Source organism: Tauraco erythrolophus, chromosome 3, assembly GCF_009769465.1.
Source record: "Tauraco erythrolophus isolate bTauEry1 chromosome 3, bTauEry1.pri, whole genome shotgun sequence".
In the NCBI taxonomy this organism is placed as follows: domain Eukaryota; kingdom Metazoa; phylum Chordata; class Aves; order Musophagiformes; family Musophagidae; genus Tauraco; species Tauraco erythrolophus.
This window is the reverse complement of record NC_141467.1, coordinates 69,776,681-69,920,859: the sequence shown is the minus strand read 5'-3', so window position 1 is coordinate 69,920,859 and position 144,179 is coordinate 69,776,681. Positions and strand designations below refer to the sequence as shown.

The following is a 144,179-nucleotide window of genomic DNA, read 5'->3' as shown; positions in this document are numbered from 1 at the left end:
TCCTACCTTTCGGTTATATATTTATGGAGTAGGGCATCCTGTGGAAATTTTCATTTCTCCTTCTGTAAAATACACCAGTTCAATAGTTTTACTCTACTATTTTGTTCTGCTATTTATATAGACTGATTATTGCACATAGATACATTATGGGGATACGTACCAGGAAGAAAGAAGACCTGCTTAAGCTGTAATGACATTTCTGGTACAAGGGAAATTGGGTATGACTGAGCCATGAAAGCTAGAAATCAGCTTAGGTAAGAAATTTCAATCATCAGAAGTGAGGTTCTGCTCTAGCTTTGCAATAGATGAGGAGGGGACAAAAAGCCAAACTTATTTTAAGACACAAACTGACAGAAAAGTCTAATGAACAGAAAAGGTGTCTTGGAAGAGGAGGAGGGATGACTTTACGTGATGAATGAAACGGTGTTTTTCCATGGCAGTAGTTTACAATTTAAAGCACTACATATTGTGAAAAAGGCCAGGACTGTTCTGAGTATGAATGAGGAGTCTCTATATTCAAGACCTTTGATCTTTGATCTCTGCATCCAAATGAGGACTTGGGGGTGACCCTGAAATGGACGTTTTAAAAGCACTGGTTCAAAGACTTGTGAAAAGGAGGAGGAAATGGAGAAGTTTCAGGGCAGATGGGAAATGTAGGTTAAAAAACTGGAAAAGCAGCAAAAAGTACTTGATAAAATGGTGCCTTCTTAGTGATAAACCTGAATTGTGTCCATTCTGCACTTTGTCTTAGGTGAGGAACTGAAATTGGCTTGTTGAAATTCTTGCAGTCAAGATAAGCAAGGGAAACAGCGCTCTGAAACTGAGCATTTCTTTATAGATGTCTGATCCAGAAGATCAAAAATACTAGGCTTTTTCCAAATCAGCTGTGGCTCCAAGAGGATGCTTCTCAGGTACCTCTCAAAGCAGGACAAATTTAAACAAGTTCTTAGGATGTATTTTTTATTCCAAAAAATGAAGTAAGCAACTAATAGAATGCTCTCCTACACTTGGTTATAACCAACCATTAAATGGTGAGCAGGAATTAGTAATTTCAGTAAGAGTAAACAATAACAATGAAGGTTCATGTTTCTTAGGAGAAGAGGAAAGGAAAACATAAATAAGGGACTTTAAGGAAGCACATTTCTATACCTTCATAGCGTATGTTATACTTTCCCTGGAAATTAACACAGGAAAAAGAGGAGTTCAAAAGAGCTGACGATTTCTTAAACAGTCTACGCTAAGGATATAAACTATTGCAATGAGGAAGAAGAAATAAAATGTATGAAGACTTCTCTAGGCAGATTAAGAGTTCTCTAATGTCCTCAAAATAGAAGGAAGCATCTGAATAAGGCCAAATTACTATCAGTATTAATTAATAGCATAAGGATATAGGCCCAGTTCACAGAATAAAATCTCTTGCTCTTGTCAGTTATGTCGAAGGTTATCATGTCGAAGGATAGTGTTAGCTAAAATATGAAGCAGAGACTACTCATTCATCATTCTCTGCTGTACTGCTTCTGTTATTGGTCTGGAGAAGAGTTTTTCAGAAATCATACCTCCTCATCCTCCTTACGTACACCATATCAGCCAGACTCCAGAGACTGAAGGAAAAATAATTTATCATATATAAAAACTCCTAGTTTTAAACACAGTCATCAAGGTTCGTATTCAAACAGAGGTACTACCATTTGGAAAACTATCTAGTGTTTTTTTAAAGCTACATGAGCAGACAGTGTGGAGTCATTGCCACTTGAGAAAATTATGCAAATGTCTTACCCAAACACTGCTGACCATAAACCATGTACTTGTACTGAGCTCCTTTCGATGAAGCACAGTGGCTACACTTCATCAGTAAAAACTCAAGTGTAGACATGCAAACCCCGTAAACATTTGGCACGGCTGGGCTAGAAAGGAAAATTCCACCATGCGCACTCATCTCCTATCTAGCTGTCTCTCATGTAGCACAGAGAAGAGTAAGACAGTTGCTAAAGTAATACATGTAGGTACTTATTAGCCTTTTCTCCAGCTTGAGGAATGAGGCAACTCACGTTCCCAAACAGCTAACTGGTTCTTCTTTTTTTTTTTTTTTTTTAATCTATCCTGCATTCAACATTTCTTTGCAAACACAGAAGTGAAAGCCTTAATGTACAAACTACAGAAATAAGCACTTGCAATTCTGTTGAGCTTTCCACCTGATGATGTTCTGGAACAGTGGCAGCCAGATTGAAAAACTGTTACAAAGTATTTCAAATACTTCTTCAGAAGTCTCATTGAACCTAATCAGGTCACTTTCATGAGTAAGCTCAGTAAGAGATTTATGATTGGTACCCAGTGAAATCATTGTCAAATGTTCAATCTAATTTTTAGATTGTCTGAATATAAGTTTCCAAAGATAAAACACAGAAAATGTCAGTGCAACTGTAAAAGAAAGAAAACTTTCCACAAACTTTTGCAAAGTGAAATTTCTGCTTTTGGGTCAATTGCCAACCCATCGGATCGATCACAGCCACACCATCCTGTCTCAGATGTGCCCAGAGTATGCAATGAATTTAAGGAATTTTACATGTGAAAAGGACCTGCTTCTCAACCTTACCTGCATACGTTTCTCCCACATGAAACACATTATGTATAATAATATGGACATCAACTGTGGGCCTGATTTCAGAGGTCCTAACTGCCTGCAGTCTTACTGAGATAGGTGGGAGCCATAAGTTCTCAATAGCTTTGAGAATTAGACTGATATGTTGTCATAGACAGTCACAAAATTTTGATTGTGTTACAAATGAAGTATTCACAGTATTAAATGGATCTCTGCCACTTAAGGTCTGGAGAACTGGCATTCTCCTTTGCACATTACTGTAAGAAACTTTCAGTTATATTTATAAGTGATGAAATTGGAGCACAGAGTGTTGAAGAAAGGTAAAGTTAGAAATATGCTTGTATTTTCCTCATGGAAAGCTAGGAAATACCAAAAGTACCTGTCATATCAATTACAGATAACATCAAGCACCTATTATTACCAAGAACCTTGCTTCAGAGCATATAAAGCTTGATAAATTCTTCACTTCCTTCAGCTCAGCAAGCAATTCCTTTAAAGTGTTCAAGGTCAGGCTGGATGAGGCTTTGAGCAACCTGGTGTAGTGGAAGGTGTCCCTACCCATAGCAGAGGGGTTGGAACTAGATGATTTTTGAGGTCCCTTCCAACCCAAACCATTCTATGATTCTATGAAATTAAACCATTTGGGCAGTCAGAGTCAGTATGCGCAACACCAAACGTCCTCACATAAAGCACTTAAATATAATTTATGGCAGCACTGATACAATAGGAAACATTAAAATAGACAATCATTTCATTAAAAAATAGAAGTCTGGCTAAGGTTTTGCCCCTCATTCTTTTCTTAAAGAGACACTAACCCCCTCCCAGTTTCCTTATTCCCATAGCCAAAGCTGGGACCCCAACAGCTCTGGTTAAATTGTTCAAAAATAAGAAAGCATTCTGGTTATGTTTTTCCCATTTGTGAAACTAGCTATTAATGTAATGCTATTGTAATATTACAGTTTTACTTTGTTAGTGAATATATCTCATTTACTTTTGTTAAGCATCTTCAAACTGCCAAACACTCAGCATTACAGAAGTACAACATATAATCGTGACATAGTAACATTAGACAATGTCAGTCTCATGCTCTAAAATCCAGTTCTGTGGTTGAATGTCAACAAGATGCAACACTGCACACAGCGCCCACAGCCAGCAGGAGCCTGGGGAACTGCAGGTTATAGGGCAGAGAGCCCAGATTAGAAGCAGTCCTGTACAAATAAACACAAGATGAAGGACTTCAGTGTAGCTGAACAAAACTACATTTGAGGCAAGGTCCTGTGGTGAGATTAATTATAATACATGTAAAAGCACAAAATTTGTTAATACCTAATAAATCATTAAGAGAAGTAAGCAGGGAAATGACTTACTGCTATCTGAAATTAGTGTTTTAAGCTGTGGCTGAAATACAGGGTATCTCATTAAACAGAACCATTATTGAATGAGTCAATGAACCATGTAACAGTAACGCTTGTTTCCTTGCATGTTGAACCCCCAAAAAAGACATGTTCAGATAAGGTCACACACACAGTAAGCAAAGTCTCTACCTGTTCATCAACAGACTGCATCCTGTGATTGCATCTCCCTCATGACAGTATTGCATACATTGTAGCGTGGTACTCTGTCACGTGTGGATTTATTCTTTATTTAAAAAAACAAAAAAAACAAAAAAAACACACAAACCAAACTATACCAAAACAAAAAAAAAAAAACAAACAAACAAAAAAAGCAAAACCAAAGCATCAACCTTAGGGCCTGCTGATGTAACTTACCATTTCAGGTCCTCTTTCTGAGTCTCCATTACCATCTTTCCCATCCCTTTTCTCTCCCATAACATAATGGTGCTGAAGCATGCCAGTGTGAAGTGTTAAGCTAAAGCCTGCATTCCAGAACTAACTCCTGCTAAGGTGAGAATTTTGCCTCTCTTTTGCTGCCCGTCCTCCAGAGAAGGCTCTCTTGGTGTTTCCTTTATGTAACATCATTTTCTGTAAGAACCAAAAGACCTTTTATAATTTCAAAGACCAAGGAAAGGTTTCTGGTCTTTATTCAACAGAGTCTTTAAATAATACTACTTAAATAGTAGTCAACTTACTCTTTAATTAAAGATGCATTACGGAAACTTCATGGTTGATCTGACCGGCATCTTGTCTCTATTCTCTCTGCTCTGCAGAGGCCGTCTTTGGACTGCCTTGAGAATTGCAAACATAAACTTCCAACACTGGCTCTAAAATTGTGAACATCCTATTTTCTTCCTGTGCCTTTAAAAGCAAGATATGAATATGCTTTTCTTCATAAATACATCTTCAAGCCATTCTCTAGACAAATATAAGCACAAGACACAAACTTTTCCTGATTCCAGGTCCATACATAGGCCTTTGCCAAAGCTTCCCTGGGCTGAAAAGTGATACAGCCATTTGCAATCCAGCCTATATAAATGCTCAGGTACTAAACAGAGATGTTGGGGACTCATTGGCCATCTAGCTGTGCAACCAGCTTGAGGGATTTCTGACTTTAAGCACTGCCACTTTTTGTGTTGGGTTCGAAGCTTGGTTTGTTTCTCCTCCTACATCTTATACAAGGCTGGTGGATCACAATGAGCTTCTTTCAGTAGCTGCTGGACTTCCACCTCCATGTGCTGCTACAGATGTGGAACCACAGCCTCAGATGATGTTACTGGTGCTGTTCTGCCAATCATTGGGAATATTTGCATCTTTCCCTTTGCACAGGAGGATCCTGAGAATTTCTTATAACATGCAAGAAAGGGCAGAACTTTTATCCAGCATGATATTCCCAAGAATATTAAGTAAGCACAGTTATTTTTATTTAGTTTAATATATATAACACTCATAAAAGAGAAATCTGTTATCTTTCTATTTACTGGAGCTTCCTTGTATCGTGGTCACAATTTGCTGTTAACAACAGAAAAATGAAGTCAGCTATAGCTTTTTGGTTCTCTTTCAAATCCAAATAATAAAAAATTTATTATGCTGTTCTGGAATCAGTCCTAAACATACATTCTTGGACTTGTCTTAAAAGAATTCTTTAGTCCAAAAATAACTCCATATTCCAAAACTTTTGATTCTGTACATGCTGCCCATATTAAAAGCTTAAACAGCTTTTAAAAGCTTAAGCTCCGCATATATCCTTTGTTTCAGAAAGGTATTGTGCAGCTTTCATTGTCTCTGTAACAAATAGGTTGATTAAAACAAAACTTGTCAAGGCAAAGTTTTAAAATGTGATTCATGGCATAATGACTTTAAAATCAAATTCAGATCCGATGTAAGTAGATGCATCACTAAATTTTTTGTAACAATGACTCATACCAGCTCTGAATCTGGCTCTTTGTTAGAAACTGAAATCTTGATACCTCCATTACTGCAACATTGGCCAATTTTGTTTCCTCTGTAACTTTTAGTGGCTTCTGTCTCTGTGTTTTAGAGCTGTATAAAATTCAGCACAATGGAAGAGTGCACAGCTTCTTAAGGCACCAGATTTGGACAAAGAGCATCTGGTCCAGACTTCCTGTGAGATCTTTGTCTCTGGAGCTATTTCTATAAAAAGATCTGAAAATCTAAGCAATGGGTCCTTCTACTTTTACTGCCTCTGGCTCTGGGGTGCAGTCCAGACGTCTAGTTTGGTGTCTAGGCTTGTGACAAGGTGTCTGGGGAAAGTTATGCAGTTCAAAGCAGCACCTTTCCGAACAGTGGTCCAAATTAAATATCTGTATTAGGAAGCTGGCTTCATTGTGCATTCAACAGACAGAGATTCCTTCACAGTGTTTCCCTCCACTGACTTCAGTTATATAGTTGAAGTGAGATAGAACAAACACGTCCCACGAGCAGGAATCCAAAAGCCTCTCTCCACCCGCAGAGGAGCCAGCCAGAGCTGGACCAGAAGAAACAGTGATGGAGCTTCTCTGGACACTTTCTCCTCTGGCTAGAGCCTGGAATTCCCTCCCCTTCACCAAACCTGTGTTACACACCTAAAAACGTTCCTTCTAAGAGGTCAGCATTTGCTAACAGCTGGCTTTTAAACCCAGCTGGCAAGGAGGTTGTGTGGCAGGCCCTGCTCTCCATAAAGTTGCTGAGTGACTGGCAAGCTCGGTCCTTCATGTGTTCAAACTATCTTTTGGAAAAGGTAATGCCTCTGACTTCTGCAAAGATGGACATGTTTTGTGCTGATAAAGAGGGAGCCTGACTCTGCAACTTACTGCATAGGGCGCATATCTATGAGGGGAGTTTTTTCTCCCTACTTCTGGGCTTTACCAACTTCAATACAAAGTGGGAGAGGAGGTCTTCGCTTTCTACAAGGTGAACACCTCAGCCAAGTGGCAGAACCAGTGGTCTCTTCACACCTGGTCTGGCCCCATGAATGCTTGATTTTCTGCTGCATAGGGAAACACAGGCACCACCTGCTTAAAGGCTTGAAGTCGGTAACGTTTCTGAAACAAGCCCTAAATAAGCATTTTTTGGGATGATAATTGTTTCTCAACAGCTAAAGTTTTTTTTCCAGTCTAACCACAGGAGCATTAAGCTTCTGATCCAGATGATCAGCTAACAAGAAGCACCAAACACATTGTGCATATCCTCAAGTCCCTACATTCATAATGTTACCAATGTTATCAAATACTACTATAAACATTCTATGATTCTATGATGCTATCAAAGTAAACAAGGACAGACAGCAGCTGATGCTGTTTCATGTTGAAACAGTGAAGATGAACACATCCCTACACAAAAATATGTCGGTGACACAAGCAGTCTGACTTGTTCCTTCTCCACATGCTCCCCAGTTCTGCTGGAAAATCAATTTCCTTTAGAGAAGCTGTTTCTCTTTGGTTCTTCACCCATAGCCAGGCGTGCAAAGAACTTCCTCTTCACTCCACTCTAGGCTGCTGGTGGGTACTATACCTGCATTCACACAGGACTTAGACAATGTTTTCAGTCCTACAAAGGATCTCAAAAATTGCACATAATAAAGCACTGAGTTTGAACCACAAGTACAATTCTCATTGTGTTAATTTGAAATAAATCAATAAAATTTTCATCGTTTTAGCTTTGGAGCTGGATTTTAAAAATATAAATAGTATAGTAATATACATAATTGTCAATTAGCTATTTTTAGTAGAACAAATATGAAAAGGATAAATAGGGATATTATACAGAATATATATAAAGTAGATTACTGTATATAATGTAGATTAATATTGATTTATGCTATTATGCATTAGTTTACACAATACACTTTCACACAATTATTTTTGAGTATTTTAAACTGCAGTAAAAATTAATGCTGATGTAAAGCTAAGATGGAAATAGTCAGGAGTTCAACTCTACGAATTCCAACAGATTCTTCCCACAACACTAAGCTTATCCACAGCTTAACTATTTTATGGCGCAACGTTTTTAACTTCACTTTAAATAAAGCACTATGATTGCAACTTAGAAAGAAAAACAGAAATAAAAATGCTACTGAAGTACTGTATGAGTGAGTTAACAGTATTGTAAGAACTCTGGCTCCTGGAATTTCCTGAGTTTTGAGTGCCTGACTTTGTGACTTGGTACTGCACCAAAACTAAAAATTTACTTTTAAAGAAAAAAGGGGGAAAAAAATTTATTTTGTTTGGGATTTTTCTACATGCTTTTGACTTCCTTAGCACATCTTATAAATTGCCTAAGTACAACCTTACACCTCTTTGTCCAACATCAGCTAAAAAAGAGAGATAAACTTAATAAAGCGGCCTCAGTACAGACTAATCTGTCATATGCCTTATTGCAGAGCACAGTATGCTCCCGTTAGCTAGATCCACTACTTTTCACCTACTTTCTGTCTACTGCTATCTCTAATCCTCAAGAATTAAGGCATGCCAATCTGCTCACTAAACCTTAGTAGCTCCTTATCCTCATAAAATTAAGACTGAAGTAAAAAATGCCTTTAAAAACGTGATATAAAAAAGCGGACGTACGGCTCTGTGAATCTGGATGAGGTATTTAAACTTCTTGTACTTCCCTTCCCATTCACTCTTGCTCCTCTTGTCTGTTTAGACATAAGCTTTTCACAGCAAGGGCTCTATGTATACTTCTCATTATGCTGACATCAAGGCTACCTCAAAGTTGGTCCATAGACCACAGGTGTCATAATCTCCTGAAGCTCAAGCTCTACCAGCTGTCTACCTGATCCTAGCAGCTCTGCTGACTTTTGAAATACCGAGAAGAAATTCATGCAGGCCTCAAGTGCTGTTGTCTATTTCTCCGCTTAACAAGGAAGGAGGTCCAATGCAGAATGCTACTGTGCAAGATGAAAAGAAGCCAATCAAAAACCACCAATGGCCAAACTAACACTGGTCGGGGCACACTGTTTGGTCTCATTAAGGACAATGTCAGCATGGACACAGCTTACACGCTTGTCAAGCACCTTATAGAAAGGAGCCCCAGCTTCTGCAGCTCAACAACATCAGCTAAGTAACAGGGTCACACTCAGAAGGGAAGTGGAGGTATTTTTGGTATGGATTAATTGCTAACACAAAACCTTCTTTAAATGGGCTTTTTACATTATTAACTGGCTTCTGTCAAGCCTCATGCATACACAGCTCAGACGGACAACCAAAGAAACTATCATTGTAACTGCTGATTCCAGACACATGCAAGGCAATCTGCTGAACACCTTTTAAACTGAAATACCAGAGGCATCTCTCTTTGAATAGCATCCAACTCCTTACAGCAACGCTGCGTGTGCTTTGTTTCACTGATACAGAAGACATAAACCAGTCTAGAAAGTGGTCTTAGAATTGATGTTTATTATGCAGGTCCCACATACAAAGATATGACATGAAATATATCTGATGTGTGATATGAGGGCAAACAGTAAATGAAAACCAGAAGATTGCTTGTGTATCCAATCCAAATAGTATTCAGAGGTACCACAGAAAAGAAAATGAGCCAGGCTGAAAAGAAACTTTACAAGCACCACACAAAAGCTATCCTGCAAAGAGCCATATACAGCATATGTGCTTCTAAATCTCATCCTATTTTGAGGAATTTAATCATGGATTAGCCTTTTGCTGCCACCTGCACAGAAATCGATGTTGCACAGAATACTTCAGGGCAGAGAAAATAAGCAGGCTATCAAATAGTTCAACTGACAGACATGAATTGAACTAGGGATCAAAACTTTTCCACGGTAGAAGTTTTGTCCACATTAATTCCTGCAGACAAGTTTCATTGCTGTTCAGTGACATTCATTTTAATGTGAAGTATTATTTCAACTTTGCCCCTTATTTATCCAGTGTAGAAACTACACACAACCATAAACGACAGGTATCAGAGAACCAGCCTGGAGTAGACCAAAGCAGCTGTTTCAAGAGCTCTTGAGAGACTGCTAGTCTGATGAAGACGCTCACATCCACCTTGTGCCGAGATCACAAACAAAAACGAGTGTTTTCCTGCACATCCCAAGGCACATCAGGGCCCAGCCCTGGAGGACCACTGACATCTGGTGGTCACGTCAGTCCTTCTCAAGGACTGCTCGCTGAAGCGCAGAGACAACTGAGGTTTGAGAGGGGGAAGTAAAACTGTTTCATCAATAATTAGCTTGTATCACAGCCCATAGGGCTGCTAGCAAGAACTAAAGCGGCCCACCTCTGGGAATATAAGTGTTCTTATCTAGAACTAACATACTAAAAAAAAAAAGAGGAAGGAAAAAGTTAAATATGAATTAATTCTAAAGAAAGCTAAGTCATATATATTGAATTTTACCTTGACTTGATTAGATGATATTTCACAGATGGCCTGACAGAAATACATGCCAGGGAAGTATTAAGTTACAAGCGTTACTCTGTGCAAGTTTATTAACTTAGTGGAATTTGTTGGTTACAAGTAAATGCAGATGAACTGCAATATACAAACTGAGCTGAAGCTGCCAGCACGTTAATAGTATTGTTGGATTAAACTTACTCTAGAGATAATAAAGCTTTTCTAAACAGAGCACATTTAATTCAACAAGTTCTTGAGAACAACTGGGTCATGAAATAGCACTATATAAAACTGTCTTTTTGATAAATAAAGCATTGTTTCCTAGGTAAGATGTTTCTTATTACTGAAAAGGAGCAACAAGACGTAGGTCTTCTTTTGCTAGACAACTAGCGCAATATTAAATTACAAGCAGGAGTAGTCAACAATTTTATCCATTTTGATATCTGCTAGATGGTGGGACTGCCCAGACAGAAACTGCCTTAGTTCTCTCCAGCAAACTTGAGAGGATCTTCTTGACGCTCAAAGCAATTGTGTAGAGGCACCACAGCCACCAGCACTGGATTCAAAATGTACTTAGGCCTATTAGCTCTAGTTTTTGATAGGTGAACATTTAAAGCTATGTTTTGCCTGTTGCAATTATCTACAACTTGTAAACAAAACTCTGAGACTTTCAGACATTCATCAAGAATACAAAAATCTTACTGTCATGAGAATTTTCAGCCCTTCTCAATTGCCTTCTTGCTGCAAAATGATTCTAAGTCTACTTTCAGCTATATGCACATTTCTCATTGAAACGGGAGCTCAGTTTAAACCTAATAAAACTCTCAGCATCTGCTGAGTAGTGGGAAGTAATCAAAGTGTTTTTTCTACACTTTTCCTACATGCTACAACAGTGCAGCTTTGCAAAATTCTGCAGTATAAATCGTATGTCTCCAAATTGACCTGTATTTTTCACTTACCATCACTGAGACACCTCTCCGTAAGTAAACAGATTGCTAAACTACAGTTCCACCTTCAATCTAGGCCACCTAACCAGACTGAAAGATAGTGAGCAATTTTAAATTACTTCCACAAAATGCATTGTTGTGCATACGTTTTCTAGCTGGCTGTGGCACGTTGTGGGCAAAAATTTCATAGAGGCACATGCAATTGCTAACACAGCCAAGCAGTGTGCAAAAAATAGTGCTCAGTGGAAAAAATAAAGGGTACATGGGACACTAATACAGAGACAACTGTATCAAGCCACCCCAAGGAAAGCAGCTAATGTGCACTGAGAGAGTTTGATTTGACTCAGCCAGGGCTCGCAGCTGAGCTGGGTACCTGGCTGGGCCAAAGGCGACCCAAGAGGTTTTTGAAAGACAAGTGTCAGGTTTTTCACTCCCATATGTATTTCAGCAGCAGTTTAGCATCTGTTCACTGCTGATGCCTCTGGAGAATTTCGCTCGTGTGGCCCACAAATCACTGGTGTTCATATGTGTTTCAGGTCTCTTCCTGTACTGCTGCATGATCATACAGTGACAAAAGTGGCTCCACAAGACTGCTTTTTGACACATTCCTAAAGGTCCAACTGCAAATCAATAGACATTAATGAGTACAGAGACATTCACTCCCGTACACAACAGGCACAGAGGCTATGTTCGATTTAAATCCTACTCCGAGCATTTAAAGTAAGTGTTATTTTCAGTACTTCAACCATGCTGGTTTCTGCACAGTAACTCATTTCACCCACAGTGAAAAGCTGTCACATTGCTGCATATCTATTAAATAAAAGCATTATAATGAGGTCAGCTACTGGGTAAAGGAGACAATAACCACTTTAACAAAGCACTGTCACAGCTCTTACAGGTCCTTATCTGAAAAGAAAGTCTCTTCTTTCTGTTGTTGTTCCCCCAACATGTATTTTCCACAAATATCTCGTCATTACCAATCCAATTATACAACAGCAGGAGACAATTACTGTGTGACAACGTTCTAAGTCACAGACATAACCCTTCTTCTACTTTTACGTTTTACTGGGGATATTTTCCTGATGCCTTCCACTCACCATCAGGGACAGACAGGTCTAAAAATAATTTTGCCTGGTTCTAATGGACAGCATCACGTTGGCAAACCTCTTCCGAAGACACATGAAAGCAAGATAACCCACTCCCGCCAGCACGCTGACCAGCAGGGTGGTGCCGAGAACCCTGGGCGCCCTTTTCTTGGCCACACGGAACGCCGTTGGCAGAACGGCCGAGATCAATATATTGTTGACGTGTCCTAAAACTTTGTAAAAGGCTTTTCTCTTCAGGACACGCTCATAATAGGCTTCCAAGTTGGGCCGCTTTCCGTTTCCCCAGTTTCTTCTCGCTAATCCCAGAAACTTCAGGCGATGTAATGTGACGGCAAGTGATACATCTGCCAGACTGAAGAAATCACCACAGAGCCAAGGCTGATTTTCATCTTCTAAGCAGAGATAAAACATGAAGAATTAGGAGCTAATGGAATACAAGTATACGCAGAAGCCTCCATGGGCTAACATTGAGTTTAGTGCTATTTCAAAATGCTGTCTAATAAACACCACTAACACTTCAGCTAAGATATGACTTTAATCAATGAACATTTTACTAACCCCTGTCCGTTCTTCACATGATATTCTAAAGCCTTAGGCTCAGCACCTTGACCTACATTTGTTAAGGAAAAAAGAGCGCATTTCAGGTTCATAAATTAAAACTCACAGTAAATGCTTATTTTCCTGAACTACTTTTCTCCAATCTGGATTAAATTAAACAGGAGTGGAAAGGAGGAAGGCAGTTTAGCTTTTACTGAAAAGCTACCACTTGCCTGAAGAATCTATCGTCTTGCCTATGTCACTCCGCTCTATGGCATTCACTCAAGAGCTGCTAATTTGCTGGAGACTTTCAAGTCAAAAAGAAACGGATCTGACAACCGACAGGCACCAAACACACCAGCTCAGCGAGAAGAAATTGTCTACTGGTCCTTCCTTTGTGCCTCTAGACCCCAAACCACAGGGGTTTTACACAGAGAAGTTTGAGAAGCGATGGGATATTCACACTGGCCACCACTAGTGAGGAGCACAGATGGAGGTCCCAGGCTCGCTCTCCAGTCAAAGGAAAGAGGTGAATCTTCCTGGGATGGCTCAGAGCAGGCACTGCCAGGCAGCATCACCCCTCTAACTTCAGTGATCTAGACCATCATTACCTGAAAGGGCTGACCTGTACTGACTATATCAAGAGCTTTTGAAACCCAGGATATGAAATTTGGTAGCATAGCTGCCACCATGAGCACTCTGCTCTAGCCTAGATCTCAAACAGGACTACAGCATTCCCTCCTCATTTGCAACCTTGTGCAGTTCTTCCCACACAACAGGCACACAAAGCTGATGGCATGAACATTCAGCAGCACCTCTGTGGAAATGGAGAAATTTTACATTGTCCCTTTCAACTCATTTGCCACCAGAGGCAAGGAACAGTTTGGCACACCGCTGGTACCAGTCCATTTCGATCGATGCAGGTCTGGAAGAAAGGCCTCTGTAGAGAATGAGTGTATCCTATGTTGCTGAGAGGATACCTGGGGATTCATCCTGTGCATTGAGTAAGTAAGACGATGAAAAAGAAGACCAAAGAAGCTAACCTGTGTGAAGGAAAGATGCCCACAGTGGCAGCAGCAGTAAGTGACTGAGGGATTTGAGCAACAGCAAGAAAAGCAGAAGTTCAGAGGTTGACCAGGACCTGGAGAAGCATTGCTCACAAACTTCAAAAATGTGAATACCTCAGACAAAATTCCAAGAGGGAGGTAACAGACGTATGTTTTACTAAATCCTGTGATCCTGGAGGCTTTCATAAGCTCATCAGTATTGCATCAGTTGACTCTTTGGAAAGGCTATTTAGCAGAGAAAGCAAAGGGACTGCTGGAAATAGTGACAGACCTAGTTTGCTGAACAAAATCCTACCACCCTTTGTGAATTAAAACATTTTCTGTGACTCTTTAGCTGTTGAGACAGTAGAAAATTTAACCTATATTTTCAATCACTGGTTCAAATCTACTATCTTGATAGTAACTGATAATTATTACAACAGCTATTTATAGAGTCAAATGCAAAGAGTTATTGATTTGAGCAGATGCAGTTGATATTGACTGATGCTCCACGCAGCTCCCAGTGAAGTCAGAGGAAGGATACCTATTGGCACCACTGGGAGTTGGACCAGACTCTGAATAAGCAGAAGACTCATCCAATGTAAACAAAATTTGACTTTCATTTGGGTGGACAGCACGTAAACACCACTGCTTTCCAAGAGCATTTCCAAGAGGGTGTGAGAGGGGAGGGGTTGCTTAATGATTAAAGCACTTATCCAGATTGCTAATTCTGCATATACCACAAACGATCAGCACAGCATTTGCACAAGATTGTAATAAACCTGTCTTAAACACTAAGGTCATGATCAATATAGTGAACTGAAGCCTACAACTACAACATCAAGAATAACTTCCTGTAGTTAAGGTTTTTCTTATTTTGTTGATAAAATACTGCAAAATTGTGCAGCTAATTATACTCACTATGCTGAAAATGTGATCAAGCACTGTCCTAAGACAGTGAGAACTGACTGACAGCAACAGTAAACTAAACTAGCATTTAAAACAGAATTGATTCCTTCTGTGATATTAAGTATAAGTTAAAATAAGTATATGCTAAAAGTATCAAATCAGATACACTAAAACCAGTTCTATAATGGTGCTGTCAACAAGTTACTCAGTCTCACCAAATGTAAGCATCAACAGGATTTAGCAAGAACAGTTTCTTACCTGGTGTTTCCTCATTTCGCCGCTGCAATTCAGTCTCAACCTGATCCAAAACTTTTTCCAGTTCATCCAGTATTTTCTTTAGGTATTTTATATTATCATGATCCAGCAGTTTAGACTAAATATACAGACAGGTTAGTGTTTTACTCATGGTACAGGGTTTATACACTTTTATCAGAGAAACTTTTCCTTAAGATACTACAGTGCTTATTCATCAAATACGACTATTTTCTCCACATAGTCAGCTGGGTACCATTTGGATACTGGTGACAATTCAGATAACAGAAGAAAAACATCAGAGATGCGAGACATCGAGGTTTGCCTCACCCTGCAGGGTGCTCAACAGCCCAACACCAGCCCTGAGGTGTACTTATCTTTGAAGTCAGTGGGACCAGTCCAATACCTCAGCACACACCTGAAGCGTGTAGCTGATCTGGGGGACAGACTGCTTCATGCCTTGTAGGGTTAAACCACTGCATGACATTACTGGTAACGACAGGTGAAACAAACGTTTACGTCGTGACAGGAAAAATGTGACACTCATAGCTCATAATAAAAGGAGGGAATACAAAGAGTTTTCTTACTTTAAGGCGCTTCTGTTTTGCTATATAGGCATCCTGAAGGTCTGGATTTTCTTCCGCAAGTTTCTTCAGCTCTGATTCCGTGTTACTTATTTGGCCTGATACAAAAAAAAAAACAAAGGACGTTAGGTATCCAAAGGTACCCATAATGGAATCCATAGGAACTGATCAACGGCTTGTGTATGAATTTCAGATTTTACTGATTTCTACTACATGCATATAGCCTTTTCTCTCCTTAAAATGGGGCTTTACTTAAAAATGCCATACTTACAGAACTAGAATACCAAAAGACAGGGAAAAATAAGCTATCTTCTAAAAATAAATATTTCTAGTAGTAAACTGAGAACAAAAGAATAATTACAGGGCATGAATCACCTCTCACTTGTACTTGATAATTAAGATTAGTTCCAATTAAGTCTTATAAATTAAACTGATAAAAAATTATTGCTAGAGAATAATGAACTCACTGTTTTATATATTCTTTGTTCAACCTGACATGACTCTGAAAGCCATCTTTCAACATACAAATTAAAAAATGGAAGGATGTAATCATACAACTAAAATCTTACATATGCCATTAATTACTTAATTGGCTTTGGTATGCATAAACATAATACATTACTGGCTGGTGACTTATTATATCCGGCACTATGAAAAAGATCAACTTTTCAAATCCAAAAACTAAACTATCAGGGACAAGTTTGAACAAGCAAAGGAATTGTTTAGGAACATCCATGAGCTATTAGAAAAAAAGGCTCAAATGAAGAAAGCAGGCTATGCTTTAAGTATAAAAAGGTAAGAAAACATCCCACCCAATTTAGACAAGTAGTAATTTTAGCTCTACCTATATGAACATGTGTGTGTAAACTGACAACAATTTATACCAACTAAAAGCTAGAGGGGAAGAATACATACAGTCAGCAGAACACAAGACAATGTTGTAAAGTGAACTGTAATAAAAGCACTGACTATTACCATGTGAAAGCAGAAAAGCTATCAATAAAGCCTACAAGTAAAGTACAACTGTTCAATAACCAGTTAGCATCCACATTTGGAGGAAAAAAACCCCAATCAGACAGTACACTGATATAAGAGAATAATTTGTGTTACTTCAGTAAAAATAATAATTCTAATTACTCTTGCTGAAATTATCATTCTCAAGCTCTCCAGATACTTCTTTTTATAAAAAATTATTTTTAAATAACCATTGATCATTGGACCAGCAACATTGACTTCTAAATATTTTGCAATGCTCAAGAAGTTTCCAGCAGACAGAAAGAAAACTAATTCTGCGCTGATGTTTTATGAAGGATAATTCATGCAACTATAAGGAAAACTAACTGCCTGACTTCACTGCTGACAACATAATGGTGTGGCTAATAAAAGAATTGACTTGCCAAAAAATATTAAGGAGGAGGAGAACACAGTTTGTTGGAAATAGAACTTCTCAAACTAACACAGTATCCTCTTTTATGATATAATGAATTTGGTAATAGTGTAGTTGTATTACATTCTAAAGTCTCTGCAGTATTTGACTTTGTTCTATGGAGCATTCTAAAAATCAACATGATACAAAGCACTGAATCTGACAAAAAAATCAGAGATCTCAGAACATAACTGTAAAGTGGGTATTGCCATCCAGCCACCTTCTTGGGATGCGATCCTTGTCCTAGAACTATCTAGTTCTCTTGCAATACTTAGAAGGAAACATAAAAACATTAATCAAATTTTGCCATGGCACAAAGACTAGAAGGGACATAAATCAAGAAACAACATGGCACTGATATCCAGTGGTCTGGACTGGGCCTAAGCAACCAATCGATGTTTCAACACAGTCCAATGTAAAATATAAATTGAAGCAAAAGATACAGGTCATGTTTCTTGGCGAGAGGGCTCCTAGTCTGCAAGCAGTTCTGAAAAGCTAGACTGAGGTCACGATCCATGACCAGCTGAACAAGGATTCCCAGCACAGTTCTGTGGCTTAAAGTAACACTGGAGTCCTTGAACATAAAGACAGAGAAAAAAAAAACAAAACAATTTATATCCCTATCTGACACCAAAGTGAACAGAATCTGCTGTCCAGTTGTGGCATCCAAACCCAGCACTAAAAAAAAATAAAAAAAAAGAAGAGCTATGAGAACTGAAAGACTATTTGCCGAGAATTTTTCATAGAATGTTGTCTAAACTAGGTATTTCTGCAAACTACTGGATATGAAACAGGAGTTCATTTCAGAAAGTTCTCTGTTATAAAAAGGGGACTGGGAAACATAATCCACAATTATTTCCTCTGCCCTTAACATCTTTTTTCATGGGAAATTGGTATTTATATAAAAGTCTATCAGGTAAAACACTGATCCCAAAGGAAGTCAAAGGACATTTTACCACTGATTCTACCAGACCACCAGTTCATCCTTTATCCTGATTCTATATTGTTGCATTATTTGCACTCAGGATTCTGGTTTAAATTGTGCTTTAACAATTTCCATTGGTATGATGAACCCAAGCTACTCGCTTCTTCACTTTTTCTCTTTCTCCCTAACCCCAGCACCAAGCTGACACTAGTACATTCCTCAAACAAAAAGGGTCTGAGGATTCTCTTATAATGTGTTAGATAAAAAGATTCTCTTTAGTTGAAGCTAATCTGCATTTGCACCACTTTGAGAGGAAAGCAATTGCTTTAATTTAATAGGTAAACTTATTACAAGGTTATAAGCACAAAAAAAAAAGGGTTTCCTTCAATGTAGTGGTTCAATGAGAGCAGTAATAGAGCTGTTCCCTAGAAATTACTTTATAAGCATAAACAGCAAAATCAGAAAATAAAATACTCACAGCTGTCACAGCTGCCATTTTCTGTTATGCACAAGAAGCACATTTTCAATTATCAGACAAATTAATTCCACAGACACCTCAAAAATGACACTTCCTCCTTCCCGTTTTCAAATCATAACAGATTCCAAAATCAACAAAATGTATATGCACAAATTATCAAGGACTGCAACTAAAGCTGGAAATCTGCGCTCTATATATTTCTCCTTAAGATGCACTGAAGACACAAAGTGAATGTAATGCAACATCCTATTAACTGGTAGGCATTCCGAGCTATACTAGTACATACTACGAATTCTGCTGGTAGCATAGGCTGGAATCATGGAGTCCACAGTTAACTCGGGGTGCAGGATGCAGCCATGAGTGTAGGCATCCATAGGCAAGGAGTCTAAAAGCTCTCTATAGTGTTGCACCCTTGGATAATACATGCTTCCTTCTTCTGGCATTAATCTTGGTACTTCCTCTGCAATACAAAGTTTAAAAAGTTAAGAAAAGAAGAACCATGTAATTGTCCAAAAGCAGTATTTCCAAAGTTACGTCGGTTACGTCCAACTGGCACAGACGACAGCCACAATTACGAAAGCCTCACTTGTTCCCCACCGTAACTCAACAGTGTTATACAGCTCAGAGGAACGTATATACACATATTTCATTTTAAAACATTTGAGTACTTCCAATTCCTATGCAGCAACCCACATAAACATATATTTCAGAGGCCTTCAAATCAGAAAACTGGATTCAGCGTCTATTTTGTATTTCTAGGAATGGGTGACCACGGCACACAACCCTTTAGCCATCTCAGGGTAAGGCATAACTGAGGTTCCAGTGAGTTGTTACAGCTGAAACATTACCACAGCTGCAACCCTCTAGAGTACAGGAATCCTGCACAAAGCACAGTTAGAAGTATTCCTGCACACCACTGAGTTTTACCCTGCTCTCCATCTGCCTGGGCCCTGACTCCTCATTCAATGAGAACACCAACATTACATATTACGTTTACCCAACGATGAAGTTTTTGTCATGCCTTAGAAATCACAGTGCTAAACCCCTGCAATGCAAAATGCTGACTCTTCACAACTAAAAAAATACCACTATTTCCTTCAAAACTTGAGGCAATTTGTTTTCTGGCAATATAGACACCAAAAATTTCAAAGCCTACACGTGATCACCTCTGAGTTTTTTCTTCCTAGTTTTCTACCTCTTCACTCCATTTTGTCTCCAAAAATAATTTACTCATTCTACTTCCTTTTTCTGCTCAAGACTATTCCGGAATTCAACATCTTTCTTTCTTTTTTCTCACAGAGAAGCCGGACCTGCCCAACAACAGCAGTTGTGCAGCCCTCTGGCCAACATGTTATTTTTCGCGGCCATTTCCCCAGAGGGTCAGCACATCGCAGCGCTGCCACTACTGACTCCTCCATCCTTCCTGACTCTCCACTGTTCCTGAAGGGGTAAAGGAGGCCAGTGGTGGGTTTTTACTTACAACTGTTTGTAAAGGTGCTGGAAGGCCTTCAGCTCGTTTTAAAGGAACATGTTTTTACCCCATACCACCAACTATTAGGACAGCCCATGTACTTGTGAAACCATAAACATTTTCAGGTCCTGAACGAAGTAACATGCAGAGATTTGCAGCTGACCCCAACGTTGCTGCGCGCTCACGCTATGGGTAAGTGGGGAAAGATTTCACACCGCAACACCTATGGGATTACCATCTACAAACGTTGCTTCAAGATAATCGATAATCTGCGTCGCCTCGCAAATGATGTTTTCCCCATGGATCAGGACAGGTACTTCTCCAGAGGAATTTAAGCGCATGAACCACGGTTCGTTGTGCTCGCTCAGCGGCAGGTTCACATCGTGCTCTTCGCACTTCAGGGCCTTTTCGGCTATCGCCAAGCGCACCTGCAATGGCACCACGGGGGTTACACCCGGAGAAGCGCTCCCCGGACAGCTGTCCCCGTTCTGCGGAGCCAGCCCGGCGCGGGCGCGGCCCCGGCCCCGCCGCGGGTCCCGGCCCCCCGCGCTGCCCTCCCTCCTTCCCTCTTTCCCTCCCTCCCTCCCTCCCTCCCGCGCAGCATCCGCCGCGGGCAGCCAGGGGCTGCCGCCGCCCCGGGAGGAGGCAACGCAGGGGCTGCAGGCCGCCACCCCGCGCCCCCGCCGCCCCCCTCACCTTCTGCGAGGAGAAGGACTGCGTCCAGTGGTACAGCACGAGCGGCGCCATTCCCGGCTGCGCTGCGCCGCGCCGGGCGGGGCAGGCGGCCTGCGCGGGCGCGCAGCGGCAGCCGTGCCCGCCTCGTGTCGGCCCGTTCTTGGAAATTAAAAGAAGGGGACGGCCGGGGGGTGCCGGGGACACCTCCTTCTTCCCCCCAGCCTGCCCCCGCACTGCTCAGAGGACGGCCCTTCCTAAGGGGAAATCGCCTACAGCATCTCCTAGGGAAGCGCAGAAAGATGGATGCGCAGGTAAAAGGTCACATGGCAGGATTTCCTCTTTTTTTTTTTTTCTTGAACAAGTATTTTCACTATGAATTTCAGGGGCATTGGCATCACGCTTTTGGGGACAAGCGATAGATATTACCAGAAGACATCCTGAATTGGACCCCATGAGTATAAACACTCTATTGCAAAATGCACTTAAGTTATGGCAAGAAGAAATAAAGCTCTAGAATAATATACACTTCTTTTGCCTCCAGATGTGCTCTTTCACTCTGAAGCGATAAGGCTTTTCTTTTTTTTTTTTTTTCTAGACAAAAATAGAAAAAATTAACAGTTTTGGAGGATTTTTTCCCTGTTTGAAGTAGGATCCTGAAAAACATCTGATAACCAATGCCAGCTTCCGTCATTAGAAAATGCTGCCTTGATATCTCACACTGGAGATAGAAGGTGCAATTGCTGATAATAAATGCCTTATTCATTAGACACTATCTGCTGCATGAGAGAGATGAGCAAACTAAAAACCATGGTGAGATTAGACAGTCCAGAACATTGTTCTCTTCATCCTGACTGCTCAATCTGCAATAAAGGCAACTACTTCAAGTGAACCTGATAATGCACTCCCACGTGCAATTTCTATGTACCAAATGAATCCCACCATTAGTGTCTTGAAAACCTGAAACTACTATGTCGAGAGCTACATCCCAATAACAAGTACATTTAATTTTAACGGAAATTTTGACTGATGTTAAGGAAGGGAAGGGATTTAAGTCACTGAAATAGACAAAGTAATGGATAAATCTTGTAAATCAAAAGGGATGAAACAAAGATCCAGGTTCTAGACCTGCAACTGTTCACGTGAGTGGGTCCAAGGGCAGCCCTGTGCCTTCCCCAGAGACAACTCCCAGCTAGAGTCACAAACCGAATAATCTCTTCAGAAGGTCAGGCATGATGAGAGGGTTCTCACAAATCCCAGCTGACAGTAGTCAATGTGTTACTGATGGTAAATCCTACATTTGGGGGAATTTAATTTAACTGTAATTCTTCAAAAAGTTGGAGAATGTGCTTAGAATAATAAGAATGCAGTCAATAGAATGAGAGATATATAAGGACTGGATTTACTTCTCTCCAAAATACACGTCTAAGGTAAGAGTGCTGGAATACCCTCTCATGCACTAGGGCTTCAACAGATGGCTCGCTGATACACAGGTATTCTCACAGGTCTTTACATGGGCTGCTGTACAGTTCCTCACAGCTAGGTCCTACAGGATCTCAAGGCAAAGAACTGAGTGCTGGATACCTCAGACCCCATTTTTTGGAATTTACATTCTCTAGACACTCTTTCAGGTTTTGTTTGGGGTTTTTTTGTGTCTTAATTTTACCTTTGAAACAAAATGGTGTCGTTTTGTCAATTACCAGGCAGGCTACTGCTCCCTTCCAATTCTCTTGTTCAACTAATTAATGTAATATTAATATTAATTAATATTAATAAATATTAATTAATTTGATATCAAACATGGACTTCTGACCTCAGGTTATGATTCGTTACCTGCCTTAGATGCCTAGAAAGGCAATGAAAGGTATCTATTTTCTAACACCATAAGGAAAAAAGGCCCAGCGAGAACAGCATTTCCTACTTCAGATCTGTTTGGTAGCAGAGCGGCTGTCGTCATACTCGGCTGTTTCTCCTCCCCTCCATCTACTCATCGGTATTGCTACCAAGTACCACCAGTATCCGCCCGTGTCTGGCCCTGTCCGGCTCGGCAGCTGCGGAGAGCAGCAAGGGAGGCTGGCGGTCCCCAGCCCGACAGAGCAGCTGTTCTCCCGAGTGACCACACGAGGCCTCCCTTTTCCAAAAATACGACACAAAGCACCTTCTCCTTCCAGAGATGCTGGAGAATCATAGAATGGTTTGGGTTGGAAGGGACCTCAAAGATCATCTAGTTCCAACGCCGCTGCCATAAGTAGGGACACCTTCCCCTAGATCAGGTTGCTCAAAGCCTCATCCAACCTGGCCTTGAACACCTCCAGGGATGGGGCATCCACAGCTTCTCTGGGCAATCTGTTCCAATGTTTCATCACCCGCACTGGACAAATTTCTTCCTTAGATCTAATCTAAATCTACCCTCTTTCAGTTTCAAGCCATTGCCTCTTGTCTTGTTACTACACACCCTTGTAAAAAGTCCCTCTCCAGCTGGAAGTACTTTCTTGTACAGCTTTCTTCAGGTACTGGAAGACTGCTATAAGATCACCCTGGAGCTTTCTCTTCTTCAGGCTGAACAGCCCCAACTCTCTCAGCCTGTCTTCATAGGAGAGGTGCTCCAGCCCTCGGATCATCTTCGTGGACCTCCTATGGACCCGCTCCAACAAGTTCATGTCCTTCTTATATTGGGGACCCCAGAGCTGAAGGCACTACTCCAGGTGGGGTCTCACGAGAGCAGAGGTCGATGCCTTTTTCTTCGGGATGAGCAGCTATTCATCCACCTGTTTGCTCCGTAGCCCCTCTACCTTCTCCTACAGGAAGAAAAGCAAGCAGAAGGGCTAGGTTATGAAAAAGCTCACAGCATGCTGAAAAACCTTGTTCCACTTGCGTTTACACAAAGCTTTACACTTTAACTGAAATGAAAGTTAAGTCTCCGTAAACAGAGACTACATGTTTCTAATGTATAAATGTAATGAACACAAAAGCAGCACAAGGCACAAAGCCACACAACTGCACATCTGATCAGCATTTTGGCACATTGCCATTGCAAGTAGATCACCAGCACTGTGTGATAAATCACTTTTCTCACCATACTGATATTCTTGCCCTGTTTCTCTATATGAGCCTCTCTTGGGCCTCTTTTAGCATCCTATACTTGTTTATAAAAAATATATATACATCCATATACAAGTTTTATTAATGCACATATTTTTACATCATAGAAAGAAAACAACATTTACAGGCATTATTAATAGATAAGAAGTACCACAATCAAGTTACTAAGCTGATGTATAAATTCAGTCAAAAATCTGGAAATCAGTATTCTGGTTGTTTTCTTCCTTACTTCACCACTCACCCCATGAAACTGTCAGGAAACACCTAGGCCAGATTTGTCATAAAAGTTAGTGTTGCCACTAAAAAATGACACTTTCTTTCTTATGAGATTAACTGTTTGTGCATATTTAAAATCAAGTTTGATTAGATTATGGGGAGGGGGAAATCTTTTGCTTTTTTGACAAAGCAAATGGCCAGAGCCATTATAGCTGAAATTAGCTGGATTCTGTGTATGCATCATTAACAGATGCATTGGTCCAGTTCCAAGTGCAGAATTGGCCTAACTGACAATGGTACCGGAGTTAATACTGGTTGGGAAAGTAAGATGGGTTCTATTTGGGACCTTCTGTCATCAATAGTTATTGGCTAAATTCCAGTTGCAGACGCTGCACTACTGGTGATGACATGTGTCAAAGAACCCACAGCATTGAATTCAGATACACAGGTGAGATTTAATTTAAGACACAAGAACTGTCCTTAACATGACTGATGAATTACACATGCAACCCTTCAGAAACAGTGAGAGAGCAAAGTTACATCTTGATAGTCACAGTTGAGACTATCTATGCCCTAACTTAACTGTGTATAAAACCATGGAGGGATGCCAACCCAAGTAATTCTAGATAGCTGATGCATATTCTCAAGAAATATAATTACTGAGTTACCATTTTATATCTAACAAAATCCATCTATTAATAGAACTTATTTAGGCACTTTCAAAATTACTTAACATATCATACTATATTTTCTTCAGAGATTTCACCACAAAATTCTGCCAAAATTTGCCCTAAATACTATAGGCCAACCTGTTCCATGCAGAAGGAGTTTCATATGTCAATATTTCAGAAATACTGCTTAATATTTATTTTTTCCATATAAAATTATTCTTAGTAGTTCTTTAGTAAGCCTATTTCAAAATAGTAATGATTGCATATATTTCTAATTCTTGAGATATAACAGAAACATTCATTGTTCTAATGCTACAAAAACTTCAACAGTTTTGACAATTGGAATAAATTTTCCTGAAATATCAAGCTTTTTAAACAAGTACAGAAACACATTTAATATCTTTACATAAGGTGCAAAAAGAGCAATTTCTTAGCTATAAACTTTAAAATCCAGGTGTTATCATTTCAGATTCATCCCGTCTATCGCTCCTCAAGCTTTTATACGAACAGCATCTTCAAATTACAGGCTGAGAGTTGGGGTTATTTAGCCTGGAGAAGATAAGGCTCCAGGGTGATCTCATAGCAGTCTTCCAGTATCTGAAGGATGCCTACAGGAAAGCTGGAGAGGGGCTTTTTACAAGGGTGTGTAGTGATAGGACAAGGGACAATGGCTTTAAACTGAAATAAGGGAGATTTCGATCGGATACAAGGAAGAAATTTTTTACATTGAGGGTGGTGAGGCACCGGAACAGGTTGCCCAGAGATGTGGATGCCCCATCCCTGGAAGTGTTCAAAGCCAGGTTGGATGAGGCTTTGAGCAACCTGGTGTAGTGGAGGGTGTCCCTGCCTGTGGCAGGGGGGTTGGAACTAGATGATCTTTGAGGTCCCTTCCAATCCTAACCATTCTATGATTCTATATTAGAAAATCTAACTTATCAGCCATATTCAACAGATATAAAACATGGTGTTGTGTACTTGCCTGTGTTTGTTGTCCCTGTGTATACATGTAATATGCTGGCTAAGGAACCTGATGATTACTAGGCTATTAGGAACAATTCTGTACCATAGAATCATAGACTGGTTAGGGTTGGAAGGAGCCTCAAAGATCTTCACTTCAACCCTCACTTCACATGTCCATCTTCCTTCACATTATCTTAGATCTGTATCTCACAAGAGTAAAAATTCTGTTGTAGATTTCTCCTTTGCTCTGTACCTCTGTGCACAACATCCAGGTGCTGATTTTCATACTGGTTTTAATCTAACAGCAATGATATTTTATTGAGCAAAGATTGCCATCATGTTACATGTTTGCACAGCACTGTTTAGCACATTGGGTTTTGGCTGCCTGTTAAAAGGCACAGAGTACCACAGCACAAACAATGAATGTAAAAAAAAATTATCTTCTAGCTATTGTCTGTGCCCAAAACAGAGCATGCAACTTTGAGCTAGTGTAATAGATTACTTAGATGCTGAAACGAAGTCAATCAAAGTTAGCGGGGTAATTGTACTGACTTCAATGGGTCGTACATTAGGTCTTAGGCCTGTTCAAATTCTACTACAATCACACCACAAGATATAAAGATTCAGCAACTGGGATGACAACCGAGCATCTGACAACAGAAAGACTTGAGAAAATCTAAGGGGTTAAATACAATTTTGTAAAATGCCCTTTGAAGTCTCATGCAATATTTTCTTTGACTGGAAAATAATTTTAAAAGATCTTTCCTGAAAAGTTATAGAAATCAGATTCTTTGGTCCATCCCTAAAACAAGCCTAAAGTTTAACCATTTTCAAAAATTTCTAAAAACTTTAGTTACACTTTTTATTGAAAATGTTGTGAAAACTTTCATAGGTTAATTTGTAAATGAGTTTAAACTAAACATCTGATCTTTTTCAGCCAATGCTCACAAAAATACTTTTAAAATACTTTAAAGGGTTATCTTGTACTTCCAAACACTTTCACTGACAAGTAAAAAAATAGCTGCCACTGAGGAAGAGCCGTTACTTTTAACAACATTAATCACTAAAACAACACAAAAACATAGTTCTTATTTATATAAGGAAATTCTTGTTTCTTCAGCTTTAATTCTTGCTGTTTGCTCATTACTTTTGTGCAAGCCTGGACCAAAAAACAAACAGTAAGAGGCAAAATATTTCAATTAGCTTCCTTGAAATCTCACTTCATGAGACAGTCAGACATCCATGTTACATGGAAGTCCAAAAAAGTGCTCTCAAAAGCTTAGGTCACCCTCTGTTCCAGAGCACCCTGCGCCAGCACAGCAACACGGACGAAGGCTGTTCTGCTCCAAGCAAGTCGCCCTGCGTCATCTCTCGGCTCCACATCACCACAGGAAAATCATCAGGGCTGGCTGGGTAACTCAGCTCATGATTGCTTGTGGAAGAACAGGGGCCATAAGCATGGGTAGAATATTATCTCTTACTGAGTAACATTATTTTTTTTCCCCCAATCTAAATCACCTAAATTATGCACTATTATTGCTGTCTTTTCAAATTATAGTCTGGCAGAAACAAAAAGGAAACTGTAGTGGTCAATTATAATATATCAATTTACTGTGTTTACAGACTTTTGAAAGCTGGATAAATTTTCATTATGTTTTGCTTCTCACTACGTCTGTATTAGCCAACTGGAATTTTGATTCCTGCTATTTCCCAGCGGAGGGCCCTCCGCGAGCATGACTTCCAGTACCAGCTCTCATTTCTGCGCTTGACGAAGGACACGTCAGAGTTCCCATTACACAACTTCCAGTCTCCCCGGCCAGACATCAGGATATTATTTTGTTAGTCCTTCAAATAGATTTAGATTTCTTCTCCTCTTTTTCTTTAATGAAGCTGACACTCTGTATTTGATTGATAAGCGCTCTTTTGAGTTTTTGAGCCCCTCGGCAAGTGTTGATGAAAAAGCACAAAAGAATTGGACTGTTAGTTAATATCAATAAGTAAACCCCAAACTCGAGTCCTGATCCAATGTGATTCTACCTTAATTTAAATTATTCTTTCAGTCTGTAGATGAGTTTTACTTCTTAAACATAGTTTAAGTGTTTAGTAATCAATAGTTGTGGTTTAGCTGTACTGAATAGCAAGAATCGGTCAACTCTCTTGCTTTATAGACAAGGTATTTTGTGGCACCCAGGTATTTCCAGTGAAGTTAACTCCAATGTGAGTAATGAGAACTTAAGACACTGGGATTCTTCGACTTGATTGTTATAAATTATCTACATCACTTCAAACCTTAAACTTTCAATGCTTGAAATAAAAGAACAGCAGAAAGTAAAACAGCTGGACAAATTCATTATCAAATAGCACATGAACACAACATTCACCTAACTCCTCTTGTAAGCAAGACCTTCGTTTGTGAAAGTATAAATAGTACAAGATACAGTTTTGGGCAGCAATAGATCTGGGCACTGAATCGCTGTCTATGTTCTTTTGGCACTAACCGAAACATGCTGGCATGATTTTTTCTCAACTGCATAACGTCATTCACAAATAGAGAACAGATACCAGAGCTACTGCTCTGAAAACATACTTCCCTTGTCATGTTTAGCTCAATGAGACTTTCTTAAGAAAAATAGATGCAGTATATTAGTGCCAGCTGAAGGCAGTAATACTTGCTATTTAGCAGGTACTGAGTTATCTGACCAAAGGAAAAAAAAAAAAAGGCTATACAGAGAAAGGGATGAATTTAAATCCTGTGTGTGTAACTGATACAAACGAAAGTATGAAGTTGTCTCCGTGCCCCGTGCAAGTGCAGGGGAGAAGCGAGGGCAGCAGGCGATGGTATGTGTCTGAAATAACAAACCCTTTCCACTAACACCCCAGCTAATGCACCGGGTGGGGAGGCAAAGCCAGGGGAGAGAAGCTGCAGGAGCTGAAACGAGCTTTTCAAATTTTAGAGATGCATAAACTGGTGGGGGGATGGAGGAAGACGCCATGCCTCGGCTTAATTCCTATAGCGTCCTACCAAGTCCAGTGGCCAGAACACAAAGGCAGAATTTGACTTGTGTGTTAGAGTCCTCAGAGCAAAATACAAACAGCAAAAAACCAGAGAAGGTACATTAATAGAAAAGTCAATATGAACAGAGTTTAGGCACAAGGATGTGAGAACATCCTTTAGGCCCAGAGGAGATAATCTATCTTTTCAAGATGAAGATATTAACAGTTTTTTCTTGACCTTGAATAACTAAAATTTTCCTTCTAACATGCTAGATAGGCCACTGCCACAGACCTTCAGGGCTATCTTACTTTATTTCAATATATATCGCACAAAAGGAGAAATAACTGAAACTGGAAAAAACTTTCTAATCTCAGCCTCTCTCTAACTTCACTTTATAATATATTTTAATTCCAGTTTTGACATCGTGTATGACCTAAGACAGTTGAGCAAAGAGCTGTTTTTCAATCCACCTTTCCTCCTTTTTACAAAAGCTTCACACTTTAGTGGTTCTAAGTGACTGGAAAACATAATCACGTTAACACGCAAAGGGATTCTAACAAGAACACGGCTCATATCTTGGAGCAGTGTTTTAATACTGTGATTAACCTTGTATTCCCCCAAAACTGTGTTTTGTTTGAACTCCCTGGCTTACGATCCCGTTTCCTCTCGTTTTCTTGATGTCTGCTGCTTCACTGCCGGCAAAAGATCCTCCCAAACTGCAGCTGCATTTGTGAATTTTTCATCAAAGGCCCTGGATGTCTGGTAACCAGCAGACCTGGTGGGTGCTACAAATGTGATCTGGGTCTATCTCAGGGAAGAACAGCATGACCATATTTACTGCCGATGCTATTCTGGGGGATGTATGACGTTCTTCTCCCCTCTGGCTGAGCAACGCTTGCCCGTTCGTCTTTCAACACTCACTCCAAGCATGACAGGATGAAATAAAACAAAATTTACCAGTAGCAAGCTTACTTGCCTACTGAAGACTTCAATTTTAACAACTTCATCATCCACATGCACATATGCTTATTTCAATAATCATGTTAAGCATTTTGTAGTCTAGGTAGATTAGACATTTAGGTTACTTTTTTTTTTTTAAATCAAACTCTAAGAAGATAAAGAAAAGTATTACTACATAAAATAATTCATATCAGTATGGAGGCACAAGCTATTTGTCCCCACAAATGAAATCTTAAGTTGGTGGCAACACAGTAGGTCCAGCTCTGCACAACACCTCCAAACCTGGACAGCAGCTGTGTCTGCCAAAAACTGTGAAATAGGGGAAGTGAACATTACATTTCTTGGAGCAATCATGCACATAGGATCACCTTTTCCAAAATCAGGCAAGTAGCTTAGGTATACAAACTGAAACTCACTCAGCAGCCAGCAGAATGAGCAGGCACTTCCAGTGATTGATTAAACTCAACCTAGCAGAAGATCTGTACCACACTTCGTAATAGAGAGGAGGGAAAAAAATCTACCACCAAAATTTCAGATTAAAATGACACGCAGAGTTTTCACATTTCAAATGTTATAATTTTGCTGTTATTCATATATTTCAACTTAAAAAAAATCTAGAAACATGCCACTGACACCATATGATACAGGAAAGATCACTTTTTTTCTTCTCTTAAGCCTATACAAATAGGCTTATATGTATGTATACATTTGTATATAGCCTATACAAATTCTCCAGCACTAAAACTGGAGTATAGCAAGGTTGCATAGTGCCCAATTCATTCACTTTCTGGATACTGAAATTTTGGGTAGGGAAATCCTGACATAATGAATTTTCAAAAACGTCTGACATTTTCTAAATATTTCATCTGGCTCAATTTTCCAAATACACTGAGCAACCAGTTGTTAAAAAAAAAATAAAATAAAACCTCATTAAAAAAGACAAAAGTTAGACAAAAACTTCAGTCTCAAACTTACACAAATATATCCCTTTATACATGAAAACAAAACTGCAACACCCTACTTTTAACATGCCGTATCACAGAACTGCAATCCTCCAGCTCTATTACATTTTTTGTTTTCATGATCAAACCTCATAGAAGCAAAAATACCACATTGTTAAACCATGGATGAATTAACAAAAATTGTGTTGACATATGAAAGAAATTAATTTCAAAATTAATTTTAGTTCTCAAATCAACTGAAATAAACTTTGTACCTAACATACCCTAATATCATGCACGTTAATGACATTGCCAAATTTTAAAATTGGTAAACTAAAACAAGAACTGAGGTGATCTTTACCATGGACTTCATAACACAGCTGGTTTTAGGCATATCTATAAGTGAAAGATTTAATGATGAATACATGCCTAACTGAATACAGTTGATTGTAAGTCAGTTACATTTATTATGCATTCAGACGTAATAGAACATTATATAATGGTTTTTTAAACATGCTGTTATTATTAAGAAGATATACCTTCCAGGATCAGAGCAGACATTGTCAGAGAAGGGATATTTTTACATTCTGTATGAAACTTAGATTAAATTTCACCGTTACATGCTGAATACACAGCATAGCTGAGTTACAAAAACTCAAATAACAGCTACTTTCTCATAAAGAACCTATTGCAACAAGATCATAAACTTCTACATAAAAAGATTTTGTTTACTGTGACAACTGCAGTGACTAAAGGATGATGCTTTGATAAAGAACATTAGGAAACCTGTTTTAGATTCTATACCTAGCATCAGATGTTTTCTACTATACAAAAAAACCCAGTTACTTTTAAACAAAACTAAGGCTCAAAACCCTCCCAAATCATAGTTTGTCTTTAAAAGAAAAAATTATGCAAATACTAATTTGTCCAATGTCCATCTTGTACTTGCCAGAAGCACAGAGACACATAATGTATTCACATGCAGAGCTGCAAATACAAATGCATGTGACTTCACCAAAAGCACAAAAACTGTACCATACCTGCAGAATTTAGAGCGTGCCATCCAAAATTCTGCTTTGGTAGTTATGTCTTCCAAAGAGCAGAATCTAATCTTTAAGCTGAAATTTCAGTGGACAAATAGAAAACTATTTTGCAGCAATGCAATATTACATCAAGTAATGAAGTGTATTTGCTAAGAAAGCCAGTTTTCAAGATGCTAATAGTTTAATCCACACAGTGAACAGGTTTCTTCATCATACAAAAACCTCATGACATTATGTTACCAGCATTTTAAAAAGCCAACAGAATAGAAGCAAACCAGGAATAAACGATATCTCGCACCAGCTGGGAGTTTTAATTCATCAGTTAGGCTGATTATGAGGCAGTAACCCTTGCTATATTTTTTCCTGTAAAATTAAACATCTAAACATGTTTAGGTGTTTAACTTGCATGTTAGCTGTGGTGAGAACAATTTTCCCCCCCCAGGACAAGTATTCCTGGATAAGCACAACAAACTTATCAATTGGGTGCATTTATCAACTCAGGCATAACAAGCATCTGTTTGTCTTTTACTGTTTTATCAAAAATCAGTTAGAGTAAGCCGTATTATCCTCGCCAAAGTTTAAGCAGATTGAGGGAGTGGCTTTCTATTAAAGGCCTTTGCAGTGCAGCCTGCTTAGTCCTGTGGTAGTGTCCTCTAAAGCTCAACTCCTTTATTGAGGATTTTGTTAATAGAAACAAATCTCAAAAGAGACTACACTGTGCATAAAAATATCCATATTAGATTCATCAAAAAGCAAAAAGCTCAGCTTTTACTTCTCTGGTAGAATTTGCCTTGTTTCCTCCATCATCATCTGAAAATAAAAAAAACCAAAACCAAATAAAACACATTAAAACCCACAAAGGTTGTACCTATAACTCATATTTAGAATGACAATGATTTTCAATCCATTTCACAAATGGATTCGCTCAGAAGAACACATTTTTACATAAAGTTAACCAGCTATCCAAGGTATAATACGCACCAACACCAGCTCACTGGTGAAATGCAACAGCTGTTTAGTTCTGCTCCAGCATGGCGTAACCAGAGTGCGTGTCAATAGCTGTGGTCATCAACATGTCTTTTAAAATTAGAAATGTCATATCTAATGGCAATTTTAACATTAACTCATTACCTTTAAAGAAAAAAAAAAATAGAGGAATTTCAATTTTTTTAAGGAAAAAACCAAAGAAATTCACGACAGGCCCCATGTTAAGACAGAAATGGTAGGAACGCAGGCAGACATATAGCCTTGCCCCCATGTCTGATAAAATTTGCCAGATAAACTCAAGGCAGATCAGGAGGAACTGCAAGGTTCAGAGAGCAGCTGAAGCGGTGCAATCCCTGCGGAAGTTGGGATGGATGCCCTCTCGAGGTATGCTCCCTGTTGCAGAGGTGGCCCCACATGACACATGGAGCTCTGGTCTTCTCCACCAGAGTCGTGCTGCAGGAGAGGGAAACCACAGAGCTGAGACTGCCTGTCTGATGAAGAAATTCTCTTTACCAAAATCTCTGTGAAGGTCTGTAATCACTGGTGATGAAATTGCTAACTAATGAAGGAGGGTTTTCAATGAATAGGTGGCCTGAAGCATGGCTCAAGGCCTAGATCTCTGGGAAGATGTAAGCGGCTCTCAATAGAGGTATTCAGAAAAACGGCAGCATGGTGAGCAGTGAGTAAGGCTGCTGAACTTTTTTTTTTTCCTATGGTATTAAAGCAACATGTATGAAAATTATTTAACTCATTAGCTAATTTACATGAAAATCACCAGAGGAATTAAGATCTTGAGAGTATGACATTCCCACAATTTAAACCAAAGCAAAGCCACAAAATACACATCTAGGCAGGAGAGAGAGATGCTTTGCACATCACTGAAAAACACAAAACAATCGCAATTCTTACCTGATGTGAGAGCTAGTACAAACCCTCCAAACAATAAGAAAAGCTTCCGTCAGGTCTTTCACCTCCTCAGGCACCTGGAAAATCTGTAGGACATGAGGGTGCAGGACTCGAGAGCTTTGCGTGCTGCTGCTAGTTCTTCAAAGCACAGAGCAGGATGCAGACAGAGGACTTCAACAATGGAGGGACCTGTGGGGAAGGTGCTGCAGGGCAAGTACAGTACCGTGTTACAGAGAAAAGTTTTCTTACCCAGCAGATAAGTGACTACGTCAAATCTCGAATATTTTTTCCTTTTAACCAACAGGGGGTAAACTGATTGAAAATCAAAGACTGAGGGCAACCTGGGTGAAAGATTATGGAAAAATATTATTTGTAATTCCTAGTTAAATATAATTTGTAATTCCTAGTTAAAAACAAAAAAGGTGAACTGTAAAGCCGACAGCTTTTCTGGATGCTTTCAATTGCATTATGGCAAGTGTTTGTATAGATGCTCTGCAAACAGAGCAAATGATTCAGCTTTAAGAGCAAAATAAAAATAAATCTTTTTGCTGGATTATTTTTAAACTGGATTGGTTCCCTGATCCAAATCAGAGCTCACTGAAGAAACAGTTGTGCTGGCAGCACGGAGGGCTGGGGGCATGAGAATATCTCAAGCCAGTATCGGCCAAGACTGCCTTGTAAAAACCATAAACTTAGACTTACTCTCTACTGGGTTTTATTTTATTATAAACTCCAAAAAGAGCAACCTGTTTTCTTAAAGAAATAATGTGAAGGGCGTAAACACGAAGTACCCCAATGTGAAGGGAAAATAAGATGAGTATCACGAGACAAACTTGACTAAATCGAGAGCTCTTCAATGATCCTGAAACACTAGAAGGAAGTATACGCAAGCAGAAAGTAGGTCAAATTACTAAAGGAAGACCGTTAGGGAAGAGTGCAGGTATGTAGGGGCAAAATCAGAAAGGCCAAATCACAGAACGAGACCTGGTTGGGAAAGAACAGAAAAGGAAACAAGACAGCCCTGGAAAAGGAGGAGAAGGGCGAAGGGAAGGACTGTGCCACAGCTCAGCAAGGAGGGAAAGCTTTCAGATGCACCACTGAGATAAACCAAAACATTAAATGCTTTTTTGTTTCAGCCTTCACGAAAAGTGATATTATAACACCTTGACATGAGTAAAGCTGCTGAGGGTCCTTAAAGGTGATCTAGGCAAAGCTGTGGTAAGAGAGGACACATTGTTTACAGTTACTAAGAAATGGTTATTAAGTCCCACGCCTGAAGGATGCATCAAATGCTAAATCAGTACCAAATCCTTTAACATGCAATACCTTCATTAATAGCTTTGATCTTGGAAGAGTTCAGTTATTGCATGTACAAATGTGCAAACTGTTAGAAATCGGGGAGGAACTGCAATACGGGATTAAGATTCAAAATTAACTTAACCTGGGGAATTAATCTTAAAGGGGAAAAAGGCATACCTGCTGAGTGAAACTCAACTTCAATAATACACAGTGGGAAGCAACTAGCTACTCAATATTCTCTGGGAAAGGATCAGGACAACAGCAAATCACACACTGAAGGCGAGTTGTTACACATCATCTTCTTCTTGCTGGGGGGGAAATCATCACATCGCTGATTCCTGGCACCAGTGTAGAAGAACAGCGTCACTTAGGAGTCACAGAGAATTATGCTACTTTAATATGGCACAATATTAGACAAATAATGTGTTTTGTTTTCTAAATCAGACTTTAACAAATATCTAACGTAATTGGAGAAATTCCAGACAACAGCAACAGTGGCAGTCACGAGGTCTCAGAAATAATGACAGATATAGCCTGCTTAGGCTAAAGAACAGGGCTAAAGCAAGACATGACAAGCCGTCTTCAAACACTTATGAATTTGCTGCAAAGAGGAAAGCAATAAACCATTTCCATCTTCCCTGAGGAAGCAAGAATTGAACTGCAGCAGTTGCAGGATTAAGATCACCATTTAGTCATTGAGAACCATTGAGGTTCTCAATGATTTCTTTGCCTCAGTCTTCACTTGCAAGAGCTCCAGCTGCACAGCCCAAGTCACAGAAGGCAAAGGCAGGGACTGGGAGAATGAAGAACCACCCACTGTAGGAGAAGATCAGGTTTGAGACCATCTAAAGAACCTGAAGGTGGACAAATCCATGGGACCTGATGAGGTGCATCCGTGGGTCCTGAAGGAACTGGCAGACGAAGTTGCTATCCATTGTATTTCAGAAGTCGTGGCAATCTAGTGAAGTTCCCAATGACTGGAACAGGGGAAACATAGCCCCCATCTTTAAAAAGGGGAAAAAAGAAGACCCAGGGAACTACAGGCCAGTCGGTCTCACCTCTGTGCCCAGCAAGATCAAGGAGCAGATCCTCCTGGCGACTATTCTAAGGCACATAGAAAATAAGGAGGCGATTGGTGACAGCCAACATGGCTTCACAAAGGGCAAATCCTGCCTGACTAATTTGGTGGCCTTCTATGATGAGGTTACAGCATTGATGGATAGGGGAAGAGCAACTGACATTGTCTACCTGGACTTATCCAAAGCATTCGATACTGTCCCACATGACATCCTTGTCTCTAAACTGGAAAGACATGCTTTTGATGGATGGACCACTTGGTGGATAAGGAATTGGCTGGATGGTCGCACTCAAAGAGTTGTGGTCAACGGTTCAATGTCCAAGTGGAGGCCAGTGACGAGTGGTGTTCCTCAGGGGTCAGTACTGGGGACAGTGCTATTTAACATCTTGGTTGGAGACATGGACAGTCAGAGTGCACCCTCAGCAAGTTTGCAGATGACATCAAGTTGTGTGGTGTTGTGGACACGCTGGAGGGAAGGGATGCCATCCAGAGGGACCTTGACAGGCTGGAGAGGTGGGCCTGTGAGAACCTCATGAAGTTCAACAAGGTCAAGTGCAAGGTCCTGCACGTGGGTCGGGGCAATCCCAAGCACAAGGACAGGCTGAGCGGAGAATGGATTGAGAGCAGCCCTGAGGAAAAGGACTTGGGACTGCTGGTCGATGAGAAGCTCAACATGAGCCGGCAATGTGCGCTGGCAGCCCAGAAAGCCAACCGTATCCTGGGCTGCATCAAAAGAAGTGTGGCCAAGGGAGGTGATTCTGTCCCTCTACTCTGCTCTCATGAGACCCCACCTGGAATATCGCATTCATCTCTTGCTTCCCCAACACAAGGGGGACATGGAGCTGCTGGAACAAGTCCAGAGGAGGGCCACAAAAATGATCCAAGGGCTGGAGCACCTCTGCTATGAAGACAGGCTGAGAGAGTTGGGGCTGTTCAGCCTGGAGAAGACAAGGCTCCGGGGTGATCTTCTAGCAGCCTTACAGTACTTAAAGGGGGCCTACAGGAAAGCTGAAGAGGGACTTTTCACAAGGGCATGTAGTGATAGGACAAGGTGTAATGGATTTAAACTGAAAGAGGGCAGATTTAGATTGGATATAAGGAAAAAAACTTTCATTCAGAGGGTGGTGAGGTACTAGAACAGGTTGCCCAGAGAAGTTGTAGATGCCCCATCCCTGGAAGTGTTGAAGGCCAGGTTGGATGAGGCTTTGGGCAACCTGGTGTAGTGGAGGGTTTCCCTACCCATGGCAGGGGGGTTGGAACTGGATGATCTTTGTGGTCCCTTCCAACCCTAACCATTCCATGATTCTGTGATTCTTTGATTTAGGAAAAACTTGCTAGGGATAAATCTGATTTTGTAGATCTTTTCCACTTATATAATTGGAGTGGTAATTTAGGGTAATCATTATGATGTTACACTTTTCTTTATATCAAGTATTAGAAAATTGAACACATTTGGAGTTTTTTTGGGTTTCTTTTTTAAAGTGGATTAAGGTATAGTGATTTTTGTTCTGCAGACATATCAAAAAAACCAAAACCCAACAAAACACAAACTAAGAAACCCACAACAAAAACACTACATGTTGACAAGACCCAGAAACAGTACTTTGTGTTTTTTTCATCATTTCATTGGTACTTGTAACACTATTGCATACCTTATAAGATAACCTAATATCTTCATACATTTTAAAATATATATCATTCCAATATAGTGTCTTACTTATACGTAGAGTTCCATTGCTGTTAAAATCACTTCTGAAACAAAGACGATCAACATAAATTCTGTATTTCTTTTTTTAAAAAGATAAACTGCATTTTTATTTAAAAAATCTAATTCAGTTGCTAAGAACAATGCTGAAAATAGAAGTCTGGGTACAGAACATACTCATCTTGTTTTCAAGTTAGAAAAGGATCTGTATTTTTGTTTTTATAAGCCTTATCAGCACTTTTGCAAAGAAAATAATAACAATATTCACTGAGTAAGCATAATATCTCTGGAATTAAATATACTATCTTACTGGCTAGATCCCAGCTTCAAGTGCAAGGTAGAACCGAGACCGATGCAGCTAGGAGAGTAGTTTCATAACATCATGTTTCTCAAATATTACAGAAATATTTTTTTGAAAAAAATCCTGCAGAATTACCATTCCAATATTCACAGTAACTTACGCAAATTTACAGTATAGTAAGAAGAAGTGGTACATTAGTGCATTCCTGTCCTAGAAGTCAGACAACATAATTTGTGTTAAAGTTATACAGAACTGTGTTTGTAAACGTTAATTTAGACTCTAGAGGAAAAAATTGGCATAAGTGTTGTGGCTGTTCATATGGAACCAGGAAAGACCTAGTTGCCATTGAAATTTCTACACTGTGGCTTTCATACTCCCTTCACTCCTCTATTTCTGCCTCCCACACAGCAGTCCTGTGTGTGAACTCATCCAGTATAATGCGTGCAGCTCCTGGAGCTCATCAGTTAAGCACCCTGCCTCCATTCTGCAAAGCACTTGAGAGCATTCTTCGGAGCTTTGCTTTATTTGAGCACAGATATCTTGCAGATGTTTAATTTAAAGCTCATGTGTAGTCCCACTGATGTAAATGGGATTACTAAAGTACTTAAAGTAATTCCCTGCTGAATCAGGCTTTTAAGGGTAAGAATAAATGTGCCTAATTTTTATTCAGGCATCAGATAGCTATAGGCTAATCGTTTAAACTCAGCAGTCTTGTACTGGAGTTTCGTATCTTCACCTGCTGCAACCGTCATCCCTGCACCAAGGACTTTCTTAAATATAACCCTGCAGCACAGTTTTTGCATACATACAGTGTCATCAGGCACTCACGTTTTGCATACACACAGTGTAATCAGACTTAGCGCTGTGATTACTTACACAGCAACGGAACTACCCAAGGTAAACTTTCTCTATTTGGCCAACACACTACAAAATCACACTTTTTTGTAAATGATAAATAAACTGCACCTGGCCTTTGTATTTTCTGAATGTTACATGTGTCAGCAACTTCAGAAAAGAACTCTTGTAAGGCAGTTAAAAAAAAAACAGTAGAAGCAATTACATTTATTTTGGACAAATCAGGTAAACTCATTAATCTACCTATAACTGCTTACGTCCTGCATCTATGGAGTTTTAGAACAATTTTTAACTTGATACTGGGCGGAAGTGTCCAAGAAAACAGAATCTGTGGATCTAAGGTATTTAACAGATAAATGCTATGCACTGCATAGGATCCTTATCTACACCCTGGCCAGAAGCAAACACAAAGTGGCATGAACTAAAGTTGAGGCTCATCAATGCAAAATCTGTCAGAAAAAAAAAAAAATCTACAATCTCATCAGCAGTGAAACACTTGTGACTTCTTACATCATCGAGACCTGGCTAAGTGATGCTAATAGTTCTCTGCAAAGCACTTCTCTCCTCACATCTATCCAAATTTATCCCCTGCTGAAAATATAATAACAGAAGACTGGCAGTGATGAATTCATCTTGTCATCAAGCACCAACTTCATTTAAGTTGATTACTTCATTTAAATGAATACACCTGGAAATATAAACCACATGTAAAATTACCATTCATTTTAAAGTCATTCACAGGTCACTAAAAAAAAAACCCACTGACATGCTTGTGGTAACAGAAGAAGTTTGTATGATACCTTCCTAAAAGTTTCATTGTTCACCTCTGGCCCATCCAATCTTGTTGGTTCATCTGATCTAATACTAAACCTATAAAATTCAAGTCAAGGGAGTAAAACAAAGGACTAACAGGCAGATACTTATTTCATTAATGCAATGGTCCAGCATCTTCTAGTGCACAGATATAAGAACTTAAGGTAGCCTCAGTGAGTTATAGGTTTGGGATATGATAATAGACATCAGACCAACAGCTTTAGGGATAAACAATTTATCTCTAAGTAGCAATACAGTAACACATATACACCAGTAGTGCAACTACCCAGGCCATTACAACAGCAAATCCAGTTGTTCAGTAGTACAACTATTCAGGTGAAAACAACAGCAAATCTAGTAATTCACCAATACTGAGCTGAACGTAATACCTGGGCTTGCAAGGACTTGCACAAAAATGGTTTATCAGCCAGGCCAGCAGGAAGCTGGGCATGGCTGCTTCTTCAGAGGAGCGGCTCGGACACGCAGAGGGGCTGGGGGAATCCCACGCTCCCTCGTCAGACCCATCTCTTCCATTGCTGAGTCACAGAAGCACTGCCTGGACTTGCTAACCAGTCATCCCATCCCACCTCTGCTCCTCTCCGTGCCTGTCCTGCCCCTGGTGTGCATGGGACGAAGAAGTATTGTGTAAGGCAATACTGGTCTCACACCTCCACTGCACGCACAGCAGTTGGAAACACCGAGTAAAGCAATACTTGCCCCACAACAGATAAAACCAATGCTCAGCAGCTCCAGTTCAGCCATGACAACACATGGTACATAAAAGTCTGCTCATAGAATAATACACAATAATAAACAGGGGACCTCAATTATTAGTTTATTTGTATACCAGTATCAGCCACAGGCATGCTGACTTCCAAAACGTAGTTCCTCACACCCACACAAACCATTTCGCTCTTCTGAAATTCTGCTAAAACATCACTGGGCTTTATCTTGCGTCAGAGGAAATAAAACAGAAAAGAGAGACTGACCGAGTGAAAACACTAAGCTCCAAAGCACACATGCGATCACCACTATTGTTTCCCATCTTCTTCTTGACCAAGAAATGCAAGGCATGTAGAGCGTAAAGCCTGATAAGCTCAAGAAATACTCAGAGGATACTGAACTCAATCTTCATCAGTCTCACCTACCGCAACCTTCCAGGTTTCCACAAAAGCTCACATCACAATGAAGGTCTGGGTCCTTAACTTCAGCACAATATACAGCCTTGTCCAAAGACGCATGAAGGACTCCATAATGTCTGTGCTACAGAAACAACATTCTTGTCTGGTTCTCCACACTCTAACACTACAGAATAAAATTCTCAGGGCACAAAGGGGCATCAAAAGCTTTTCCATCTTCTCATGGGCAAGGCACCCGTCTTTGATCTTGTCTTTTTCTCTTGGCATTTGCATCTCCAAACGTGTGCGCAGTCTTTTACCTACGCGTTTTGAAGCGGAGCAAGAAATCCCAAAGACCCTTGTTGGAACAGAAACAAGGCTTTATAGCACAAACCTCCTCTGATGAGAGAGGAGACAACAGGGGCGTGTATTGGTCATAGCGCTCAACTCACTCCTGGAAAGAGCAGAGAAACTTCAGCACTGAACTGTGAGATTGTGGCACAAAAACGTACACGAAGCAGTGTCCTGTGAAGCACAAAGCTTGAAAATTTACCCATGTCAAATGGGTATGTTTAATACGTGCAGTATGTTCATTTCATAGGTTTAAGTCAAAACTGCTTAGAACTGGGCTGAATTTAGCATAAATTTCGGAAGCTGAACTGTTTCAACTTCTGATGGTTTGTGTTCAAATCTTTCATTTGCAATTAAGTTTCTGTTTTCATTCACTGCTACTAAAATAGCCGTTACTATTTCCCTACTTTTCCAAATCATCTGTGTCCAGAAAACACCACTCCCCGTGATTACTAACCATGATTCACGCTTTTAACAAAATCCCCATTGAAGAGGAACATTTCCTTTCAGATTTTCTCCCAGTCCCGTTCTGTAGGTGCGAAAAGAACAAAAAGCCAAGGCTTCAGAAAAGGTGACCCATAACAACAGCTCTCAATCCCTTCTCCACTATGTTCTCTGCTATTTCTATGCTTCCATGTTTCTCCTGTCGTTTGCCCTTGTATTTTTATCTGATTATCAAGTATCTGGCAAAGGAGTACTTGGCAGGATTTAGAGCTATTCAGTCACCCAACGGCCACGGAGCTAAAAGCATAATGAGAGATTCCTTCCTAAGTTCCCAGCAGTGCTGTCCTTGAAAGGCCTCGATACAACTCTCATTCCTTGTGCCCCACGTTTCTCGACCCGTGGTACTGCTGGTTCGCCCCTCCGGAAAGGTGGGCTCTGCATGCGGTCCGGAAAAGGGGCTAAGCACAACTCAGCTGCGCCCTACAGCAACAGCTTAAAACCTGCCTTAGAACTTAGAGCAAGAAAAAACAAGAAATAAAATTTTAAATCACAGGTACAACTTCAAAGCACGCTCCTTTTGCCTACTTGTTGCAGGCGCGGGCGGATGCCGAAGCAACCCGTCCGGGATCCCGCGGCGCGGGCAGCGCTGAGGCAGAGCGAGAGAGCGCTGCCGGAGCGCACGGAGCCGCCAGCCCCGCCGGGCCGTGTCCCGCCGCCGCCCCCCGGGAACCGCACGCCGCGGGGGCCCCGGGCTCCCCCCGCCCTGAGACACGCGCATCCCCGAGCACGGGGGGGGGGGCGGCCCTCTTCCCCGGGAGCGGAGGGCACAAGGAGACATCCCCCGGGAGCCGCCCGCCTGCTCCCGGGGGCAAAGCCAACCCACGTGCGGGCGCAACCCCCGGCCAGCCGGCGGGGCGCGCACCTGCCCGGCGGCGGCGGTGGCTCCGGCCGGGGGCGGTCCCGGGCGGGAGGCGGAGGGACGGGCAGGGAGGAGCGGGGGGCGGGCGCCGCTTGCCGCCGCCGCGGGGCTGCAGCTGGGCTGGGCGCGGGCGGGCGGCCGGCGGAGCGCTCGCAGTCGCGGGGAGCGCCGGGGCGGTCGGTCGGCGGGCGGGAAGGGAAGAGAAGAGAAGGGAAGGCAGGGCAGGCGGAGAAGGGAAGGAAGGAAGGCAGGCAAGGCGGGCGAGAGGCGGTGGCGGCGCCGCGCTCGCCCCGCTGCCCTGGATGACGGGCGGCCGGTTCGACTTCGACGATGGCGGCACCTACTGCGGCGGCTGGGAGGACGGGAAAGCCCATGGGCACGGCATCTGCACCGGGCCCAAGGGGCAGGGCGAGTACGCTGGCTCCTGGTCCCACGGCTTCGAGGTGGCGGGCGGCTACACCTGGCCCAGCGGCAACACCTACCTGGGCTACTGGGCGCAGGGCAAGCGCCACGGGCTGGGCGTGGAGACGAAGGGCAGGTGGATGTACCGCGGCGAGTGGTCGCACGGCTTCAAGGGGCGCTACGGGGTGCGGCAGAGCCTCAGCACGCCGGCCCGCTACGAGGGCACCTGGAGCAACGGGCTGCAGGACGGATACGGCGTCGAGACCTACGGGGACGGAGGTGGGCGCCGGCGGGGGGCGCCCCGCGCGCGGCGGCGGCGGGGGGCGGAGGAGAGGGGCGCGCCTGCGTGGGCGCGCGCGCCGCGGGCCGGGCCCCGCCCCCTACCCCCGCGCCCAACCGCCGCCCCCAACGCCCGGCCGGTCCCGGGCGCGGCGGCCCGTTCGCCCGGCGCTGCCCAGCGGCCGTCTCAGCGCGGCGGGGTCTGTCCTCCGGGAACGGCTCATGGATGCGGGCAGGGGCCGCGTTCCTCGGCGGTCGGCCTTGCCGCCCCGCAGGCCCCGCTGGCGGCCGCGGAGCGCCACAGGTGCTCGGCGCCCGCCCCGCCCCGCTCCGTGAGGAGCCGCCCGGACCCGGCCAAGCGGGGGCGGCCGCGGCCGCGGCCGCGCTGGGGCGCGGGTGGGCTCCGGAGCGGGCTGTTGCTGCCGGGATCGTCGCTTTCTCTCGGCCAGCTGGTAGGAGCCTGCATTACGGCTGCCTGCAGCCAGCTTTCCTTTTTTCTGCGCTGAGGCGGCTGCCGGGCTCCCCGCCCGCGATAACGATAACCGGGGCCGGCAGCGCCTGTCTCTGAGGAGAGCAGGCAAGCCAGCTCGCCGCCTCTCTCCCTTTGCACTGTTTTCGTGGTGAAACAGCAAGAACTTAGTAAGGGAGCCCTGGTGCCGTGTCACTTTGCTAGCAGGGGTGGTTTTCTACGTTCAACACGCTCGGCTTGTACACAGCACGCTGCAGGTAGTGAAGTGGGTGAAAAAGTGAATGAAAGCTTGCATAAAGCTTTGCATAAAGTGAATGAAACTTGGGTCCACCCTCGTGTCATAACTCGTGTGTTGTTTTTTTTTTTTTCAAATAAGGCATAGTTTTAAACACACTGCTCTAAGTACAAGCTGTGTTGTGAAACTACATGGGCCTGCTTCTCACACCTGTCACCACGAAAAAGCCAATGTTTCTAGGGCTGAGCTCAGCTCCCGGTAAGTGTGTGGAGAGGATTGGGCAGTCTGCCTTCCAGCTTAAGTTAGGAGCGGTCAAGAAGTCAAGGTTCAATAAGGTCACTTAGGACTGGAGCTGGTTTTGAACGGTCAGTTACGGTTATTACGGTCAGTTACCTCTGTCATTTCATGCCCAGCATGACAGGTGAACCTGGTGTTTCTTCATCCTTTGCTGTTGTAATAGCATCAGTGGAAGTGTCACCTGCAACTTCTGCAGAGTTGCTCTTCAGCTTGGTTTGTTCCATTGTAACATGGGAAAAACTGGTCTTGGTTTTAAGACTAGAGAGTTGTTAGGTTTTTTTTTTTACAGAAATGCTGCTCGCTTCAGCTTTGAGCAGCATGCTTGGGTAACATGCAAGAAATAGAATATATGAAAATCAGAGGTAGGGTTCACATGATGCAACTAAAGGATTAACCCGTGCATCAGGTCTCTTCATTGATGCTGTTGATGGTTTCTTCAAGAAATTTTGGTAAGAGATTTGTGGTCAAACTTTAAGAATCATGTTAGAGAATAGGTTTTTTTTGTATTAAACGGAAGAAGACCTTTACAGTTGGGTCCTTTTTTTTTTTTCCTTTCTGGAATACAAAACGCGGTGAGTTGGGCAAGATTCATTTCCTTCAGAAAATGAAATGTACTGTGTTTTTTGTACCTTGAACTCTTTTAATCCCCTTGTTTATACATATCTGTAGCTGTCTGAAAATTATTTCCTGGTGTGGAAAGTTCTGATGCTCATAGTCAGCCGAGATATGTGTCTGGGGATTAAAAAAAAAAAAAAGAAAGCGATCAGAATTTTAGTTTTGCTTTCGCCACACAATAGACTTCCATTTTTATTACATTTCTTTTGGCTAATAAGTTAGAAGCTGAAGAATAGCTGAATTTGCAGTGACTGTCTTGTTTTTTGGTTTTTTTTTTTTTCCTTTCCAGAAAAGTAAATTGCCATTTCAGTAAGTTTTCTAGGAGTGATTTTCTCCAGCTAAAATTCTTTTTATCTTTTTCTTTAGACTTCTTGTGGATTTTAAAAATCTCAATGTGATGTTGATAATTGGAGGTGAATTCTCTAAATTTTTAGCCTCAAACCCTACAGGAAATCCTTTGTCCAAAACAGCGTATGAAGTGTGCAGTTTATACTGTAAGATTTCTAGTGCTATTAACTGAAATCTGTTACCATAGACCCAGTCTTTTACGTGTTTTGGTTCATATGAACAGAGGGTGTGAAGTCCCATTGATTTTAATGAAAGTACTCATGAATGAAGCAGAGCAGTACGTCATAGATGTTTGCAGATGTGTTTTTGTTTTCGTGCTCTGGGAACAATAGCCATGTTTGTACACCAGAAGAATGTCTGAAATGTTTTTAGAAGGAAACCAGATTTACATATGTATCTTTAACATACTGTGAAATATTTGCAGGAAAGCTCTTCCCTTATTATGACCTGAGAGTAGTGGCATAGAGAAATAACTTTTTAGACTATGACAGTTGCCACTTTGTTTTCAAACTCACTAAAATCTAGGCCTTTTTGCTGCTTTTTTTTTTCTTTCTTTTTCCCCCCTTTCCTTTTCCCAATATGTTATTTTAAAATGCATTGGTGGTATTGGGAGATGTAGTTGAGAGGAGAGAAAAGGAACAAAAGCGTTGACAGTGTTCCTCAGTGTGTCTGCGCACACCACTTTGCACAACATGAGTAATACATGTCATGCTGTGTTTAAATGCTTAAAATTGTCACTCAGTCAAATCCCTGAGGAAAACACTGTGAATTATAAACCATGATCCTCCATTCATTGCATGTGCTTTTGCTGGGCCTTCAAGTGGCCTGTCAGGTTGTTCCCTGCAGCAATCTGTGCTTCTGTGCTTCCTTTAAACTCCCTAGGTTTTGTTGAATGTGTGAATCTGTGAGCCTACCTGAGCATTTTTTGTAGAGGGATTAAGGCCTAATTTGAAACTTCAGTATGTGTAAATTAGTTAGCACGTTGTGATCCCGCCAATAGCAATAACAAGAATCTTGCCGTAGAATTGTGCGTTGTCATTCCACAGAGGTCAGTCAGTGGCAAATGCATCCTTAAGCAAAGGTCACCAGTAGTACACGTGCTCATTGATTTCTAAGTAGTCTTCTTTCCAGATGCATGCTTATCTAACATTGGAGTATGAAAAGCATGCAGAAATCTTGATGTAACAATCAATTTGTTAAACCACAGGCGATGTAAGTAAAGGATAAGAGCAAGAGAAGTAGTTATGAGGTCCTTGGCCTCAGCTTTTTCACACAGTGTAAATTTAAATTTTAGCTGTAGATCTTTAGCTGTAGGCAATAACATTTAAAGCTGTAAGATACACCCAGGATTTTTTGAGAGGAATGGAACAATGTAACTCTAAGGAGACGGGCTAGGAAATTACCTTACAGCAACTTGCCCACAAAAAAAAAAAAAGAAAAAATATACTTTCTACTAGTTCTCAGGCTCAAAATAGGAACACCTTTTCAGGGGAACCAATTAAACACCAGATGGATGGTCAGTAGAAGCTGTGACTGAATTACATCCTTCAGTTACAAGGGATACCAAGCCTAGCTTTTCAAAAATTAATGCTGAACAATGTTACTGTGTTATGGTCAAATACAGTTTTAAATTAGTGTTAATTAAAATTTCAACAGTTGATCCTTACTGGAACTGCTTTGAACCGTCAGTTATAGTATAAGGTGAAACGGGAAGAGGTGTGCTTGTTGATATATCATTGACAGTTTTATCTCTGTATACAGATAGGTAAACATTGCATATGTTTGCATCTTCATATATGGGAAAAGCGTTTTTGTCATGTTTTATATGCTGTAGTATTTAATTATATTGCAATATTAAGATGCCTTATGTTTTCTTACGTTTCTTCTGTTGAAGAAGATGATACAGTTAGAGTCCTATATTGTCAGTCAAATTATTGTACAAGTCTCTTGTAGTCTACATTCTGGACACTGCTCTCCATCTGCCAGTAAAATATTTTTCCTTTGAAATGTCAGTTGAAAAAATCAAGGAAAATGAATCTGCTTTCTAGCACTAGTATCAAAGCCTTTCCCTTAGTGTATTTGTAATGACAGAAGAGATAGTTGTTACCTGCAAGACTGCACAAAATTCCAACTAAATATCTTTGGTGCTTTCTAAAGAACCAATTCAGTATGACTCTTCCATTTTCTCATTGACTTATTTTCTCTTTAGCAGAAGCTGGCGTTGATTTTATTTCCCTGGTAGAAAGAAAAATTGTATAAGTAAATAGCGCATCAGTTGTCCTTGTATTAATGCCTTTATGGGCAACAGCCACCAATTCCACTTTTTTCCTACAGAGTATTGAAAAATACAAGTCCTAAATGAAATATTTTTGAGCTTTCCAAGTTTATGAATTAAAACAAAATATTAGTAAGAAAAAAGGCTGACCTTTTGTACTTTTAATAAAATTCCATACTGAAATAAGTTGATTCTGCTTCGAGTCTGACACGCAAATAGCAACATGGAGAGCCATAATTATGAGTTGCTGCTCTAATGTAATATTGTGATGTAATCAAAATTAGAATTAGATTTATTATTTTTAAATGAAATTAACTGGTGCAGAATGTTAGACAGATTGTTGTGCGTAGCAGTAAGTATACATAGCCAGATTCTTAGCTCCAGCATATTACTATGATACTAGGGGGATCCCAGATATAATTATGGACAAATGTAGTCATTTATACTTATAAAATATTAATGTAGTTCTAGGAAATGTCAGTTTAATAGAGAAAAAAAATTACAACATGGCTGTATTTTTGCAGTATTTACAGAATACGTCATACCAGTGCTTTGTGCTCATGTTTCTATTTGTTCTTCTCCATATGCTGAGTTTTTTTTAAATAATCATGTTTCTAGATTCAGCACCCTTAAAATCAGTGCAGCAGTAGGTATCCAGGATACAGAGAATGAGAAAAGAAACTAAGTAAGTTGTTTGTTTGTGTCAGCAGCCATCTGTTAAAACAAAAACCTTCCACTTGGTAGAATTTTCTTCTGACCCAAAATAGTTATGTTGTGGAACCTATTTAGTATTATATAATAAAGAAAACACACTTGGTAAATTTAATTGCATGTTAACATTGAAATATAACTTAGCAGATGAGGTTCTACACTAAAGCAGTAATTGATAGATAATTGACACATACATGACCAAAACAGTATGTTTATACAAGGGAGATGGAATCTCAAAGCAAATGAAGCTTTGAGCTACATCTAAAACTGCAGATATTTCACAAATATTTTCAGAAAAATGTAGTCAATCACTGAATTTGACATTTGATATTTAGTTCTCTGAAGAATAGTTTTTAATAGGTGTTCCAATTAAAGCAGATCAAAATCAAAGAAAGGTATTTTAAAGATTGCTTATTCATCCTTCTGTAAGATTATTCAGACTCAGAATAGCTATTTAAAAAAAAAAAAGAAGCAGCTCTAGGTGGGCGAAAGACTTCATTTTGAGCAGCTTAAAGCAGTTTAATGGGAATTAGAGTGAAATGATCTTAGAAAGCAAATTATCCTGTATTTGCCAGTTGTGGGGTTCCTGGCACCTTCCTTTGGAACATCTGGTACAACTGGCTTTCAGAGACTAGACATTGGAGTATGTATATCGTCAAAACAAAAATGCCTTTCGAGAATACAAGAAAAAAAATTATCTGCAGTAGTAATCTGATAATGCTGGGGTTTGGCTCGGATGCGGCTTTGCATGGATATCTATGACTTGTCGTATCAAATACCATGTTGCTCTTCCGTATATTGCTGTTCTTAATCACAAAAATAATTATGATTGCAACAATGAAATATATTTATGATAGAATGACGTGCAATATTCTGTTTATCACTGCTTGTCTGTCTTATGTACCGCAGAAAAAATGAAAGGCAAAAAAAATGCTAAAGGATTCATGTTTCTGATCTTTGTGTCACAACGTAATGCAGAAATCAGTGCCATGTTTACGATAGTGGGGATACCAAAAAGTGTTGATATCAAGAGTTCATAAAGTGTAAGATAGACTGAGGTTTTGTTCTTCCATTCAAGTACCTGAAAAAATTTCAAAGTATTTAATTTTACAATAGAGGTTTGTAACAGTGGATGCAAAGGCCCATCTGAAGACAAGACAATTTAGTGGATTGTCACATATATCCTGACAAGGGAGGTCTGTAGTCACCCTAAACCCAGGATAACAGGATGTTTTTTACTCCTATTTGTGCTTTCTGTCAGCAGCTGGAGGCAAGTGCCATGAGTGTCCTGCTCCCTTCTCTCCCTCCATCCCTGTCTCCCTCCCCACCTGACCCCATATAACATGGCTTTGCTTCTCCCCATCTGACCACCTTAAAAAAATGTTGAGGGAGTCCTGCTTTAGAAATTTCTATTGAAAATTTTTCCATGAACAGGTGCATTAAAAAAATGCTTATGATTATAGCTACTGTGTCTTAGTTGCCAAAATAAATCACTTCAGCTGAGAAAGTGAAGGCTTTGTTAAGTGGAAGAATAATTTATAACTGAAACAAGCAACAAAAGTATTTTATGTGCTGTGTGATATGCTATGATTTTTCTGCATTTCTTCTTACCAAAAATGGAGCTGACAACATAGTATTGCCTGTAGCATACTGCACATACAGTACTAGGTCTTCTACAGCTTCCTAAATTTAATTTCTCCTTATTGCTTTAAAAGGTACATACCAGGGACAATGGACAGGAGGGATGCGACATGGATATGGTGTACGTCAGAGTGTACCCTATGGCATGGCAACTGTGATACGTTCACCCCTCCGAACGTCTCTAGCTTCACTTCGAAGTGAGCAGAGCAACGGCACTGTTCTGCATGATGTCACTTCAGACAGTCCGGCTGGAACAAGAGGAGGTTTTGTGCTCAATTTTCACAGTGATCCAGAAGCCATGGGCATTAAGAAAAAAGGAGGCTTATTCAGAAGAGGTTCCCTTCTTGGTAGTATAAAACTTAGAAAATCTGAATCTAGGTCATCGATATCTAGCAAACGGAGCTCCGTCAGGAGCGATGCTGCCATGAGCAGAATTAGTTCCAGTGATGCCAACTCTACAATTAGTTTTGGAGACGGTGACTGTGATTATTGCCCTATGGAAGACCATGTTGATGCCACCACTACAGAAACCTATATGGGTGAATGGAAGAATGATAAGCGCAGTGGTTTTGGTATTAGCGAGCGTTCAAATGGTATGAAATACGAAGGAGAATGGCTAAATAACAGGAGGCATGGATATGGATGTACCATGTTTCCAGATGGCACCAAAGAAGAAGGAAAATACAAAAATAACGTTTTGGTCCGTGGAATAAGAAAGCAACTTATACCAATACGAAACACAAAAACTAGAGAAAAGGTGGACAGAGCAATAGAGGGTGCACAGCGAGCAGCTGCCATGGCAAGAACCAAAGTGGAAATTGCAACTTCAAGGTATGTTAACACAAAATTTATTTGTTCATCGCTGAATTTTCAGAAACAAAAATGCGTTACGATACGCAAGCTCGTTCTGTTGACAAAAGACTCAAAAGAGCAAGGGTGTGAATGTTGTCTTTAGTGAGTGCTTGCTCACCTTTTGGTTTCACAGGTGTAACTCCATTGACTTTAGTGGCATTACACATATGAAACTTGGGACTTCAGCTTGTTTGAGTAAAGATGTTTATGTATGTTCCATAGCATACTGTGAAAGTAAATTTCCACTGCTTATATGTTTCTGCTTTCACCCAAGAGCTGCTGTATTATGCCTTTAAACCCGTTTGGAAAATGAAACAAGTGAGGAAGTGGAGAATCATTTGGGGATGTTAGGTGAAGATTTAGTATCTTCCCATAAGCATGCTCCTGTTGCTCTTATTGTGTTGATGATTTTTTGGGTAGCCTCACTGAAGTTGCTGTTTTGACACTGAGCATCTTAAGATGCATCTGTTTATCCGAGAGACAGAGGTATCAACAGTGTAAAAATAACGGTCAAGGCTCTTGTGCTTAGAGGCTGTTGATTCAGTTGCTAGGACGGTACCTGCCAAAAGAGTTTTGTGTGAGGATACTTTTGTTTTGGAGTATGCTTCTCCCACAGTCTGAATTCATCTGGATCTTCTGACCACCACTTCAAATAGTGGTGGTGATCTTCTTCCCACCCCTCTGCCGAGTGTCTGAGATGAGAGAAGTGTACAGCTATTAGCAGCCAGGAAAAAAAAGCTTCACTTTGAAATCCTAACCAAAAACCGAGCAAAGTTGTCTGAAATGGAATTGTTACAAATTAAATCAGTATAGACAATTTTAATAAGTTTTACTATTAAGTCTGAGAGCTCTTAAGAAAGCTATTTAATTTTTAATGTTTTCCAGTAAGTTTCTGTGGCAGTTTCTCTGTGGTTGGGTTTAGTATATTCCTCAGGCAGGCTTTTCTTGAAATACACTGTGGACCAAAAAAAGAGCCCAGAAATGTGCATGAAAGAAAATCTTCATGCTATTTCGGAAAGAGGATGTCACATTACAGTTAGAGCTGAACAACTGATTCCTAATTTGGTGTGGTCAGTAGTGTGTGCTCAGTGACTGTCCTTTTTCTGACAGTCATAAAGAACACAGAAAAGACCAAAAACTGTGTAAGTGGGAAAGCTTGAATACATGGATGGCTCATAGCAGAAGCTAGTTGAGACACAAACATGAAGAAGTCAGCGTACTGTGAAAGAACCTTTCTGAGCACTGGTCACCTAGGTAACTAGAGGGTAGGATATACTTAATTACTTCTATAAATATATGTGAGGCATTATATGACAGCATACCACATTAGCAAAGCAGAGCAATAATAGCTAACTTCAAGAAATTACTGGATCCTATTCATGGTCTGTCAGTGCATAATAAACCCTAGTTCTGAAAAAGTTGAGGCGGTGGGATGTGTGGATAGGGGGAAGTCACCACTTTGTGTCCATATAAAGCTATTAAAAAGCTGTAGTCTGAGACTATTCAGTTACAAGGCACGGTGTATGCTCTTCCTCTTCAAGGAGGGATATGTCTCTGAACTGTTTCGTTTGCTGTTCCTTCCCTTCAATTTTAGGTGAAGGACAGAGTTCACATTGCTTCTTTTGGAACAGTCCATGAAAACAATGTTTATTACTTGAAAAGATGTTTTTCAAAGTGCAACAACAGGAGGCATCAGTTGTAGTGCAGTGGTGACCATGGGCTGTTCCTTTGGTTTTTCAGCTGAGAATCTCTCTGGAACAGTCCCGTGACTACCAGTATGGATAGCAAGATTGCAGATCCAGGTTTCCTCTCTTTTAGTAGCCTTTGTACTAACTGTACTGGCACTGAGTCAAAGGCAAAGAGACTTGACATCTAGTCGGACAACATCAGGCATAAAGATTACGTGAACTTCACTTGTGAGTGTGTGTTGGACTCACCTAGTAAGGATGACACAACCCTTCCCATCTCCCAGGTTTTCAGAATTGCCTTTAGTACCAACGAGTGGGAGCAAGGCCATGGTGTTATGAACTAAGGGACTGTCATATACTGGCAGAGACAGTAGCACTGACTGTCTAAGAGCCAGATCATCTGGAAGAGATGTAGATTTCCATTCCATCAGTGGGAGAACTCTCTAAATAGAGCTTTTTCTCACCCCTAAAACCATCAAATGTCCACATTTCCATTCCAAAGAGCTAGAAACCCTCTCAGCCAGATACCTCCAGATACCTTCCTTTTCAACACAACTTTGAGTTTTATGCTCTTCTTCCTGTACTGTTTATTCCCCAAATGTTTGCTCAGCCAAACAAAACCAGATCATACTCCTCTTCATAGCTCCCTGCTGGTCATGACAGGTTTGGCTGGTGGTTTGACCTGTGACAGATGTCCACACAGTCATCGACAAGACCAACCACTGTTTTGCTTTACACTCCTGATGTCTTTTTATGTCTAGAAGTCCTCTGTAGTAATCTCTGTAGTCTTCCTTTATCTGTCACTGCAGTTTGGTGTAAAAAGAAAAAGCTAAAAGCTGGTTTAAATGTTGCGTCTCTGGGCCTGAATTTACACTGGCTCACCTGCCTCAGCCTATGGAGTTTTGAGGCATTCGTACTGAGGTGCATTTCTCAAAAGATACCACATCACAAAATTGTGTGATGTATAGAAAGCTGCTGCATCAGGCAAATGGTTACCAGTCTCTGCTACACAGCTCTATATTCAAAACAGATTATAAATTAGCAATGAATAATAATCCTTTTAAGATGATAACGCAGCTTAACAGTCTTAATTATGTATTATAGTTTCACTGGCTATATTTAAGACAAGATATTAAGGTGTAAATATAAAAATCCCAGAATTTGAGGAATTTCAGAAGTATGTTCTGTATTTCTCCATTTTAAAATACTAAAAGATTTTGTTGGAGTTTTTTTAATCATTATTATAGGCAGTAATTAGGTCAAATTCATCTTTAACCCATTTGTGCTACAAGCAGGTTTACTTCATATGCCTTTCTTGGGGCTTGGTGTCTAAAAGGAAAAGCTACCTTTCAGAAATTTTAAATAAAATATCTTCTATGTTATTCCAAGCACATGTGAAACACTTAAAATGCTGGAAGATGTGCATTTGGAAGAGCCCTTTGGAAGATGTTAAAAAGCCCCAAATGCTCATTCAACCAAGAGGTGAATAAAAACTTGTTTTGAGGATATAAAATAATTCTCACTTTAGGGATTCTCAACTTCCTTTTCATTGCTGTCATGTGTCTTGTTCAAGGGAGATATATATCCCTCTGCAGTTTAATATGAGCTGGAATTATATTAGAGCACTTCTTTCCTGGTATGAAAATCACTTAAGTCCTCATAAGAGGAGCTATTCAGTGTGCTATATGAACTTCACCTCATCAATAATTATGATGGTATAAACTGTAAATTTTTTGGAATTAATTTTCAGAGTTTGAACATAAACTTACTTTCTAATACTCAGTATCACTGGGTGTTTTTAAATGCATCCATCCTGTAAGTAAATATGTAGCACTGGAAGCAGAAAGGAATGATGTTTGTTTACATACACCCCTTCATATACCAGATTGTTTCTCGAAAAGTGAATATTATGGGTACAGAATTGAGCTCTCAGAGCTAAGCCTTTTTTTTTTTTTCTCCCTTTAGATTTTTTTTCTAACTAATACTCAACTAGAAGTTCTTTAAGTGTTGACTCTCTGAGGAAAAAACTGCAGGGATGCAGAGGGACAAGATAAAGTACAGTAAGAGTAAGACATATGAATCAGAAGATAGTGTGTGGAGGAAAAGGGAGAAAGAAAACAAAAGAAAAAATATTTCCTCGTTGATATTTTCCTTATACTCTATTGATCTCTCAGGTCATAAAACAAGCAGGTTAAAGAATTGTATCTTCTTTTTTTTTTTCTCTTTTCCTCGGAAGCTAAATACTTTTAATTACTTCGAAGTTGTGAGTGAGTTTTAAGTAAGGTGTACTGTCATAAAATGCTGTGAGAACTTTTGAAAGCAACATTGTAATGGGTCTTCCTCACATGAGCACCTGAAGTTTGGTGAGGATAATGGTGCCTTTGTGTTAGACACTGCACAAACAAATTACCCTGTCTAGAGACCTTGCAGTCTGGGAAAATGACAGGGCCCAACAAATGGAAAGAATCTGGCAAAAGACTGTGAAAGGACATGAGATCGAGATAACAGTAAAATTAATATGTTGCAACTAATAACGTAGAGCAGTTCCTCCTTGTTAATTAGCTGTCGGTGCTCAGATAGCAGTGACTAGCAAGCCTCTAGTCAGGAGGACCTTTCAAGGGGAGCGCTGAAGGGGGATTAACTGGTGTTTTTTCTGCAGTGATTTCTTTTTCAGAGTAGCTTTTTTAGACAGCTCAATTTTATTTTTAACATGTTTGTGTCCAAGTCCACAGATGCTATGGCTTACTTTCAGCCTTTATTTTTTAATAGAAACTACTGACACTCTGGTTGTGATCCGGTTTCATGAGCAGCCTGCTTTGTTCTGCCGGGCTGCAGAGGAGCTTTTTTTTGTGTGTTTATTTGCTCTGTTTATTTAAGTGCTCTTATTTTGCATTTTGGAGGGGAGTTGGTGAAGGAGCTGCAGGAGGAGGGTGCTGGAGGATTGATTTGGTATTGGAGACCCAGTATAATGCTTTTGGATTTTATTTGGGAGCGAGTCTGCTGTCACAGCCTGGACTTTGTTGGGTCCCTGCTCTCCCTCACTGTCAGTAGTGGCCTCCTGAAGCCAGTAGCTGGCTTGTGTAATGTTCGACACCCAGGATGATTTAGAAAGCTCCGATTTACCCTGGGGCCTGGCCTGGCGCTGCCCCAGCCTGGGCCTGGGCGCTGAGCATTGGCTTTAAGTCGCTGGGCAGCACCTGCTCCTGAAAGGCACGGGTCAGTTGTCTGCCCCAGAGCACTAGTGTTGGCAGTACAGCGGTTATATAAGAAATCAGTGCTTGTATTTTTCATAACCTTAATTCAGAATAAGTTCCAATAGTGGTGGGTTCAGGTGAAGTATGTGGGACTGTCAGGAAGGAGGACTAAATGGTTTAGTAGCCAGTTCTTTTGTTGTGTTCATTGCCTTGTGTGACCAGTGCTCTCAGCTTGACCTGAACAAACTGTGATTTCTAGGGAGAGCTGGAATTGCGTGCATGTGGTAGTATAGTTTGTGTCCACACTAGATGGCAGCTGCCAATCATTCCAAGCAGCACTGAATTATGTGCACCACACACGGCTTTCCATGCTGGATTTAGCTGACTCTACCAATCTCACTTTACTCAAGAAACTAAACTGGACACTTGCAAGACTAGTGCCTCACACGTCTTTGAGATGCTTTACTTATTATAGCTGAAATACGAACATTGTGTTTAGGAATAGGATCCAACAAATACCAAAGGTATTTATATAAGACTGCTTGCTTGAGCACAAAAAGCTGCCTTAGATTCAAAACAAAATCAGTTTTAATAATTTTACTACATAGTCTATTTGAAGGTAACAAATAAAATGCTGTGGTATTAAAATAAGTCTTGACCTACTACAAATAGTAATTTTAGTGTTAATTCTGTATTCTTTAGAGGAAACCATATGTTCCTTGAATCCTGTGGGAGTTATACAACTAACTTCAGTGCGGCACGTTTTCACTCGGATTTCACAAGCAACTCATTGGTAGAAGAATATAGTCTTTTGACTGTTCTGCTGTTATTTGCTGGGGAATGAATAATACATCTGTTTGAAATATATAGACTGTACAAATATCATTACACAAATTTGATTTTTCTTAGTATTTAATGCAGTAAGATTACATGGCTGAAAATACGCAAAATTGCTCCTGTACTATCCCTTAGCTGGAAGTTTAAGAAAGCCTCAAGTATTGAACTTTTTGATCAAATTACCTATATCTAAATACACCTACCTACAGCCATAAGTCTGAATAGGGGTATTTTTTTTTTTTTAAAAGGCAGTTCTGGAGTATAGCCAGTCTTACTTTGTGTTTGCATAAGACACAGAATTGTTGCCCCAGAGTTGCTTTTCTAACTTGTTTAGAATCAGAAGATTGGTAAATAAGATTGAAAATACACTCTGCTTTCAAAATACAAATGAACCTACACACTGCACCACTGCCTTTAAAGTAACCATCCAAGAAAGCCTTTTTTTTAATATAAAAACCTTTTTGAAATATTTGTTTGTTCAGATGGGTAAGGATTTTTTTTGATTAGGAGCTGAAAGAATCTTTACAGTGACAGCCACACAAATGTATGTGAAAACACTACTGCTTTTTTTTTTTTATGATACTGAGATACACTAGCAAAAGACTAATATTTTTTTTGTAGCCAAAGAAGATGAGCTGTTATGCAGATTCTTGCCTTAGTTTTTACACAGCGTCTCAGTTTTGATCTGTATTACAACAATTGTTCAAAAGCTAAGCCACAAACAGCATCTGTCTCTACTGACTTTCAGGAGAGTTTTTGTGATAGCAATAAATCTCCATTTGGAAAACAAAATCTGGATTGTTTATGCTGGTTAGTCACGTATGAACCATAGTATAAAGCCATTAGATTTATGTTATTGATTGCCATTAAAATATTATAAAAAACAAAAAGATAATTTATATTCCTATTGTATTTAGTACTACATACATATGTCTAGTAGTACTAGTCAGAGCTTGAGTAATTTACTTGGTGTTTTGCGCAAATACTGAACCAATTAATACAGAACCTTCCCAGCTTCTTTCTTCAAAGAAATAAGAAAATGTGCTGTCATCTAACTGTAACATTGTTGATCAATATTCTAGAGTAGAATGTTTTTCTACATCAGAAAAGTACTCATTTAAATGATTTAGTTAATGCCTCCTATGTTGATCTAATTGTATATTTCCCAAATAATAATTGATTAATTTTCTGAAAACTGGTGTAATTCAATGAGTAATGCTGTTTGTTTGAATACTAATTGATCAGTGATACATATTATGACTTCTGTTCATTCTTCTGGTGATTAATACATTTTTCTATTTTATGCATCTAATAGACATTAGTACATTTTCATACACTGACTTGCCTTTTGCCTACCTCACTATGATTTTCCTCTTTTATTACTGCTCTATTTGTACTTTGTTATGCTTTCTGCTTCTCTGTTGTTTTACAGTTCTCTGCTCTCATTGTCTGGGGATGCAGAGGCACAGTTTCTTTGTGGCTAGTGTCCAGGAGTAAATTTCTTGCTTGTCTCCCGTCAAGCCCATATAAATGTTTAACATCTGAAACAACCTATTGATTATTCTTGTTTTCCTCTTTAGATCATAGAATCATAGAATGGTTAGGGTTGGAAGGGACCTCAAAGATCATCTAGTTCCAACCCCCCTGCCGTGGGCAGGGACACCCTCCACTACACCAGGTTGCCCAAAGCCTCATCCAACCTGGCCTTCAACACTTCCAGGGATGGGGCATCTACAACTTCTCTGGGCAACCTGTTCCACTGCCTTACCACCCTCTGAGTGAAGAATTTCTTCCTTATATCTAATCTAAATCTGCCCTCTTTCAGTTTAAAGCCATTGCCCCTTGTACTATCACTACACGCCCTTGTAAAAAGTCCCTCTCCAGCTTTCCTGTAGGCCCCCTTTAAGTACTGGAAGGCTGCTAGAAAATCACCCTGGAGCCTTGTCTTCTCCAGGCTGAACAGCCCCAACTCTCTCAGCCTGTCTTCATAGGAGAGGTGTTCCAGCCCTCGGATCATCTTCGTGGCCCTCCTCTGGACTCGTTCCAGCAGCTCCATGTCCTTCTTTTGTGGAGGACAAGATATTTACCCAGTTCTGCTATATAGCTGTAGTCTTCCAAGACCTCATTCCTGAGGTCACATCAAAGCCACTTACTTGAAGTTAGTGTTGTTCTGCCTTGCACATCACTCTTACACTTAAATGGAACTTCATTTGCCATTTAAGAGTCATCAGTGAGCTTTGTGCAGCCTTTCTTTGCAGTTGTCCCTCAGACTTCAACACTGACATTCACAAGTTTTGCCACTTACCTGTTCGCACCTTTTCCTCAACATTTATGAAAGTCATGGGTTCTGAGCCGTGTAGATGTCCAGTAGTGAACTTTTTCGGTTGGGAAAAACAATAATTTAATCTATCCTATTATATTCTATTTCTGAACTATTTTATTCACTTAAGTATTTCTTCTCTTTTTTTTTTTTTTTTAAATATTAATTTCCTCCACTTAGTTTCCAAAGATTTTCTGGTGAGGAATGCTGCACTTTGGTCCTACTACATTAAAAGCAGGGATTGATGGGAAAAGATGGTATTACTCTTTTGTACTTGAAAGCTAGAGATTTCCTTACTAGCATCTGGCTAATATGAAATCAGTTAAATGCGAGTTCACAGCTCTTTTGTTCTAGGAGTTTAAGAAGAAAGGCATATATTTCTCTTTTCTCTTACCACCCTGAATCTGATAGGCTGCCGTTAAGACCTGCTTAGTGACCTTACTGCTATAATGCAGCACCTCCACTTTGTGCTTGCCTCAGTTTACGGGTATATATAAGATGAGGGAGAGGTCATTTTGCTGCTCCTTTTACTTTGCTTTCTGGTTTTGGGGTGAGTCATTTCAAAGATCTTTCTCTGAATTTTTAGACCACTTTATAAATAAATGTGTTGGATTATGTCAGTCTTAAGCTACACAAAAGGACTTAAAATCCAAACATGGAAACACACAAGACTGAAAGATTTTCACTGTTGAGGTGGGCTTTTGTCAAATGTGGAGATGCATCATAGCCCTGATTTGCTCTTGTTTGGAGCTAAGGTTTCTTACCTGTTCCTGCTTAGAAACTTGACTTCCATAGGGAAAAGAAATAACACCAAGAAATCTTAGTTATGACTAAACTGAAGTGACTTCATAGGAGCTGGCTCAGTGTGTGTATTCAGCCCAAGTTCACTTTTTAAGCACCATCACTTACAGGAATTTATGATGTCACTTGTATAAGCATCTTAGGAATGTCTTGAAGACAAAGAACATATTGCCGAGCAGCAAGATACAAAATATATTTCAGGAATAATAAGGGAACCAAAAGTTAAGAGTGTGAGTCAACAGATGCCAGTTGTCAGAAGTACAGATTAGCAACAAAGGTGGGAATGGCAGTTATCAGTTTTGTAAATATCAACAGAATAGATAAGCTGCGGACCTCTTCTGATATTCAAATATGTTTGATTTGTACAGATCTGTTGCAGTAATTGTTGATAGGTTCTGGTGAAGAGGCTTTCCCTTTCTTCTCAGGGTGGCTAGATTCCTTCTGCAAAACTAATTCATGTTGGGAGGTCTAACATTGCCAGGCATTCAGAGTTTCTTAATCGTGTAATATACAAGTAGGAATATTGAATGGTTTATATTCTCAATTGATAATGAGTTATCAGAAAAAAAATCATATTGGGTGTTTTACAATCCCAAGCAATGCTTGTTAGGGTGTGCCATATCAGTGAAGAGGCTGTTTTTTTTCTAATGTGGAATTTATACATGTTTCAGAAGTGAGCTTTGTTTCAAGACTGAATGGGACAAATGAAAACCAGTATATATTTTGTATGCTCAAAATCGAGGTCACCTGCAAAAAATCTTGTTCAAAATTAAACTGTATAAAAAATATAACATGCTATACTACTACTTGTTATGAAGAAACAACACTGAGCATTTTCACATCAAAGTCTTTATCTGTGATATACACAGGTGTAATGCGTTTCTGATGGAGAAACTCCTGCGATGAACCTTTCTTAGCATTAGGATTAAAAAAGTGGATAGCTTTTGGCTTTACTGGATCTGTGGACAATGAATGCAGAAAGCAATTAGTCAAAATTATGGTTCTCAGCAAGTTCACCAAGGAGTTTGTGCTACATTTGATTTGCTGTTTTCTTAAAATTTTGGTTGATCACAATATGCTCTAAATGACTTTTAACTGTCCACTTTGAGATGTAATGAATATGTGATTTGAATTCATCTGCTTTTTGCACTTACGATGATTAAAAAGCTATAAAAACAATCTTGAGGTCTGAATAGTAGTTAAGTTGTGAGTTAACTGCTGACAGATATAGTCCCTACATAACACGGTGAACTTTGGCTGTGAACCTTAGTGATGAGTGGACAGTTTGAAAGAGCTGATGTCTCTCTCAGGAAGCTCGGAATACAGTACAGATAGGTAAGCTATCAGAAATTTCTGACTCTTTGTTGTACACCTAGATTTTTGCTGTTTCCAGTAAGGACAAAGCCAGACTAGAATCTTTTTGATATAGAACACTTTATGTTTTGGACCAGTATTAAAAAAGTGTTCAGAAATGGTGACTTATGCCCAGGTGTTAGAGTAGGGGTCATTCAAGTGTTGTCTGGCTCAACCTGCGAGCTGGCTTCCTCACAGCAGAAGTCCTTCCATTTATTTGCTATTTTGCAATATATTTAATCAGCTGTTTGTAATAATGCAGGCATTTTTGGTTGACAGGTCAAAGAACATCCTGACTGAGTCTTCTTAGGCCAGCCTGAGAAAAGTCAGCTTAAACTATCTTCAGAAACCTTGCTTGTTTGTTCAAGGTCCCTGACAATTTAAGGAATTCTGTTCTGCTTTTAGTGTATCTAATCTGATACTTAAAAAGATACTTTTCTCTGAAAAAGAGAATTAAATTGCCTTGAATTTCCCAGTAGATGAAAATGCATATTTGAGTCGATGTATAACCTAGCACCACTTAATCCACTTCAGAAAAATGTTCTGGTTTTGCATAGAAATTCACTTTGCAGAATTATGGGGATGGTTTCCTCTTGGATTTTCTGCTTTCATACACTCACTGTTAAATTTAAAACCATTTGATATCGTCTCTCTGACTCTGAAACTGTTTATTGTCTTTTCCTGAGTAAAACTAACTCACATCTTTGAGGTGTTCTGATCTTTTCCTCTGTTCTTTGACACTGAATTGTCTCATTTTGCAAGTAAAAGTTTCAAGTGCGACAGAAATTCAACTTGCTTAGGTGCAAGTCAGCTGAGGAAACAAGGATTTGTATGCAACTTTGACATTTCCATCTAATAAATGAAACTTTAAAGTAGATTAAATAAGACCTTTTAACAGTTACGCCCACTGCATTTTATTTCAGATTACAGTAAGGAGTGTTTTAACTCAAGTTATTTCTCTCAAGCATATTTACTGTTTAGAAAAATGTTTTTGGTGTGCTTTGCTCTTCCTGTTCCCATGCTTTCAGTTCAAATATGTTTTGTTCCTTCTGAGATGAATATGAAATAGAATATAAGGAGAAATGAATAGCAAGATTCTATAAATATCCTCAATGGTAAGCATTGTAAACCCACCTTTTCTTAGTTTTCATAGTCATATTTTTCTGTGAAAGATTTCAAATATATAAAGAATTTATTAGTTAATATAATCAGCATTTAAATTAATGCAGCAACAGTGTAGTAAAAAGGAGCTGAGAGAAAAAATGGAAGTTTTGATTATAGAGCTATGACAAAATTATGTTAATATGTCTTTATGGTTGCTTTACTGTCCGTTCTCCAAGAAGTACTGTTAGGTTTTTTTTTTTCAGAAAAAGTAGAAAGTTGCTTCAGCATTCCCATGTAACATAAACTTCATATGCCACTCAGAAATTGCCTACACACTTAACTTTCTATTTGCTTGATTATCTCGAGGTGTCATCAGCTCGTTTTGCATTATGAGGTTGCTGTTTGAAGCATTTTTGTGAAAGTTTTCCTTCTTTTTTTTAACTCTTCCGTTAAATTATTTATGTATAAATATCACCCATTCCCAATCGCTGATAAGCCTTGCTTAGGAATAGATGCTGTTAAGAATAATTTCCGATACTATTTATTTTCTAGAACGTGTAAATTCCTTGTCAATATCCTGATGTTTGACCCTGTTATTGCTATCAGTGTAATGCATTTTCTTCTCTGGGAAAGAAACGCATTAGATGGATTAGCAAAGCACTAAAAATATCTTTGCTTAACCACCAAATTATATAACCATCCGATTTCTGTTGGCTGCTGGTCTCATGCTGTGGTGCATTCTAGAAATCTGCATTTTACAGCACATTGAGTGAAAAAAAGTTTTTGGTTTATATCAGATCTTCTTTCAGAGTTTCAAATATATCCTTTTTTTAGTATCCTTTTTTTAGTATCATTTTTCATTCAAAAGATTAAAAGTAGGATGTACTGAAAGCTTCTTATAACTATTGTCACTTCAAAATTTGAAAATGTTGCTGCTTTTATGTGATATGGTCCTTTTTTTTGGTCACTCTGGGTGGTATGTCTGATGTTTTCTTTGGGTTTGTGGTTTGTTTTGGCAGGGGGGTATTTTTTAATGACAGTAATTTAGATCAGATCCACTGCTGAAGGCCATGGTACTCTGAAATAAGTCATTTTTCTAGAAAGTTCTTTTTGCATGAAAGAGTAGATTCAGTCACAGTGACCAACTGTAGAGCTAAGTGCCATCTTTTTTTCTGCATTTTCTGTGTCATTTGAAAGAAAGGTTTGTCTAGAGGTAATCTATTCCAGAGAACTCTGTAAGGAGAGAACAAGAACAAAATTATTAATCGTCCCTTAAATTAATTAAATCTTTGTCATTTCAATATTTTTCTCTAAATTTATCTTAAATATCTAAAGTGATTTCTCTCTCAGTATGCTATTCCAGTACTTGACTGTATGAATAGGACTAGGAATAAATTGATGCTATAGCTCAAATTCTCTTTGTATTAGTGAATGAAGAAAAAAGAGGCCCAATTTAAACGTGTAGATAATTGACTGAAATGCTCATCAAAAATGTTTGTGATGAGATAACTTTGTAGACTGCTGGGGTTTTTTTATTTCTTTATTGCAAAAAACTCATGTTGTATTGCAATGGAACTGTTGCCCGTGGTCAGATTGCAAGATTGATAACACTGTGATACGGCTGCAAGATTTTGTTCTTTGTGGATGTGACAAGACAAGTCCACTTGTATCCTAAGGTCAACCAAGTGTCACCTTAGTCTGCAGTTACATCCTTTCCTGCTGTTTGTTTCTCTATTGTGTAGCTGCAATGAAAAAGAAAAAACTGAATGCATGAAAAAAGGAAATGGTGCCGTCAGAGCAATCCCTTTGCATGTAAGGGAAAAGACTCTACATATAATCAGCTGGCTAAAGGGCATGAGAACATCCTGAAAGGTAATTGGGCACCCTTTGTTGCAATACTCTGATATATCCCATCAACTTGTTCAGTGTTGCTCAGAAACAATGCCTATAGACAGAGGCACAATACTAGGCATTTTTCCCTTTATCCAGTGCCAAAAAATGCGGTTATTGTAGTGTATAGCATCATCTTAAAGCTAGTATTGTTGGAGGAGTATGGGTGCAACAGGTTCAAACTTTCCTCAGCAAGCTGTTCGGTGCTTTCACCCATGATGTTCTTTACAAGTGAGTGGGAGAAGCCTGCGCCCTTTTCAGACCCTTCTCAGAGTTCATCTCTGCAGTTGCGTGTCTTGTAGAGTAGGAGTAGAGAGCTGAAGTTGTTGCTGTTGGTTTCTGATTGAACAACATACTATTGCACTTCTGCTTGCTCTCACTGCGTTGTCTGGAATATCTGTCTCCGCATGTTCCATCTCATCTTTTAAGTTGTATGGACTCTCAGGCCTGTTCACTATATATGTTTTAACTGGCCAAAATAGTGGAACTGAGTCTACTTGTCCTCATGCAAGAGCAAAATACATGCACCAATAATAACAGGAGCAATGAGAAGACGATTTCCTGTGGTTTTTTTTTAGAAATCTGTTGTTTTTTTTAAATCCAAGAATATTCTCTTCAAAAGCACTGTGCTGGTAAGAATAAACAAGATTTTTTTTCTCTCTCTCTTTTCCCTGTAACTTACAGGAAAGAAATCACAGACTTCTAGTCTTCCAGCCTCTAGTTTCTAGTCAAAAGGAAATAACTAGTCTCTGCCCATGGATGTTGGGGTGTATGCAATTGCTGCTAGCCACTAGAGAGAATGGTATCAAGGTATTATGACTATCTGCTCTGCCTTTCTGCTGCTGAAATATGGCTTAATATTTATTCCAAAGAAAATAGTCAAAGATTTTTGTAGTTTTAGAAAAAAAAGGTAGATAAGAGCATTATGTTGAACCTAGTAAATAAAGCAGTGAGTTCAAGCTCGAGCATTTTAAAGTGGAAGACCTACATTCTTCAATAGCAAGAACAAGGAAAGTTTGGCATGATTCAGATTTTGGTGTTTCTAAGTGAAAGCAGAAGAGTTTTAGAGATCCTTTCATGCATAGTAGTGTATTAATATTATTAATATAAGAAAATTCTTTTCTTATTAAATTGATCTAAAAATTACAATCAGAATAGAGATGATAACCCACCCTTCCATGACCCTGAAAGACACTTTAAAGAGTACTTTAATCCTAAAGGTCAATTCTGCAAAAAACCGTAATGAAACTGTGGTAGTAATGCAAGGTGTTTGTTTTGCTGCCTTTTAATTGTACCTTTCATTCTGAAAGAATGAGCTGACTTTACATGCTCTGATCAGCAACTCATCTAATGCTGAGGTGAAGAGGAGCTGGAAAGGAGCATACAGCTTGCTGCTCAGCAGATGAAGGGGAAAAAGTTGGTCAAGAGTTTTTTAAAAATTCACCTTACTATTAAATTATTTCCTATGATGCTACTCTCTTTAGGAGCAGACAAAACATCACTTTCTAAACTTTTCATTAAAGAAACAGATAAATGGCTTACAGTCCATTCGCTCTGTAGCTTTGGAGGACAAAGTTGTGAGCTGAACTTGGCAGGTTTTTATTGTTCTTCACATAATCCATTGGTGAAATAGCAAACATTGGCCATGCTGATATCAACAGCAAAACTCCCATAGGCTTCCATGATAGCAGGATGCCACTGATGGAACAGTGGTTTTTGTGAGTTGCATGTTTTGTGGGAGTCACAGGCAGTTAAAAGGCCAAATCCAAGATACCTGAAGTTCGCAGATGGACTATAAGGGATAATCATGTACAGAGACAGTCCAGTTACCACTGAAGGCAACCTTTAGGTTCTCAGTATGCTGTCTTAGGTGTCCACTCTTCATAATTACCAAAAAAACCCTAAAATTCTGGGCTTATTTTATGAATTGCAAAGGAACTAATAGAACTTTCTGATATTTAGTCCTTTCCTTTTTCAAACAATGAAGCTTCTGTAACGAATCTGTATGTCACATTCTGTCTGCTGTTACTCATGCTGAATGCTATGCCATTCTACACACTGTCTCCAAACACTCTGACATTTGAGTATGGTACAGCTTAACATGAGTTAGGGTGACAGACAGAATTTATTCCAGAAAGATAGGTCAGCTCAATTTCTGTGAATACCCATACTTCTGGAAATTGGGGTGGGGGTGTTGCTTTGAAAAGCCGAACTGAGGATACAGTTTTGTGTTGTATTGCTCTACTAAAGAATCTGGTTTCTGGTTTTATATATATGTGAGAAAAATTATTAACAGATTACATGGGTTTGCAATAGAAATAGCTGATTATATGGGTTGCTGCTTCTTACTTCCTTTTGCAGTGCAGCTGCATTTATATTGCAAAGGTCCTCACTATACTAGTTAACCAGATAAAAGCATCTTATCAAGCATGATTTGTTTTCCTTGGCTTTGCTTGTTTGGCACGTGTTTCTGGAAGGTCATCTAGATCATGGTGCCAAACTTCCCTGGCCAGGTGCATGTGCCACGTGCATGTACCACTTAACTGGTGGCAGGGAATGCTAGGTGAGTTTTTGCATGTGCAGTATGACAGAGGCTTCCAAGGAAAAGAGGGTGCTGGAGCCACTCAGACAGCTGGCTCCCAGCTGTGCTTTTTCCCAAAGGATCTTTAGGAGTGGGCATGGAATGTGCTGTGAAATTCTGGTAGTGGCAGCCAGACAGCCTTGTGATAGAGGCAGCAGCTCTGACAAAGATGATGATCAGGAGTGAGCTGCTATTACTTCCAGAATTATTCAGTCAGCAATCTACCTGTGTGCTGCTCTTCCCCGAGTATTCATCCAGCCAAGAGCCTGCCTGGGATTGCTGAATTGGCCTAGTGAGCTGCGTACCCTCTCAGGTCACAGGCTGGATATTAGTCCAATGGATCTGGTGCACAGCACAACTTGGTTATGTGAGTTTACTTTCCAAGCATGCCACAAACTTCAGTGTGACCTTTCAGCAAATTAGTTATGGTGAGGCACCATGGTAGAGATACACGACCTGGCTACGAGTACTCCTCTAGGTTTGTGCCAGAGCAGGGGTATGCAGTGACCGTACGAGCTCAGGTTCTGTCTGAGGCTGTGACCGTGTCGCGCTTTCACTGTATTGTGGAAAACCAGCCTACCTTCTCACGGCTCTTACCAGCAGAGCTAACTAGCTCAGGCCCAGGACTACACAGCTTCCAGCTCTGGAGAAGACTTATTGAGTGTTTCATTCTGTGTAGTACATATTCTTCAGTCAGGCTCCTGTGCAGACTCTCCCTGTGTACAAAGGAAAGTACTGCCTAATCTAGCTGGTCTGCTCTAAAGATAAAATCTGATGAATACTGGTGTACATCTGCAGCAGTGAAGGCCATATAGTGTCTGCTAAAAAAAGTAGGATATGAACTGAGTGCTTTAGCTAACATGATTAATGGCATTGTGCAATACAGAGTGAGTTTTAATAGAATATATTATCATAGTTCTAAAGGAAGCTAAATATGTGACATTCAGTCAATCTTCTGTATTCAAGAGCTGACCTTTTGGCAGCAGCTATGAAATAATATACAGCAGAATCTTGTTAATTCATGCTAATGACTTAAGAGACCCATCACGGATTACTTGATTTTACAACTTAGCGAGTAAGTGAAACATGATGACAAAACTTCAGAGATGCACACTTTAACACTATGTTCTCTGCTAATTTATCTTGATAGTCGCAGTTTAGTTGTAAATATATTTGCAATATATGAGTTAATGGACAGTACAAGCATTAATGAAAGCCATGATGATTTCCTACTTCAGTACAGCAGCCTATTATTAAATGTCTTCAAAGAAACAGGATGAATCTACTAGTTATGAAAGCGTGAGACCAGTGAAGTCATTCTGAAGGAATAGATGTTGGTTTTTAGCAATAGTAAAAATGTTCTCTTCTCATATGTGTCATATCTAGAATAAACGTGACTAGCTAAAGGTATTGGGAAAAGAGTTGTCCTGACTAGCATAGTAGTAGTATACAGGTATAAATGTAGGTAAAAAGTGTATGAAAAGTTTTATCTTCAGGTTGAATTGCTTCTGGAGAGCTAAACTACTAACTTACGCTGTTCTTAAAATAGTAATTCCCAGACTACAGGCTTATTGAATGTCTTCTCGTATGTCCCAGTAATTTCATTAGTCTTCAAAACAGAGAGTAAATATCTCCATTATCAAGAAGACTAAAATTTTTTTATGATCTTTTTTTTCAGTCTACATTGTGTTTCCATGTTAAGTACTGTTAAGAATGTGGTTTCATTACTGGTAGTGTGTTCTTAAATGAGCAAATAAGAACTTGTCAGTACGCCTTAGAAAATGATACTGAGCCGTTTAAAATTTGTTGTGCTTTTACTAAAAGAAGGAGCTGGAGCCTCCCTGCATTGGAAACATCATACGCACTTGTTACTGTGTACTGGTGTGTCAGCAGAGAAGTCTGACTAAATAAGGCAATGCATGAGTAGAGCTTATCAGTGTTTGACAGGAATATGGTCCACTAACAGCTGATAGAGTAGCCCATCTTTTCTGTGCTATCATCGGTATACACTGCACACAGATGTGTGTTTATTGTCTGCTCAGTTGCTGATTGTGCTGAAAATATAGCCCTCCACCTTTTCTTTTCAGTTAGTTTATGCCAGAAGTCATAAAAAGTGAGCTGAAACCCTTAGAAAGCAAAATAGATTTATATTTGTATTTATGAAAAAATCTACATGGTGTCGTCAGCTTTCAAAGTTTAGGGAAGAAGCATACTGTCCCTTCTGTTTCTTATCCCACCAAATAGTCTAGAGTGAGTAAAAGTTTTTCCCTATCCTGTATACAAAAAATGATTCAGAGAAAGACAAAAGCTCCCATAGCAGTTTAGGAAAGAGTCTTGTGATTACTTTGAATTGGTCATAGTCCTAGGAAAGCGAAACAGAGAAATCTGAAAAAGAACCAGAATGAGGCTTTTTGTTTCAGTTTGTTTTTTCCTTTTTCTTTCTGTTATCTCTTCCCTAAGCTTAGAATGAAGAGTCGGGTTTCCTTCCTTCAGAAATTACTTTTCTGTCAGGACAAAGAAGGCACTTGCACCTCTGTATGGGTACAATGTTCACCTGTGTACACTCTAACTGGGTATTTGCTGGAGGTGTTAGTTTCTTGTGCACCACTGAGCGTCACAAAAGGATAAAATACACCAGTTCCTGATCGGGATTGACACGTGCAACCCTATTAGCCCTGCAAGCGCTATTTGCTTTTTCCAAAGTTGTTTTTTTTCGAAGTGCCGTTTCATCATACCCAATGCAGTACTTAAAAAAACAAACAAACAAAAAAACCACCAAACCCTACAATTTTAGTTGAAATCTCCATCTTCTTCAATTCAGTAGCTTGGCTTAAATGTGCTAATGGGAATTCACAATTCAGTAGCATTGTTGTATGCAATATATTTAACAGAGATGTCTTTCTATCCTCTGAATCTGTCTCTGATAATGGATGGTACTGAAAGAATAAGCAGTTGATTGGGATGCTTGCCATCAGAGCACGTGTGGAGGGCTCGCAGTGGATGCACAGTGTAATGGACTGTTCACCATGTGTGTAATAACTCTTGCACATGGCTTTATATCTAACTCTTCTCCAAAATAAGAGCACTTTGGCAGAGCGAATAAGGATACTTTCAGGCTGCCTTTTTGACGTTTTTCTGCTGTGCCCAAAATACTCCCTCAGTTTTCGAGAATGTGGCTGTGCACCCCCAGTATTGAGCTGGATGCAATATCATACATACACCTGCGTGATCTGCATGGAAAGCAATATGATGTGTCCGTAGAGACACAGAAGCTATACAGCCCTGAATTTAAGTGCAGTGACTATGCAGGAAAGCATGGTAAAGTCATTAAAATTCTTTAGTCTTTCAGGGATGCTTTATTTCAAGGAATTTTATTAATGAATTTTATCTTTTTAATTTTAAAAATAAGTTTTGAAAACATTTTAATTGTTGTAACCATATTAATTTTGCAGACTTATTTCACATTTTCTGGTTATATTAAAGATATTGTAGTCTTTGTAAATATTTCATCATGTTTTCACAGTGCACAAATTTACTAGCTCTGTAATGAAGGCTGTCTCACTTTAAAAAAAAAAAAAACTTGAAGCATTTCAGGGCTCTGCAAAACATGCCTTGTAGCACCTGAGTATCTGTTCATATAGAGTAGCAAGTTCAGCAAGCTATATTATTATATTATATATTTATCTATTATCATGGAAATTAAACCTTAATCAATAGTACTTGAACTTTAAAGAATAACTCATTCAATAGCAGCCTTTTTAATTGCTAAATGAGACAGCATGATTAGCTTTTGTAGAAGTTTGGTTAATTGTGTCTACGCTGAAGTTTAAGAAAAACATTATCTTGGGTTGGAGACTGTACCGAGTTACAAACTTTTATCCTGTGTCAACTTTCACTGCATTTTATTTCAGTTGTGTTTGACATACATCAAGGACTGACAGAGAAAGAACTTAACTTTAGTGTGTTTTAGAGATGTATTCACTCTAGTTTTGTATTGAACAGTAAGTAAAAAATAAATGCTGCTGAGAAGGAAGTTTAGTTATCTGAGATCATCTACCTGACCCCACCCACACTCTTTTTTTTTTTTTTGGTTTTAATAACAACTTCAGAATTAAATACAAACGTTTTGACTAAAAAGCCAAACAATTATATTTGAAAATATCCAAGAGTGATACAGTCTTCAGAAAAACCCCAACTTTGGGTCCTTCTGCTGGGAAGATTAGAGTTTGAAAGTTATTGGCAGAGTATGGTGCCTATAATAATACGAAAAAATGTTAATTGTGGGAAGGCATTTTTATGCTGAGATGAAACACCTAACTTTGCTATGATGAGGCTATATTTTCCGCATCTCATTAAAGTTTATTCTGTACTTTTATGCAGTTTGTGTTTCTAATGACTTCTAAATTCAAACTTTTCTTAGATGATTTTAACATTACTGTTCATTAGCTATGATTTATCTTTTGGATCATATTATATGTTAATGAAGTGAAGTCCTACATGTGTGGTAGTTCATCCATTCAGAATTTGCTTCATCAGGTTCCCATGTTTACTGCTTATCCTGCAGCTCCAGAACCAGAATCTGTGATGGGCATATGGGACTTCATCTTCTGAAAATGAAATAATTTGAAAGCTTTCATACTGAAATCTATTTAAAATATAGATTTTTATTTCCAAAATGGTAGTTCATGTTCCTTTATCTGTTTGCTTAGAGCAAATAAAAGAGATCTGATGGAAAGAAAAAAATCTCTTTCAATACATTTTATCACCCGCTCAGGCACAGTATTGTCTCTGATGAAACTTTTAAGCTTTTTGTGGATGCAGCTTTCAGGTTATAAACATAAATTCTGCTCTGGGGCACCAAAGCATTTCTTGAAGGTGCGGAAGTGCTGCTTTGTGTAACTAAGCTTAAAATCTGGAAGTAGAATATTCTGCTGCATATATGGCAAACTACGTCTTGTTGTAAGGGGGACAGGTCCTGAGTGCATAGCCAAGGCCAAGGACTGTTTTCTTTGTGCGAATCTGTACTTTTCTGTAGATGAAATTACTCCAGATGAGTGGTGACTTGTCCTCATTTTCTCATATAAGCTGGCTTAAATTGAAATATTTTCTCTGTTTCTGGTCGTGCTGAATTTACCAGAAGAAATCCCATTGCTTTTGTGATAAAAAGCATGAACTCATATAAATAATTGGCTTCCTTGGAGTTGTTGATGTTGTGGGGTGAACTTCCTGGTATTTTCCGTAAGGGCTGTGAGAGAACATTAAGAAACTTGGATAGTTCTTTTAAACGTATACAGTAGATGCTTTCTGTATTAAGAACTTACTCCTAAGAGAAAGAGCAGTATTCTTCTCTCCTTTGCTATGAAAAGTATGTGAGGTTTGTAAGAGTTGTCTATAGTGTGCTAATACGGAGGGATACTTTTTCTCTCCTATGCTCAAGTTACAATATACTAAGCAAATATTTATTAACAGACCTTTCAGAGGCAGTGCAATGTCAGCAACTGCGCTCCACGCATCCTGGGTAACTCGGAAGCTTAGTTGCTTCCTGTCCCTATCTCAAATACCACCTGAGTTGCCTCAGTGTATACGAACACAGAACATTCCCTCTTTGCTTCCATCCCCATTGAAAAAGCCACAATTAAAGATCCTGATGTTTCTGCTGAGTGGAAGCATTAGATTCATAATCTGCTCATGGGCTCTGATTCCCTCCCTGTGTCTCTGAGCAGTTTTTTTAGCACTTAAACAGCTGCAGCACCATCTAGTAATTATGCTTGTGGCTGTGTTAGTTGCTGCTGGGCTTTAAGTGTATGACGAATTATTGTAGGGAGTTTTGCTGCTCTGTCCTGGCATGTCACACAAACGCAACAGTATCTAATTATTTCTTTTCTGTGTTTAATACAGCGCCTTTCTATAAGATAACATTTCTGAGGGTGATATTTGCTTTATGGAGCCTTATTTCCTCACCTGTCCATTGTAGTCCCTTCCAGCTTTGGTGGGTGGTGACTGACTATCTTGCAAATTCTCTCCATTGTAGAGGTTTCAAGTAACCAAGGGAACTGGGGAGACACTTATGCTATCCTAAATTTGTTCATTTTGAAAGATTCATTGCATTGTCATTCTGTGTTTCTGTCACTATTTCTGTTAGCTTGTTTGGAGACTCTGGTGAGATTGGTACTGAGATGTGCACCTGTTGCTCTAAATCTTTCTCCTCTTTTGCATCTCGTCCTTTCATGAAAATGCAGGGTGAGAAGGGGTGAGGGAAAGATCATCTGCCACAGGAATTTCTCTTCCAGTGTTGTATTTCACTTTCAAGTTTTTACCTTTGTCGCTGTGAGATCATGTGCCGAAGTCTTGGTGATGCAAAAGCTAGAAGTTGTTAAGAATATACTCGGGAGTAGGGGCGACCATTCAGCCTGTGTGCAGCTTCCTCCTCAGTGTCCTTGAAGAGGGCTTGGGAGTATGCTGAATGGATTGTCTTGCTGACAGCAGCTCACTCCTTACTCCCAAGGGTTCTCAAACACAGCTGAGAGTGGGTAGGGATTTACTGGATGGAAATAATGCAGACAGGAAACCTCAGACTGGATGAGCATGTACATTGTGCACCAGCTACCTCTGTGAATCCAGCAGAGTAGTGCAGTGAGGGGCCACCACTGCCAAGCACCTTGATGACATGGTCCCTGCCCTGGCAGGGCATATAGACACCATTACTCTGTGGCAGAGACAGTCCCTTAGCAGCAGCAGGAGAGCAGGAAAAGCATTTTTCTCTGCCTTTCCATTCTCTGTCATCCCATGATGGGCAGCATGTTGTTGCCAGGCAGGAAGGAACTGTGTCTGCATACGCAGATCAGGCCCCGCTGTGTCCGTCAGCCCAGTGCAGAGCCGTGTCGCTCCTGCAACTGTGCTGATCTGCCTGAAGAGAAAACTGGGCTTCAAGCATAGCTAATGTGGCTGTCTTTATTCTGGAAGATCTCAACTGTTATGCTGCAGCCATATCTATATCTATAGTGTTCTGGATATCTGAGTGCCACGACAGATAATGGCTTATTTGCATGCAGTTTTCGTGTGACAGCGTGAGCACCGTTGATCCCTTCCCCCCGGGGTGCTTTCATACAGCTATGCTACTGACACTCATGAGTGCTTTATGTTGTCTCTTTTCTATAGTGATTTTTTTGTAGTGTTTTGTTTAGCTTTTGAAGGTGATTAAACCCTTTGTATGTGAAAATCCTCTTTATGTTTCTGTCATAGTACTGCTAGCTGGCTTTTTTTTTTTTCTTTTTTCTCTTAAGGGACTTTGATCAGCAGGACTAGTCTGGCACCTCCTTCTTGTAGGGAGATTGCTTCAAGAACTCCTTCTAACAGTTTTGCTATACTTGGGTGCATCGTTCCTGACTCCGTTGAGCTGTCTCCAGAGTAATTAACCAGCTCTGCATAGATCTGCATTCTCTTGTAACTGAATTTTAGAGTTGTACTCCCTCTGTATCGTAGGTAATGTTGTAAGGTGCTTTTGCTGATTTTGAATCATTTTTAGGTACAGCTATCAAGGATAATCTGTCCAAAGCTCTACTCTTCTGCACACTTCCTCTGAAATCTCTCTTATGATGGCAATTTACCTAAAGCCCTTCATTTTATTGTGACACCATATTTTAGCATAGTGTTGGGAATGTTTCTTTCACTGCTTTTAGTTTAGTCACATGTCCTAAATATAGTATGTGGTGCAGTAAAAATTTGCTGGGGGAAAAAGTGATCTCAAATAGTTGTTAGTGCCTGCAATGTTGCATTGTGTAGATCCTGCGTATTTTTGTTGCAGCATTGAGTTTTTTTTCATTGTTTTGTTTGTTTTTCTGCTAAATTATGTACATTAATGTATACTCAAGTCACATTCCCCTCCTCCTTCCTTTCTTTTTGAACCAACTATTTTTGTAATCCTGGCAGCAGAGTAGCCCACCTTCAACCAAAAAAGCAGTATCAAATCTCCACAAAAGAACTCTTCAGTGTGGTTTGAATTCTCCTGGTATGTAGGTAGTAGAGATTCAAACTGGAAGCAGGCACCCACAATTCAGGTTTCACACTTCCCGGTTTAGTGTCCTAATTACCCACAGAGACACAAAGGGTGTGTGGTACTGTAAGTTCTGCCTTTGGCAATGTTTTCTGAATACTGACCATAAGCCACTCATCCATATTTAAATGCATGAATTGAGAGCTTAAATTCTTGAAAATTTTTAGGACCTGAAAATCATTATCACAGAGTCTCTTAAATTCAGATGACAGAATGTATTTTGAATATGTCTCTGAGCATATCCTTTAGGCAAATTTAAGCTTCCTAGTACTTAATGTGCTGCCCAGTACCTAATCTGTACATCCCATTCTCTCCCATTCACTATGAGAGGATCTAAGCATCGTTTCTAAGTGTTAGGATTTTTACTTCTCATATCTAAACACAGCATTGCTGAGCTTCATAATGCTTTGCTCCTGATCCCCATGTAGTGTAAAATGTGAGCAGTTTAAATTTCCCTATTTTTACCAAGGCACTTTGAGGATAAAGTGTAAATGCTGCAATGATGGAGTAAAAGCACTCAGGTAAAATGATGAGTGAGTGAATGAGCTTAGTGCCCACCTCTAAGACCAAGTACCCAAACCAGCTAATGAAGACTCCAGTGTCATTCGATTCATTTCTGTAGCTGCTGAACAGTTAGTTCCTGGCTGTGCTCCTTTCATCCTAATGTATCTGAATGATGTGGACAGTACAGAAGATGATTGAAGTAAGCTTCCAATGTGATGCAAGTTACAGATGCTGAGGTGTTCTTGTGTGCGGGAATGGGGGGAGGCTTAGGGAGCAGACACAGGAAAACCAGTTAAAGTGTATTTTAATTATAAATGTCCTTTCTATGACACAGGACAAATAACGTCAAAGAAGATTAGGAAAGCACTCTTAAATCATATTTTTAAATTAGCCAGAGCAGTAATAGATAATGTTGTGTTGGTACCTATGTAATCTTTCATTTCTTTTAACTAAATATTTATTTTTAAATAAATTAATAATGTCATTTGTTTTTTTTTAATACATGAATTAGGTTGCTGAAAACAAGCAATTCATATTATGTTTTTGATTCATTACCACTTCACTGGGATATTTTATTCCTCAGCAAGACAAGGTTTTCCATGATGGCTTATGCTACTAAGGGGGATTTTTAATTAAAATCATCATTATTTTATTTTTCTGGTACTGGATTTCTTGTCATTGCCAATAGGACTAACATATGGTGCTAAATGTAATGCTGCTGTACTAACTGATACAATTTTTTCACTGCATATCTTGCCGAAAGAACAAAATACGTAGCTGAACTTCAAAATTTTGAACTAATACTGTTTACATGTGCAAGTAGGAAGAGACGATGCACCCTTCCCCCTTCAATGTTAAGTGGTAAATTGTTGCTATGGTGATCATTCTTTCCATCTCATCAGCTATAACCTGGTTTTCCACATCAACTGAATAGCTGCAAGCAAAGCATGATCTTTATTAATTTTTTTTTTTATCAGTTAATAGTGTTTTTCTACACAGTTATTGTCTTGGGACTTAACGTCAGCATCAAGATGCAGTGAATGTAAGCAAGATAGCTCTAATTTTGTAGTACATAAATCTGTTCACTCATTAAAACAATCTTCATGTAACTGCCAAGAACTTTTAAGCGGATTTCTTAAAGGAAGCTTATTTTTGGTGTGTAGAGTTGCTTTTTTTTTTTCATTATTTGAAATACTATAAGCTGTTATGGTAAATATGAGAAAAACTTCATAGATCTCTGAATAAGGTCTCAGTTAAGCAATTTGTTGTTTGATAGCTAAGGTGATGAAAACAGGATAGTTGTAGTAACATTTCACAGGACAGCTTTATTTTCTTGTAGTGTAAATCAGTGTGCGTAGTTCAAATGCAGAGAGATGCCTGTGCTGTGGTGGGAGTAAGGCAGGTGAACTGTTCCGAAATCACCGAACAGCAAAAGATACAAATGTGGTTTGGATGTGGCCCTGTTCATATACACAATAAATTTGTGTCAGGACAAAGAGCAGAATAAGCGTGTGGGCCATCAAAATATTGCCCTGAGTCCAGAGATACCCTCTCTCAGCACCACCATGAGGTTTTTCAGGCAATGGCCAGGTGTTATGGCAAGCCTTGGAGTCATAGGTGGGACACTGTGGTATGGCATGATAAACATGAATTTTTAAATAACCCGTCTGTGTTTAAATTGATGCTTTTAAAAGACAGTAGTTGTCTAAACTCACTTATGTATTGTTCATTACAGTCAGTCTTTCCCTTTGAAGCAAGTAACATTTGAAGCATTTAAAAATGTAACCATATTGTGTCCTGCATTGCTAGACAGCATATGAGCAACTCTGTATTTCTGATTTTACTCATGTTCCAGTGTATTTAAATTATTATTTTTTTCTTTGGTGGGGAACTTTTTCCTCTGCGTTTTATCTGCATTACTTGTGCCTGTTTTAAATTGTGTGTCATAATCAAAAAAAGAGCAAGATCATATCTGTCTCAAAGTTTTCTATTTATTACCTGTTTTATGGTCCGCAAGAGGACCTGCACAATAGAGAACTGTTCTCTAAGACTATATCCAAGTCTATCATTTCATGTAAAAGCATCCTAAATATAATATATGAAAATGTAAATAAGAATCTTGATTTCTTTGTTAGTAGTCTTTTTCGGTTCTGTACATGAAACAGTATTTTTCAGGTCTCAAAATATTTGCTGCCACAGGCAGACTTCCCATTAGATGTTCCTGACCCATATTTGCAGTGAGAGATGTTTTGCTAAATAATGTCAAAGATCATCTCTCAGTACAGCAATCTCTTAAAGGATATGGTGAGAGTTATAGTACAAACATAAGGGTGTTACCTATGGAGGCAAACTGGGAATTGGATTGATATTTCAAGTACGAAGGATATCATTGCACAATTTAAGTCTAGAGGAAGGTATCTTGAATTACTGAATTGCTTAGATCTTTTGGAAGTACTTACTGCATGACTACCAAAGGATTAATCCTTTTGGCCAAAACACAGTTCACTAAGCAGCCTGAAAGAAAATACTCCATGGAAATGTGCCGTGTTTCCTTCCAGCTGCAGAGGATAAGGAGAAAGTTACTGAGAAGCCATATTGTAAAGATGTCTGAGCCAAAACAGCCATTACAGTGTTCCTGTAATCTGTTTGCTTTGCCTGACTATATCAGGTATGGTATTTTATTTTGTGAATCCACTCATCTTAGTTTCATGAGCTATTGTCTCACTGCTTAATTCCCCATCACCGAATCTGTGTGATAGTGCAAACTGAGCACCGGCAAAAGAGTATACCGAACCATATTGTGGCGTGAAGTCCTTGCACGTATTTCACAATCACACGAATAGACCACAGAAAGACTTTGTTGTCATGTACAGATCCTTTTTTGTTGGGTGAGGGATACAAACAATTCCAGCATTTGGAGCAAAAACTGTTTGTGAAAGAGAAGCAACTGCTCCATGTTTTGTTGTCACATTTTCCTGAGTCTAGCGTTTCCTACATAACCAGAAATAATTTCTCACTGAACAGGAGCAGAGTGACCCAAGGCTCAGTAGCCCCCAGTGCCAAAAAATAGTTGAACAGTCCTTGTACCAAGCTCTTTACTTACTCGACCTCCTCACTCCCTTACTTCTTTCCGGAAGCGTGTAGTTTCAAGTACATTTTAGCCTGCAGTACCAGTGAACCAGTACCAGGGATCGGCTGTGAACATGAGACAAGGACTGATCCGAGTGCAGGAATGACTGGCTGAGAGCGGGGGAAGAGAAGGTGGTTCCTTTCAGCTGTGCTCTTCCTCAGATTTAAACATACATGAAACCATAGCCTTGCTTTGCCTGGATTTTTTTGTCCTACACAGTCCCTTAAAGGGATCTAGTGTGTTCCTTTGTTGTATGAGTATAATCAGGAATTTGATGACCTGGAAAAAATGTGTTCAGGCAAAATGCCAGCCAGAGAAGAGAAGCCTCTGAACAGTAGGACCATGCACATGGGATCTAGTATTTCTTTCTGTGTTATTTCCCTTTATAATAATTAGGGATTTCTTTTAATGCTTCAATTGCTATTGTTTCTGAAACCATGAGCAGATTTATACAGTACAAAAATGGTTCAATAAAAGACAAACACAAAACAAAACCACATTTGCTACATAAAAGGCCATAAGATAACTGTTCTTCATTCAACTTCAAGGTGTGAAAGTGCACACAGGTTGCCCTGTTTAATCTTGCTAAATTCTATTTGTTTTCTGTAGCCAGTATTCTGTTTATTTTACCAGCCATTAATTAAAATAGCTAGTTCTAAATTTTCCTGCATGTAGTGGTAAATAGATTTTTGTGGCTATGATACATAAAAAAAACCTAATTCTAACCTATTCCTTAGTGGTGTTGAAACAGATTAGAAAATACAGCTACAATGATAAGCAAGTTCCATATCTGAATTTATTATTTATGCAAAAAAGAACAAATTTTTTAAAAAGTCAGTTTTGATTATCTTAAGTATGAATGTGCTGGCAAGGAGCCAGCGTTCTCTCCTTGCCACTCATATGAAGACAGACAGACAGGGAAGCTGTTGGTGCCTGCCAGAGAATGTGTGTTGCTATAGATTGAATCGTATAACATCAAAACCTGTTTAAGCTAGAAAATATGAATAGTGCTTTAACAAAAAAACCCAAAACCTCTTTCCCTCAGGGCTGCTCTGGACTTGGTCAAAAATTGCAATTCTGTCTTCTACCCTAGCAGCATTTTGTCTGAATGAATGTACTTCTATCCCTGAATTCAGGGACTCTCCTTAATGCTTTTCTTGCCTTTATAATTCACAAGGAGACAAAAATCAAAGATCATATGGGTACTAAGGAATTTTCTAAGCTGTATTGTTTATTTTTTAAATTTCTTGGTAAAATTTATCTGAAGATGCATTTTTCCTATTTGTTATTTTTATTTTCTCCACCTTGACTCAATTCTCTACAGATCATCTCAAGCACTTTCATTTCATTCTATCTTTCTGCTATGTAGCAGATAGCTGCTTTCACAGCTTAATTGTTGCTGAGCATGTTTTATTTCCCTACCAACCTGTTTGGCGTCTTACCTTTTAACTTCTCTGTTCTCTGACATAAGTCTGCTGCTGTTAAGAGGCAATACCATTGTTCAGGGAACTAGCTTAAACAACATGTGCTTTGTTCCTCTTAAGCACTCTCTGAAAAAATGTCATCTGAAGGATAACAGAGAGAAGAACTGTCAGACCTTTCATAAATATTTTCATCTGAGATTAGTGACACTGTCCCACAGCCTTTCATCCCAGCAAATTACGAGAGAGAAACATGATTTGCTCCATCTGAAAAGCAATATAAGGGAAAGAAAAATCAATGTTTTAATTTTTTTAAAAAATCTGATATGTAGTAAGTAAATCAACAGATAACACCAATGTAGACATTGTTCTCCTTAGCTAAATTACATTTTAGCTGGGTAAAATTTTCTATATATGAAATATTTTGGATTAACTATTCAAAACTAACTCATGCACTTTCAGGATAACAGTACCTGTTCACAGTGTGATTTGAAAGTGGATTGAATTTTGCGGAATTGGGAAATGTACTTGATGCAGAAGGCAGTTGACTTCGATGATTTAATCCAAACTTAACTGTTACATTTTACCTGTAAAACCAATCTTATTCTGGAATCATTTTCATATATAGGAAAAGAGACCACTGAAGAGAATACCTGGATAGCATTAATACTGTAGTTACCACAAAGCGTATTGGACTGTAGAAGGATTTAGAGATAGTACATTGCGTACTTGAACAGACAATAAGAGAAAGTAGGTATAACCTGCAGAAACTTCTTTTGTGACATTGCCAGTACTAAGAGAAAAATAATGAAGTTTGCATTGATTATTAGACATTATGCCGTATTAATTGACCCAAATAACAGACCTTTTTTCCTTCGTTTACTTAAAGGACAGATGGATACCGAACATCTCTCAAAACAAAAAATAAAAAATTAAGGATAATTAAGTTTCTGAATTCCAAACTTCACCTTGTCAAAGTTTTGAAAGGCTTGTGTTAGATGTAATTCATACGCTTTAATGCAGAAATATTGTGGGAGGAAAAGTAATTAGCTGGAGGTGGACTCTTCTCTGCTTAATTATCCCATCTCCAACAGGGCTAAATTCAGCTCTGACATACGCTGACAAAAGTCTCACACAGAAGCTACGTTCAATTGCAGCACTGCAGTACATCATGCTCCAGTCTCACCAGATGGCATTTCTTCAGGTGTGTGTCACGCTAGGAATGAACATGTTTCAGGCAGGTTAGACTAGGGAGCTGGGCTGTTTTGTTTTTTAATACCAGCATACTTTCTGGACTTACGCCTAGCTTAGCCTTTTCACGCTTCCATGTAGTGTCATAAGGATAGCATAGAAGGGGCTTCCTTATTTCCCTCTTACTGTCAGTGAGAGAATGTGGTGGTTATTGAAAATACTTGTTCTCAGCTCAAACATTTCCAAAACCTTCCATAATATCCAGAATTCTGTCTCTGTCCTGATCTAGTATTCTCTGGTTCAGATGCCCCTGCCCAGAGATTCCTAAACTGAGCAGATAAGAATCTGCATGCTTTAAATTTAGTCCACCATGCAACTAACACTCTTCCCTGCACGAGATTAAAAAGTCAATGATTCTTTTGGTAGAGAAAATGCGTGTTGAGATATTTCATATGCCTGCCCTTATCTGCTGGAATGCACAATATGTGAGATCCTTTCCTGAAACTGTCTTCTGCAGCAGCTCGTGGCCTCATCAAACTTTGAAGTATTTCTCCTCCAGCAAACTTCCAGCATTTCTCTTGTAAGCATTCTAGTGTCCATTAAGTACAGCATTGAGCAGACTAATGCCCAACTGCCATAGCAAAATGTCACAGAATAATAAAGAGTTAGCAACATACTGATGCTCTTACACCCCACCAAGATAAAAACTTCAGAATGACAGCATCACTGGTGCTCCCAACGTAGACATCGGTAGCCATAGTTACTGCAGTATGGGTCTTGGTGTTGATCCCCGTTACAGATAATGAGATAGAGCTGCTTAATCTGGTCCGTTGCTGGTTTCAAGGTAGCAGTTAGCCCAAACACAAATTGTAGTACAAGTGAACTTTGTATCTAGGCAACATTCCTGGAAAAGCTTTGGTTTTCGGGTCTCTGCCCTCCTCGCTGAACAGGGTACTGTTCCCCGTCTTCAGTGTTCTACCCAACATCAGTCTGTTTAGCATCTTAGGAGAGTGTCTTGTGAGTGACACTCAGGATTGACTGAGAGCTGACAATTGAACTGTCCTCAAATCAACTGCTGTCTCCCTTTTTTCAGAAACTGTTTTTTAGATATTGTTCTACACCAATAACAGATGAGAATCTTCTTCCTGTCATGATCCTGAGGCTTTACTATTGAGGAGCGTTTATGTGGAAGAATTGGGTAGCATGGTGCATCATTAATGTGTATGGAGACTCAAGAGACTGAGGCACATGTGGATGGTTAACATCTGGGAAGTCATGTCATGTTAATGTCTTATTTATGTGGAGTTATTGTCCACATTAATAAGTGACTGCTAAATTCAGTGAAAGCACTGTAGTGGACACCAGTCAATGAAAGATGTGAGTAATTTATAGAGAGAGGCAAGAAAAAAACCTTGAATATTTTTACAATTACTCCAATTGAGCCTCCTAAGTGATATTAGTTGTACAGAGCGATTCTGTCAAGCAAAAGCACACCTGAGGACAAAGACCCCGAACAACTTCACCTTGCTGTGAGGAAACTGTGCCTCAGCTTTGATACAGCTGTTTGGCTGACTGCCAGGTCTTGCTAGCAAAGAATCATCTTTTCAGGTAGGGTGGGGTGATACCTTGTTCTCATGACAACAGAGAAGAGCTCAGTTTTAGTGAAACAAAAGGGTCCACTGTTAGCCAAGTAGCTTTGCAGGAAGAAATGGACACATTGGATATCGTGATCATTTAAGGCCTAGAGCGTATAGCTGTTTAGCTTCAAGTGCTCTGGAAGAAGTGGGACCTTTTTAGAGCTCATGGTTCTTCAGCATGCAGATTTGGTGCCGTATACTTGCCAGAACTGGGACCTCTTACCCTGAGCAGTGGAAGACTGACAGAGATGATCTTTAATATAGGATGCACAGTTACCCAAAGAATTGTCCCAGCATCATGGAGTCTTATGCCAAATACTTCTGAGATGCTGCCGTGAGAGCCAGCCTTCCTTTTTCTTTTACAATATTTTTGCTTCTGAGACAAGCCAACAGATTTAACAAGAAAACAGAGATCTCTCTTTTAACCCACACTAGAAAAACCCACACTAGTCTGAGACCCTTCAGGCTCTATCTTAACTGTGTTCCCTCAAGACTTAATTGTTAGGACCTCAGATGACTGAGTCTTTAACTATCTTTTTTGCTGACCAGCCCATTCAGTTTCAATCTTCCATGCCAGAGACAGGTTTTATTTCTTTTCCTTCTCCAAAGATTTTTTTTCTCCGTGGAGCCTTTTTCAAACAAAATTGACCTTCTTGCTTCATGTAAGATCTGTAGATGAGGTTCTTCCTTTCTTGGCATTGGCAACTCCATATATATTCTCAAAGTAGATAAGAAAGATTGTTTCTTTCCTGTCCTAAAATAATCTGAAGTTGTCCCCATGCTATCTCACTTGTAGGTCGGTAATACTTGATTTTATCATATCATGTTTCAAGTATAAGACTGATTCATTGTTTCTGGCATTTCTACAGAGATAATGCATGGTGCACCTGAAATTATCAATAGAGGATGCTGCATCTTGAACTTTTTCCATGATGCTGTCACTCCTCATAAAACGTGTGATACATTTAAGATAAGGAACTCTACTTCTTTTTTTATCTGTACAGCTAGGTGATGCAAGAGAACTATAGTGCAGTGATTAATGTTGTGACCTGTATGCTTTCTGTCCAGATATTATGGAATTGAACAGCCCTGCAGTTTCAATTGCTATCCAAACTCATTAAACATGAGAAATGGGTATCATTCTTCTCCCCAGCTATGGCTCTTCTAACAAACTTACAGAGAGGTTGAATTTCTGTATATATGAACTCCAGCTAAAGTACATGAAAATCGTAGATGTAAGAACTCCTAAAAGCTTTCTTTGTATTTCTGCCTATTCTGTGGAATTCCACTTTGATTCTCTGGTAGGAATCTGGTTTCTGTGTTGACCCTTCAAAAAGAGGTCATTTTGTATCCTATTTTCTCAGCTGCAATTTGAATACTCAAAACAGTACTTTACTACCAGACAGGTTAGCCATTCAAGAAAAAGAGTAAATTGCAAGACTTTATAGCTGGACTCATTTGTACAAGAGTTAGAAAAAGAAACTGCCAAAAGCACTTTTCAGGTTATATTGAAGCACCTCCACAGAATTCCTTGCAAACTAACCCATTACAGTACTTTAGCAAGTCTTCTTTTCAGTGCTGTACTTTGTAGCAAAAGTTTTATCTCAGCAGGCCTTTCTCTGCACATCTGTCTCACAGAGAATGAAAATGTTATTTATTTAACAGGATTGCAGAGTAAGTCTCTACTTGTTATCAAGTGACCTCTCCTTTCAAATGAGAAATCATATTCTATATGCATCCACTTGCTGCCAGAGCATGCTTGTGCGGGAGCAGCAAGGCCGCTATATGGAACAGACCCTTGCATTTTATTAAATATTTTCAGCTAAGAGTAATGTGAGGTCAAATTCCATGTTCAGCAGACATACACTTCATTGATAGATATAGCTGAAATTCTGACTCTTGTTTGATGGCGGAGATATTTTTATTATTATCTTGCTAATTATGTGAAAGAGGATAATCCTTGAATTACCTTGCACTGATGATCTTGAATTACCAAATTCTTCAAGGAAGCATGTGTTTACTTTCCCTGCTCTTCCAGTGGCTCTTCAGGAATGTTCTCCGCTTCTCCTTTATGTGCCCAGCAATGTAGGCTTCAGCAGAAGAACTGAGGCGAGACTGAGGCCTCCCCTGTTGCTGACCTCCATGTTTCCCCATGGGATTCATAAAGTAAGGTACATACTCAAGTGAAGATGGATCTGTACGGACTCTAGGAAGGATCATCTTATCTTGATACACAACCTGACAAGAAAAGTTGTTGTCAGAGTTGTTCAGCCCAAAGAAGAGAAGGCTCCGGGGAGACCTTATAGCAGCCTTCCAGTACCTAAAGGGGGCCTAAGGGGGCCTACAGGAAAATCAGGGAGGGAGTGTTGTTATAGGACAAGGGGTTTTAATGGTTTTAAACTGAGAGAAGGTGGATTTAGATTAGATATTATGAAGAAATTTAGCCCTTTCCCTGCCATGATGCATGCCCTTGACATGGCGAGGCTCCTTTAATGTCCTCAAGAAAGATAGCAGGCAAAAGTACTTTCCTGTCACTTGCTGATGTTCAGACCTGTGCAGTGAGCACTGGCTGCCAGCTACATGAATTGCTGTAGTAGCAACAGTTACTCCTGTAGTGTTATTTCTTGAAGACATTAAGAGCGCAGAACTTAGTTGGGTGTGGGTGTAGTAATGCCCAGCACTTCTGGAAAGCACTTTGTGTGTGTGCAGCACCATCGCTCAGTGCAAGCAGAGCAGGTACGGTGCTTCTGGCAAGCTATAGTAGTCCTGCTTTGCAAACAGGAGAGGATTCCTTCTCTGGTACTCATTACAGCTCAGAGATCTGAAGTTTAGGAAGGTAACTTATTTAAGGTACTTTACTGGGAGAGTAATTTTCAAGGCTCAGGAATTGCCTATCAGAGCAATAGATCTCAAGGTTGTTCCTTAGTAGGAACAGGTTTTTGGTGGGAGGGGTAGGGCACAGTACTGTCTAATGGGAGATTCTTGTCTTAGCTGCTCCAGTGTCACAGTCATGAGGGTCAGTAAAACCCATCACGTCTAATAAATCTGTGTTCGTGTGAAGAGAGGACAACAAAGCATTAGGATTGATTATTTTCAGACTTAATTCCTCCTTTGTGGCATGCGGTAGTATTTACACTAAAATTTTGCTATTACTGACTCAGAAAAGAGAATATTTGCTTTTTAGAAGAGGCTGGGAGAGAATGGCAAAGCTCCAGACAAAGACTGTAGTAAGGAAAAGAAAGGAGCAAATAGATCATGACTAGCTCTGTTCAGAGGGTCTCAAAACGGTAAATTTCATGAGTCTGCAGTAAGTTGTTACTCTCACAAGTGATTATTGCTAAATATGTAAGAATACAACAATGAATCTTCAACCTTACCGTGCAGATCTGCATGACTTCAGCTGAACAAAGCAGTCAAGGACTGCTCTAAGCAGGCATAAATAGATTGCTGTGAATGCTCTTTCAGCAGTCTCTGGATGCCACAAAAGCCTTTTGGGCATCTAGGCAAGATCATCAGTCCTTTGAGAACCAGCAGAGAGCAACATCCCTGTTTTTTCAAATTTTCTGGTAGCTGACAGAATGTGCTGATTGTTTATTCAAATTGTGTGTTATTGGCAGTGTTGTAGGATGCTACAGAGGATAAATATATACATACGTGTTTATTTAGGGAGAGTGTGTATATGAGAGAACATTATTTTAAAGCTGTTAACTGTGTTCATCGTAAAGCCGTGTTTTACATTTCCTTCATGCTGGAGATAACAAAACCTGCGATATAGCTGTCTCCTGCTCTATGTCTGGAATGATCTGACGTTATTTGCAATCTCTTCAGTTAAGAGGAATTGCATGTTTATAGGTGGAGGGATCATCAAAGACTTTCCTTTGCTTGTTTATACTGTTTAGTCTCTTGATGTTTAATGTATAATATGAGCAGCTTGATTTATATCTGTCAGCCTGGAGGAAAGTCAAACCACATACAACCATCTCTATACTTGAGCACTTGTCTTTCATGCAGAGCTTAGGCCTTTTGCTAGTTAAGCTGTTCAGATATAACGTATCAGTTTTTTTCTGTTATTCAAGTATTTCTGTGATTTTTTTTTTTGTTGTTATCTTTAAGCATGTCAGAGAATTTGTAACAATTGAAAATTGAAGAACTAATCCCAGAAGTTTGCTAGACATTTTTCTATCAATACTGTTTTTCTAGGTATCTGGCACCTGATCGGGGAACAGAAATGAACCACGCAAAGAAAGATAAGCGCAATTCAGTTTTGGCTGTCAGACTGCTAAAGACACAAAGATTAGATTTAAACATATGTACATTAAGCACATACAGTTAATGCCTTTAAAAGGGTGAAAATACTGCAATTTTGTTTCCCCACTAGATTTTAATGCCCAAAGATATTTAAAGGACTGTTAAAAAAAAAAAAAAACAAGCAAACATTGCCACAGATTATTTGTATTCGTGTCAATGTTTGTTATTTAAAGAGCTTAATTTACACCACATTCTTTTTTTAGTTATAAATGCATAAATTGCACTGTTATATCTTATAAAGAATTATTTTGTTTGCCATTATGTTCTAGATAGTTTTTCAAGCCTCCTCAAAACTACTTTAGATTAAAACTTTATTCTATGGTCAATGTGCCCTTTCCGTTCTTGTTTGTTATGAAGATTTCAATTCCATACTATTATTATGAGAAAATGGCAGAAATAAATGTGTGTGCTGCAGCTTTTGGAAGAGAGAAAGTTCAATAAGCACCAAGCTGCTAAGCCACTAATTATTTTTCTTAATATATTTTCCTCCATCAAGAACAGTAATTAAGTCTTTGGATTCAGACACGAGAACTATAATAAGTTACAGACTGCCGAAGTCACTTAGGAAAAGCATGAAGCATACTCCTAGAAGTATTTATGATTGAGGAATTTATTTTACATTTTTTGAAGCCAGCAAAACCCACAGAATTTTAAATAAATTTACACATTTTTCCTGTAACATAATTTTTATGCAGCCAGTTTGTGGCAAGTTACATGTATTAGGATGTGAAGAGAGATCAGATACTGGTTTTATATTATGTATTTTGCTCTACAAATGCTTAGATATTCTTTGCTAAAATATTTGTAACATTGTAGACTTTTTTTGTCCTAAAATTTAAAAAACTCTTATCCTTAAAAAACCACATCAACTCTGTATAGAGGAGAGGTTAAGAAATACAGACATTGTCAAGGATGACGTTTGACATAGTTTTCCTGAATAAGTTTACAGATTAGTAGACCTTCCAAAAGTTTTCTAACTGGAATTATTTTAACAACAAATAATTTAAAATGTATTGTTTCCTAAAAATTTATGTTTGATTTCATATTTTCTGTTTGTTTTATTTTTCCTTTTACAAGTAATTGAAAGTGGTAAAAATGAGTAGAACGCTGAAAAATATTAAGATAATGTTTTAAATTGAAAAAGCAGTCCGTTTTGATACAAAAATAATTCCTAGTCTCTTCCCGTAAGTTGTTCTTATTTTTCATCTGGCTGTATCCCTGGGATGATGATTTGTTGTTGCTTTCTTACATGCAGAGTCTAGAATAGCTACCAGATATTGGTATTGATAATAGGAATCATATCTACTATTTTATTTCGTTTGTCTTAAGTAGAGAGCAGTTTAAAAAAACATGTGTGGCAGAGGGAGGTGCAGTGCATTAAACGAGTCTTAGAAATTCTCTAAGCAAATGATCACAACAGTCCATGTGTTCCCATTTCCTTGAGCAGGCTCACCTTCTCTGTGTAGAATCCTTATTACATGGGGTTCGTTTTCCTTGAAGCTTGCATTTTATGATGAAGGGAAGAGAAACATATTTATCCTTTTTTTTTTCTTCACTTAACTATGTCATCAAGAGCAGCTAAAGCTCAAGTGTGCATCTATTTTTTTATGCTTCCAGCTAGATTCAGAAACTCTCTTCAGTCAACCAATATAATTGGCTTCGGTGATCGGAAACAACAAATTGTTTGCAGATATTCCTTTACCCTTTTCCAAAAAACCTCCTGTCTGAAGGAATTAACATTATGAGGCCAGGGAACTGGAAGAAAATATTGCTTACTAAGGAGATTTGATAATAAAATAGGATAAGATACGGTCTGTCCTATAAAGTAGGACAGACAAATGCACATCAAGATTTATACTTTTCTCTAGAGGTACTTGGCACTTAGTGACATGAAAAGATATTGGCAAAAATTAGGAAAAAATCCTATGAGCATAGTATTCAGAAGTGTATTTTGCCCAAAGTATAAGTTTCCCCACAGGAAAACTCACTTTCTGCTTGAAATGATGCTGCTTGTCTTGCTGAAATTGGAGACTGTGCCATCTTCAAGATTTCTTTGCCAGTGCTAGGGTGAAATATGAAAGCAAAACTTCATTCATTCAGGCTCCTGACAGACTGATAGATGAAACTGAAGAGCCAGCTCTATTATCCAGGGGCGGATTATCTGGTGTGCACAGAAATAATGCCAGGCTAGAGGGGCACCTAAGGTTAGGGAGAGTAGCATGTAAATGTAAGTTCTCTAGTGATGTTTAACAGCAATTTAAAACCTCTTTTTAAATTCAGACATCAACATTTGAGTCTTTTTCCAAACAGGTGAGCAGGAGTGAGGGCCTGAAAGAGACTAGGGAAATTGAACTAATTTTTTTCAATTGTTGTTGTTTTCAATTTTCAGAAACACCTGCTTTTTTGGGATGCTGTCCTTTCTGAACTGCTGAGTACACATGACTAGTATAAGTTACAGAAATGCATACCTCAGCACCCCTGAGTTGCTAAGTGGTTCTGGTTTTGTTGATGTGGATGATAGAGGTCTAAAGGAGAATGCAAACAGGTTCTGAATCTTGGCATAAGAAGGTGGCTGGTCCCTCAACAAGCACATAGATTGGTGTTTGCTTGTCCCAGTTTCGACTGGGACAAAGTTAGTTTTTCTTTGTAGCAGCTAGAAGAGCTCTGTGTTTTGGATTTAGTCTGGGATTTGTTATGAGAAGAATGTTGATAGCGCACTGACAAAAACACGGCAAGCTGACTATTCATAAGACTATTCATATATTCATAGACACAGCAGAGCGTGTTCATGCTGACCACTGCAGGAGTCCAACACCCACATAGTTCAGAGGACCAAACTGTAAATAGCTCAAGTTTCTTATTTTTGGTGGAGTAAGAGGAGTGCGTCCAATGAGATGATTAGAGCACTTATGTCAGATGTCTGAAACACCTAATGTAAACAGTCCCTAAATCATCTAATCTCACTTCCTGTAAACAAAAGGCCATGTCATTTTTTTCTCAGAAAATGGATTAAAGAGGACTTTGTGTACACTGACTAATACCATTTTTAAAACTTAAAAAGATCCATCTTTTTCTCTGTACAATATACCGAAAACATTTCAAGGCTGACTGCCCAAAATCAGCTTCTAATCGTTGGACTGGTTATGTCTTTATCTGAAACACTTGTCTTCCTCATTTTCTCATCCCCGTTTTCCACTGTCAGATATCCATGTGTACACCATGATAAGTGGCTTCTCAGTGTTTCTTCAGTAATAAGTAGATATGAGACTCACAAAGTTTAAGTTAAAAAGCTTGGTTTTTTAGAACCTCAGTTATTCTGTGGTTCTGATATTTCTTTTTCCTCTTGAGACGTGGATGAGCTGGGCATCATTCTATTGGTGGTTTTCTGGATTTTGTAGTACAGCAAGAACAAATTCCTGTTTATACTTGATTTTCATCTCTACATGTATAAAGACCACATTAACCCTTCCTTTTGCTGCAGTGTGTGAGGCTACCCAGTGTGATCTCATACTCCTTCAGGGCTACTTTCCATGACCATCTCCCATATTGGTCAGATTTTTTGTTTCCCAGTGTTCTATTTCAGTACAGTTAAATGCAATGGGTTTTGGAGTTGTTATCATTGAGCTTTAGGTTACAGTAAAGTGTCCTTTTGAGAGTTTTGGAAATCCAGAAGTTGGGTAATCTGCCAACTCTACCATAGTATGTTTTAGCTTGTATTGAGACATTATAAAAGTAAAATATTAAACAACTCTGGAGCAAAAAACAGGTAAGGTAAAATGAAGATATCAACCCTTTTCTTTAATGTCTTCTGCACTGAGCTTTGAGATGTGTCAGAGAGTTAGCTTTTAATCCATTGATATGATTTATTAATTCCATGTAATTTATGCTGTTGTTTAATTATTTTGCCATAGAGTGCAAATCAAAAACCTTGAAAACAATCCAAGTATGTTAAATCAAGGCAGTCTAGATAAGCTATAGGACCCATAATCTTTACATGTGTATGAAGTGTTTGGCAGAATCTACTCTTTGTTAAAGCATGATGTCTGGTACTGTATACTATTAGCCTGTAAATCTCTATGGATGTAGATCCAGTTTATTTATGCTGTTATTTATGCTCAAGACTGACATCTGACTAAGCAGTCATTACCCCCGGGTTATTTTTTCAAATACTGAAATCAGGTTGGCTGTTTGCCAATTATAAGGAATTTCCTTAGTTTTTCAGTTGTTTTTAACTAAAAGTGTTTTTTCAGTTCTTCTGATATGAGTTAGGACTGAAAAAAACCTGGGAAAGGGATTTAGTCTGGGAAGGAGGAATTTTCTGAAAAAAAAAATGCATTACGTAAGATGATACGGATCAATGTGCCAGCAATGTGTACATAAAATATCTGCTGATGCCTCACTACATGAGACTTTACTGGTAGTACCAAGGTAGTCCAGTTCCTGAATGAAGTCCGTTCATGAAGAAGGAGCAGCTGGCTGAAACTAAAATCTGGCAAAGCACAAAGGAGATTGATCAAGTAGAGCACTTTAAAGAGTTTTTAAGTTCAGACTTCCTGATTGAGGACATATATCTTATTTGGTCAATTCAATCTATAGTTTGGCAGCACTTTTAAGTTTCTCACTGACATGAAGCTCTCATATCTGTCAGTCAGTTTTTTTCCTCTTTCTCTCCAAGACTCCCATTTCTTGGTGGTATTCAGCGACCTACCCTCATTTCTGAGGTATATGACAGCAATGAGTTGCTGAGAGTGATGAAGCCAAGAGTTCTTAGGTAGCTCTACATAGTTGTGCATGTCTGTATTTCTAACCCTATCGTAGTAGAATATTGGGTTTTTCCCAGTGTTATCATTGAATGAAACTAAGGAGGATGACTAGCAGACTTGATAAATGCCAGTCTCTCACTTGCGGTGTTAAAAAATGCGCAGATGCTAGAAAATTATCTAGTATTTATTACTGATATGTAATACCAGAAGAATATGGAAATAAAATGGGGACAAGGAGAAAATTAAACTACCAAAGAATCACTCCTTTGAGTTATCCCCTTATTCTCTAGCTCCTCTTTTACTGCAAATGCTGTTGATCTCTGTAGCAATTGTATCAGAGCTTGGTTTTCCATAATTGAGCCTCCAACAGACAGAAATGTAGAAATGTTGGTGAATTTCATACCTGGAAAAAAACTGCAGAATATTATTTGCTTTCTAGAAAAATCACTGAATTTTAGAATTTGGGAAGATTGGATTTTTTTTTTTAGAGAATTCCAGTGTCAAAAGGATGGTATGGGTAGTAACCCACAGTATGTAACGTTACTCAGCCAAACCTAATAGCTGTCATTAATTAAATACGTCTCTGAGAACTTCATGTAGGTTTAGCCTTTACTGATTTTTTTTTTGATAATACGGAAATCTGTTAATAAGTAATATTATTAAGATCATTAATTTAGGATAATTTGATAGGGATATAACTATGTTCCATACATTTGGCAAATAGAAAACAGAGAAAATTATTTGTATCATTTTAAGAAATAGAAAGCAAGCTCCTGGAAAGCTTTGTGCTGGAATCACTGTGTTCGATAAAAGCTGAAAAATGAAACAAAGTAAATATATGTTGCTTACATTTTTAGTTGGCTCTGAATGAGGCTGCATTACAAGTGCATTGAGGGATACCGTGGAAATACAAAATAATCTGGAGGGTAATGGACAGTTCTAAATGGGGTTTAAATTTAGATAAACATCATATAATGCATTCCAGACACATGACGTTATATACGAGCATTGTTGCTACATTTTTTCTGCAGAATGCTAATGTTGTTTAAGCTCTTCAGCCCTCAGTACTCCTCCTTCAAGTCACTTTTCAGACGTAAGTAGATGACAATCTCATTGTAGTATTGCTGGAAGAGGAGACTGCCTGTGAGAAGCCCCTGACTGTGTTTATAATCTCTTGAGTGTAGCTCAGATGATGTCTACATTTACCTACCCAACCAACACAGAAGAAAAAGATACTGGTAGTGGTATGAGCTGTCCCACAGTCTAGAACACTTAGGCTTCTTTCAAAATCAGACTCTCCTATGAGTCCAAATACAATTTCTAACAATAGCAAAGTTTTTCAGTTAGCCATTGATCTTCCAGCCCTCACTCACTGATGGCAAAGACTGGTGCACATAGGGATTCCGTATGTGGTCACCTGGTACCAACACTCTGCATGAGCTATAGCTGTGGTTTCCTTTTTAATGTAAGTACAGTTTGATTCCTGCCACAGATAAAACTTAATTTTGTCCCTGACTTGATTGCATTTGCCACCACTGTGGACTCATTAGTTAAACGGTAGATTGTTTCTCTAAATATGAATTGATTTTATTTTCAGTACTTTAATTTTGTACTGGTTTGAAAGCTTTCAAGCACATTTGATTTGTGATATTTGAGAATTTGATTGTGAATTTGAGATATTACAGGGAATTTTAATGGTAGGATAATACTTTCAAGTAGATACACAGGTAAAAACAAATGGCAGTTCAGAAGTTAGTATTACTTGTTACAGTTGCTGAGAATGAATTTTTACAAAGAACTGCCTGTTCACTTAAAAGAAAAATTATTAAAGGTCCTTTGCTGTGGGTTAGAACCTGCAAGCATAGTTGCAAAGCAGGTCACTCATTATTTTCCTGTGCTGTTTTGCAGTCTCTGGATTGCTGCCTAATTCCCTGCATAGTTTCTATTTTGTTGCTGAAACTTCAGATTGACCCTTCCTGGAGAATGTGTGGAAGAGCATGCAAAGCCTACAGCAGTCTATTTCTTGGCTGAGGGAGAGGAAAGGAGACATTTTTTTGAGTTTTGTCTTTTAAAAGTTCTCATAAAGATTTTTTTGTCATGGCAAAAGATGTAGAGCTCTCTGGGGAAAAAAAACCCCAAACAATTCTCAAGTAGATGATGGTCATTCAAATGTGAGTCATTTTGGCTTGGTATATCATAGACTTCAATTTCCATAAATAATTACTACTAATAAACAAAACTTCAAGACTTTACAGTGACAAAATTACTCCAGGAACAAAAGGTAAGGAAGACTTTCTCAAACTGTGTAAAGTGTAAATGGAGGACACAGATTATATTTCAGTGGGGCTACCCTGCTTTGATAGCTCTCCCTTATAAACGTTGTCGTTCAAGACCAACATATTTCTCCATAGTCTCTGACAATAACACTCTGATAGCATGGGGGTCAGTGCAAGGCAGAATAAACAAATACAAACAAAATGTAGTGCCAAGCAGCAGTAACTGTAAGCAGGTAATTTGGAAAACAGACAAATCAAGTGTAGAAGTCAGAATAAAAAAAATGGAACTTAAATAGCAACAGAAAAATTTGAGTCTGACACTTATCAGTAAGTGTGTCGGAATATACAGTCACAAATGGAGATAGCAAAGCACAGGTTGCTGAAGTTAGCCAGTAAAGCGTCCGAATGCCAAGGTGATAAATAGCACATCATGGGAATAACGAGGAGCCCACGTTCAGGGGCAGAGCACAGCGCTTCTGTTCTGTACAGGAGCACCAGCCCTGCTGGTTTCTCCTGTTCTTTTCACGTTTGCCGTATGTCATCAGCGATGCTTGCTGAAGAGGCCGTCAAGGAAATGTCTTGAGCACAGCCACGTGCACGCACTTGTGTCTGGCTGGTCGAAGGCGGCGCAGGGGCACAAACACCCTCCTTGTGCCTTCCCCTGCTGCGCCTCGTTAGCTCCTCTCGCCACGTCGCCTCTCAGCGACAGTGCAGCACTAAGGCTCTGCCCAAGTGTGTCACTGAGACATGCCTTGGCAGCGTTCGCGTCTGAACAGTCACTCCTGTTCTGGTCTGCTGGAACTCCTGATGTGAGTACAAAAGGGGCAGAATAGCAGGAAGTGCGAGTTTAAAAAAAAAAAAAAAAAAAAAAAAGGTGTGAGATAAGGCAGGCAAGGAAAGCAGTGCTCATTTACTTTCTGTTCCATTGGCTTCTTCCTGCGGTGACTTGCTTCTGCCCAGCTTCACGTGACAAAGTTTCACTAGCTTATTATTCCTGTCACCATTTAATTCCTTAACTGATTGACACTGTATGTTTGGACAGGATGTGTGATTTGCTTCTCGGGTATAAGAATGTAGAAATTTCACAGGCATCAATAAAGAACTGTACTGTCCTGGTGCTGGTCATTTAGTATATTAGCTTTTAAAATGTCTATTGTAGCTGTGGCAATAGTATTAGACTATTTTTATATGGGAATAGTCTGGTTGTTCTATTATCACAAAAGGATGATCAGTGTCTAGTTTATCTATGTGCAGACTACATTATTGTCTCACAAAACAATGTCCCAGTGCTAGGATTGCTTCATTAAGTTTATGCTACGTAGACATAATTATGCAGGAGCTAAGAATAGCTCATCTAATTGAAAATAATGATTATAGAGAAAGAACGGGTTTGATTACTGTTACTGAGCAAGCACATAGCGTACAACCATTCATGAACTGCACGGAACACATGAGGGATTATACGGTGTATTTGTTTTGATTAACAGTTTCTTTCACCCGTCCCGAGTACAAGTCGAAGGTGTTACTGCTGATTTGTTCATTGTCTTTTTTTCTCAGAGACCTAAAGGGACCCGTGAGAAGTCAGCATGAGCTGATATTTATCCAGAAAATTAAGACAAACTGAGCTATGAAATAACATTCAGCATTTATCCCTGCACGCATTTTAGGGAGGATGTAACTTAAATAAATCTTCTCCAGGCACCGCAAATGAAACTGTCTATGTGGGTTTTTTATGTCTGTGTTTATACTGGTGCCCTACGGGATTAAACATCCTTTTAGAAATGCAAAGTCTGCCATACTGTTAATCTCTTGGTGCTCATTCTCATTAATGCTAACATTTAATTCATGCTTTGTCTAAAACACGTAGAACTTCTTTATTCTTTGAAAATAAAACTGAATTTTTACTGCAAAGTTGTTGAAAGTTTTAATTTATTTGTTTGCTGTTGATTAGTATCACCAAGCACATGGGTTGAAAGTTGCTGCTGCTATTGTCCTCTTAACTAATTCTTGTCTTACTTAAGTGTCAGTTTTCTACTAAATGTTACGAGAAAATTACTAAGATCATTAAATTTAATATATCTGGTTTAGAAATGTTATTAATATCTCTAGAGGCTCAAAAAACTCTGCCAGTTTGCCATGTTTAGCTTTCCGTCCATTCTAATGAACCATTTCACAGCTCCAGGCTATGTGCTAATGCTGTGGAAGCACAGAGAGATCACTGCCATCAGGAATTTATAAACAGATGACTGTTTAAAAAATGAAGTGAGGAAGGAAGATGGGACAAACAGTGATGCAATCTTGCAGTAACACAAGTATCAATTTATACAGACTGGAATCAGAGGCAGTTGCACAAGCTCTTCTTGAGGCTTTTTAAGAAATAGCCCAAGGAAAAAAGTGGAAGCAGAAGGCAGATTACTTTATGAAAGTATTCCAAACTCTTGTCTTGACTTCAGAAAAGTTACCTTGTTTGGGATTTGAAATTCAGAGAGTTACAAGAATTTAAAACTGTTAAGTCTCCGTTTATACAAAAGTCTGTTGAAGCATCAAGCACATTTTCCATACCATTCTTTTTCAACATGATCTGATTGTGGAAGACATTTCTCGATTTTTTGGGCCAACGTACCTCAGTTTTACCCTTCAAAAAATTTTACATGGCACTGAGCATTAAGCATTAATTTTGAACTGTGGTAATCATATTTCACAGTCCCCTTGAACACTGTGTATCCTAGTCTCACAGACCTCTGTTTAGGAGTCAGTATGGTGGCCCAGTCTGACTTTCTGTACACTTCTGCACACATTCCAGTAATGTGTATTAAAATAATAATCCCAGGTGTCAATTAGATACTATTTTTTTTCTACTTAGAAATTTTTATTAGAAGTTTGGGCTATAAATTGTGTACCTACAAGTAAATGTGATACAAGGATGAGCAGGACTGAAGAACTGAGAAGAATAATGTGTTGGTTCTGAAATACTTTGACTAATTTGCATTTACTCACAGCAAGTGTGCATAAGAGTGCACTGTACAGTATAGTGTATGGTAGCTGAGGACAGTAGTCTTTTGCTCTCGTATTATTGATGCAACTCATGAAAGACTCCTCTGCATATAAACTGTTTTCTACTCTCTACAGAACTGCACATGCAAGAGCTAAAGCTGATGCTGCGGATCAGGCTGCTCAGGCTGCTCGCCAGGAATGTGATATTGCAAGAGCAGTTGCCAGAGAACTTTCACCAAATTTCTACCAACCAGGTAATAATGCACTGGGAGCTTTGTGGCTATTTTTTTTTCTTGCACTGAAAGGATTCTGTGTTAAATTTAAAAGTTGATTTCATTTTGAATGTTGTCATTCATGCAGAAACAATATGAAGAGTGTACATTGCTCAAGCAGATTTTGTTTCCATTTTTTAATCATTTGGTGACTATTGCTTTGTATAAAAACAGTTGAGTGTTGACAAGTCAGTATCAAGCATACAACTTTGCCTCAAATTAATAGCTTCTTCAGGGCGGTATCAAAGACAGACTTCGGAGAACTTAAATCAACAGAAATTTGGATTATTTCTATACTGTGTTTATTAGGAGAAAGATCCTTAGCTTTTTTACTAACCAAGAGATTTCTTGGCAGTCTTGGTTAGCTGAGGCCTGAGTTCTGGAGAATGCTTTACCATTACACTCGCATAACCTGTGAGGGAATCTTCCTCTGTTATGCCTGTGGTGCTCTGTGGAACATTAGTCTCATTCTCAAGATATCGTAGAATAAAGTCTATGTCACCTGTATCAACATTGCAACCCATTTTCACCTGTCACATGGTTTGGAAAGTTGCTATAAAAAGCAGTAAAGTGGTTTATGCTTTGTTTTTCTGATGTCTTTGCATGAGATTAATATTTAATATGTACTGTTCTTTAGCTTAAGATTGCATAGATAAAACGGAACTCCACTTGCCAATTTAATGTATTTTCCTAAGTCTGTCCTTTCTTTTACCTGTCAAATGAATTGAGTCGTATCTTGTTGTTACTTTTCAAGGACTTGCCTGCACTTGTATGCTAATGTAGATTATAGCTCTGAGATTCATTTTCACTTACCTTCGTCTTCTGCACATCCTCGTTTCAGCCACAAACCCTTTTATCCTTAAACGTACTCATATGGTGGATGCAGGCTAATGTCATGACCTGCAAAATCAAAGAACAACAGCATTCCTCAACATTTTCTAAGAATCCACCTATTTCCTATTATCTTTTAGTATAAATGACTACTCTCTAACTTGTTAGTAAATCATAAGCCAGTTAGCCTTAAAGAATGCGTTTTTTTCTATATTTCTAAGTATTTAGTTGTAGAGAGCAATCTGTGTATTTTGGGGTTGGAAGGGTTGGGACACTCTTTTTTATTTATTTAGTGGGTAAGTCAAGGGCTGGTCACCTCATGCAGGTTAGAATCTCCATTCTCCTTATCAGTCTTGCAACCTTTCTTTGTACCCATCCTGATTTAAATTCATTTTTCTCGAATATGGCTGTCCAGAACTGTAGGTAAAGCTCAACAGAACTATTTCCAGTAGTAAGACTTTACCAGCTCTAAAATGGTATCAATATGTACCTTTTACTGTTGGAAATTACCTCGATGCAACCTCTCCTGTGGACTGACATTAGTGACGCACACTTACTCCAATGATACCGAAGACTTTCTGTTTTCATTATTTCATTCTTCCATCAACTGATGAACTCCCAGTTTAGAGCAGCAGTTAATCTTATCAGCCATAAGTTAAGAAGCCATAAGCTTAGCCATGAAAAGAACTAGTAACAGGGACCCTGTCAAAGGAAGGCTCGATAGAGAATAGAAGTAAGAGGGAATTAAAGCATTCAGAATGATAGTATTTGAAAGCTGCCAAACTCTTGAAATAAAGAAATGGCTAGAGTACCCGAGAGAAAATGGAAACATCTGATGATGTGAAATTTGACACCAAGAAATCCCCCAGATCAGGAATTTGTTAGGTGTCTTTTTTTGCAGCCTGCCACAGGATATGAAGTAGTATTGCTGACAAATTGGCTGAGATTTTGAGAGAGGAGGTGCGGGATTCTTGTTTTCCTTTCATTTAAAACTTTTATTCCAATTACAGAAGGGAAGAGTTTGCATGCTTTTCTCAAATCCAGCTGTGTACGTGCACAGTGATGTAACAAAACATTTCTCAAAGTCTTACTCTGTTCTTTGTGCGGAAGTGACTATCAGTTAGCTAGCTACCTATCAAAAGATAGACACCTCTTTTGGAGTCTAAATTTTAAATTCCTTCATTATTTTCAAGATGACCAAATACAGCATATTTGTACACATTTGAAAAAATTTGCTATTCCTATTGCTTAAGTAACTTGAAGATGCCAAGATGTTAACTGAATTTCAGTTATCCCAAATAAGCTGCAGAAAAACACCAGATTCATACATCATAGAATCATAGAATGGTTAGGGTTGGAAGGGACCTCAAAGATCATCTAGTCCCAACCCCCCTGCCATGGGCAGGGAAATCCTCCACTACACCAGGTTGCCCAAAGCTTCATCCAACCTGGCCTTGAACACCTCCAGGGATGGGGCATCCACAACTTCTCTGGGCAACCTGTTCCAGTATCTCACCACCCTCAATGTAAAGAATTTCTTTCTTATATCTAACCTAAATCTGCCCTCTTTCAGTTTAAATCCGTTGCCCCTTGTCCTGTCACTACACACCCTTGTAAAAAGTCCCTCTCCAGCTTTCCTGTAGGCCCCCTTTAGGTACTGGAAAGCTGCTATAAGATCACCCTGGAGCCTTCTCTTCTCCAGGCTGAACAGCCCCAACTCTCTCAGCCTGTCTTCATAGCAGAGATGCTCCAGCCCTCTGATCATCTTCGTGGCCCTCCTCTGGACTTGTTCCAGTAGCTCCATGTCCTTCTTATGTTGGGGACTCCAGAGCTGAACACAGTATTCCAGGTGGGGTCTCACGAGAGCTGAGTAGAGGGGCAGAATCACTTCCCTCGACCTGCTGACCACGCTCCTTTTGATACAGCCCAGGATACGGTTGGCTTTCTGGGCTGCCAGCGCACATTGCCGGCTCATGTTGAGCTTCTCATCGACCAGCAGTCCCAAGTCCTTTTCCTCAGGGCTGCTCTCAATCCATTCTCCACCCAGCCTGTACTTGTGCTTGGGATTGCCCCGACCCATGTGCAGGACCTTGCACTTGGCCTTGTTGAACTTCATGAGGTTCTCACAGGCCCATCTCTCCAGCCTGTCAAGGTCCCTCTGGATGGCATCCCTTCCCTCCAGCGTGTCCACAACACAACACAACTTGGTTGTGATGCTTTCAAATACTGTCATGTCAGACATACTTTCCATCCTTGGTGTTGACGATCCCTTTTTCAAATACATTCTTTCTGGTACTAGTTAACCCTGAGACTCACCTGTACGCATACTTGCTTATTCAAATATTTCCCAAGTGTCATACTATGAGTTACTGGACAATATTAGCATTACCTTTTGTCATTTATGGTAATAAAATAGATAAATATTTTTAAATATTTACATTCACTCACACAAACAGCAATAAACATTTTCCTTTCAAATAATATTTTCCATATGTTTGAATGAACACAAGGTAACCGTTATTGCTTTCTAATAGCAGCTACTCGGTTTTCTTCTATTCCTTGAGCTTTTTGTTTTTCAGTACCTTTATAAGTTTCTATCAGTGCTACTAAAATATTGTATCTGAGTCTGTGAAACTATAGTTAAGGGAAAGCTTTCCCTTGTGCTAAATTGTCTTCAAAATAAGTTATTGTGAGAAAGTGTAATTTTTCTCTCATTGCTTTAGCTGCTTAATACAGTGGGCAAGCGTGCTGTCAGCAACGAATAAATGTATATAGTATATCAACAAGTCTCTTGAAAGAAAGAAGGGGAAAAGGTGAAATACAAATACCTCTCTATAAACAACAGTTAAGCATTTTTTTCTGTCTTAATGAGTGATCTCTCCATTACCTGTGGCCTAAGTCCATTTAAATATTTGAAAATCTTTTGATAAAGCTCCTGAATTTCAAATTCTTAAAAAGCAGCCTTCTGGGCCACATATCCTAGTATTAAACACAATTTATAATTACAGTGACTTTTCATCATTCATTACACCATGATAGTTCTTATTTCCCATGCTCATTAAGACATTCATCAGAAGCTGCCAAGAGGTTCTAACTTTATAATGTAATTTAAAAGGAGATTGAAAGGAGAACAAAGTGGTAGGAAGCAAAGTAGCATTCAGCAGGTAAGAATAACAGCGTCAGTCTGGATCATGAATATTGAGGTACCATAGAAATCTTGAGATTTAGCTTTCCTAGTAATTGATTACCTTAATATTTGCATATAAGGAAAGCAAGTATGATTGAAAAGGTCCTTCCCGTGGTGTAAGGACATAAAAGATTACAGGGAGCTGTTTTCTCTAAGCTTGTTCATGCTAGTCTCAGGCAAGACCCTGCTTCTACTTCTGCAGTAGCAGAGATTTAGCTAGTGGTTAATAGCTATAAGGATGGTGTATCTTTGCAGAGCCCTACCCACAAGGCTGTACATTTTGTAGATTTAACAAATGATGCAGTCTTTATAGAGACCAGGCTTCACAGGCTTTTTTATCACTAAATAAAACGAATTTTGAAAAGTCCCAGCTCTGACCTGTTTGTTTCCTTCAGGCATCACTAAACTTGTAGATGTGTCAAAAGAGAGCATACCAGTACAGGAAACAAATGAAACCTGAGTCATATCCTCATTCAAGGGAGTCATCCACGGACAGTTTGAGGTTGCTTTGCTTAGAGAAAAACAATAAACACTGTTTTGTGTCTCTTGTTAAAACCCTAGAGAAGGGCAAATGACTAATGGGAGTGCCGTATCAAAGGTGTAACAGAAAAGAAAGGCTTCTGAGACCCATTAAACAGGGAGAATATTGTTCTAGTCTTGCACGAGGTTAATGGATGCTTTGACTTACCAATTCATTCTAGATTCCACAGCCATCTCTAGGATGTAGTCTTATAACACACTTTTGGGAGGTAAGCTAAAGTATGAACTTGCACAGACTGGACAGCTAAGTCATAATTGTCTGTGTACATATATGTCCTGCAGCAAATGGATACTACTCTTTCATTCAGTTTGAATGAATAACATTTGATTAAATGAAAGAGGGGTAAAACTACTTTGCTGCAGGGTAAGAGCAGTCTGGGCACTTTACCATGGAGCAGTTAAGGTCTGGAAATTCAGGTCTGAATTGGTTTATGGCAGGTTATTTGTCAGGCCAACCAGCTGCCAGGTGAACATACATGGCACACCAGAACAATTCATCCAGCCTTTCACCAAGGAGCTCCTTTCATCAAGGAGCTGTTTGTCAGTTAACACTCTCTAAAGAGATGGACAGAATTTGTTTAGATGAAATATATAAGCAGAGAACAAAGATTTTCTAATGAAAACAATAAGAATTTGTTGTGTTTCACCAGTATTTTTTCCTGTAATGTTTGATTACTGTTACAACATCAGTATTAACGTGCCGAACATCACTAGTTTCAGAAATAAGTGTTTTAAGCTTGTGATAAGGCAATTTCAAATGCCCTCTAATGCCTTAAAGAGCAACTGTGTATTACATTCTCTTTTGACTAGTGGTGGATGTCTGTAGCCTAGGAAGAAAACATATCCTTCCCATCTTCCTCCTCTCTGCCATCTCTACCTCCTCCAGTTTGCAAAATGAAAACTCCATATGGACAGGAAAGAAAGATTTCTGCCTGATGCTAATTAACTGGAATGTACTGGCTAAATGCATGTGGACCAGGCCAGATATTTTTATTTTAAAAGCCAATTACAAGGAGCATTTTGCCTGATTAGAGTTACCAGCCATGGCATCAATTTGTGCCTTAAAGCATATGGAAGCTCACTTGTTATCCTTAGTCATGCAAGAGCCTGTTCGTTTTCTGAAATTATTCGACATACGGCTTCATCATCCTCACACAACTGTTGTCAGGATTCTCACTACGGCATCTTTTCTCTACAATTTATTGCTTCCATCCTCTTTCTACACAACTCTGGAGAAGCTAGAGCCTGTGGAAGTGTCCTGAGGCACTTTTGTTGTATATAGTAATCAAAGAAAGAAGGTACTTTAAAAGAAAAGGTATCAGTTTCAAGCTTTTCCTTTTATAATTCTTGTCATACCAGTCTTCACAACTTGACTTCCAAATTTATCACCAGTTTTGCCAAGCCCTAGGTCCACATGCCCCCACCCTGCCATATCTTAACTTTTGCCCAGTGTGAGGCCCATCCACCTTGCTGGCAGACTGCACCCATCCTGACCCACTGCCATACGTGCATGCTGGCTCAAGTGTTTCTCAATGCATTTGGGACAAGAGAACGTCCTTGGGAGAAGGCAAAGGAATGAGAAGTTGCAAAGGGATAGCCTTAATTCCTCAGGATGCTTTCTCAATCTCTCCAAGATACTTTTGAGTCACATAATCAAATGATTTGCTTAGAAAAAAATGTGCGTAATTAGTTTTGAGCAAATTAACTTTTAAAACTAATAACAGAGAACCAATTTCCTGTAGAGAGAAAAAGCTGTTACAATCACTGTAATTTTCACAGGCTTCCATTAAGTACTAAGCTTGTTAATTTGCATCTGGATACATCATGTGGTTGCCTAGTAAAGGCTACAGGATCTGACTACGATTCTAGCTAGTCAGGAAACTAGCCTGACAGCTTCAGCGCTATCTCAGCTCTGTTGCTGTCTTGAAGTAGCTTCTTGAATTCTGCCCTAGGTCTACCTATCTGATCTGCCACTATGGGAGTGTTAATTACAGGTATAATCTGAGAGAAAGAGGTCAGTGCTACCTTAGAGTTTTAATTGCCTTCTTTCTGCTGTTCAAAATTATTAATTTTCTCCCTAGAAGAACCATTCCTTCCAGGACACAGAGCCTGCCCACTGTTGGCCTGCTCCGGTAAATTTCTATATTGATCTTTCGCAGTGTCCATCAGCCAAGGACAAGACGAAGCAGGATCTATCACATGAGAGTATTACCACAGTGTCAACGTTTCCATTATAAATCCTATTTATAACTGCATCATAAGTATTTGTTGCATGTTGAAATTCAGCAAACAAGGTCTGTACTGTAAAAACTTTCCTTATAGTGCTAATTTTCACTAGAGTATGGTGATTTATTTTGAAATGATTTGATTATACTAGTGAAGGCTCAAAGTATGTTGAAAAAGGTTAGGTTTCTCACACCATTTTTTTAACGTGCGATATGGGTTACATTAGCACATCTCTACAGCTGTGCTGGTTAGAGTGCCTTGTGCTACTTGACCATAAGCAGTTAACACTTGCTGTGGGCTTTTTTGCTGTTGTTTTTATAGGAAATGAGAGGTGTATTTCTAATGTAGAACATTAGAGAAAAATAATCTTTGCAGCTGCATTCTACATTTGTCAAGGCCAGAGAAATAGATGGCATTTTATTCAAAGAAAGTCTGCAAGACTTAAGTAGAGAGAGTGTAGAGAGAGATCCATAAAAGAAATACGTTACTCACATTATAGACTTGAGTAATGTAGAGTAATATAGTATTGTGAGAGAATGATCATGCCGAGAATTTGGAGGAGATTAAGATTTCTACCTATTGGTCTTGTAGTAGTTATTCACTCAGATCATAATCTGAGCAGGAGTCAAATCTGGAACTGAAACACAGCTGGCGTGAAATTGGTAGTTGGGGTTTTTTTGTACGGTGAGATTAAATACGATGATTTTAAAAAGAGAAGGTAGAGGGACCAAGAACAGAGTAATGTGAGATTATCTTCCTTGAGAGGATGAGAATAGAGTACTGATACTGAGATACGATGAAGAAATCAGCAGAGGCGCCTCAAAAAGTATTAGATGAAGAGCAGAAGGTATTTTGTCAGAGACAGTTGCCAAGCTATGAAGAGTGTGGGATAGATTTGGAGAAGAGGAGCAGTAAATGGATATTGCAAACTTAGAATTTAGAAACAAAAACTAAGAGCGCACAGGTGAAAGGGGAGAAATGACACCATGTGAGGTCAGAATAGTAAGTGGCATGACGAGAGGTTTCTCGTAAAATATAGAAGATCAAGAATATGTTGGGAAAGAAGCCAGAATAGGATGGAAGACTAAGCAGATCATATGCCCTATGCAGTTTTAATCTGACTTCTGATAAATTCTTATCCTTTGATTCATATCAGCAGAGCAACTACTATAATTTCAGTGACTTCTAATACCTATGTAAACCTGCATACATGGACAGATGGACCAGGACCTTCAGGGCTGATTTGTGTAAGAAATTTTATTTTAAATTGCTCTTAGTATATGATACCAAATTCTGCAAAGACGATCAGATGCAAGGAAGAAAAACCTCCTGCTTCCTCCATACTTGTGTGTGGCCCAAGAAGCAATGCGTCTGATACGACTTTGACAGTCTATTACCAGTCTTTCACTGGGAACTGGGATGCTTATATTAAAAGTTTTGATGTGGAATAGAAAGGCAAACCCTTGACTGCTATGCAAAAGGAGAGAATATACTAAGAGAACAATGAACAATAATTATTAAGAGCCATAAGTATTCTTTTTTTAATGTAAAGCATGACTGCCAAACTAGTTTCAGTTTTGATCCTGAACTTCATCAAATATAGCATATTTTCCTGTTTAGCTAAAAGACAAGACATGACAGTTACTAGTCTATAATGTTTTTGAAAGGAGAATTGAATGTGTTTAGGTAGTTTTCCTGTCTGATTCCAGTAGGCATACTGGAGGTTTTTGATGAGAAGATCAAAAAAATAAAAGGAAGTAAAAAATAGCAGGGAGAAAGAAGTGTACTAAAATGACAAGGAATTGGGTAGTCATCTCATCTGAGTCTTCACTAATGACTAGCCAAATATCATGGACGGTATGTTGCGTATTTGTATAATACGATGAACAGCATATTATTTAAATCAGCAGGGGACAGGGAAGTGGTATGTTGCAAACACAAGCCGGAACAGAGGAAAACAAAGCCCTTAGTAACATTCTGCATATAGCTGTAAGGTGAGTGTTACCATTTACAGCAGTGATCACTCGCCAAAGGCAAGCTAGTTTGCAGAACTGTCAGATCTAGTATTCAAACTGAAGACAGAGACTTGCTCCTCAGAAATGCTACGAGAAGTCCTTATGGACTGACAGACTCAGCCAGATGGAGATGAGATGTGAACCAGCTCCTGTTGAGGTCCGTTGCCAAACTCCCATGGAGCAGGTTGATAGCCATTCCCTTGAAACGTGATATGGCAGGAGAGGCAGCTAATACTCTTCCAGGCTGAATATACAGAAGAACTACGTCATGGAGAAGAAGGGTAATGGTCCCTTCTCTGCATGATCCCAGTGGCTCTGAATCTGAAGTATTGTGTATGGATTTGGGCATTGTCATATCAGAAAGTTGTGTACATGCTGGGAGAAGCATAAAGAAGTGCGGATTCTATTGGATAAAGGCAGCTATTATGCTGCATTAACAGTCTCTTTATATACATAGAATTCATCTTTTCAGAGAATATGCAGTTGTAATGAGAACAAAGTTACAGTCTTTCACTTCTGCCCATCCTTTATGATAGATGTAAAGGAGCTTAAAGAACAGTACTGCTGCAGTTAACATTTGCTAAATTTTCCAGTGGCTTTTTTTCTAGTTTTCAGAAAAATGTTCCCATTATCAGAGGTTTATGTACCGTTCTTAATAATATTTGTAAAACATACACTGATGCTAAGTTTCAGTCTCCCTTATGTCCCAGTGCAGCTCAACTGAAGTAAAGTAGGCTGTAGATTTTCTGCGAAAAAGCTAAAAACGTTCCTTCTCAGTTATCTCGTATCAAGCAGCCTGCAGGCTGAGAAGCATTCAAATAGATGAGTATGTGTGTTATTTCGCCAGGAGCATTCACATTAAATACGATGCATGTGTATTATCTAGCCTGGAAAAATGAAGCTCCTGTCCTATATACAGGAGCCATATGCAACACCATATAATCTCGTCAAATGTTTTTTGAAGTTCTGTCAGTATTCATTAACAGAACGTTAGGCTAAGTAAAGCAAGCTGCAATTAAGATTGATGGACATGAGCAATTCCTGTGTCCATAAGCTGATGTCCTGGTGTCGTGGTTTTTTTTGGACTGAGGGTCGAGACAAGAACCGAGCGGGAGCACCCACCAACCATGGTCTCGGGCAAAACATGACTCAGGCTTTCTTAATAAAACAAAACAATTTATTAACAGTTACTAAACAAAAGACAAAAGGGGACGAAACCGGTTACTTGAGAGGAGAAAGAGAAAACAAGGCCCGATCTTAAAACAACACCTCCCCACCCCCTATTTTCCTTTCGTTCCTGGCTCTGTCTTCCCCCCAGCGGCGCAGGGAGACAGGGAATGGGGAGTACAGGTCAGTTCATCCATGTTGTTCACTGCCGCTCCTTTCTTAAAGGAGGAGGAGTCTTTACACCATTTTTCCCTTGCTTCGGTGGATCCCCTACTCACAAAGAAAAAGTCCCCAAACTTTTCCAAAGTAAGTCCTGCCCGCAGGATTGCAATCCTCCCCATGGATCGCACCAGTTTGGGCTTTACCAGTCTCGGCCTCTTAGGGAGCTGCTGCCACTCGCGTCGGCGTGGGTCGTCCCACGGTCTCCAGATGCCTCCACGACCTCGTCGTGCATTCCATGCCCCATTATCAACAGTACCTGGTCGCGCATCCCCTGCTCCACGACCTCTCCTGGGCTCAGGCATCTCCTTCCCGACGTGGGTTTCTCCACAGGCCACGAGTGGGTCGCTGCTCCGCCGAGTACACCCTGGCTGCAGGGGGGCCGCCTGCCATCTCACACCGATTTGCAAGGGAAGCCTCAGCTCCAGCACACCTCCTCCTGCTCCATCTTTGCTGACCCGGTCGTTGTGGTTGTCTTCTCTTAGATATTAATCCTCTCTGGGGAAGCTCGGCCCGGTGGGCACCCCGGGAGTGGGGCGCTTACCGAGTCCCCCATGCGGCTCCCCCGGCGCCATCTTGAGCACATGGCGCCGGCCCGGGCCCGAGCGGCCGCTCGGCCGGGAGCCGGGAGCGAGGGCAGCGCCCTCCTGCTCTCTCCTCGCTCCCGAGTAAAAAGCCCCTTTCCCGCCCCTTTGTCCCAACTTAAATAGGGCAATTCGCAGAGGCGCCGCCTTGGCTCAACCTCCCCCGGGGGGGATGGGACTCAGATCTGGTGGCACAGGGAGCAAATCCCCTCCCCTGCTACCAGAACACCCCCCACACATCAAACTATCACATTCCACCCCTCGCCTCTGCGAATTCCCTATTTAGGCACAACTTCACTTAAAACATTGAACAAGAACACACATTTCACAAACAATCCACCCCTAGTCCCTTCACCAAACACAACAATCAAAGTTTCCCAAGGTCCCTCTGTTTTCACTACTCTGGAGTCCATGTTTTGCCCGTTACCTCTCCCAATCACTGTTCTTATCTCGAATTCCTCAGCCCCACGTTGGGCGCCAAAATTGTCGAAGGTTTTTTTTGGACTGAGGGTCGAGACAAGAACCGAAAGGGAGCACCCACCAAACATGGTCTCGGGCAAAACATGACTCAGGCTTTCTTCTTAAAAAAAACAAAACAATTTATTAACAGTTACTAAACAAGGGACATAGGGGAACGAAACCGGTTACTTGAGAGGAGAAAGAGAAAACAAGGCCCGATCTTAAAACAACACCTCCCCACCCCCTATTTTCCTTTCGTTCCTGGCTCTGCCTTCCCCCCAGCGGCGCAGGGAGACAGGGAATGGGGGAGTACAGGTCAGTTCATCCATGTTGTTCACTGCCGCTCCTTTCTTAAAGGAAGAGGAGTCTTTACACCATTTTTCCCTTGCTTCGGTGGATCCCCTACTCACAAAGAAAAAGTCCCCAAACTTTTCCAAAGTAAGTCCTGCCCGCAGGATTGCAATCCTTCCCCATGGATCGCACCAGTTCGGGCTTTACCAGTCTCGGCCTCTTAGGGAGCTGCTGCCACTCGCGTCGGCGTGGGTCGTCCCACGGTCTCCAGATGCCTCCACGACCTCGTCGTGCATTCCATGCCCCATTATCAACAGTACCTGGTCGCGCATCCCCTGCTTCACGACCTCTCCTGGGCTCAGGCATCTCCTTCCCGACGTGGGTTTCTCCACAGGCCACGAGTGGGTCACTGCTCCGCCGAGTACACCCTGGCTGCAGGGGGGCCGCCTGCCATCTCACACCGATTTGCAAGGGAAGCCTCAGCTCCAGCACACCTCCTCCTGCTCCATCTTTGCTGACCCGGTCGTTGAGGTTGTCTTCTCTTAGATATTAATCCTCTCTGGGGAAGCTCGGCCCGGTGGGCACCCCGGGAGTGGGGCGCTTACCGAGTCCCCCATGCGGCTCCCCCGGCGCCATCTTGAGCACATGGCGCCGGCCCGGGCCCGAGCGGCCGCTCGGCCGGGAGCGAGGGCAGCGCCCTCCTGCTCTCTCCTCGCTCCCGAGTAAAAAAGCCCCTTTCCCGCCCCTTTGTCCCAACTTAAATAGGGCAATTCGCAGAGGCGCCGCCTTGGCTCAACCTCCCCCGGGGGGGATGGGACTCAGATCTGGTGGCACAGGGAGCAAATCCCCTCCCCTGCTACCAGAACACCCCCCACACATCAAACTATCACACCTGGTGAGGTGTTAGAGAGAGCTGCACAACATTCATAGCGCTGTCTATCAGATAGAATAAATCTGTTACATTTTTCTTATGGTAATGAATCCAAAAGTATAAGGGCCTACACACGGTAGGCTACTATGCAGATACAATTATTAATGTTTTACCCCATGTCACAAGTGTCACAGCTACTTCAGTCACCTACTAGAGCAGTCACAGAAATGGAGCAGAGATTGGATTTACAGTCAGAATAAATACATTCTTCTTACTTAGTGCTGACTACAGGCAGTTTTTGAGATTCAGTAGTCTATTCTTTCCTGCCTTCAGATCTTTCAGTGTGTATATGTCTACTCTGTAATGATGCATTTAGAACCTTTTGAGGAAGAAAATCTTACTTTTATGGATTCTTGTATCCTTAATTATTTTTAATTATTTATTGGAGAATCCAAAAAATGTACAATACAACAATACTGTTCATGTATTATATTCAGATATATTGATGGTAAGACGACTCTAATTTCAGGTTTGGAGAAACTGATAGGGAAGGAGAGAAGAAGCAGTCTGGTTTTCATCCAGACAGGAATTACACGACATCCCTGTTTTGTCATCCTGCTGCTAGACTCACAAGTTTCTGATGTTGCATATGATTTGGATCGTTTGGTGGAAGTCCATTTCCTTTTTTGTTGTCATTGCTGTCGCTAGCATCTCAAGTTTGTGTGCTTCAGTGGACGTTTTAACATTTTCAAGAAGTTGCTTGCAGCGCTATGAGATAACATAGTGCCATACACTTTTCAACAAATACCTGTGTGAAATGCAAAGAGACTAGCAGTAAGCTAGTCAGTTCACAGGCCACAGCAACGGCTCTCTTGTGCTGTGTAAACATCAGAGCAGAATAAACATAGAGGCAGAAGAACTAGCCTTGGGTTTGGCCAAAGTGTATATGTGTCTCTGTATGCGTGGCTAGTAAATAAGTAACTCGGCACTTTTGATCTTTGCCTAGTCCATGACAGGAACTGTTTGATGTGGGCTTTGAGAAGGCCTCAACATTTTCGTTGATGTCAAAACCAGGAAAATAAAGTACTGGCAGATATTTTAAAGATGGTAGATAGGTATTGAGCAAAACTACTTGGAAGTTTTTTATGATATGCACAAAACTGCTTCTTGAGCAGAGATAAAGAAAGTAGTTGAGAGAGCAACCTTTAAAACACAAGAATTTGTATGTTTGGGGTTCTTCTGCACAAAACACTTAATAAGCAATTTCTACCAGTGATTACTTGTAGACGCTTATCTTTACTTAGCAAGCAGGGAAGGTTGCATTTAAGGCTGCATTAAAACCTGCTTGTATTCAGTGATGCTACCTTTTGAATTTAGTCCTAGGTGGAAGATTTGTGTATTCTAACTTTCACATTGCTGAATGATAATGTGGCTTTTCAGGTTGTGGCAATAGTATAATGTCACATTATGTGCTATCCTTGTGTTATATTTTTAGGTCATATTGGTAGTACATGGTTTGAAGGACAGCAGGCTGCCAGATCAAATCACATGTAGGCATCATTCTCCATGACGTTCATGGATCTAGTGAGTGAGTAACTGTTGGCACATGCCTAGTTTCAGTCTTGCCTCTAGTGCAGTAGGAGAAGAAAGGCTACCAGGAGTAGTGCTTAAGGAAGCAGCAATGCTAACGACAGATTGAGAAGCCCTAGAAGTCTAAGCTGGAGAAAATTTCAGTGAAGGGAAGGTATTTTTCAAGGGGTAGATGAGGAGGAAATGAGGAGTTGGGAGTAAGAGTGAATTAGGAAAGATTACAAAAAATACAAAGCATCCCAAAGGGTAAACATTGTATTTTAGAGTATTTTTTGATTATGCAAAATATTCACTCTTCTACCTCTTGTTTACGTTGTAGTTTGCTTTCCTAGTCAGCCTTGGTACTTCCAGGCTAGTGGTAGTAAGTCCAGAAAAAAGGGAAAGTATTTTAAGGCAGCCAAATGGAATTTAAAAATTAATCCAGGCAAGATTTTTGATTTACCCCTTGCTAGGGAAGCTGCTTACTAGCTTTTAAAATGTTGATCTTACCTCACCAAAAAGCAGTTGCCGTCAGAGGCTAAAAGTTAAAGCAGGCATCCAGACTTGGATTTCTTTTAAATCTCACCTGATAATGTCAACAATCCCTTCCATTTCAGTTCTTCTTTCTCTTTTGTGACATGCTTTATTTTTAAACTAGAAAATGTGTAATTTTTTTTTCTGTAAAGCATTCTCAAGTACAGTTAAGGAGAGCCACTATTCCAGTTGGCATAACCACAACTTCAGATGCAGCCAAAACAGGGCAACAGGGCCTACATATGTCATTTCAAATTAAGGAATTATTAAATAACATATATATGCATCACTAGGAGTAGGGCATTTCTTTCTAGGGAAATCTTGCCGCCAACTTGGCAATCTAGTCAGATGCCCTCTTACTGTCTAGGGGCCAGAAATCTTACAGACCTTGCTGCACATCGACCCAATCATGAAGCAGCTGCACCATTCCCTGTCCTCTTGCTGGGGCACTACATCCTTCAAAAAGATACTGCAGACATCTGGGGTGATAACCTCTTAAGCTACCATATCTAAGTCAGGCAGAAGTGATCACTCAGAGCCCTATGCTGCTTAAGTACCTTGTGTTATATCCATCAATTTCTCTATGGCTAAAATCCTCACCCCTTAATTTCCAGCCCCCTTCAGTCCCAGTTCAGTCTGCCAAGGTGGCAGGCAGGGCTGCTAGACGTTACTAAAACCATAACCGTATCTCTGCTCTGCGGAGTTCATCAACACGTCTTACACATGACATTGCACAGCTCGCCATTCATTTGAGCTGAATGCAAGCCAGCAGCCTAGCAGTTAAAAGCTTTTTTTTTCCTGTTACCAGTACAACCTTCAGAAAAATAAGAATAAAACAGAGGAAGTACTAATGACAGTAATTATAGTTCTTGCCCCCCCTACACATCTCCACAATGAAGCAATAATAAAAAACCCTGTCTTTCTAAAATTTGCTGAATATAGTTATTTGTGGTTTTGTAATGACTCATCGAATCACTTCTCTTAGCAGACTGATAAATGATTATTTTTGTTTCCCGCACCTACAGTTCCCATCCTGAATGCCGAAGAATTATTAGAAAATCGATGTCCTATCCTGAAAAATCCTAACATAAGAGCATTTTGGATGCTTGCAGGAAAAAAGATCCTATATTAATTGATCCTCTAATGGGTCACCAGGCTTTCCAAGTTTTATTAATGTTCATCAGAGTAGCAAATAAATCTTAGTACGATAGCATAGATATTGTTGCCAACAGTGATACTTTAGAAAGCCATTGATCTCATCAGAAGATAACAAGCCAGATGATTTTCACCAGGTTATTTCTTGAACAGTATGTAGCAACCTGTAGTACGAACACCAAACTATATATTATCCTTTCTTAGTACACCGCATTTAAACACAAAAGACCTCAGCTTTTGCTTCAACAATATCATGCCCTGGATTTGTACTAGTATATAACATGCAGTAAGAAACTTGCTCATCATTTACTGTTTCCTTCTCCTGATCTTTGAATACTGATTCAGTAGACAGTTCTCAGCTTCTCCAGGAAGACAACATTTATGAAGATACGTGACAAACTTATGGCCAAAGTGCTATGTTGGCTTCTGATTACTCAAAAGACTTGCACTCCATTCCTAGATTTGAGCATGTCAGTGCTTTATTGACAAGTGACCACTGAATTCAGAGAGATTAGTCAGATGAAGCATGTGCTTTGGGTCATGATTTGGATGGCCAGATTGGATGAGGCTTTAAGCAACCTGGTGTAGTGGAGGATTGTCGGGGAAGTTTCCCGGCTGCTACAATAGAAAGCACCTGTGCCTTGTTAGGACAGGTGCTGTGAGTCACGTTGGTCAACCGGAAACCACGTGACTCATGGATGGATAAAGGTGGGGCACTCCCAAGAGGGAGTGGGGCATTTCCCTCCTGGAGTTTGGAGTGGCAGGAGCCCCCTAGAGAGTGAGAGTTGGAGCTCTCTGTTGGACTAAGATAGCAGTGAGTTTAGAAGAGCCTTCTGATTGTGGAATACGTTGTGGTCGCAACAGCCGTTTGGTTGCGACCCATTGGAAGAAGACACAGGCAGTCCGCGACAGAGGATGTCCCTGCCCATGGTAGAGAGGTTGGAATCTGATGATCTTTGAGGTCCCTTTCAACCCTAACCAGTCTACGATTCTATTATTTCCTTTTGGTTTAGCTCCCCTATCTGTAAAATGGGCTATTGGTATAACCTTTTAACTATCTTTTGTGTTATACCTATAGACTGTGAACTTTTCAGAGCGAGAATTCTCTCTAGTTTGTAGAAATGCGCATAGACTGCAGTGGCCCGCCTGAGCTAGTAGCTTTGATCTTGTCACCGTTACCCCACAGATGATTGGTAAACCTTGCAGTGAAGATGGTCTTTTCACTAAACAAAATTAGGGAGTGAAGTATCTACTTCATGGATGGAGTTTATCAATAAGTGCAACTTAAATTTTCTTGTAATCATGAAATTATAATGTCATTTGTTACCTGGATTACCCTTTATATAACACTGTATATTCATAAACTCTTTATACAGCACTGAAGACAGTTAGGTTACATCACATAATGTGTACTCTAGTTTAAAAGACAGAAATAAGCGTGTGCTTACCTAATAATTACTTAAATATTATTTTCTTTAAATATTATATTCTAGAACCTGCATTACTGGCATTGGAGTAATCTTTAAAAAGACTGATAAAATTGTGATACGAAATGCTTGCTTTTCATGAATTGTGAGAATGGTAAGGCTGTGGGGACAAAAGAGTAGAGGAAGAATCATGAAGAAATTAGAAGATGTTTATAAAATTATTTATAAAGTTGGGGTTTTTTCTTAAGGAGAAGCTGTCCTTTTTTTTTTTCTTTTTTACTGTAAAATTGCATAGAGTAAGAGCCTAAATGCTGTTTTCATATGTTAAGAAGGTGGTTTTGTCAAGTTTTTCATTTTCTTCTGAAAAACAAATAGAGGGGCATGTCTGAAGAACAAAATCAGTCTCTACAGTAAAGAACACATCAACCTCTAGGTTTTAAATATAGTTTTGCAAGTTATGATGACCTAATTAAGCATAGTCTCATTGGTGATGCCAGGTAATTCCCAAATTAGCATTTTTGCACAGGGTATAATTACAGCACCTTCCATCCAAATCACTTGACTGATTTAAAGGTGGCTAGGACTTCACACATTGGAGGGGAAGAAGGGGAAGGAGGATCCTTACCTCTTGCGCAGCAGCCAAACATTTACAACTGGGAGTGCTAATCCACCACAGGGATGGGAGACACCCAGGTGATGAGGCTGCTAGAGTCCTATAGCCTATGCTTACCTATAGAGTCTTATAGGAACCTACGTCAGTTATGCAGAGTCCAGGGCTGCAGGACGAGGCATCTTCTGTCATAGTATGGTGAGAGGCTGTCGTCTGCATAGTATATTGTGTCAGGCTTAGCTCAGAGAAAGCTATTCTCCCAAAATTTTCTCCTGCTCCCAGAGTGAGAGCTCTTGTCTTTGTGGAGTTTCTCACAACATTCCCTCCAAGTCAGAATGCATCTGGTACTTTGAAAATGTTTCCTGTGGAAATTGTTTGCTGATACCAACAGAATTCCACTTTAAATAATTTTGATTCAGAGAAAAGCTTTTAAACCTGAGTGTCCACTGCATACTTCCTTCTTACACGTGGGCTGATTAAGTTATAATGTGTCCTAGGTTGTACAGGAGTACATGGAAAGTTGCAAAAGAGTAGGATGCAGTGGATTAACTCTTAAAGAAAATAGTGCCATCAGAACTGAAATGTAATAGAATATAGTATATTTTAGTTTTCGTAGTACTTTCATTCTAGTTTTCATCACCAGGTTGGATGAGGCTTTGAGCAACCTGGTCTATGGAAGATGTTCCTGCCCATGGCAGGAGGGTTGGAACTGGATGATCTTTAAGGTCCCTTCTAACCCAAACCATTCCATGATTCTATTTCTAATTCAATATTCTAGTGTATTTTAATTCTGTAAATTATTAACTACTGTATTACTTTATAGTATTAGAAAACTACAAAAGTGTTCTTGTATTACTTGCAAATGTGTTGTCCTGCAGTTCTGCCACAAAACATCAGAATTTTTTATTTGGTTGACGTGTTACTACAGAAATCCTTTTTTCCAGTTAAAAGAAATGTTAACTTAATAATTCTGAGAATATAGAAATCATTATACTAAAACGAGCAAAAGCTCACTAAATTGTAGAAAATTAGATTTATGGCAGATTATTCAGTTATGTGCATTGACTGTGGAATTCGGAATTGTTTCTTGAAGGATCACCAGCCCTACTGTAAAGAATCCTAGTGCCTTTGGCACCTCCTGAACTCAGTCTGCTTCAGTCTCACCCTTTCCCCTTGTCCTTATCTTTTCTCTTCACAAAGAGGCCAAAATACAGGAAACTGGCTGACTGAATAGGTAAGAGTATGACCTGAAGCTCATACATATATAAAAAGATATTACCTACATCTTTTCCTCACTATCCTAGGTGCATTCTGCAATCCCTTTCAAGTTTCAGATTTCATCTTGAGCTGATAAGGCACAAGGTCTCCTCTTAGCCTTTTTGGGAGACACTGGTTGCATTTACAGTGTCCTGCAAGATGACGTTTTCAGATACTGCTTGAACCACAATCGTGAAACAGCCCCATGCTGCCAATATTTGTACCTCACTGGGCCATGGGGGAAAGCATGCGGCTGTCACCTCTCTAAAAATGTTGTGACAGAACCAGGACACCCTTCTCTTCTCATTCGCAGGGCTGGCCATGCTGTCAGATCACTTACTGGAGCCCTTCCAGGAAGAAGGACATGTTACACAAGAACTCCACAAGAAATTCTAGATTTAGAACAACTATGAGTGTGTCTGCAACCAAATCAAAGCTTCCCTCACCCCACAGCCATCAATGAAATGCTGTTCAAGCGGATCAGCAGACAGTCTGAGACTCTACAGGCATACATCACAAACATTCACACAGTCCTTTGGCTTTCAGAGGCTGTTCCCCCCAAATACTGGCTAACTCACACTTTAATGATGCCGTCCAGTTGCTGGCATCATAAAAGCTGTGTGAGCCAAAACCACCTCGTGGCTGGCCTTCAGCCAGCAAAGGTGCATCAGTTTTGAACCGACGGTAGCAGGGCCAGCATGTCACCATAAGAAAACACACAGGTTCAGTCACAAATAAAGCTCATCTTCACTTGGTTAGAAACCATTTTTCGTTCTGCTTTCCAGAGCAGGTTCTGCTTAGGCATTCAGACATACCATGTCTAGGAATATGTCTACTGGTTGCTTGACTGCAAACTGAAGAACAGAAATCCGTGTTTATTTCTTAGACAGATAATCCCACCCTACCTTCTTCCCACCCTCAAATCCTATTCTCTTCCTCATGAAGATCAGGCAGCTGAGAAATCTTGTAGAATCAGATGTTAGTGACTCCCTTTCCAAATTCCCTTGGCCCTGGTTCCTTTCTCGTGCAGTAGAGTGCTCTTATGCTGAAGAAAAAGGACTTTGTTGCCCATGTCTGTAGTGTTAGATAATGCCTTTAGCAAAGGGGACAAAGTAAGTCCTGGCAAGTATTCCTAGTCCTCAGAAGGAAGCAGGAACTGTGTTCTTGCTGCTTGGAGTCAGTGGTTCAGACAGGTGCATAATCTGATTGTACTGAATACAGTGAACAGATGTGAAAAAAAGTCCTTGGACAGTCTCCAAAGCTAACTTCAGCATAGAGCCAAGAATTTGGGTGTTGGAATGACCTGTCTGGCAAGATTGGAGGCAAGGGATGTATCTCTAATAGCCGTATGTGATGTACTGGGGGGTGGGAGGGAGGGCACGTTATGTGAGGGCAATTGCTGAATGTCTGGTCAAACACCCTCAGATGATACTTGGATGCAGATGGCCACAGCTTTCTCTGGTGGGGCTCAGTGTCACTTAGCATCAAATACTGTCAAATAATCAGTAAAAATATGGCATTGTTAGCCTGTTGATCCTTAACTCCTTTGGAAAGCTCTAGTTAAAGATGACGTTTTTGGTTTAAGTTGAGGGTTTTTTTCACTCTACCAGTCTCTTGTGAAGATGTGGGTAGCTGAGACCTGACTGCCTTCTTGTTTCAGAAATTCCAACTGAGTTTGGAGCTCTTGGGAGGAGAGTGAGTCCCTCTGGCCAGCCTTAGAAGGCTTTTAGTTGATTGTAGGAAACAGTGGAGAGGGGTGACATTTCTGAGGCCCAGGTGTGTTCCTGACAAAAGTGTCTTCAGTCCATCAAGTGCCATCAGATATTAGTAAAAGTCGTATCTTTACATATATTGGGCAGCGGAGAGCTGTCACAGGATGTGAATCCTCTAAATAGGTGAGGAACAGATCAAATGACACTTGAGCAGCATAGTAAGGCTCAAGAGATGATATTCCAATTGGGATGCTTTTGCCACAGCAGTAATAAGGAATGTGGATGTCTATAATAAATAATAACTGCAATTTGACAGCTCCGTGGCTTGGTCTTAAAGGTTATGCAGAGCTCTTTTAGCTATCCTTTTCTCTTTACTCCCCTAATTATGTCTCCTGTAGAAAGAGAAGAAAACCAAAGTTTATGCGTGTTAAAACCCTCAGCATTACCTTATGCATCTCAGCAAAGATGGAAAGAAATCTCCTACAGGACGGAGAATTTTGTGAATGGTGATCGTAACTGTAACTTTATATATGGCAACTTTTCATTTGTGGTGTTGTACTACCTTTCTCTTTAACCAGGAAGATTATGAAAAGCCATAAGAAGCAAGCCTCCAGTCCTCTCCCTCTGTGCAGGCATAACTCCTCAAAACTTCCTCCTCAAATGTCATTCGAGAGCAAATCCTGGCTTGTCTACATCCAGCCTTCTTTCTTAACAGCTCCCTATTTCCACCTCTGGTTTTCAGAGATGCCAAAGACGTTGTGATTTTCCTGCTCAAAAGACATTGCATGCCAAGCAATTCTTCCTAGCAGTGCTTACTTACCAGATGACTCAGTAACTTCTAAAAACTTCGTGCTGCTCTTCCTTCCTCTCATCTTAGCACTGTGTAGTGATGCATATGCTTCTGGCATCTGTAAAAACACTGTATCTGCCTAACACAGCCAGAGCCTCCTTTAAACTCAAAAGCAGAAAAATGTTGCAGACATTCTTCTCTGGGGACGGAATTTCTCTGTGACAGAACACAGATAAGCCTCACTTAGAGAAGATAAAAAAAAAAAAATTCATCAAAGGAAAGTAACGGTGCTAGCAAAGATAGAACTGGAGAAACAGTTGCAATGTATTTGGCAGAAGCCATTATTGAACAAAGAGAAGATCATTGCAGTTCTTTGTTCACAGAGCTTCCCAGCTTCTGACTTCTTATGGGACCTGATCCTGGAATCTGGATGTGGCCTCTAGAAAGGAAAATAGAAAAAGCTGCCCACAGTACAGGCAGATTTACAGTAATTTTGTTTCTTCAGCAGAGTGTTTGTTCAAGTCTTAGCATTGAACTGTTAAATTGGACAACCAAAACCTGGAGCAAAGCATCTCTGCCAGCTTGTCTTTATGTAAACAGCTGCATAGAAATGCACCTTGATAAGTGAGTCCTAGTGGTGAATGTGCGTATGTGTGTCTAGCTAGGATTTGGCGGAAGGATGTTCTCCATATTGGCTGCTCTGTAAGTATTTCCCTGGTGAATGTGAGAGAATTTGTCTTCCTAGCTTCTAAGCAGAATGGTGTTACCAAGTAGAGTGGTTAACCTAGGTCTTGATATGGTAAATGATCTGATTAGGAAAACAAAACTAGTGTGTGACCGTTCAAGGCACATATACATGTATATAAGACAAGCTACCACGAACACAAAGCGGAAAAAAGTGGCTCAAGCCCTATTTCCTGTAGTGGTAAGGGCAGAAGACACATTTCATTCTGATGGTCAATTACTTCCATGTCAAACAGATACTATGATCATGAGGGCAGAAGTTAAATAGATTAGGGCAATTAAGCAAAATGTGCCTCAAAACATGCCTCACAGAAAAAGAAAGAATGATAGATATGTAGAATAAATCAATCTTCAGTCCCTCGTGTTTCGCTCAGAGTCAGTTTATGTCTTGTGACCCTATGCAAAGCTGAAGACATCAAGTGACTGAACCAAATTTGTAAGTAGTCCCTACAATTACCAACCAGTACAGTAGCTTCGACTACTGAGCAATTTAGAGTAAATCACTACGGACGTTAGTGAATTTTCATTAACACCCGCCCCTGCCAGCATTTTAGCAAGGCAGTCCAGTCTCACCCCAATGCAATAGTTTTACTGTGAAGTCTTATTTTTGTTTTAACCATGGTATTTCTATTGCACTATTTTTCAGGCCCTGATTATATCAAACAAAAATTTCAAGAAGGAATGGAGGTAAAAGAAAAATCTGAAGAAAAAGTTCAGGAAAAACCACCTACCCCAAAAGAGTCACCTCACTTTTATCGAAAAGGTACTACACCCCCTCGAACCCCAGAAGCAAGTCCAAGGCATAGTCCTCCTCTTTCTTCTGAGCCTTCTCCTTCACAACAACAGAAAAAGCAAAGCTCCACTTCTGGGGCAAGACTCAGTCAAGACAAAAAGCTTTTAGCTACTGAGAATATAACGCCTACAATTAACAAGCCTTTATATTCAAAAGCAGCAATGAAGGAGGAAGTAGCTGGGAAACACCAGCCAAAGTTTTCAGCCCATCACAATCCCATCAGCACAGAGAATGGGGAGCTGCATGGTCACTACCATGGTTATTATGTAAAAATGAATCCAACAGTGCTTCCACAGGAGCTCAGGGAAGAAGATGAATATGTCAACCCATCAGCGTCAACACTTGCACGGATACCACCCTCACAGAAGCCAAGTCCTGCTAGATCTGGGGGTAAGCCAGATGCCAAAGAAAACAAACCTGACACAAAAATTAAGAAACCAGAGTTTGCTGCACCAAAGAACCCAGCTAATAATGAGGCACATTCAGCAGTTGAAAAAGCAGTAGAAAACAGCTCGGTGAGTACCGCGAGAATCCTTTTCACTTTCACTGCCCTTTTGCCTCCTAGTGCTGAGCTTTGCAACCTGAAGACAGGCAAAGCCAACTTCTGTCAAATCTTCATCTGGATACGGTCTGCTAACTAGAACACACTATACCAGACTGGAGTCAGGAACAAATATTCTAGTCTTTTATAGTATCTTTTTTGAAAACTGGGAAGGGATAGTTGATAGCCAGCTACTGACAGACTTTTGAAACACGAATCCCTATTGCATCCATAAACACAAAAGTGTGTTACTGTGAGTATGTGTGTGTATATATATATATATACACGTGCATTTTGTGTGCGTGTAGATACTTGCAGATATGCATATATATAATTCCCCTCAAAAAAAACAACAATGTTCATTGTACTTCAGTGGATAATTGGGCAGTACTGGGAGTTACACTCATGCTCTTCCCCAAAGGTCTGCTTTTGACTACCGTTGGAGGCAGGGTGCTGGCCTGTGATCTGACCTGGTCCAGACAATCTCCCATTTTCCTTTACTTCTCTGTTTTGATTGTAGGCTCTAAAACTAGGCAATTTGCATCAAAATATAACTTGTTTTAAAATGTATATATCTAACAATGCTTGTGGTTTACAGTGACATAAAAATTTGACTTTCTTTTTTGTCAGGAATGGAGGAGTTTTAAAACTATACATTCAGATCAGTGTGAATCTGAATCTCATGATTATTTAGAAATAGTAGAACTACCAATAGTTATGCAGAAAAGGAGAGATGACTAATAGCATTACTATTCCATGTTAGAAGAAAAAGCCAGGTTGTGGAATTCAGAATCTATGATGATGATGGTAAAATTATTTCTGGGCCAAGAGAAACTCAGGAAAATGTTAGTTGTGGATTCTAAAGTTAACCTTTAGTGAATGAAGAGGTCTAGATAATGGTCATAATGTTCCTTTTTTGTAAACATTGTTTCTTTGAATCATTTTTGTTACTCCAGCAGAAAAAAAAAAAAAGTGTGTTATTATTGATGGGATAGACAGAATGTTCTATTTAATGAGATCCAGATAGCCTAGAACTGATCTCAGGTGAAACAGTTGAATAGTTGACACCAGACTTCGTTAATGAAGAATTTAAAAATAAAGAGGTCTAAGAATTTCCAACCAACATGCATTATAAAAGATCCCGTAAAACAAGTTTGACATCTTCAGGTGTAACAAAGGGATCATATCCTCAATCAAGAAGGTCACTTTTACACAGTTATTTATTCTGACAAGGAAGCCAGAGTAATGCAAAGGCTGAATATCACCTTAAAATAATTTTTAAAAAATTGATTCATGGTTTTCAAAAATAACTAGAAAAATATCAGTAATTTGATATTCTGGTGAGATCATTCTTGGATTAATTCTACTGCTCTATTTTATTGACATCCTTACTAATGACACGGAAGAGGACATAAAAGTATTACCCATGAAGTTTACAGAAGACACCAGGAAACTGATAAATAATGAAGATAACGGATCACCAATACATGCTGGTCCAAATGACCTGCTAAGAAAGATGCAAGCATAATTATCCATGTGCAGCACAGTAAAATGTAAGATCGTGTATTGAAAGACAGTTAATAGAGCCTGGCCATGCAGGATCAAAACTGGGAAAGGTTGGTGGATCAGGAGCAAGAGAGGCAACTGAGCATGAGCTCCCAGTCTGCTGCTGTTGTTCAGAGATGTTAATATAATCCTTAGATTTATCAACAGGAAAGATTAAGCAAGAGTACATGGGAGTCTGTTTTATCTGGTTTTGGCACTGGTGCAACCACTTCTGGAATAAAATGCAGTGTCCATAAATCAGGGATTTAAAATGAAAAAAAAAAAAACCTTAAGGGAAAGTCCTATGAAGAGCTGCAAGAATGATTAAAACATACCTTAAAATGAAAGATTCAAGGCAAAAAAAATCTGACACATAAAATCACTTTCTGTAAGTACACTTTATAAAATAGTTTCCCAAGCTAACAGAATGTGTAAGAAGATCCAACAGCTGGACAGATTTAGATAAAAGTCTTTTTTAAAGTTGCTTTTAATGTGTTAATTAAACGTAACATCAGCTTTCTGATGCCAGGTTTTTGGAGCTGTCACTGAATAGTTCGATAATGAGCATTTTGCCAAGATAATATCCTCTAGTTCAGCAGGAAGCTTATACTCTGTTTTGTGCGGATCAAAGTAGATGTTCACAGTGGTTTTGTAATCTGCAAATCTGTATTACAGCTGATATCAGCCCTTTAACCTTTCAAATCTCACAGATATGACTCCTATGTAGGGTAACACAAAGCTGTCAGGCTTGTAAACGTTGAGTGAGCATGCACAGAATGTGAGCCTGAATTGGAATTTTTCATTCAGCTCTGGTGAAAATAAGTGACTAGAAATGGTCCTTATTTTCCCTACATTCCATGCAAATCAAATAATGGTTTGGAGCTAAGGTCTTCACGTTAAGAAGCTAAGTAGGGCACCTAAAGAGCAGTTCATTGACCTTCTGGAATAATCAGAAGGACCATGGAACCTATAGCCTGGTATCAGGAAAGGTGGAAGAGTGGTGAGATATTGTAGATTAGCTGCTGTTTGTTTACTGATATTACAGATCATCTGGGAACTGTCCTTCTGCTTTGTTTGGAGCACACTAATTTCACTGTTCTTATTATCAGCATTTCAATAAGGAAGGAAGGTAGAGTTTAGGAACTTATTTTTAATATAATGACATTTTAAGATATATGTAGATGTATATGTTTTTTTCAAAGGTGTCTTCTGTATATGTCTATAAGTTTGCCCTTATAGAATAAATTTCTCACGTTTATTGCTTTAAAATGCTGAAATGAGTAAAAATCCTAAAACAATTGAAGCAGAAGGGAGTAACCTACTGGCCTAGCAGACTGAGGGAGAGAGACAAAATGACTGTTAACACTGCCTGGAGACTGTTCTTTTTAATTTTCAGCATCACCTTTCAACTTCAGAAAAACCGGTTCGTTTTTTTTTACCGTTCGGCGGTACTCCTGGAGACTGAGTTCAGTAGTGTGCTGGAGTTGCACCGTGGCTAACCTAAGAGTGCACAGTGAATGAGGAGAAGCCAGATTAGTGTACTTCTCTTTATCTCAAACACTTCTGAATGTTGAGAGACTTCAGAATTCTAGGGCTGCATTGAGAATTATTTTGTTTTAGTCAGTAATTGCAATTGCTTTATAGTCATCCCAACAAATGATTTTGTTGTAGTTTGAATGTAAATCTGCCTCAGATCTTCCATAAAAGTTTAAAAATATATTTATGAAGGAACGTAAAGAGAACTCTCAGTCTCAGGAAAAGAGAATGAGAAAACGTGTTTTTGGAATGCAAAAATCTATCTGCTCCATTTATTGAGTACTTTCATCAGATTATCCAAAACTGCTGTATAAAATTGTGCTGTGCTTTTTCCAAGTTTCCAGTGGCAATACATGAAGAACATAGATACAGAATGTAAGGTTTTCAGTTGTTCCTTCCATGTTTCTAAATCAAAGCCATTTCTCAAATCTGAATGAAACATAAACTTTTAATTTGGATTAAGAACTTTAAACAACTTTATTTACAGAAAAGTCTGCAGCAGCTGTTTTGGTAATTAAATTCATGTTTCCTATTTTCTGTGAATCTGTTACATCCTTAAGAGAGTCATTGAATGTCTTCTATGCAGTAAGTTAGTTACAGGAAGAGTATTGATTCTGCAGATGTCCCCATTTCTGACATTATACTTGAAAAATATCAGCGCATACCTTTTATGCTACACATATAAATGTGTTTATGTACTTATTTTCTAATTTTCAAAAATCAAAGTTTAAAATAATTTCAGAGCTCATAAGAAAGAGCTTTAGAATTCTCTCATAGTTTTATCAGGATGAAAACTTCATAAAGCACTATGACAAAGTCAATGTTCGTCAGCTGCTCCAAAATAGCTCTGTTTGCAGGCATTTACCCTAGTAAATGAGAGGTAAATCATCCTTCTTTTTTTCATGGAGAATTAGGCACCTTCAAATTACCTTATATTTATCACAGCGTGAAGTGTGCACAGAGACACTTGACCACAAACCAGTACTAACTGTTGTTTCTGATTGCTCGTTAGCAGCCTCTCGCCCCAGTATCAGCTTGCATGCTGCTATCCCACCTTGAATATGAGCTAATTTGAGATCGTCTTGGATTTGGATAAAAAGTAGGATTGAATTGCAAAAAAGTACCGTTGTAGCGTAGGTTCATGAATACCCATTTGATTTGCCTGATATGTGTCCACGCGTTGCCCTAGGTCGGGTACAATCCCAGACACAAGTGTTCTACCATATTCTCATTTTTTGTTTTGTAGGTAAAGATTTTTAAGCCACACAAAATGTTTAGCCTGATTTTTACCTGTATCTAAAATCGTTATGGTTTGCTGAACGCTACTTACTGTGCTTCTAATCTCATCTCTTTGTTCACTTAACATCCAATGTTAGTAAGGGATAGAACTACTGTGATGTTAGAAAGATAGATCAGTATTTGCCTGATTGTAAAAGAACCCAGCAAGAACTTTGTGCTGAATTCCTAATGCAATGGGATTACAAGACTAGTCTTAATACTTCCTAGCACTACATTTTAGGAAAATAACTTTCTTCCCTCCCCAATTGGAAACTAATTGTATGATTCTATTTTTAACTACGTCAGTGGCTGACTGACTAGAAGCTGCAAGGACAGTTTTTCAGCAGGCTGGAGTTTTTTTTCTCTTACAGCTTCTTTAGTGCACCTGTTCTAGTCACTCTTTAGACTGTTCAGACTAATTTTGGCATTTGCTATTTTAAGCCCTTGCAGGACACTAAAGTCTTATTTATGGTATTTATCTTAAAGCATTAAATGCTCATTTCACAGGTGTCTACAAAACAGGTAGTAGTTTATTGCATAATAACCGTGTGTTCCACAAATACTGTTTGATCATTTTTCAGTGTATAAGGAAACTGCTTTGGGCTGAAAGTTGTAGACATCAGAAGAGGAAAAAACCACACGTAGCAAACTAAAGAAGATGAGATTTACTTCTTTATGTAAAGCATAGACTCATTAGATTATTATCATAAACAGATAACACATTTTTCTTTGATCTTCATATAAAATCAGCAACCCAGTTCTTCAGGTGTCACTTTCTTCTGCCTTTGTAGGTGAGATCTCTTGGTTCAGACTGTAGCCCCTAGTTTTTTTAGCCTAGTTTATCTAATGTGATTGTGGTGAGATTGTTAACACCTAACCTGACTGACAGATGAGAAGTCCCCTCCCCCTCCACCAAGCTTAATTGTGCAAAACTGTGCACTAATGATACTGAGTTGCTGTTTGAGCTGCAGTCTCCACTTGCCATTCAGCCAAAAGTTGTCTTGCAGCTATCAGGATGCTGTTTCAGCATATATTTCAGGTAATAAATGAGTTCCTGGCTCCTATGAAGTCCCCATAGGTCCAATTTTTTCTTCAGTAGTAGTAAATCAAATTGATTTCCATAGATGTTATTTTTAAATATGCAAAGTGTTAAGTGGCCAAATCCCAGTGAATTTTAATGGTATGAGGCAACGATCTCCTTCATAGTTCCTTGCAATTCCTGGTGCACTATAACTGTAAAATCTTTAGGTGGGGTCCCAAAAAATAAAGGAACTATTGACCTGAATTTGGACACACAGGGAGTCCCCATTAGAATCATAGAATCATTTGGGTTGGAAAGGACCTTAAAGATCATATTAGTCCATCTCCCCTGCCATGGGCAGGCACATGTTTCACTAGATCAGGTTGCTCAAAGCTTGGTCCAGCCTGGCCTTAAATACTTCCAGGGATGGGGCATCCACAAATTCTTTGGGCAACCTGTTCCAGTGCCTCACCACTGGAGAGAAAGACACTGAATCCAAATCATAGTGGAAATTGATAATGTAATCACACTTCCTGTTGAGAGATATGTAACGTTAGCATGTACGTACTACTCTTGTTCGCCATGAGATTTTGGGATTAGACTCCCGAGAGATTTAAGGAGTGCTTGACATAATGTATTTTGTGACTTATTCAAGAATTGAGCAGTCTGTATCTGGCCTGCCATCTCATCTACTGTGTAAAGGTGTGTTCTGGTAGAAGGTGTTTAATGAGACTGTTTCAGGATGAGAGCATGTGATATAATAATGACACAAGTACTATTCAATAGCTTCCCAGTTATGCTGCTGCAGCAAATTAATAATAGCAAGTTCTGACACCTTAGCATTCCAGAATTTATATAGCTAATGTTAGCATTGTCATGAAGCATAGTGAACTTTTGCAAGGCATGCCTCATGTGAAAAGTGGAAAAAATTAAGTTATTTCTAATGAAATCTATACCTTCTTATGCAAGCTAGTGGTCCTTATGTAGCTCAGAAGATAGTTTTCTGCAGAGATTTTTTTGGTGGGCTTTTTTGTGATTTAGTGTTGTCCAAGTGAGGAGTTTTTCTGTTTCTACTTACAGTAAATGTGCAACTTTAATATATATAAGCATGTACAAATCCCTGCAAAAATATATTGTAGTAAAGAGAATTATTTAATTTTTTTTGAGAAATTTTTCACTCAGAGAGTGGTGAGGTACTGGAACAGGTTGCCCAGAGAAGTTGTAGGTGCCCCATCCCTGGAAGTGTTCAAGGCCAGGTTGGATGAGGCTTTGGGCAACCTGGTGTAGTGGAGGGTTTCCCTGCCCATGGCAGGGGGGTTGGAACTAGATGATCTTTGAGGTCCCTTCCAACCCTAACCATTCTATGATTCTATGATTCTATGAAACCAGATACGTTAAGAGGAGCATGGAAGAACTGAGAATTTTCTTCTGTTCAGGACATTATTTCAAGTTGCTCATCAGAAAGCATCCATGTTTAAAAAAAATTTTTTTCAAAACTACTGCAAAGAATTAAAAACTTTGTTCCCTGGCTTCACAGAAAGAAAACTTGATCATTATGTAATTTCAGTCTAACAAGTTTAGCTCTAGCAAGGAAAGGAAGTAGTGGTTTGACTTTTCATTTCTTCACTAAATACATCTATAAAATTAGGATTTATGACTACTAAATGTCGGAGTAAGTCAAAGCAAATTTGTAGTTTTGCAGGTGTAAAAAGGTCTTTAATCTGTAATGGAAACATTGCTAGGTGTGTTAGTACAGTGGTAAGTAACTTTTTTTTTTCCCTTTAATTATCAAAAAAAGGGAATACTTTTCATACAACACATTGTCATGCAAAACCCTTTTTCTGTTTTGAAATGGGTTGGAATCAGGGAAGGACCCTACTCTAAGGGTGATAAACAGTGCTCCAGCTTTCCTAAAGTAGTTCAAGTTCTTTGTTTTGCTTTATTTTAAGCTGATACTGGTTTTGTGTTGATGGGTTTGTTTTCATTTGTTTTATGCAGTCGTATTTGTCAGATGGTTTAATCTTGGTGTGATTAAGACTAGTATCTTCTCACCTGTATTTATCCAGCTGGTTTTCACACAGATGATATTTTGCTCACCGGAATACAACAGATAATGGCTATGTTTCAGGAGCAGAGTCTATGTCTTGAATGTTTAGGTAATCTTTCAGAGCAAGGTCAAAACAGGTAGGAATTGATAAAGTCAGGTCACGTTCATTGCTGTGCACTGTGTGGAAGGTTGCATTAATTCTGATATCTTTATTTTATTTTCAGGGCCCTAACTCAGTCATGATCGCCCTGGTAATGCTGTTGAATATTGGTTTAGCCATTCTTTTTGTCCATTTTCTAACTTGATTGGAATTAGGAAAGGTAAGAAAGGTCTTGTTTTCATATAAAAATCACCATATCCACCCCACCTCAAACAATAAAGATTTGATATCTTTGCATACTTTTAATGTTCCCTACTTTAATTTTAGCTATGCCTGAATGTGATTCAACATAGTTATTTAATAATGTAACTGTTTTGACCCTTCAGTGAAGTCATGACAACTAGTGGTGTTAGCCCACAGTTCTCTGCAGTTGTGTCATCAGCCTTTTAAATGGCACCTGTCATACTCAGACACAGGGAAGGAGGCTTGGAATTAGGATGGGACGCAAGAGAGATGAAACTTGGAAAATTCAGCCAGGGGCCAAGATCAGTTTCTCTGCTGATGGCTCGTGGCTTTGGGGTCCTCTGAAAGCTGAAGCAAGCAGCCATGTTGGAAAACAAACGAAATAATCTGCTGAAGCAGCCCCGCCAGTGAAGTGCGTTGGCTTCTCCATCTGTTCCAGCAGAGTGTGACTAAACTGGAAATGTACGGAGCTGCACTTTTTGTTGATGGAAGCTAACAGCTGCCTTACTATTTTACCGTCTGATGTTTTTAGTGGGGAGATGGGAAAACGACTGCCAGAGGAATGTGGTCAGAGGATTCTGTTGCTGTGGAAGTGGTTCCAGCGTTCACTCCTATCTCATTAGAAGAAATAGTTAGCAGCATCAGTCACCAGTCTTATTCCATTACCTGCTGCTTTTAACATCTCCTGCAGTGTTCTGGGAGATCGAATTTCATTTGCCTGTGCATGATTCTGTTCATTCGTTGTTTATGAAATTTGATGTATAGCCATAACTTAGTGTCTAGTCCAACCTGGAGAGAGCTACCAGTTCTGCCTAGCAGCAGAAGCAGAAAATGAAATCGCTTTTTCTAGTCTGAAGATAAAATTCTTAAATTCATTTTCCTAAACCTGAAGAGCCATTTTGCTTTGAGGTTTAGTAAGTAATATACCATGACTGCAAAATTTAAAGATGTTGATATCTTCCTGAAAGTGCTCAAACGCTTATGCCAATAGCAAGGAAAATTTTTCATGATAAAAGAATAAGAATCTGAAGTTGATATCAGTACGTTCTAAACAGGAGGTGGAATATCAGAATAAACCAAGAAGGATGAGCTACAGGGTTTGCATGTTGACTTTTTTCTTTTTTTTTTTTTTTTTTTTTTTAATTCTGGTGCTGTGGTAATTGGTGATTTGAGTTATTATGTTTCAACACTGAGGTATTTTGCCAGCGATTAAAATAAAGTCTTGTCTGAGTGCACATTAATGCCAATGACAGTTAAGCTAGCTAATGCTCATAATAAATTACCATGATTTAAAATACTAGATTTGTGTTGAATACATTCAGGTAGAGCGTTTAGAAATGTTAAGTGATTGTTTATCGATTTGATGCCTTCAGTGTCTTCAAAGTCCACTTATAATTTTACCTCGGCATTAAAAAAGCCTCAAAATTTTTCATTTGGAAAGTTTGTCTTAAGTAGTTTCGCAGCCCTTTGTTCAAATGATGTGATCATGTTTCTTTTTATGTGCCATTATACTGTAATTATTGTACCCTATATTACTCAAAAGCATGCTTATTTACTGAAAATACGTGGTGTGGTCATTTGGCAAGTAAATATTTTAATTTAACGCTACAAAAAGCAAAGGGCTTGTATTATGGTTTATTTTATCTCTATTAGAAAATCTTTCATACAATATGGGTTTTGAGCCTGTTTGTAAACTTTCTAAGTGTTTGCATGGTTTAATGGGCAACATTCTTACGAAGTACTTTAGCTATCTTTTGATGCCGCGTATGAAAGCAACGTAGGTGTGAACTGAATATTGTGCAGCGAAGCAGCTCCGAGCAGGGCAGTAACACCATGGTGTTTTTTACAGAAGTATGTTGAGAATCCTGTGTTTTGACCAGTGTGGATAAAGAAGAAAGCAGAAAGAGAGCAAATGAAAATAAAACGTGTATATTTATTTTTTAAAGAAGTTTAAATTGTGTTTAAATTTAGAAAAGCAATTTTTAAATAAGAACAAAATTTTAAAAGTTACTGTGTAAGCCTTGACATAATGGACAAAATGTTCCATCCAACAGTGAAATCGCCCCCCATCTCCCTACGTGGAGAGGTAATTTTGTAACTGACGTATTTAATTCCTATTAAATGTTTATTTAAAATACTTTATGCTCTGGAAATAATGGGTAACAACGCTTATGAAAATGTTTATAAATTTAAGTAAGCATGTTAGTACCATTTATAAATATGTATGATTTATAAGCTTTTTTAAAACAAAGCTCAAACAAATTGTTGGTATTTTTCTAAAATGTGCACAGCTGTATTTTACATGAAAGGCTATTTATAATTGGTTGTTATACTGTACACTACATTTTGGACAGCACAATGAAACCTGCCAATGTACTTAATAATGTCATTTTGTCTATTTAAAGTTTCTTGCTGTCAAAGAATGAACTCTTTATCTATGAGTTTCTCTATTTATAATTCTTGACCCAAAATGTACAATGTACAGTTTTCACAACTGTATTTGCTCTAATAAAAATAAGTTGGTTATTAATAGAGTTTCAGACTAGTTTTTCCTGTTTATGAATTACTTTGTTCGCTCTCTGGAAACAATTTTTCTAACGAATTCAATAAATGAGGAGCAAGGCAGGAAAAGGGGCAAAGTCCTGCCCCCTTGGAAATCATTGTGTGTCACTTTTTTCAACAACATGATCCTGGGAAACAATTTAAAGTGGGGAAAAAAGAAAAGAGGAAGTAAGTTGCCTCATGTGGCTTCTTTTATCTTCTGATACAGAATTTTGATATCTTTATAAATTTAGTATCTTAAATTATACTCCCACTACATGGATGGTTTAATCAATCTTGTTTTAATCAGTGAGTGACTGGTCCATTAACAACTGTTCCTGTAAGTGAATCAACAACTGGTTTAGACTTCCCTCCTTCTCGAGGTCTTCATAGGTTCAAAATTAACATGAAGTTTGTGAGTCAATATTCTACACACAGAAAATTCACCATTACAGCTGTCTTAAAGCCACCACATTTGCTGAACAAGTAAATTAGCTGAGAATTTTATTTTCTCCAGTTCGGGTTACTAGCCAACTGTACTGAAATCCTAATGTTTGGTTGAAAAGGAAAACAAGTGTTCTGAGTAGTTCCTATTTAATGGAAACAGATTTTTTAGGAAGTAATTGTTACTATCTCGTTCTTTAAAATAATTCTACCAGCACGAAATTTAACTTGGAGAATTTGCGTTTTCTACGCAGTAACCCACTCCCTAAAGAAAATTTTTGGCACTTCAAGTAGAGAAAAATACATTCTCAAGAAAAATAAACAGAAATAACTACAACGCCAGAAGATTTTAAAGTCAAGTTCACTGAGACGGCTCTTCACTGACATTTTGTGATCCACGTTGTAGAACATGTTCAATAATGACAGTAAATTTGACATGAAATATCTCTTAAGTTCTGTGAATGTGATAATATACTGAGGCGTATATAAACCTTAACAGCAACAAGCAAAGAATTTGTCCAGAAGTAGAAGAAAAAAAAGTTTTCATAATCAGCTGAGAAAGAAATATGACAGCTTTCCCTGCCCATCAGTGTTCATAATTCTCTACAATCAATGTGTATGTAGAAATATAACATTTTTTGTATGGTGTCTGAAAGCAGATGGACATTTCTCCTCTGAGGTGTTTTTACCAGTGGTTTATGTCAATTGTAAACAAATGGATTATGTGGGAATGCATCCGCTGTGCCTAAGGGGGAAAAAAAAAGCCATGGATGCACAATGCAACTTGATGCTCCAAGTTTTGCTCTAGCATGGAAATTTTTACCTCACTTCAGTGCAAGGAAAGATTTTTTCCAGGCAAAGTAGTTTCTCCTGGCACAGTTGTGTTTGCCCACAGATGCCAGTAGGCAAAGTGAGCTCTCACCTTGGAATGTGAGATCTGGTTTCTTGGGCAACTCCATTTATCTGGTTAAACAATATACATAGCGTATGCCGAAAACCAGCAAGTGAATTATGCTGAGGTGCTAAAGGCTGAAGAAAAAAAAAAATCATCTGTTGTCATTGGGTTTTAGTGCATCTAATCCTTTCTTGAGATAGTATATTTATAGTCCTTACTTTACCTTCCCCTCAGAAAAGTAAGGAGCACAGAATGTGGTATCTTTTCCATTTGCATTCCAAAAGGAGATATTCAGTTTGAAAGCAGAAATTTCGTGACATATGACTACAACTTGCCTCTCAGATACAGACATATGTTAGAAAAAACCTTTAATACAACCGAGTGCTGACTTCTAAAAGGAATAAACGCCTCTTTACAGGCATTTGATTAAAAGTCTTGAAATAATTATTTACTTAACTTTCAATGACACATTACATATCTATTAAACGCTCTATTAAGATACAGTTGCAGAATATTAAAAGATTCTGACAGCAATGTGGATGCAATGATAAAAGCCTGCAGAAATTCACTACATATTAAGCTACAGTAACATTCTTAGTTGTTATTAATAAAACATGGTTGTGAATTATATCTAAATGGTTTTACTCATCGCTCATTTGAACCATTTAGTCAGGGGAGACAGTTCTACATACCGTTCTCCTATGGAACCGTAATTTGCTAAACGAAGCAATGGAAGAGAAGGGAAATTAAATAAGCCTTTCAAATTAAATAGTCGTCTCATTGTCTCATTTGATATTCACAGAAACAGGAAAAAATAGAAATTATGTTAAATATGAGCAAGAAGCTGTGTATGGCAACATGCTGTAGCTGAGCCATCTACAGTATCCATCACATTTTTTTCCTACTGGATGCATAAACTGCAAAATAAGAGATATTACACCTCCTACCATTGTAGGAGGTAAATGTAATTTCCATACACAGCATCTTTAAGAAAAACTGTCTATAATGTCAATGGCTTTTAGAGGTGAAAAATCCAAAAGCTTCATTTATCTAAACAGACTATGTTGTGAACATCGCTGTAACAGCAGAACAGATCCCTCACCCCCATAAAACCAATAGCAAAAATGAAGCTGGTAACAGAATCTGTTAAAATCTCTCATGTTTTCTTTCCTTTTGTTTGCTGAGGAAAAAAAAAAAAAAAACAAACACGAAAACAAAACAGGGAACAGACAGCTTTTTTTTAATCTGATAATCTAAATTTCATAATGTCAATATGTGTTTGTTTCAGCTAATGGTTTTCACAATCTCTTGGGACTGGTTTTCTAGGAGATTTTAGGTGCAAAGTGACAGTATATTGAGTGCCATTTCTCCAAGAGGAAGGTTTTGAATTTTTTTCAGTGATGCAAAAAGGACAGGATTTTCCTTATCACCCCTGAAATGGTTTTGGTTGTATTTTTTCTGTGCTTCCAGTATTTTTGAAATTACCTTTTATCCTCCAGTGCCCACCCACCCTGCAACTCTAGCAAATTCCACTTACTCTCCTTTTCCCACACGGTCATTTGCCCCCATACTTCAGCCACTTATTCCAGTAACTCATGTTTTTTCTGTTGGGCACACTGGTTTAAGCAGCGAGTTTATAGCTCACTATGGCTATGGAAGCCGTCTCTCTTGTGGTTTGTGCTACGCTGAATTGCTCGTGCCATGTCACAATTTTCCTTTGGTCCAGTTTTCTGCATATTGTGGATGCTGGTTTATGCAACTGATTCCAAATCTACACTCACCGTCTCCAGTATCAGAACAGTGATTTAAACACAGTGTGTGGGAATTGAAGAGAAAAGAAAATTCGTAGAAACCAACGTCATGTTGTCACCGTCGAGGGAAAAATCTGGTATTGACTGGGTTAGGAACTCCACTACAAATGTCTGCGGTAAGGTTGTGAAAAAGACTGGCCATACAGCTGGAGCTGATTCTCAGTTCAGAAGACCAAGGAGTCCTGTTGAGGTTTGTGATTTACTGGGATGATGTGGTACGATGATGTCTGAACTTGATACGCAAACGTGGATTGCTAGATGGAATAAAATACATCCTGTGTTGGAAATTTGGTTTTGCTCACTTGCCTGAGCTTTTAGTTGTCTTCCTCCATGTCTTGCGCTGATTAATCACACAGCTCTATGGAAACTGAGGCACATACATTTAGACAAGGGCTAGATAATACTTTCATAAATGACTTCAATGTTAATTAAGGAAAGAGCAATAAATGACGGAGAGGTGAATTATAGGCTTCAAGCTGTAGGTTTTGAACTCTTGCTTTTCTTTATGCTGACTTATCCAAATTGGAAGAAAATACAGAATATACTCAAAGAGTAGAATTCCAGGTGTTATCTTTCACAATAATAATTTGTATGGTAATCCGTGACAGTACCTGAAATCCTTTGACTTCTCTTTCTCATATTTCCAAATTGTGGTTCACTGAGTAGCAGCTTGGCAGAGGCATTGTGTTAGACCACGAAAGACAGATCTTGACCAAGATTTTTGAGAATGGCTGCCTATATTTGAAGTTCTTAGTCTATACTTAAAAGATCCAAGTTTAAAAATTTTCCAACTCCTGAACAGCTCACAGTTACTATTCAAAGACATTTGTGGGGAGGGGAAGGAGGGAAGCAGGAGGAGATGGGGCATTACGCTGAAAACTGCAGCCTATGAAAATGTTGAATCTGGCATACAAATTTGCCAAAGGTTGAAAGCATTTAGATCTGGATTTTGGATCAGCTGTTGGAGCTACAGACTCCCACTACAGTGTGGGATTTCAGTCAGAATCCAAATCTGGGTCTGATTCCAGGGACACACAGCTGAAACGCTTCAACTGGGAGTGCTTTTAAAGAAGGAGAGGGAAAAAGTTAGTTAAAACCAGGCTGCAGTAACTCTGGGTTCATTAAACCATTATGTTCTGTACTTCTGGAACAGTGTCATTAGCTGTATTTAACATTGCAATTTTACTACATTCAGGACATGTTCCACAGAATACCTCTGAAAGTATCATAATTTAAGATAATGGTGCTTAATTACTTATCCATTTTTAGCTGCGAAGTACTTTTATCATGTAATACCACCCAGTCTTCAAAAATGTTGTAAACTGCCTTCCATTTTAATTATGACAGTTCTAGATTTTGCTTAGGCCACTGATGAGAAAGTCAGGAAAGGATGGGATCGGCTACCATGGAAACAGTGAAAGCAGAAGAGCACCAGCAGCATTTCTTAGGGGCTAGGACTAAAAAAGACATTCTGCAATGAGAAGGTAATTGAAAGGCATTTACATCACAGTGGATGGCTTCCATGCATTCCTCCCATGCCAAGGCAACACATTCCTTGCATAGATTGCAACAAGCCTCCGCCTGCACCCATGGTATACAGCAGAACAGGATTGGGAACAAATATTTAGGAACAAGGAGGGACAGACATGTTGAAATCGAAAACAGAAAAGAGTAGAAAGTATGAGGAAAGGGAAGAAAGTGAGGGGAAAGGAGAAGCCATGGAGGACCTATAGGGTTTAAAGGGAGGGAAAGGGACTGTTCGTTATGGAGAGGAAAAGAATACAAAGGAAATGGACTATATCAGACACAGAAGAAACTGAAGTTTGTTAGATGGGAATATGAAGAGAGTAGAAGCCTGTGAAGTGTCCGTCCTCAGTACACAAACAGCTGCTCTAGAAAGCTGCTTTCCATGCCCACGGGGATTAAGACAAAAACAGATGGACTTAATTGAGCTCCAAGTTAGGCATGAAGAAAAATTTTCTAATTGTAAGAGTAATGTCTTTGAATTAGACTACTACGGAAATGATAGGGTTTCATATTTTTGCTCTGGACAAGATCACAGCTTGAAAGATTACGGAGTGTCCGTTACAGCCTATTTGCTGTGTTTCTGAGCTGTTATTATGGAATCTGGGCATCAGGCAGAGGTGTGAGGGGAAGGAGCTGAGGGACTGGAGGATGAACTCTTCTTTCCAGGAACACATAAATTATACAGGGAGGAAGAGAAACTTAAAAGAGGGTGTACTGCAAAAATAAGGCAGAAAGATGTTAGGACAAAACAGATGGTAGGAAGAAGAAAACGTGAGCGGTGGAGAGTCAAGAAGAACATGAGGATTTCGACTGAAGGCACACATGAGCAGAGGGGATAATTGGCCAAAACTCACAAATGCTAAACTGAAGAGGGTGTGTGGTGCAGGAAGGGGTTCAAGCTGGGACACTTCAGGCAGTCCTGCAAGAACGACACACTGGACCACAGCAGAGATGGCTTAAGACCCCAAAGAAGACCCAAGAAGGAACACCAAGGAAGCATCAGGTCTTCAATGACAGTACAGGTGTTCATCTCCTTCGTTTCCTCAGCTAAAGATATTCAGTGGACTTTCATACAATTTTTAAATTGCAGGAATTGTTGAATGTATCAGGAGGCCTCCTTTTATTAAATGTTCAGGAAAATGTATGTCCAAAACCTGCAGAAAGCAACAGCTTGCTGTTGCAGCAGGCTGGCTTGAGTTCCACTGAAAGAAGTCAATACTGCAGACATCATTTATTTTATTGACCATGGTTTATTTATTTATACATTTTATTGACTCTCTGCTTAAAACTGGTCTCAGAAAAATACTTTATGCAATGGGATTTTCCTGCTATTAATAAAGATGTGATAAAACAAGAAAAAAATTAAACAACCGTATAACCATGCAAGCTCCCCGACTGAAAGAACATTAATGCAAATTTGCAGGTTTACTTCTCTGTGAGCATCTCCCAAGACTACAGAAGTGTTGTTGGTATTTACACTGATTCGCTGCTGTACCAAATGTTGCATATGCTCTATAGACTGTGTTGTTGTGAGTCACGGCAGGGATTATGTAACATTTGGAAATGCATTCAGTCATCTGCTTGCTACAGAAATATTGCTAACAGATTCTTCACTCTCTTTGTATCTTTTCAGTCTTTATCATCCTCGTTAAGTGTTATTTTCACGCAACTTCCTCAGGGGGAGATGACTCAGCTGGAGAGTAAACTATAATGCTCTGTTGGCACCAATGGCCATACGTGCTGGTAGTCAAGTACCGCTGTCCCCTCATCCTTGACAAAGCCACCTATTGCATGGGGATTTAATTGCATCCAGAGTCCTACTCCGTACTACATACTAGTGCAAACATGGGCACGAACAAAGTGAATGGCTACAGTACATGAGCAGTAAATGCACGATCATAGATAGAGCCCTCCTTCCAAACATGTGTCAGTTCTCCAAAGCATCAGCATTCCCTCACTGACCATGCACCTTTCAGCCTGTCTCCTGCCTGACCATGCTGAGAGGAAAGACGAACAGATCCAGTATGGTGGACAACTTTTAGCCAAGGACTCCTTCCAGTGAACCAGACCCCTCTGGTTTACTGGATTGCTAATCAGTTTATGCCAGGTCCCCAAAAGGCTAGGAGGGGAACCTTTGAGCATTTGGGGCTTCATGCAAACCCCACTTTGTCATGGAAGGTGAGGGTAGCAGGTGTTGGGGTTCGGGTTCTTTTTACACGCACAAACACATATGCCCGCGCTGTTGTCCAGTGTCCTTTCTTCTCAGACAGAAGGAAACAGCAGTTTTACTATTTCCTCCCAGTAACTCTGGCCATTTCTCTCAATCAAGCGGCCTGAAGGCAGCAAAGACATTTCAGAGACTTGATGTGGACATGTGAGCTTCCTCCTTTACCCAAGAGACTGAGCACTTCTATAGTCCACTGCTGCCAGGTAGGTAAAAATGCTGGATGCTTGGAGGGTACAGCTAGCTGGAAAGTCTATCAATAATGTTTCTGGCCACTTTTACAAACATTTTTTTTATTTTAAGCGTCAGAGTGTTTTTAATAGTTGTTTAAATTGCAAGTCTGTAGTGATTGACACAAAAAATAAAAGGATGGCTTCAGCTGCCAGAGGTACGGACTGCTAAGTGTTCAGATACGTGAGATACTGCTTCATGAAGAAAAAAATTAAGGAAAAACATTTTCAATTCACCTTGTGACTACTAGCTAATTGGCTGACATTTCAAACCCCTGTGCTCACCCATCTCACAGTCTTCACATTAAAATAAGATATATTGAAAAGACTGTATTTTCAGGCATGGGAAGAAGCATTATTTGAATTTATTTTGGACGGAAATGACACGAGCTTTTAGGTTACTTTTATGAGTCAGAGAACCTCAAAGACCATTTGTACACAGTCGTGTTATGCCCGCAGAAGCCAAGCCTGCGTCTCCAAGGCTGGCTAGACAGGCTGTACACAAATACCCTCCTGAGGACACCCTCTGTGTGGTGACAAGGCTTCTTTCAGTTCACTATTTGGACGACATTACAGCTGCCAGCCAGCAGTAAGTACGAGCTTTAGGGCAGAGGACTTGCGATGTGACCTACAGCTGGCAAGCAGGAGGTGGTGGAGCAGCGCCCGGGGCTCAGCCGCTGGTGGGCAGAGGCCCCTGACACCTCCGCTTGCCCCACCAACACCAGCTCTGGAACGCTGTATCCTGGAGAGAGCAGTGATGAATAATAGCGCGTACAGCAGATCCGCTCACGTGCTCGGCTCTCACAGCTGCCCTGGCCCCCAAAAGCTGGGAGCTTGCAGCCTGCTGTGAATATTTTGCGTATTCCAGTAGAAACCAGTTGTTGTGTCTAGGCACCTACGGAGCATTTTCCGTATTCCAAATATACATCTATCAAAGCCCCGTTGAAATACTGATGGCGGAGTAAAATAAACAGGAAGGATAACAGAAAAAGTTGCCATTTGCAAGGCAAAAACAGAAATAAGAGGTGCTTCCGTCCTTACAGTTTGCACACGTGGCTTGGGAACGAGGCTGGCGGCCAAAAGCTGCCTGATCAAGTGTCCCTGTGTAGGGAGGGAATGTCCTGAGGAGCTGGCTGGCCACTGACATTTGGAAAATGAATGAATTGTGCTTGCCAGGTGCTGGAGAACAACAGTTGGCACAAAATAGCTGGCATGACATGAGCTTGCAGGCTGTGTTATTATTTCCTATTCTTCTAGACCTTCTCATTGTATCAGCGGACTAAACACAAGCCTGTTTCAGAGCACATCAAGTATTCCAAGGGGAATAGTTACAGGTGTATTTACAGTATATTAATTTCATTAACTTGAGTAGAATTACATATGGGGTATTATCATAAATAATGACAGCAGTGGAGACCTGAAATGCATCTGGAGTACACACTGTGGAGACACTGGGAAAAGCTGAGAAAAGCTAAGGTAAGAAAATGTGAGAAGTGGTGTTCTGTTATCTGTAGTGGCTGTATGGTCGCATCCTGCCACAGTTCTCTTACTGGCCAGAGCCTGACAAATAAAATACATTAGTCACTTTTCATAACAGGAATCCTTGAACCTGTTTGAGACAAGTCTGTTATTTCCAGAATTTATGAGACAGAAGAATGAATTTTGCAGACCTGAATGACTATCGTTGTTCAGAGACTTGCTTTAACTAGGAATGGGATAAGCCCCTCTGTCCTTCCCCACCCTTAACACTTCCCTTTTGTTTTTTAAAATGTCACTCCAATATTTCTAACCTTAATACTCACCATGGCAGAAGTAATTGAAATCAAGCATAAGATCAGATCTAATACAGCTGTCTGGACAGACATTGCTTCAGAACGACCTTTAAATCTTTAGCCATCCATGTCTTTTAAAGAAGACACCGGGTCTTTCCTGAAGAAGAAGCTTTGATCCTGGAAGCCACAGGTGCTGCTCGTGGCACATCCACATCAGAGAGCCTGTTTTTACCCACCTTTGTTGCGTTATTCAAGTCACATAAGATAAAAAGTTAATATTCTAATTTAGCGGCAATGGTGATTAACCAGTACCTTTTTAAAGTGTGGAGAATGCAATTGAAGTCAAACAGAACTACTTTATAGCTGGATAGGAGCTCTTACAAGTTGATTGGCTTTCTGCAAGGAAGAATTACTTGATTTTGAAATAATGTAGACTAGCCACTTCGGATGAAACACCAGAAACAAGAGCTGCCTGTTTCCTCCTGACATGTTAATATCTACCTGTCTCATCCGAGTTTCTTGAATGCTTCCATATTCTTCAGAGATTCACACAATTTGGCCTTTTGGTCTTTCAAATGCAGATGAATCAGCAATACAAAATGTGACATCTTATTACTGAATGTGGAAGAAGTTCCACTCTTCACTGGTTTTCCTTTTAACTACTGCAGGACAAACTTCGCTTAGGACATGGGTGCAAAATGTGCTGCACTGGCACAGCTCCAACGAGAAGCAGCAGAAGGGGTCGATAGTAAACATTCACATCATTCAGCCTGGGAGACTTCAAAGGGCTAAATTTTCGTCCTGCTCATAAGTGATTTGAAAGTTACAAATGGTGGTCTTAACCTTAGCCTTTCCTTCGTCCCCCTCTGCCTCACCAATAAATCTCTGATATTTACTGAAATGTACAGCTTGTTTAAGGACACTGAGGTGCTGGGCATTGTTTCTCCTTGACTTCACAGGGACTATTCTTGTCAGGATCATATGACTTCAAGATGAATACCCATTCACTTGAAAAGTCCACGTAGATCAAAACTCTGGGTGACTTACCTTCTCCCACTGACAAATTCACAGGCTTCACCGGAAAGAATAGGAAACTTAAGCTTTTATACCGTGTAAACAAAATCAGAGTATGATAAGTGCATAAATAATTACTTGGAATCTAATAAAAAGATAGATGATCATTTATTACATTAATTCAATTGCATTAAGGTTGTAATTAACATCTGCTTAATCATAGTGTTACCACAATGAATAAATAAACAAAATTCCTCCAAATGCAGGAACGCTCTCTTTTGGGGAGGAAGGGACATATACAGGACATTTTTAGCTTGTTTCCTTAAAGATCAGACCTCAGTCAAGATTAAACAACCAAATTAAATGAAATCTATCATATTTTGGTGTATCACTACCTTTGGAAAATAAATCCTTAATAAATCTGCTCCTAAATGTTCAACAGAATTCAAGTAGGGCTTTGCAGAATCCTCAACTCTGGGCAAACGCCGTGGTAAACATTGAGGTTGCTAATCATTGAAGTAGAAACTGAAACCTTCCTGCTGAAAAATTTGAGATAGCGTTTTCAAAGGGACCTATATTCCACTGAAAGGAGCAAGGCATGAGCTTTTATGTGTTTATGTCATTTAAAAATATGTGATATTGATGAGATTTCAATTCTTGAGTAGGCACTTTTGCAGATTTTACACCTTTTCATAGTAACAGGATCTGTGCCAATGTCGCTGTAGTCAAACATGAAGCTTCAAAGCAGTATCCTGATTTTCTAACACTATGCTGGCTGCTGCTTCTGCCTGGGATCCTTCATCATCCTGCATTTTAACAAAGTACCTATGGAAACAGTCCTACCCAGCAGGACTCCGTGTACCACTTCCATTCAAAGCTTAGCACCTTGCAACACACCATTTAAAGATACAGCGAGAGAACAAAATGGACATAGTCATCATTTCAACTTTTAATTAAGTAGCTACAAAAGCTAGTACGAAGTGTTATCACCAGGACCTGTACCAGAGATATCAAACAAAACCCTGAAGCAAGAAAGTAAAAATTTCTTCCTACTTTTTGTAATCAATTACGCGTGTTCAGTGGCAGGAGAGTGCTGATCTCTCTTTTCTGCTGAGTAACCCTGTGAATATTCTCTTAATCACAGCCTTGCTATAGCAGGAGTTTGGGTGACCCCAAGTCCCATATGTCTCCTACCCATCTTTCTGAGTGCCAGCGAGCTCAGGCTAATACTGTCAATGAGAGTCAGTCCTCTCTCCACGTGATGTGGTGAGCACTCCACACGTTTGGCCATCCAAATCTAACCACTGACTTCACACACCTACCCGAGAGTCGAGTTGCCTAAAATCTCAGATAATTTATCTTATGTGTCAGAGATTTCCCTGGTTCACAAGCAGAATATAAAGCATAGATCCCAGTCCTCAAATGTTGCAATGGCCACGTCCACTTCACCTGCACAGCCACTGCCAATGGACAAAAATGCTCAAGAGTAGTAGCTAATCAAAGAGAGTAGGACAGCAAACTGTCATGGTTTAGCCTCAGATGGCAACTAAGCACCACGCAGCTGCTCCCTTACCTCTCCCCTCTCTGGATGGAGAGGAGATAATATAATAAAAAGCTTGAGGGTCAAGATAGAACAGAGAGGCGTCACCCACCAACCACGGCCCCAAGCGAAACAGACTTGACTTGAGGACAAATCATTTTAATTCGTTACCAGTTTCTTCAGAGAGATTAATGATAAACAAAGCCAGATCTTAAAAACATCTTCCCCTGACCCTTCCGTTCTTCCCGGCTCTACCTTCTCCCCACCAGTGGTGCAGGGAGACAGGGAATGGGGGTTACAGTCGGTTCATCACACATTGTCTTTGCTGCTCCTTCCTCCTCAGGGCGAGGACTCCTTACACTCTTCCCCTGTTCCAATGTGGGGTCCCTCCTGTGGGAGACAGTCCTCCACAAACGTCTCTGACATGAGTCCTTCCTACAGAACCCGGTCCTTACCCATCAGACTGTTCCAGCACAGGCTTTTCCCATGGAGTCATGACTTCTGAAGACACAGTCATTTGCCCCAGTGTGGAGTCCCCCATGATCTGCAGGTGGATCTCTGCTCCACCGTTAATCTCCACGGGCGGCAGGGGGGCCACTGCCATCTCACCACTGGCTGCAGGGCAATCCCAGCTCCGGCACAGCTCCTCCTGCTCCATTTGCACTGACCTTGGGGTCTGCATGGCCGTTTCCTCTCTCCCTGACCAGCCCGACGAACCTTGGTGATCCTGGCAGGATGAAATCCACTCAGCAGGCGCACAGAAGCCACCAGAGCCATCACCACTCGAGTGGCGGTGGCCCAGCGAGGGCAGCTGCCGGCGCAGGAAGCCAGGGGCCAGGGCCCCACCTGCCTCTTCTCTTCACTGCACATCCCACATGGCACAGATTTCTTTATCCCCTTCTTAAATACATCATTCGCAGAAGCACTGACTGGCTTGGCCCTGGCCAAAGGTGGGCCCAACTTGCAGCTGGGGAACCTTCCAGCAGCTCCTTATAGAGACTATCCCTGTAGACCCTCCCCTGCTACCAAACCCTCCACCTAAACTCAGCACACAACCCAAGTATCAAACCAGACTATATCTACAGGTGTGCCTATCAGGCTTAAACCCACTAGTGGATCTGGATCTAATTTATGAGCCATTGTACAAGTTCAGATGCTCTGTCACTGCGCATTTTGATTAAAACTGCTAGTATCTTAAGCTTCAGAAGTGTCTACTTGCTCTTATATTTGATGAAAGGGTAAATTAGAGGAATAGCTCCCTTCAGTCTTTTGAATAGCCATGTTATGTTTCCATCTTACTCTTCGGCTTGTTATGACAAATTGTCTTACTTCTTACAGTTTCGTATTCATGTGATGTTCGATGTGTCCAAGCCTTTTCGTCCACCTTCAGCTCTCTTGTTCCTACAATATCCTTTTTTACTGAGTACTATGACTGCTGAACACATTGAATAAATCGCTAGTGTGTTCAAGACTATTCTCTCTCTCTTTCCTGTTGTGATACAGCGTTCTCCTTTGCAACCTGTGTGACACCTCCCAGGGATCTGACTTGTTCTAGTGTCACCCTCCACACTAGCTTTCATTTCTCAACAGAAACATGCCCTTCTCACATGCTGCTCACTACACAGCTTGCTTAGCTCCCTGTGCCCCAAAGACTCCTCCAGTTACATCACACTGAGTTAACTGCATCTCCCAGCTTTCGCCTTTCTAGCTGTGGATTGACAGCATTTTGGGTCAGTTAAACCATCCTGAGCCGCGGGGCTCCATTGTCAAACCTCTGTGGGACCAGAGTCTCGTTGCATGTGCTGTTCTTGGTCTTTGCCTGGTCTTCCAAGAATAGTGATCACAGGGAATGTTCATCAAAAGTCTGTGGAAAAAAAAAGTAAATAATGCTTTGTTTCACTTATCTTTACATATATTAATAATTGTAAACCATAAGAACATAATATGCAACAAGGCTTACAAAAATGCCCATCTTCTTGTGAAGGACAGGACAACAAGTTGAGATGTGTCCAAGATGGACACCCTGTTGCAGACCTTCAGCCAGGTCCATGTGCTGCTCAGGAACTGATCTGTGGGAGTCAAGC

The 144,179-nt window shown here is 39.7% G+C and overlaps 2 protein-coding genes across 3 annotated transcripts; one reads left to right on the top strand and one right to left on the bottom strand.

Annotated features, from left to right (window-relative positions):
• Nucleotides 1–12,409: 12,409 nt before the first annotated feature.
• GDAP1 (ganglioside induced differentiation associated protein 1) lies at nucleotides 12,410–20,775 on the bottom strand. 2 transcript variants are annotated; one of them, XM_086609405.1, is made up of 6 exons: nucleotides 20,725–20,775; nucleotides 20,264–20,456; nucleotides 18,844–19,017; nucleotides 15,732–15,826; nucleotides 15,151–15,265; nucleotides 12,410–12,792 (listed from the first exon to the last, which is right to left on the bottom strand). In XM_086609405.1, the coding sequence occupies exons 1-6, from the start codon at nucleotides 20,773–20,775 to the stop codon at nucleotides 12,410–12,412; spliced, it is 1,011 nt and encodes a 336-aa protein (XP_086465531.1). The 2 variants fall into 2 exon arrangements, with proteins under 2 accessions (XP_086465531.1, XP_086465532.1); XM_086609406.1 differs by lacking the exon at nucleotides 18,844–19,017 and having other exon boundaries at nucleotides 20,725–20,760.
• Nucleotides 20,776–42,666: 21,891 nt separating this feature from the next.
• JPH1 (junctophilin 1) lies at nucleotides 42,667–128,073 on the top strand. Its single transcript, XM_086609404.1, has 5 exons — nucleotides 42,667–43,045; nucleotides 49,711–50,467; nucleotides 96,669–96,787; nucleotides 119,640–120,301; nucleotides 127,979–128,073. Exons 1-5 carry the CDS (start codon nucleotides 42,667–42,669, stop codon nucleotides 128,057–128,059), a joined length of 1,998 nt encoding a protein of 665 aa, XP_086465530.1. The 3' UTR covers nucleotides 128,060–128,073.
• The last annotated feature ends 16,106 nt before the right edge of the window (nucleotides 128,074–144,179 follow it).

Bases quoted from the DNA above. Each gene is read 5' to 3' on its own strand.
- GDAP1 (XM_086609405.1), bottom strand. From the start codon at position 20,775: ATGGCGCCGCTCGTGCTGTACCACTGGACGCAGTCCTTCTCCTCGCAG. The intron at 19,018-20,263 runs GTAATCCCATAG...TTTGTATTGCAG, and splicing joins TGAAGCAACGTTTGTAGATG to AGGAAGTACCAAGATTAATG. The intron at 15,827-18,843 runs GTATGTACTAGT...TTTTTGTATCAG, and splicing joins TGCTACCAGCAGAATTCGTA to GCCAAATAAGTAACACGGAA.
- JPH1 (XM_086609404.1), top strand. From the start codon at position 42,667: ATGACGGGCGGCCGGTTCGACTTCGACGATGGCGGCACCTACTGCGGC. The intron at 96,788-119,639 runs GTAATAATGCAC...ACTATTTTTCAG, and splicing joins ACCAAATTTCTACCAACCAG to GCCCTGATTATATCAAACAA. The intron at 120,302-127,978 runs GTGAGTACCGCG...TTTTATTTTCAG, and splicing joins AAGCAGTAGAAAACAGCTCG to GGCCCTAACTCAGTCATGAT.